A 137,830-nucleotide genomic window follows, 5' to 3' on the forward strand; every position below is an offset into this window, starting at 1 on the left:
TATACCATATTTTTATTCCTAAAATACTGAACTGTTTATTTGAAGAGATGGTTGGGAATCTTATTTAGGGGAGCAGAACAAAATATAAGAAAAAATGTTTAGCGTGAGGGAAGTAAAAGATTTTTAGGGTAATAAGTCTTTGGGCCCTAAGCATAATGTAACAATTTTAAGGTCAGAGAAGAGGCAATTGCTTCCTTATAATTTATGTATTTTTAAGATAGTTCAGCTTGAAACTTAGCCACTAAGTTGTAAAACTTGGGAGAGAATGTTTGGTGCATGAATCTGGTACCTTGAAGAATATCTCAAGTTTTCTGTACCTTTAAAGACTTAGCTGTTGGTAAAATTTTCCCTGTGAACACCTTATTTTGTCAATATTTGCATTTTTGAAGCCCAAGAATTTGGTTTTATGTACTTTACCTGCTTTGGGACAAATTGGCCTTTTTTGGTAGGTGTGTGGTATGTGACATACTACTTCAGCCTGGAGTTTGGATAAGCACTGACAGATGGGTATAAGAAGTCAAGAGGCTTTACCCTTAAAGAGAAATGTTAGTTGTATTTTTTACCTTCTGCCATGTATATTGCCTAGACATATTCATCTTTGAGTTTCTTTTATTAATTAATCTACCAAACCCACCCCCATCCTCACTTCTCCATCATCTTTTTATGTGTAAAAACTAAGCCTTTGTTGAAAGCAATTTATGGCAAAATTGTATAATTTTCTTTGGAAAATAAAAGATGTATATGTAGTCAGAAACTCTGGTATCTTCCTTTTCAAGTCTTAATCACCCTGTTATTCATAGACCTGATTTGGGAAAATGTAGAAGAGAAAGACTTCTTCATCTGTGGTAAATGGAGTTACCATCAGTAATTGCAAATGGGTTTTAGAGACTTAATGATTCTGTCTAATAAAGTAACAACCCTTAATTCTCTAATGTTACCACCTTTGAACTTGGAGAGTTTTCTCCAACTATCAATTGTTCCTGCAAATATCCAGAGCTAAAGAGATGCGATTTATTTATGTAAAGTATTTATTTCAGGGTACATTCACAATTATAAAGTGAAGCTGAGATGTGATAAATGCATTATCAGGTGCCTTATCAAATATAAAGGACTCAGTTGCTCATTACTCATGCCTCTACTCTGCAGGTATTTCCTATAAAAACAGTGATCAATACATTAAAAATTTTTTCACTTTAGCTTATTTTACAAATAGTTGTTGTCTTTTATTTGTTGAATTTATTCCAGGATTCCAGAAAAAAAGAGCCTCACTTTTTTTATTAAGGTATCATTGATATATAATCTTATGAAAGTTTCACATGAGCAACACTGTGATTACAACATTCACCCATATTATCAGTCACTGTCCATGCGTAGTAAGATGCTATAGAGAAGACACTACTTGTCTTCTCTGTGCTATACTGACTTCCCCGTGACCCACCTGCACTATGTATGCTAATCATAGTGCCCCTTAATCCCCTTCTCCCTCCCTCCCTACCCAGCCTTCCAACCCCTTCCCTTTGGTAACTGCTAGTCCCTTCTTGGAGTCTGTGAGTCTGCTGCAGTTTTGTTGCTTCCGTTTTGCTTTGTTGTTATACTCCACAAATGAGTGAAATCATTTAGTACTTGTCTTTCTCTGCTTGAAGAGCCTCACTTTTAAAGGGTGACTTACCATTGATGACTACCCTTTCAGATTTCTTCTTGACTAAAGAGCTTAGCTGATGAACTTGACTTAGTTAAGAAGCTACCTAGATCCAACCATCTACTTGTTGAGGATTTACCAATCTCTTAAAATTTGTTTCAAATGCTCTTATCTTTATAAAAACTTCCTAATAAGACAACCAAGATGATCTTTTCTTTTCTTCTAGCCATCTGTTAACATATAATACATACCAGTGTTTACCAAGCCAGCTGGATTTCTGGAGATATTTCTAGGTGTTCAGTGTGAAATACATTTAGTAAACACTGTAGGTCATATACATCTCTTAAATATATTGATAATTTGTTTTATCAATTCACATTATGAAAATATTATCAATTAATATTAAAGTCTCTGAGAGGACCTACAATAAAATAATTCTGCCTATTTTTGTTTAGCCCAGTGTAGTTAGTAAATAATTTCTAAATTGCAAGTTGCAATTTAGACATCACTTTCCACATGAAGCCTTTCTTGACTCCCACAGGTAGAATCCAATGTGTCCACCTTTGAATTCACATAATTCAGAATTACACTATAAAGTACTATAAAAACTTATTTTCTGTTAATATTATGATATCGTTTGATTGTTAGCAACAAAAAACTCAAACTGCTTTAAACAATTAAGGGAATTTACTAGTCATCAGCTGAAAACTCAGTTTGGTCCCCAGTGGAAGACAGTGTAGCACAGAGAAAACAAGTAGTCACTCTGTGGCATCTTACTACACTAATGGACAGTGACTTCAATGGGGCATGGGGGGGACTTGATAATATGGGTGAATGTAGTAACAATATTTTTCATGTGAAACCTTCATAAGAGTGTATATCAAACCTTCATGAAAAAGTTAAAAAAAAAAAAAGTTTGGTCCCCGGTGTTGAAGCTTGGTGATGTTACCAAAGACTTGGCTTCTTTCCATTTCTTCTAAAATATTTGGTTTTCTGAAGTTTCTTCTTTATTATCTTAATATGGCAGTAGCAGTTTCTAGGAGGGTTGCATGTGCTTCCCTCAACTCCTGCAGGGAAAGAACATCTCTCAAGGAAGGTGTTTGAGAATAGTAAGAAAGCATCTTTCCCAGGAGCCCCAGCAAAGTTCATTTCATATCTCATTGGCCTGAATTAAGGTCACTTGCCCATCACTGAACTAATCAATGTCAATGGATATAGGATTGCTGGGCCTAAGCCAAATAAGGTCTACCCTGGATTTGATGTGAAGTCAGCTTCCTTGGAAGCTTCCTTATGTGAATACACATAAGAAAATATGGATACTGTTATTATGAGGAAGGAGGAATAGATGCTGGGCAACCATAACCAATAAACATCCACTATATGATGCTTACCACATTCCTTCTGTGTTAATCAATATGTTAATGCATTGATTAATACATTATTATTACTTTAATCATTTTGTATTAATAAACTTGTTCACACAAAAACTTGTACACAAATTTTGATAGCATCATTATTCAAAATAAACAAAAAGTGGAAACAACCAACTGTCTGTCAACTGGTAAATGGATAAACAAAATGTGGTATATCCATACAATGGGATTGTTCAGAGACAAAAATAAATGAAGTACTGTTACTTGCTACAACAAGGATAAAACTTGAAAACATTACACTAAATGTAAGAAGTCAATCACAAAAGGCTACATATAGTATATACAATTCTATGTACATGAAATGTACAGAATAGGCAAATCCATAGAGACAGAAAGTAGATTAGTGGTTTACCAGAAGCTAGAGGGAGGGGAAAATGGGGCATGGTTGCTAATAGATTCAAGGTTTCCTTTGGGGGTGATGAAAATGTTCTGGAACTAGATATTGGTGATGCTTGCACTACTTTGTGAATATAATCAAAACCACTGAATTGTACACCTTAAATTTAAATGGTAAATTTTACAGTATGTGAATTATGTCAATTAAATTATATATATATATTACAGATATGCACCTTGAAGTTAGGAGCTCATTTTCACTTTTGTATTTTCAAATCCCCTCCACCCAATGCCTTACGAATAGGAGGTGCTCAAAAAATATTTGAATAAGTGGAGAGTCAAATTGAAATAATTGATTACACTTTTATCATCAGGATCTAGAAAGACTTTTTTATCCTAGTTTACCTAGTTCTCTCCTTAAATTAGAAATGCATGAGTGCAGACCAGCATCTTTGTGACTAAAAAGCCTAAATTATTTGAAAGATTATTGATTTTTGTTGGTTTATTTTGTGATTATTCACAAATACAGATGCCATTTGGTCATATATCATTACAGATTGAGTTGGTTAGTCCATGTTTTCCTCACTTCCACAATGTTTATTTTCCTTATTTCTGCATTAAAATTGCTTTCAATTAATTCTCAACTTTGATAGCAAAGAGCTTAATGGGGGTTCTGAATTTTCTTTGTATCATTATTGCTTATAATATTTATATTCTTTTTTTTGTATCATTAATATACAATTACATGAGTAACACTGTGGTTACTAGATTCCCCCCATTATCAAGTCCTCACCACATTCCCCATGACATTCACTGTCCTTCAGCATAGTAAGATGCTATAGAATGACTATTTGTCTTCTCCGTGTTGTACTGCCTTCCCCGTGCCCCCCCACTATATTATGTGTGCTAATCATAATACCACTTTTTCCCCCTTATCCCTCCCTTCCCACCCATCCTCCCCAGTCCCTTTCCCTTTGATAACTGTTAGTCCATTCTTGGGTTCTGTGAGTCTGCTGCTGCTGTTTTACTCCTTCAGTTTTTGCTTTGTTCCTTCAGTGTTACTCTACAGACGAGTGAAATCATTTGATACTTGTCTTTCTCTGCCTGGCTTATTTCACTAAGCATAATACCCTCTAGCTCCATCCATGTTGCAAATGGTAAGATTTGTTTTCTTCTTATGGCTGAATAATATTCCATTGTGTATATGTACCACATCTTCTTTATCCATTCATCTACTGATGGACACTTAGGTTGCTTCCATTCCTTAGCTATTGTAAATAGGGCTGCGATAAACATAGGGGTGCATATGTCTTTTTCAAACTGGGCTGCTGCATTCTTAGGGTAAATTCCTAGGAGTAGAATTCCTGAGTCAAATGTTATTTATATTTTTAGTTTTTTGAGGAACCTCCATATTGCTTTCTGCAGTGGCTGAACCAATTTACATTCCCACCAACAGCATAGGAGGGTTCCTCTTTGTTTCTTGTCTTTTGGAAAGTGGCCATCCTAACTGGTGTGATATAGTATCTCAATGTGGTTTTAATTTGCATTTCTCTGATGATTAGCGATGTGGAGCATCTTTTCATGTGCCTGTTGGCCATCTGAATTTCTTCTTTGGAGAAGTGTCTGTTCAGATCCTCTGCCCATTTTTAATTGGCTTATTTGCTTTTTGTTTCTTCAGGTGCATGAGTTCTTTGTATATTTTGGATGTCAACCCCTTATCAGATATGTCATTCATGAATATATTCTCCCATACTGTAGGATGCCTTTTTGTTCTACTCATGTGCTGTACAGAAGCTTTTTAGTTTGATATAGTCCCACTTGTTCATTTTTGCTTTTGTTTCCCTTGCCCATGGAGATATGTTCATGAAGAAGTTGTTCATGTTTATACTTAGGAGAGTTTTGCCTGTGTTTTCTTCTAAGAGTTTTATGGTTTCATGACTTACATTCAGGTCTTTGATCCATTTCAAGTTTACTTTTGTGTGTGGAGTTAGACAGTAATCTAGTTTCATTCTCTTACCTGTAGCTGTCCAGTTTTGCCAACACCAGCTGTTGAAGAGGCTGTCATTTCCCCACTGTATATCCATGGCTCCTTTATCATATGTTAATTGACCATATATGCTTGGGTTAATATCTGACTTATTAATTAAGAGTTAATAATTGACTCTCTATTCTGTTCCACTGATCTATGGTTCTGTTCTTGTGCCAGTACCAAATTGTCTTGATTACTGTGGCTTTGTAATAGAGCTCAGGGTGCATAATCCCCCCGGCTTAATCTTCCTTCTCAGGATTGTTTTGGCTATTCAGACTCTTTTGTGGTTCCATATGAATTTTAGAACTATTTGTTCCAGTTCGTTGAAGAATGCTGTCGGTATTTTGATAGGGATTGCATTGAATCTGTAGATTGCTTTAGGCAGGGTGGCCATTTTGACAATATTAATTCTTCCTAGCCAAGAGCATGGGATGAATTTCCATTTATTAGTGTCCTCTTTAATTTCTCTTAAGAGTATCTTGTAGTTTTCAAGGTATAGGTCTTTCACTTCCTTGGTTAGGTTTATTCCTAGGTATTTTATTCTTTTTGATGCAGTTGTGAATGTAATTGTTTTCCTGATTTCTCTTTCTGCTAGTTCATCATTAGTGTATAGCAATGCAACAGATTTCTGTGTATTAATTTTGTATCCCACAGCTTTGCTCAATTCAGATATTAGTTCTAGTAGTTTTGGAGTGGAGTCTTTAGGGTTTTTTATGTACAATATCATGTCTTCTGCAAACAGTGACAGTTTGACTTCTTCCTTACCAGTCTGGATGCCTTTTATTACTTTGCTGTCTGATTGCCATGGCTAGGACCTCCAGTACTATGTTGAATAAAAGCAGGGAGAGTGGGCATCCTTGTCTTGTTCCCAATCTTAGAGGAAAAGCTTTCAGCTTCTCACTGTTAAGTATAATGTTGGCTGTGGGTTTGTCATATATGGCCTTTATTGTGTTGAGGTACTTGCCCTCTATACCCATTTTGTCGAGAGTTTTTATCATAAATGGATGTTGAATTTTGTCAAATGCTTTTTCAGCATCTATGGAAATGATCATGTGGTTTTTGTCCTTTTTGTTGATGTGGTGGATGATGTTGATGGATTTTCGAATGTTGTACCATCCTTGCATCCCTGGGATGAATCTTACTTGATCATGATGGATGTCCTTTTTGAACTATTTTTGAATTCGGTTTGCTAATATTTTGTTGAGTATTTTTACATCTATGTTCAGCAGGGATATTGGTCTGTAGTTTTATTTTCTTGTGGTGTCTGCCTGGTTTTGGTATTACAGTGATGCTGGCTTCATAGAATGAGTTTGGAGGTATTCCCTCCTCTTCTATTTTTTGGAATACTTTAAGGAGAATGGGTATTATGTCTTCTCTAAGTGTCTGGTAAAATTCAGCTGTGAATACTTCTGGTCTGGGGATTTTGTTCTTGGGTAGTTTTTTGATTACCAATTCAATTTCATTGCTGGTAATTGGTCTGTTTCTCCCTTGGTCAGTCTTGGAAAGTTGTATTTTTCTAGAAAGTTGCCATTTCTTCTAGGTTATCCGGTTTGTTAGCATATAGATTTTCATAGTATCCTCTAATAATTCTTTGTATTTCTGTGGTGTATGTCGTGATTTTTTCTTTCTCATTTATGATTCTGTTTATGTGTGTAAATTCTCTTTTTTTCTCAAAAAGTCTGGCCAGGGGTTTATCTATTTTGTTTATTTTCTCAAAGAACCAGTCTTAGTTTCATTAATTTTTTAAATTGTTTTATTCTTCTCAATTTATTTATTTCTTCTTTGATCTTATGTCCCTCCTTCTGCTGATTTTGGGACTCATTTGTTTTTCTTTCTCCAATTTCAATAATTGTGAATTTAGACTATCCATTTGGGATTAGTATTTATATTCTTTTTAAAAACTATTACCTTGGGTTTGTGTCCCCACCCCCATCTCCTAGAGCTTTAATCATATTAGCACAATTCATGTTAATGATCTCTGTACTTAACTCCATGAAGGCAGGATGTGGAGGAACCTATACGTATGTGCAGGTAGAATTATTGGTGATGCAAATGATTATGAGTCTGAAGAAGGAGAAGATCAGAAATAAATTTATTTTCTAAGTTCTTTTTGGCTCTATTCAAACCTGGCCACTCTACCTACTCCTTGCCACCCCAGATTATAAGTGAGAGATGGAGCCTGCTTAGCTCTGCCATTCAGAAACATCAGATACATTTCATAGCACTTCCATCTTGAGGGTTGTGTGGGGTATATAAGGAAGGAAGCAGATCCTGCTGGTTTTGATTTGGAATTTCCAACCTTTTTGAAATAACTGTCCTTCTACCTATGGATGCTGCTTTTAAGAACTGACAGCCCCAGTGTGGCCAGTAAATCTTTTTTTTTTTCAAGCTAGAAAAATACTCCTATTCTTTTTTCCAAACTCAATTTTTCACAAATTTTAATTCTACATAAAAATGGAAAGATTAGTGCAGCAACCATAGCACATACCCTTTATCTACATTATCACTTGTTAACATTAATATTTTACCTTGTTTACTATATGTAAGTGTATGTGTGTATGTGTATATATATATATGTTTAAAATACATTTATACTTTAAAAAATTATTGTATGATCCTTTCAAAAGTAAGTTGCAAGTTACAGACATCATACCAACTTTCGTAAATATGAGAAATATTTTAGCATGTATTGCCTAATTGTATTTTTTAATACATACATTTTTGTACTATATTTGTTTCTTGTGGCTGCTGTGACAAGTTACCACAAAACTGGTGCCTTAAAACAACAAAAATGTATTCTTTCACAGTTCTGGAGGCCAGAAGTCCAAAATCAAGGTGTTGGCAAGGCCACACTCCCTTTGGAGGCTGTACTTTTCTTCCTCTAGCTTCTGGTGGCTGCCAGTCTTCACTGACTTGTGGCCACATCACTCCAATCTGTCTCTGTGGTCACACTGCCTCCTCTTTCTCTGTGTGTCTCTTGTAGGTACACTGGTCATAGGATTTAGTGACCATCCAGAAAGCCAAGGATGATCTTCTTCTCTCGTTACTTAATTATATCTACAAAAACACTTTTTCTAAATAACATCCAAAGGTTCTGGGTATTAGGACAAGGGCTTATCTTTTTTGGGGTCACCATTCAACTCAATATACCTTCATAAGCTCAATACAATTGTTATCCTTAAGAAATTTAACACAGATACAATTTTATTACCTAATAAATGATCCATACTTAAATTTTCTCAATTATCCTCATAATTTACTTTATAGCTTTCTTTTCTTTTTTTTTTTTTGGATTCAGAATTTCACTTTATCCTTAGGTGCCTGTAATTTAGTTTCCCTATTCTAGGTCAATTCCCCACCTGTTTTTTCCCCCATGATAGTGCCATTTATGGACAAGTAAGGCCTTAATTAGGATTAATCTGATTATTGATTATGATTAAAGTAAAATATTTTTGGCAAAAATATTACATAAGTGGTCAGTTGTTCTTTAAAAAAGAATGTGCTCCTCAATGTGGGGGGGCCACAAGGAAGGCAGCACAGCACAGATAAGACAAGTAGTGACTCTATAGTATCTTACTATGCTGATGGACAGTGACTGCAATGGGGTATGTGGGGGGCACTTGATAATATGGGTGAATGTAGTATCCACAATGTTGCTCATGTGAAAACTTAAAAAGATTGTATATCAATGATTCCTTAATTTAAAAAAAAGGAAAAAAGGAAAGAATGTGCTCTAGGAGTGATTGGCCACTTGCTCCATCCCTGGTTTCTTTCCTAATTCTTCCTTGCTAGCCATTTTTTCATATGCCAAGCACTTGCCAAAAGTATATTGGCCTACTGTCTTTTTTCTTTAGCTCTCTACCCAACTTAAAACAATATTTTCTTCTGTATACAAAAATACAAATATTGGGTTGGAGCAAGAGAGATTCTTTGTAGGTTGAAAATTCTCATGCAGGCCTTGAGAAATTATATTAAAGTCACTTGGGTTGGCACTAGTGATTATGGGGCCTAGGCCATAACTATTGAAAGGGAAGCCTTTCAAAAGATCAAAGAAATGGCTCAAATTATCAGTACCTATGGAATATCATATGTTTCTCACTGTTATTAAATGAGCATATTTTAGGAAAAAAAACAGTAATTTCACTTGTGACTTTTTCTTTTAGTAAAACTTTATTATTTTTTTATTTTGCTTTAGTTTTGACTACTGGTGCTTTTCTAAAGACTATGGATATCTTCACACTAGAGTCAACATAACTACTCAATGGCATTTTTTTCTTGCATCCTTCTAGCTTTGTATAACTAGTCACACTTCAACCTCTCTTTTTGTGCCTCCTGGAAGAGCCACTATTGTTTTTCTGTCTATTTTTTTCCTAGTCTGTAATTTTTTGGGGGAATATGGTTAAACAGACGCTTTCTGTTTTCCTCATCCTGGTTAAGGTGACTGCTGGTGGATGGCCTATCTGCCATCAAAAAGATCTTCAAAAGGTGGCTCCTTGGAGATTGCAAACATTTTGCCATTTCTCCTGTGGGGTGCAACTGTTAGAACTGGTTGATAAAGGTCCCTGGGAAATGCCCTGAATTTGTTAGTAATTGCTATGACTCCTTATTAAACTTGATATTATGCTTGAGGTCTCTGATTTTCATAGAAATTACAGAACTGTGTAGATATAAAGTTGTTTCTTTTGCTACATTAGACCAGTAATGTTATCAGTGAATGTTTTATGTATAGAAGAAAGAATGAAAAGTTAGAAGGAAGAAGGTATGAAAATGTCAGAGGAAAAAAAAATAGGAGTTTGTAGGAATGGAGAAGGAGGTGGGGAAGTGTGAAGGAGCCAGAACACCAACTTTTTTTGAAGTATGAAGTCTTGTCTTCTAGGCATGAAAATAAAGAGTCAGAATCTGAGAGTGCCAAATCTAGTAGAGTAAAACAAGTTAGGAAATTGCCGTTAAAATGATACTGTCTAATCTTTCTCAAACATACTGTTTATTCTAGGAAGGAGGGGAAGAAAGTTTTCTGTAAGCATTAAGGTACAGTGAATGACAAACCACTGAAATAAATTCTTTTTTGGATTTAGAATTTTATAGAATCATGGAACATAAAATCTGAAGAAAGTGAGTAATATTGTTTTCTACTCACATTCATTCATGTATTCAACCAGTATTTGTTAAATGTGTCTGGCACAATGTCAAGTCACACAGGTGAAAAAATAATTCGTCTTGAAGGGTAGAATTGCTATGAAAAGGTGTATGAACGTTACAAACAGCATGCAGAGGAAGAGTGTCTGCCTTTTTGGTTTTTTTTAATTTGCTTGTTTTTGAGATGAGGTAGTAATGCTTGGGTTAAGTTTGGAAAAAGAAATAGGAGTTTGCCTAATGAATATGGGGGAAGAACTCCTGGCGGAGGAGATAACATATGAAAAAACCACAAGAATGTGACATAGGAGAGTACATTTAGAGAACAGCAAGTAACTTGGTATATTAGAGATGCCAATAATTTCTCCTATGCTCACATCCCCTTAGGAACCTGCTCTTCTCAAAATTAAAGATATTGAATACTCTGTATAGTGAATGACCCTGTACCCCTGACCACAAGACCAGGAAAGGGCCCTTCACTGGAGCTAATGAACTTTACTCTTGTAGAAATAAAGTAAACCAAATGGGCTTTCACTGTTAGTAATGGTAAACTATATAATTCAAGCTAACCCTCCTACTGAAGACAACTGAACAAGCTGGATGAAACATAAAAAGCATCCTCTAAAAGTATCTAATAACTAACAAGATAGGAGGAATTACTAGGCCAAGATTTTGGATGGGTAAAGAATTTGGAGCAATAAGCCTGACACTCATGCTGTATTTGTCTAGAAGCATTTATCAATTCAGAAGTGGCTAAGAAGCTAAGATGCGTTTTTGGCAGCCTTGATTGCTGATGGGGAAAAAAGTTAGAGTCTAGGGCCCATAAAGGATGGTAACTTTGATATATCACCCTCTGCTTTAGCCCAGGACTTTAAAATGCTGGTGTAAGGGAGCACTAGAAGTAAACTAACCATCACACGGACTGCAGGCTGACTTCATTTTATTTAGTGGCCCAGAAAAAACTCAGGGCCTGAACTTGTATTAAACTGGCCCTAAATACTAGTGTCAAGAACAAATAAAAATTCTCTTTGAAGGAAACTATCATCATCCCCAGTATCAAATTTATATATATATATATATATACATTTTTTTTTCATATACAATGTCTATCACAAAAATAACCAGGCACTTGAAGAGACAAGGCACCATGAATAAGGAGGAGAAATAACAGATAATAGAAACAGACCCACAGGAATGTTTCAACTCAATGATGTTGGAATCACTGGACATAGACTATAAAACAACTCTGTGTACTATGTTCAAGGAGATAAAAGCCAAACTTGGAAAACTTGGTAGAAAACTAGAAACTATAACGAGCCATATTAAAAAAAATAGCAGATTTGTAAATGAACAATATGGAAACTCTAGACTAAGACAGTGATGAGCATAGAAATTTGCAAGATCAGAGAGACTCAAGTCTGGTAATCTTGTTGGTTCATCTGCAAGTCCCGGAAGAAATACAGACAGAAACAGAGACGAGAAGGCATGTGACTCCAGGGAGAGAAAGATGCAGAAGAGTAGCTACCTGACTATTTTTCATTTCAACCTCTTCACCCTGCAATAAATATCTTTGTACACCTATGCTTATCTACTACTATTTTTATTTCTATCAGAAATATTCCACATGCTACATAAAAGGATGTCTTAAATTTGAATGATGCTGCCACATTACTTTCCAAAAAGGTCATAGCAATTCTCATTTCTCTCAGCAATGTGTGAGAGTTCTCATCTTCCCATGTTCTTTTCAGTACTTAATATTATCAATGTTTTGATATATTTCCAATCTGAAGATTTTAAAATGGTATCTTTAAAAGTCTGCTTTGAATCCTGAGAAGGAAGAATAAAGTGGGGGGGGATCTCACTCCCCAACTTCAAGCTCTACTACAAAGCCACAGTAATCAAGACAATTTGGTACTGGCACAAGAACAGAGCCACCGACCAATGGAACAGAATAGAGAGTCCAGACATTAACCCAAACATATATGGTCAATTAATATAAGATAAAGGAGCCATGGACATACAATGGGGAAATGACAGCCTCTTCAACAGCTGGTGTTGGCAAAACTGGACAGCTACATGTAAGAGAATGAAACTGGATCATTGTCTAACCCCATACACAAAAGTAAATTTGAAATGGATCAAAGACTTGAATGTAAGTCATGGAACCATAAAACTCTTAGAAAAAAACATAGGCAAAAATCTCTTGGACATAAACATGAGCAACTTCTTCATGAACATATCCCCACGGGCAAGGGAAACAAAGGCAAAAATGAACAAGTGGGACTATACCAAGCTGAAAAGCTTCTGTACAGCAAAGGACACCATCAGTAGAACAAAAAGGCATCCTACAGTATGGGAGAATATATTCATAAATGGCAGATCCGATAAAGGCTTGACATCCAAAACATATAAAGAGCTCACGCACCTCAACAAACAAAAAGCAAATAATCCAATTAAAAAATGGGCAGAGGAGCTGAGCAGACAGTTCTCCAAAGAAGAAATTCAGATGGCCAACAGACACATAAAAAGATGCTCCACATCGCTAATCATCAGAGAAATGCAAATTAAAACCACAATGAGATATCACCTCACCCCAGTAAGGATCGCCACCATCCAAAAGACAAACAACAACAAATGCTGGCGAGGATGTGGAGAAAGGGGAACCCTCCTGCACTGCTGGTGGGAATGTAAATTAGTTCAACCATTGTGGAAAGCAGTATGGAAGTTCCTCAAAAATCTCAAAATACAAATACCATTTGACCCAGGAATTCCACTTCTAGGAATTTACCCTAAGAATGCAGCAGCCCAGTTTGAAAAAGACATATGCACTCCAATGTTTATCACAGCACTATTTACAATAGCCAAGAAATGGAAGCAACCTAAGTGTCCATCAGTAGATGAATGGATAAAGAAGATGTGGTACATATACACAATGGAATATTATTCAGCCATAAGAAGAAAACAAATCCTACCACTTGCAACAACATGGATGGAGCTAGAGGGTATTATGCTCAGTGAAATAAGCCAGGCGGAGAAAGACAAGTACCAAATGATTTCACTCATATGTGGAGTATAAGAACAAAGAAAAAAACTGAAGGAACAAAACAGCAGCAGAATCACAGAACCTGAGAATGGACTAACAGTTACCATAGGAAAAGGGACTGGGGAGGATGGGTGGGAAGGGAGGGATAAGGAGGGGGAAAAATAAAGGGGGATTATGATTAGCATGTATAATGTGGGGGGAGGCATGGGGAGGGCTGTGTAACACAGAGAAGACAAGTAGTGATTCTACAGCATCTTACTACGCTGATGGACAGTGACTGAAATGGGGTTTGTGGGGGGGACTTGGTGAAGGGGCGATCCTAGTAAACATAATATTCCTCATGTAATTGTAGATTAATGATACCAAAAGAAAAAGAAAAGTCTGCTTTGCATAAAAATAGTCATGACCAATGGAACAGAAGTAAGAATACAGAAATAAGCCCTTGCATATATGGTTGAAAATGATTTTCAACAAGGGTGTCAAGACCATTCAATGGGAAAAGGACAGACTTTTTAAAAAATGGCATTGGGAGTACAAATATTAACTCAAAATTGATCAAAGACCTAGGCATAAGAACTAAAACTATAAAACTCTCAGAATTAAAAATAGAGGAAAACTTCATGCCACTGGATTTGGCAGTGATTTCTTGGATATGACATTAAAAGCACAAGCATCCAAAGAAAAATATAGATAAATCAAACTTCAAAAAATTAAAAACTTTTGTGAATCAAAGTATACTATCAAGAGTAAAAAGGTAACCTACAGAATGGGAGAAAATATTTGCAGGTCATATATCTGATAAGAGATTAGTATCCAGAATACAAAAAGTACTCCTACAATTCAACAAGGACAAAAAAAGAACAAACCCTAATTTAAAAATGGACAAAGGAATGGACCAATCATCCACACAGAAAATAAATAAGGAAACAGGAATGTTGAATGACTCATTAGATCAGATGGACACTTAACAGATGTATACAGAACATTCCATACAAAAACAGCAGGATACACATTTTTCTCAGGTGCACATGGAATGTTCTCCAGAATAGATTACATAAAGGACAGAAAAAGAGCCTCAATAAATTCAAGATTGATATTGTTTCAAGCATATTTTTGGATCACAATGGTATGAAACCAGAAATCAGTTATAGGAAAACAAAAAACCCCACAAACACATGGAGGCTAAACAACATGCTTCTAAATAATGGGTCAGCAAGAAAATCAAAGAGGAACTCACACAATACATGGGGACAAATGGAAACAAAAATACAACAGTTCAAAATATTTGGGATGCCACATAAGCAGTTCTAAGAGGGAACTACAGAGCAATTCAGGCCTACCTCAGGAATAATCCCAAAAACCATCTAAACTCACAAGTAAAAGAAGAACAGGTGAAACCAAAAATTAGTAGAAGGAGAGACATAGTAAATATCAGAGAAGAAGTTTAAAAAAATAGAGAATAATAAAACAACAGAAAAAAAATCAATGAGACCAAGAGCTGGTTCTTTGAGAAGATAAAGAAAATAGACAAATCCCTAGCCAGACTTACCAAGAAAAAGAAATGACACAAATGAAACAAGAAATGAAAAATAAGTTACAACTGACACCATAGAAATAGAAAGAATTACTAGAAAAGTCTATGCAAAATTATATGCCAATAAATTGGACAACCTAGAAGAAAAGGAAAAATTCCTAAAAGGTACAACCTTCCAAAACTGACCAGTGAAGAAACAGAAAATCTGAACACACCAATTGCCCTGATGAAATGGAATCAGTAGTCAAAAGACTCCCTAGAAACAAGAGAACAGGATAAGATGGTGTACAGCTGAATTCTACCAAGCATTTAAAGAAAAGCTAATATCTATCCTTCTTAAAGTATTCCAAAATATAGAAAAGGAGGGAATACTTCCAAACTCATTCATTTTTTTCCAGCATTTTTTTGGTATCATTAATCTACAATTACATGAGCAACTTTATGTTTACTAGACTCCCCCCATCACCAATTTCCCCCCACAAACCCCATTACAGTCACTGACCATCAGCATAGTAAGATGCTATAGAATCACTACTTGTCTTCTCTGTGTTGTACAGCCCTCCCTGTGCTCCCCTCCTACATTATGTCTGCTAATAGTAATGCCCCCTTTTTTCCCCTTATCCCTTCCTTCCCACCCATCCTCCCCAGTCCCTTTCCTTTTGGTAACTGTTAGTCCATTCTTGGTTCCAAACTCATTCTATAAAGCCAACATCACTCTACTACCAAAAGCAAAGACACTATAAAAAAAAAGAAAATTATAGACCAATATCCCTGATGAACATAGATGTAAAAATTCTCAACAAAATATTAGCAAACCAAATTCAAAAATACATTGAAAGGATCATCTGTCATGACCAAGTGGAATTTATTCCAGGGATGCAAGGATGGTACAATATTTGTAAATCAATAAATGTGATATACCATATTAACAAAAGGAAGGATAAAAACCATATGATCATCTCAATAGATGTTGAAAAAGCATTTGACAAAATTCAACATACATTTATGATAAAAAATTAACAAAATGGATATAGAAGGAACATACCTCAACATAACAAAGGCTATATAGACAAATCCACAGCTAACATCATACTCAATGGATGAAAACCTGACAGCTTTTCCTCTAAGCTCAGGAGCAAGAAAAGGATGTCCACTCTTACCACTTTTATTCAACATAGTACTGGAAATCCTAGCCATGGCAATCAGGCAAGATAAAAAAATAAAAGGTATCCAAACTAGTAAGGAAGAAGTAAAACTGTCATTATTTGCAGGTGACACACTACTATATATATAAAACCCTAAAGACTCCACCAGAAAAACTATTAGAACTAATAACTGGATTCATCAAAGTTGCAGGATACAAAATCAATATACAGAAATCTGTTGCATTCCTATATACTAACAATGAACTAGCAGAAAGAGAAATTAGAAAAACACTTCCATTTACAATTTCATCAAAAAGAATAAAATACCTAGGAATAAACCTAACCAAAGAGGTGAAAGACCTGTACTCTGAAAACTGTAAGACACTAATGAAAGAAACTGAAGAAGACACAAATAAATGGAAATCTACCCCATGTCACAGATAGGAAGAATTAATATTGTCACAATGACAATTTACAGATTCAGTGCAATCCCTATCAAAATACCAATGGCATTTTTCAAGGAACTAGAGCAAATCATCTTAAAATTCATATAGAATAACAAAAGAGCATGAATAGGCAAAGCAATCCTGAGAAAGAAGAGCAAAGCTGGGGGTGTCACACTTCCTGACTTCAAGACATACTACAAAGCTACAGTAATCAAAACAGTGTGGTACAGGCACAAGAGCAGATCTGTAGATCAAAGGAACCGAACAGAAAGCCCAGAAATAAACCCACACATATATGGTCAATTAATATATGATAAAGGAGCCATGAATATACAATGGGAAAAAGACAGTCTCTTCAATAAATGATTCTGGGAAAACTGGATAGCTACGTGCAAGAGAATGAAACTGGATTACTGTCTAATTCCATGCACAAAAATAAACTCAAATTGAATTAAAGACCTAAATATAAGACACAAAACCATAAAATTCTTAGAAGAAAACATAGGCAGAAATCTCTTGAATATAAGCACAAGCAATTTTTTTGTCTGGACACATCTCTCCGGGCAAGAGAAACTAAAGCAAAAATAAACAAATGGGGTACGTCAAACTAAAAAGCTTCTGTACATCGAAGGACACCATCAATAAAATAAAAAGGCAACCTACAGTATGGGAGAATGTATTCATAAATGATTTATCCAATAAGGGGTTAACATCCAGACTATATAAAGAAGTCATATGCCTCAACACCAAAACAAACAAACAAACAAACAAAAAACAAATAACCTGATTAAAAAATGGGCAGAGGACCTGAACATTTTTCCTAAGAAGACATACAGATGGCCAACAGGCACATGAAAAAATGCTCCACATTGCTAATCATCAGGTAAATGCAAATCAAAACCATGGTGAGATATCACCTCACAGCAGTTAGAATGGCTACTATGGAAAGGCTAAGAAATAACAAATGTTGACAAAGATGTGGAGAAAAGGGAACCCTCCTCTACACTGTTGGTGAGAATGTAAATTGGCATAACCACTATGGAAAGTATAGATTTCCTCAAAAAACTAAAACTAGAAATACCATACAACCCAGTAATTCCACTTCTAGGAATTTACTAGAAGAAAACAAAATCTCTGATTCAAAAAGATATATGCACCCCTATGTTTATTGCTGCATCACTTACAATAGCCAAGATATGGAATCAACCAGAGTGTCTGTCAATAAATGAATGGGTAAAAATGATGTGGTACATATACACAATGGAATATTATTACAGCCATTAAAAGAAAGCAATCCTGCCACTGGCAACAACATGGATGGACCTAAAGGGTATTATGCTAAGTGAAATAAGCCAGGTGAAGAAAGACAAATACCATATGATTTCACTTATATGTGGAATCTAAAAATGAAACAAAACAGAATGAATAAAACAGCTTTAGACTCATAGACACTGAGAAGTGACTGGTGGTTACCATTGGGGGGTGGTTCGGGTAGGTGGGTGGGGTATAGAGAGGCACAAAATCTCAATCATAAGTTGGTTATGAGGATGGAAGTGCAGCATGAAGAATATAGTCAATGGTTCTGTAACATCTTTCTATGTTGACAGATAGTAACTGTACTAGTTGGGGTGAAGATTTAATAATGTGTGTAACTGCTGAATCACTGTGTTGTATACTTGGAACCAATATAATATTGTATGTCAACTATACTTCAATAAAAAATTAAAAATGGACAAAGGACTTGACCAGACATTTCTCCAAAGAAGATATACAATAAGAACATGGATGATGCTCAACAGAACTGTTCATTAGAAAGATGTAATTCAAAAACACAGTGAAATATCACTTCATCCACTACAATGGCTAGAATATAAAAAACATAATAAAATGGTTGATGAGAATGTGGAGAAATTGGAACCCTCATATACTGCTGGTGAGAGTATAAAATGGTGCAATGTTTTAGAAAACCGTTTGGTGGTTTCTCAAATAAACATAGAATTACTATTTATGATCCACCAATCCCACTTCTGGGTATATTATATCTAAAAGAATTAAAGGCAAGAACTTGGATGTTTGAATAGCAATATCCATAGCAGCAGCATTTACAGTAGCCAAAAGGTTAAAGCAGCCCACTGATACTGACAGATGAATGATAAACAAAATGTAGTATAAACATACAATGGAGTATTATTCAGCCTTAGAGCAGAATGAAGTACTGACAAATGCTCTAACATGATGAACCTTGAAAACATTATGCTAAGTGACATAAAAAGCCAGATGCAAAAGGACAAATATTTTATGATTCTACTTATATGTGGTAACTAGAATAGTCAAATTCATAGAGACAGAAGGTAGAATAATGGCTTGGGGTGGAGGGAATGGGGAGTTTCTGCTTCATGGGTTCAGAGTTTCAATTTGGGAAGATAACATAGCTCTATAGATGGATAGTGGTGATGGTTGCACAACAATGTAAATGTATTTACTGCCACTGAACTGTACACTTAAAAGAGGCTACAATGATACATTTTATATTATGGCTATTTTACCACAATCAAAAGAAATCTATTTTGTACCTCTCTGACTATTAGTGAAGTTAAGCGTCTTTTTTTTTTTAGACGTTTGTATTTCATCTTTTAGAGATTGCCTGCTCTTATCCTTTGCCCATTTTTTTTTTCCTGCTGGGTTGTTTATCATTTCGTTATTCATTGGAGTTCTTTGTACATTAATAGTATTAGCCCTGTGTCTAAAAGGGCTTTTTCCTCAGTGTGATTTAGTTTATGGTGTCTTTGGATATACAAAAATTTCACAAAATCGCTGCCAAGGGCCCATTACTATTATCAGGTGAATTTAGTGTGATGGGAGGTGGGGAAAGCAGTTCACAGAAAATAGGATGTTGGACAGCAAACCTAATGAATTGAAAGAACTGCTGACATTAGGTATTGGTATCAGAGAAAGAGGAATAAAAGATGATTCCTAGGTTTTGGACCCGATCAACTGTGAATATCTAGAAGAGCCTTTTACCAACCTGGAGAAGACTGAGATAGACAGAGATTTGAAGGGGGAAAATAAAGAATTCTATTTTAGATATATTAAGTTTAAGCTGCCTTCTAGAGAGCCCAGTGGATTTTTCAAGTATTTATTAAATATATGAGTTTGGGAGCTCAGGGAAGAGCGGTTGGGACTGGATTTTAAATGAGGCGGTTAATGGCAGTATTTAAAGCTATGGGACTAGATGGGATCACACACGGCAGAGAGTGGATAAAGTAGAAAAGAACCAAAGGCAGAGTCAGTCTTAGGAAGTTAGGTAGAGGAAGAGGAGGATCCAGACAAGATCATATAGGGGTGACCAAGGAGGCAAAAAGAAAACTAGGAAAATGAAGTATTCTAGAAGCCAAGAAAAGACATTACTTCAAGGAGTAAGTAGTCAACAGGGCTGAACACTGTGGAGAGGTTAAGATGAAGGTAGAGATATGGCCACTGGATTTGGCGACATGAAGGTCATAATGACCGGTGAGTTTAGTAGCACGGAAGGGACAAAAACTAAGTTTGAATGGGTTGAAGAGAGAATGAGATGAGAAAGTAGGGAGAGCAAATGGAGATAAATCCTTGGAGGAGTTTTTGAACTCCCATTTTAAAGAAATGGGAGGATGGGTGGGAGGGAGGAAGGGAGGTCAGGGAAAACTTTAAAATGGTTTTTAATAAAACAAATGTTTGAAAAGATTTATATGGCACAAAAGTTTAAGGGTACAAAAGAGTATACAGTGAAAATCTCATTCCCACACCTTTCCTCAGTCATAGTATTCCCCCCGCCCCCATTTCAATGTTTCAAAATCTCTTATGAACCTTTATGGAAGTATTCTCAGTATACACAAACAAATATATATTTATATTCTTCCACATTCCCTCCTTTTAAACAAATACACTCACTTTTAAACAAATGATAGCTCACTGCACACACTTTCTGCCCCTTGCTTTTCTACTTGACAACATATTTTGAAGATTGTTCTGTATAGGTACACAAGAAGGTCTTCCATTTTATTTATGAGTGCATTGTGTTGTTACACCATAATTTATTTATTCAATCCCCTACAGATCCCTATTGATGAATATTTAGGTAGTTTCTAATCATTTGCTATTACAAAACTGCAATGATAATTTTATGCATAGGTCTTTTTGCATGTGTGGTAATATATCTGTAGGGTAAAATTACCTAGAAGAATTGCTGAGTCAAAGGGTTAAGTACATTTGTGAGTTTGATAGATATGATGCCAAAATGCTTCTATGTAATTTGTGCTGATATATCTCCCACCAGCAATGTTGAGAAGGCCTGTTTCTCCATATAGTGTATTATCAAATTTTTTATCTTGCCTAACTATTAAGTGAAAAATGGTGTTTTGGTGTGCTTTTAATTTGCATTTCTTTTATTTTGAGTGAAGTTGAATATCTTCTCAAAAATTTTAAAGCTATTTGTATTTATTTTTCTTTTAATTGTCTCTCCCTACCTTCTGCTCATTTTTCTAATTGAGTTGTCAGTCTTTTTTTCTTATCTGTAGGAGCTCTTAGAATATCAGGCACATTACCTCTCTGTTTGTGATTTGATTGCAAATACATCTTTTCACTTTGCTTATGGTGATTTTTTCCTGCAGAAATTTTTTATTTGCACATAGTTGAATTTGAGCTTTGTGTCATACTTTAAAAACCTTCCCCACTCCAAAAGTATTTTTTTTAATTTCCCAGAAGAGTTGTACTAGAGCATTCAATAGAAAGGGAGGAATTGATGATGCAGGAGATTAGGGGAAAATTTCAGGGCCAAGTCTAGGCCAGAGGGGATGTGATACAGAGCCTAAGTAGGATGGTTGGCCTTTAATAGGAAAACACTTCTCCCACTGTCAAGGGAGAGAAGACAGAGAATGTGGGTGCTGATGCAGATAGGTTGGTGGGTTTGGTGTTGGGAGGATGAGAAAGTTCTTGTCTGATTACCTATATTTTCCTATCTGACATGCCTATAGGCATATTATCTGATGCCTATACAACATAAAAGGCAAATTCATTAGCTCAGTGCAGGGCAGGAAGGGGTTGTTGAGGTTTGAAGTGAGATGAAGATTTGGAAGGTTCAGAGGCCTTGTTGAATTAGATGTTCTAACTTCTGTTCATCCACTCACCCTTGAACAAAAGGCAATTTATTTAAAGTTTTTATTGGCACAATAATTTGATCTGATGGAACAACTTGGTTTCCCTTTGAAAACTCTTTTATCCTTAAAGAATGCTTCAGATGATTAGATTAGTATAAATGTCAGCCTGAATATGCTATGTTTCAGTTCCTAGTTGGGTGAGCATGTCTTTGAGAGATGTTTGGATTCACTCTTTGGGTGACAATTGAAAGCTTCTCCAAAAATAATTCATCTTCTATACTTATCACACACCTGTAAAAACCACAGAAACTTGGGCTTGACTTGCCTTCTCTTTGTACACCTGCCATTTATATGTCCCTAAAGAGAATTTGACTGGGTTGATTTACCATGACTTGGTATTGAATGCTGCTTTTGAACAGTAAGCTACTGCTACTGCCTCAGTGGCTGGCCTGTATGTAGTTGCCTTTGGCTTGTTTCTCAATCAGCTATAATAGCAAGGTTTGTTTCATTCATAACGGGTTGTATGAGTCATAGCACTTGAGCAGGAAAGAACAGTTTGGATCACTTTGCCTACAAGGGGACTATGTACCTGGCAAGCCCACATGGCTGCATGGACTCTTTCAGCCCTTCCAGTAAATTGTTATATCCTTTGTCTCAGTAATTAATTCTACTTCTGGGAATCTAACCCAAGGAAATAATCTTTAGGAGGCAGTACAGCACAGTGGCTAAGAACACACAGGCTTTGGAGTCAGATACACTTAGAATGGAATCCCAAAATGTGATATTGAGTGAGTGTCTACTAGAGTTTTATTTCTCTTCTCCTCAAGTCATCATAAAGCAATTAAAAAATATCTTCATTGGAATATAATTCACGAACTATAAAATCCACTCACTTAAAGTGTACAAACTTAATCATTTAAACATAGTCCCAATGTTATGCAATCAGCACCATTATCAATTTTAGAATATTTTCACCATTGCAAAAGAAACCCTCTGGACTCAGCAAAGGCCATGCTAAGAGGGAAGTATACTGCAATAGAGGTCTACCTCAGGAAAGAAAAACAATCCCAAATGAACAGTCTAAACTCACAATTAACAAAACTAGAAAAAGAACAAATGAGGCCCAAAGTCAGTAGAAGAAGGGACATAATAAAGATTAGAACAGAAATAAATAAAACCGAGAAGAATAAAACAATAGAAAGAATTAATGAAAGCAGGAGCTGGTTCTTTGAGAAAATAAACAAAATAGATAAACCACTAGCCAAACTTATCAAGAAAAAAAGAGAGTCTACACATATAAACAGAATCAGAAATGAGAAAGGAAAAATCACTACAGACAACACAGAAATACAAAGAATTATGAGAGAATACTATGAAAAATTATATGCTAACAAACTGGATAACCTAGAAGAAATGGACAACTTTCTAGAAAAATACAACCTTCCAAGACTGACCCAGGAAGAAACAGAAAATCTGAATAGACTGATTACCAGCAACAAAGTCAAATTGGTAATCAAAAAACTACCTAAGAACAAAACACCTGTACCAGATGGTTTCACTGCTGAATTTTATCAAACATTTAGTGAAGACCTAATACCCATCCTCCTTAAAGTTTTCCAAAAAGTAGAAGAGGAGGGAATATTCCCAAACTTATTCTATAAGGCCAGCATCACCATAATACCAAAACCAGGCAAAGACACCACAAAAAAAGAAAATTACAGACCAATATCCCTGATGAACATAGATGCAAAAATACTCAACAAAATATTAGCAAACCAAATTCAAAAATACATCAAAAAGGTCATCCATCATGATCAAGTAGGATTTATTCCAGGGATGCAAGGATGGTACAACATTTGAAAATCCATCAACGTCATCCACCACATCAACAAAAAGAAGGACAAAAACCACATGATCATCTCCATAGATGCTGAAAAAGCATTCGACAAAATTCAACATCCATTCATGATAAAAACTCTCAGCAAACTGGGTATAGAGGGCAAGTACCTCAACATAATAAAGGCCATATATGACAAACCCACAGCCAACATTATACTTAACAGCGAGAAGCTGAAAGCTTTTCCTTTAAGATCGGGAACAAGACAAGGATGCCCACTCTCCCCACTTTTATTGAACATAGTTCTGGAAGTCCTAGCCATGGCAATCAGACAACAAAAAGAAATAAAAGGCATCCAGATTGGCAAGGAAGAAGTTAAACTGTCCCTGTTTGCAGATGACATGATATTGTACATAAAAAACCCTAAAGACTCCACTCCAAAACTACTAGAACTAATATCTGAATTGAGCAAAGTTGTGGGATACAAAATTAATACACAGGAATCTGTTGCATTCCTATACACTAACGATAAACTAGCAGAAAGAGAAATCAGGAAAACAATTCCATTCACAACTGCATCAAAAAGAATAAAATACCTAGGAATAAACCTAACCAAGGAAGTGAAAGACCTATACCCTGAAAACTACAAGATACTCTTAAGAGAAATTAAAGAGGACACTAATAAATGGAAATTCATCCCATGCTCTTGGCTAGGAAGAATTAATATTGTCAAAATGGCCACCCTGCCTAAAGCAGTCTACAGATCCAATGCAATCCCTACCAAAATACCGACAGCATTCTTCAACGAACTGGAACAAATAGTTCTAAAATTCACATGGAACCACAAAAGAGTCTGAATAGCCAAAACAATCCTGAAAAGGAAGAATAAAGCTGGGGGGATTATGCTCCCTGAGCTCTATTACAAAGCCACAGTAATCAAGACAATTTGGTACTGGCACAAGAACAGACCCATAGACCAATGGAACAGACTAGAGAGCTCAGATAAAAACCCAAGCATATATGGTCAATTAATATATGATAAAGGAGCCATGGATATACAGTGGGGAAATGACAGCCTCTTCAACAGCTGGTGTTGGCAAAACTAGACAGCTACATGCAAGACAATGAAACTGGATTATTGTCTAACCCCATACACAAAAGTAAATTCAAAATAGATCAAAGACCTGAATGTAAGTTATGAAACCATAAAACTCTCAGAAGAAAGCATAGGCAAAAATCTCTTGAATATAAACATGAGTAACTTTTTCCTCAACACATCTCCTTGGGCAAGGGAAACAAAATAAAAAATGAACATATGGGACTACATCATGCTAAAAAGCTTCTGTACAGCAAAGGACACCATCAGTAGAACAAAAAGGTATCCTACAGTATGGGAGAATATATCCATAAATGACATATCTGATAAGGGGTTGACATCCAAATTATATAAAGAGCTCATGCACCTCAAGAAACAAAAAGCAAATAAGCCAATTAAAAAATGGGCAGAGTTGCTGAACAGACAATTCTCCAAAGAAGAAATTCAGATGGCCAACAGGCACACGAAAAGATGCTCCACATTGCTAATTATCAGGGAAATGCAAATTAAAACCACAATGAGATATCACCTCACACCAGTTAGGATGACCAACATAGAAAAGAATAGGAAAAACAAATGCTGGCGAGGATGTGGAGAAAGGGGAACCCTCCTACACTGCTGGTGGGAACGTGAACTAGTTCAACCATTGTGGAAAGCAGTATGGAGGTTCCTCAAAAAACTCAAAATAGAAATACCATTGACCCAAGAGTTCCATTCCTAGGAATTTACCCTAAGAATGCAGCAGCCCAGTTTCAAAAAGACATATGCACCCCTGTTTATCACAGCGCTATTTATAATAGCCAAGACATGGAAGCAACCTAAGTGTCCATCAGTAGATGATTGGATAAAGAAGATATGGTACATATACACAATGGAATATTATCCAGCCATAAGAAGAAAACAAATCCTACCATTTGCAACAACATGGATGGAGCTAGAGGGTATTATGCTCAGTGAAATAAGCCAGGCGGAGAAAGACAAGTATCAAATGGTTTCCCTCATCTGTGGAGTATAAGAACAAAGCAAAAACTGAAGGAACAAAGCAGCAGCAGAATCACAGAACCCAAGAATGGACTAACAGTTACCAAAGGGAAATGGACTGGGGAGGATGGGTGGGAAAGGAGGGATAGGGAGAAAAAAGGGGCATTACAATTAGCACACATAATGCAGCGGGGGTGGGGACACAGGAAGGCAGTATAGCACAGAGAAGACAAGTACTGACTCTTTAGCATCTTACTACACTGATGGACAGTGACTGTTGTGGCATATGTGGTGGGGACTTGATAATGGGGGGAATCTAGTAACCAAAATGTTGCTCATGTAATTGTATATTAATGATACCAAAAGAAAAAAGAAAAAAAAGAAAAAGAAAAAGAATCCCTCTGTCCATTGGTCACTCTCTATCCTATAGAACCCTACACAATCACCAATTTTTTTGTCTCTATGGATTTGCCTATTCTGGATTTTTCATAAATGGAGTCATATAATATGTGGTCTTTTGTGAGTGGATTCTTTCATTTGGCATAATGATTTCAAGTTCATCCATATGTTAGTACTTGATTCCTTTTTATTGCTCAATAATAATTCCATTGTTTGAATATACCAATTTTGTTTATGCACTCATTGGTTGATGAACATTTGGATTATTTCCATTTGGGGGCTATTATGAATAATGCTGCTGTGAGCATGCATGTACACCTTTTTGCATACGAGATTTTCTGTGGACATATATTTTTATTTCTCTTGGATATCTACCTAGAAATGGAATTGCTAGGTCAGAGGGTAACTAACTCTATGTTTAAATTTTGAGGAAATTCCAAATTGCTTTCCAAAATGCTGCACCATTTTACATTTCCACCAGCAATATATGAGAGTTCAAAGTTTTCTGTATCCTTACCAGCAATTGTTATTTGCCTTTTTGATTATAGCCATCCTAGTGGGTACACAGTGATATCTCATCGTGGTTTTGATTTGAATTTCTCTAATGGCTAATGATGTTGAGCATCTTTTCATGTGCTTACTGGCCATTTACATATCTTCTTTGAGAAATATCTATTCAAGTGCTTTGCCCATTTGAAGAAATTGGAGTTTTTTTTTTTAGGGTTGAATTGTAAGAGTTCTAAAAATTTATGTTTTGGATACCTGTCCCTTATCTGATTTGTAAATATTTTCTCCCATATTGTAGGTTGTCTTTTCACCTTGTTGATGGTATCATTTGCAGCAAAATGTTTTTAATTTTGACATAGTCCAATTTATCTATTTTTTATTTTGTTGCTTGTCTTCTTGATGTTTTGAATTCCTCTCCTCTCAGTCTCTCGCAAACCTTCTCCAATCAGTCTTTTGCCCTTACCACTCCACTGAAATTGCTCTCGGTAAGATCACCAGTAACTTCCATGTTGTTAATCCAGTGGTGATGATTCAGCCTTCATTTTTATTTGACAGAGCTCTCACCCCCTCCTTCTTGAAATAGTGTGTTTTATTCACTAGGCTTCCAAGATACTACAATGTTCTGGTCTTCTCGTACCTTACATACTGGCTGCTTCCTCTCAGTCTCCTTTGCTGGTTCTTCCTCATCTCTCTGACCTCTAAACATTAGAGTTCTCCAGAATTCAGACCTTTGTTTTGTTTCTCTTCTCTACATTCAGTCAATTGGTGACTTCATCCAGCCTGATGCTTTAAATATTATCTATGTGTTGACAACACCCTAACTTATATCTTTAGCCCAAATTCTCTGCCTAAAACATTCTTTCCCCAGATATCTGCATTACTCACTCCCTACTATGGTCTGAACTGTGCCCACCCCCCACCCCTAATTGATATGTTGAAGCCTTAACCCCCAGTGTAAGTATTCAGAGATCAGTCTTTATGAAGGTAATTAAGGTTGAATAAGCTCATGAGGATAGAGCTCTGATCTAATAGGATTAATGTCCATATAAGAAGATACTTTGGAGAGCTCTCTGTCTTTCCATGCGCATGCACAGAGGAAAGGCCATGTGAGCACACAGCAAGAAGGTTGTCTGCAAGCCAGGAAGAGAGCTCTGGTCAGAACCCAACCATGCTGACACCATGATCTCAGATATCCAGTCTCCAGAACTGTGAGAAAATACATGTCTTCTATTTAAGCCACCCAGTCTTTGGTATTTTGTTATCACAGTCTGAGCTGACTAATGCATTTCCCCATTTTCTTCAGGTTTTTGCTCAGATGATTCCTGTCTCTCTGAGGTATTTTCTCATTGTCCCGTTTAAAGTCGCAATCCTGCCTAACCTTGGCATTCTCTTTTCCCCTTTCCTGCTTTATTTTTCTCCAATGAATCATCTGACACATTTTAATTATTTTTTAATTGTTTGTCTCACACCACTAAAATGTAAGTTTTTAAGGGTAGAGACTTTTGTCTACTTTGTTCACCTCTGTATCCCTAATACCTAAATAGTGCCAGGCAAACAGTAGACCTTTAAGAATATATGTTGACTAAATGATTGCCATTGTAGCTTGAGAAAATAAAATGAAATTCAATACATTAAACTGGGATACAAAGAAGTTGGTGAAAATTGAATTCAGGCCTTCATGGTTACCTCTTAGGAACTGTTAATTAGCAGCTTTGGCAGCTTGATCAGTTAACAGGACTCCCTCCCTCATGACCATTGCAATGAGACTCTTGATGAGCAAACCACAATTGGAGGTGACGTGCTTTTTATATCAACATGATATGGACCCAACTCAGTCCTAGGTCATCATGCTTGGACGTCCCATTCAAACACCATGTGTACATGGGTGGCTCCTATGACTTTGTTAGAAGGTCCTCTTCAAAGCTGTGTGTCCATTGCTAGCATCACTGTGTCCCCTTTTGTTGGCTAGATATGAAATGAAAATTTCAAAATGAAAAATTTTGAATATGAGAGTACCTTCAAACAGTCAGCTTAACTGTTGTCTGTTTGTTTACTAGGATCTGTGTTGCATGCTTTGCAACACATTATACTTTGGCGATTAAGATAGGTTTGTTTTTGTTATTGCTTTATGTCAATTCTTTGTATACGCCACAAGATCATCAATAGTCAGAAAGACAGACTGCTGTGAAAGAAATGACCTCATTATTTTGATGCTGGAACTCTATATGGATACATTTATGTGAGTTAAGTTATCCTAGTAGCCACTATAGCATACTTATAGGAAACATAAGTAGCAAGAGAGAATGAACCAATTCAAGTCTTGGTCATTTCCTAATCAACGGATACACTTGGTTGTTTTAATTAACATGAATACTTATTATATACTTTGTATAGGCAGCTTTGGTTTGAAGTCAGGATGGATCATGTTTGATACATTGTAGTCTAACTTGATAGCTGATACATACTTTTTTCATTGAGAATGACTTTAATCAGTTGTCTTGTAGTTTTCACAATAGCCTGGGCAGGGCGAAGCCAGAGGAAACTCTGGTGGAGGTCCATAGCGGTCCTGATGTGCAAATCGGTTGTCTGACCTGGGTATAGGGGAGGATGGATCATGTTTGATACATTGTAGTCTAACTTGATACTTGATACATACTTTTTTCATTGAGAATGACTTTAATCAGTTGTCTTGTAGTTTTCACAATAACATAAAAATTAATTTAAGAAGTATCTGCTGACTTATTGACACCATTAATAATGGTATTTGCACCCATGTATGGCTATACTATAAATACTACACAGTCTCAAGGCAGTTTGTTCTAGGCTTTACTATTTCCATGTACCATGAATCATCCAAACCCTCTGTTATTGCTTGGACTTTCTAGTATTTTGAATGCCATTCTCTCTCAAGGAAGCCCTTCTATTTGTAGAATCTGTACTTAATATCCTTGGATTTTCTAGTACAGCATAAACAGGGATTGATTTGCCCATGGATCCACATGTCTTACGGAATTTGTATTTCCTGTGTTCTCTACCTGCTGAATGGAACAGCATTTGGACCAAAAGATGCTACTGTCTTTCCTCTGATACATTGTATGACTAGGACCTTTTGTTTAAATTTGGTTTGATGAAGAGGCATTGGTAGAGGGCTTTATTTTTAATTCAACATAACTGATGATATCACTATAAAGCAACAAACTGCAATATTGAGCGATATGGCATAACTTCAAGTTTTGAATAGTATCATGGGAAGTCCATCTTTAGTCATTCCACAAATCATTTATCTTATCACTCATTAAGCATTTATTTTAATACCATTGTTGTGCACACTTGAAAATACTGGAAATACAAAGGTCCTTGCCCTTATGGAGCTCACAGACTGCCAACTATTACTTGGTGTGATAATGCAACAATAGAGGCACATGAGTGTTTTATGAGGGATAATTTTGGGAAAGACACCATTATAACATGTTCTGGGATACAAAATTTGGGGATCAAATCACTCTTGGACTTAGGATTCTTTATTTTGTTTGTTACTAGATATTTACTGAAAATATTTGAATGTCTTCTGAATTCTAGGAGTTGTTCTCAATGAAAAATTAGATGTGGTCTCTGCCCCAATGCCCCAAGGCATTACACATATATACTTAGGTATTTTAAGTGCTAAGAAGAGAAGAACACGGTGTTCCTAAAAATTACAGGGAATTTAGACAGAATAAAAGCCAATTAGCATATTGTATGTTCCTATTGCTATATAACAATTTCCAAAATTAGCAGCTTAAGATAATAATAAACATTTATTATTTCATATAGTTTCTGTGGGTCAAGAGTGTCTAAGTAGTGTGGCTGAGAGTCTCTCATGAGTTTATAGTCAAAATGTCAGTAGGGACTGCAGTCATCTGCGGCTTAAGTGAGCAAGGACAATCCAATATCAGGATGGCTCACTTAGGCGGCTATAGGCAGGAAGCCTCACTCAGTTCTTTGCCCCATGGACCACTCCATAGGGTTGCTTGTCTTCAAGCTACAGAAGCTAGTATCCTCCAGAGAGAGTGATCCAAGAGGGAAAGAGGCAGAAGCCACATGTCTTTTATGACTTGCCTCAGAAATCATATACCTTTATTTCCACAATATTCTATTGGTTACATAGGTCATCCTTATTCAGCATGGAAAGAGGCATGAATACCAAGAGGTAGGGATCATTGAGGGCCATCTTAGAGGCCAACTACCACATATATAAATTTCCAAATGCAAGCTTGCTGAAATGAAACTTTTCAGAAGAGCCCAATGCAGCCTTTTTATAAATAGCACCTGTTTGTGTTACTAGGGGAAGGTCATATTCAACTGCAGATCAGTAGAGGATTTACATGATCCTGTTTCCTGCTTAATTAGGAAGCCCACCTCTTCCCACCCTTCTTCTCCACTTCTAGAAATGTTTATAGAGTATCCATAATCATTAGGAGCTCAGTTTTGCTCAATTCAGAGAGATGTAAAGACAGAATACTTACCCTCAAGGTGCTCATGTTTAGGTAACTACAAAAGTGATAATGGAGGCACAAACAATTAAATTTGAGAAGAGATATCTAAGTAGGGGTAAACAAACCATAGATCGTGGGCCAAATCTAGCCCACTGCCTGTTCTTGTAAATCAAGTTTTGTTGCAGTACAGCCACCCCCATTTGTCCATTGTCTATGGTTACTGTTGCACTACAACAGTAGAGTTGATCATTGGGACAGAGACCTTATGTAGCACTCTCACTGCTCTTGACCTCTAAAGCATAAGAGATTTACCATCTGGTTCTTCACAGAAAATGTTTGCCAAGCCCAGGTTAGAGGAATTAGACACTGATTTCCAAAAAGATGATATTTGAGATGAGACGTAGGAGTACTTCTGCTGAAGGGAGCAGCCTGAGACAAGGTATGAAGGGATATGTCATATTATATTGGAGAGGAGTCTTTATTGGAGTAAGGTTAACCCTCAATCATTTCAACTTACAACTATGGGAACTGAAGGAACAAGGCACTAATAGGAAAGCCTAAGACACAACACCAAGATGGCGCCACAGCTCACAGCGCAAATCCCCTCTTCCCCCTACTGTCACGAAGGTCCAAAGCAAAGCTTTGAATGGTGAATTATTGACCTTATTAGCTCTTGGTTGAACTGAGTTTTGGTCACAAGTGAGTTTTGGCACCAACTTTGATGGGTGGAGAGTCTAAAAAAAGAAGAACTCCTAGAATCTTGACCCTAGCATATCAATCAAGATAAGATGCTTCATATCTTCTAGGTAAAAGAGTGGTAGGTGCATGGAAGGCCAAGTAACAGACACTGAAAGTCTGAAAATCTGAGGGAATAAAAGTTCATAAAACAAACATACAAACCCAAGGGTGTTGTTAACAGAGAATCATGAAATAGTATAGCTCACTGGGTAGAAGGAGGTTGGGCAGAAACTCTAATATAATAGTTCTAGAGATATGCATATATATATATATAATTGTGACATAAAACTAACCTAAAGCAGAAGCAGAAAATGGAAGAAAAATATGAATTAGTTGATGGAAACAAGAATTGGTGTTTGTCACAATTAAGGGGAAAGGGGAAGAAAAACTAAGTATTAAAGACTTCAAAAAGCTGCTATAAATATTAAATAAGACCTCAGAAAAACACAGTTCTCATTGTCATTCATTAGGGGACTATGCCACTGATTGATAGAATTTTTGAATGTCTCCTATGATTCAAGGCATCTCATATATCGTCACAGAAGACCCTGTCCCCTTTAAGTTAGTATGAAACCTCTACAGTTCTTCCAGTCACAGGTGTTTTGGGAACTTGCCCAAGATTTCTTCTTATTGAACTATTCCTATAGTTTCCACCAAAGTCTCAACTCTATATTCTATCAAACCAATATTTGCCTTTGCACTCTGGATGGAGGTATTCATATCCCAATGACCTAACATTTGGTCACTTAGCTTTTATCAGGTGGTTTATATCCACTCTTATGGGACCCAACCCTGGCCTTTAAAACATTTGGCCTTTGGCCCCAGCAGGACTAGCTCAAGTCACTCAGAACCCCTCCATCAGAGGGAGAGTCTAGCAGGTGGAAAGAACCACTTCTACTTTATCTTCTAAAAATAATTGATGATTACAGAAGCAGCTGGTTGGTTACATTTATTTCCAGTAGGTCTATGGTCAAGTTGGCCACAATTACCAGAATATATGCTGAATCTACCCTTATTACCTCTCAGCAATAGTATAAGGAAAGCAACTTGACTTAATAGAAAGGATGCAGACTTTGAGAGTAGCTTTCTAGGTCTGGGTACTAAAGGGAGGGAGGTGGGGAGAGGTGGGGAGATGGGCACATCTGGTCCTTAACCCTCCTCATTCATCCAAGGCACCCTGATCCCCTGTTCCTCCTTTCCCTCAACACACAGGCACTCGAAGCGTCTCTGACCCACTCCTGTCTGGCTGCTGCTGCTCCAGAGCAAGCTGGGCCAGATATGCTGACTGATTATACAATTGAGGTGAAGTCCCTGAGAAGGGCAAAGCAACAATATGAAAGGAATCCAAGTCCCTGATTGGCCAAGTGGAGCAGAGCTGCCTGCTGCCCAGGAGCTTCCAGACTGTTATTTGAGAGATAAACTTCTGTTTTCTATATTTTAAAAAGGAAAAAAGGAATGCAGGCTTTTGATTCAGGGTTGAATTTGAATTTCAGTTATTACACTTAATACTCCTGTGACCCTGGTTAAATCACTTAATGTCTATTAGCTTCAGTTTTCCACAAATGTAAAGTTGGGTTGTTATGTACTTTAAGCATTGTTCTAAACATAGGGCAGAAAATCTATACACACGGCATATAGTGGAAACTCCATTTAAATAGTAGCTGTTACATTTTAAAAATTGAGGGTGTTAGTTTTAGCTTAAAACTACACTTGGGCCTTTTTCCTTTCAGAAAAAAAAAGTTATACTTAGAAGGCTTCCTGTAATCTGTAAGAAGATCTTTAAATCTCACCAGATTTCTAAGTTATTTAGGTTTTATTTATACCCATATTGAAATGACTAATGGTTTGAAATCAGAAATCAGGAGGAACTAAAAAGAATAGTTTAGAAACAAAGTGATGGAAAAAAAATATCTGGCTGAACTGTGTTAGTAGAAAACTGCTATGACAGCACCTCAGTTTTTTACAGAAGGTAATTTATCTAACAATCTATGGCATCTGCAAGGGAATTGAGAATACAAGAGCAAGTGAAAAGGAACATTTAACTGCCTTTGAAAAGCCAATACTGTTCTTTTCTAGGAAAGACTCTCAGATTCAAGACCTATTTGCTCTTATTTTACATGCAATGCTAATAAACTTGGTTATCTGTTTTCCTTGGACACAGATTAGGAAGAGGACTGCCAAAGCCAGGCACCCAGGAAGTAGCAAGAGGTATTATCTAATAGCTTAGCAAAGGAGGGAGGAAAAAAACAGAAAGAAAATTATTAGAAGCACATAAAAGAACACAAAAACACACTAGCCTTGGATTATCTGGATATAGCTAAGAGCCTTATATATTTTAATATTTCCTAAAGATGCATTACTTTACAATCTAGCTCTGAATGTTAATAACGACCAAGAAAATAAAAAGATTAAATTATATTGCTATATGTTTTAAGAAGGCAGGAATCTGTTTTATTTAAAATAATATTTCATTAAAGACAGATTTTAAAACATTTTGAACTTAAAAGGATTAGTTTCAATTTTTTAGAACACTAATTCAGGCTTTTCTCATTCTTCAAAGGTGTTAGATAAATGAAAGCTTTTCTAAATTGTAATAGCAAATAGTAAATACACACCTGTTTCTGTTGATAGGTCTTCTAAATGTGTCTTTATATCTGGTTGGTTGTTTTGACCTCCAAGCAGGAGAGAATAAATAATGCATTCCTTCTCAAGCTGACTAATAGTTAAAGTTTAACAAGCTCCCATTGCTATGTCCAGCCCTGTGAAAGACAACAGGAGTAGAAAATAGGAAAAGTATGTGACAACTTGCTCTGAGTTTCCAAAGATTAAAGGGTGATCATACAAATAAACCCACATTGTAAATTACTTATACTGCTAAATAATATGAAACTATATAAGTTAACAAAAACTATATATGTGTGTGTGTGTGTGTGTGTATGTGTGTGTGTATGAGCGATTTTTTGCAATGCCTAATGTAGATAAGTTATTGTCTAAGAATTCATTAATGTCATGAAGTCCATTAATGTTCTGGTTCTCATCTTAGGGATACCTCTGTGGCTCTCAGGGAGTTCTGCAAAGGCCAAAGTAAGTTAAAGGCAGAAGGTTCTGCAAGGCTACCAGCCAGGAACACATGAGTCCATCTGCTTTTCTTCTTTGCTGTCCAAGACAGCAAGGTCTTTCTCGCTTGCTTCACTCAGGGTGAGCAGGACTCATCAAGACACACTGTGAGAATCAACCAAGCACATGACAGACCTATTAGGGCTTCAGTCTGCTTTATTTATCCTCTCCCACCTCCTACCCTGGAGCAAAGCCCCAAGAAAGCTGAAACATTGCCTGCCTCTGTACAGTGCAGGGCTGGCATGTAGAAGTAGCCAAACATTTCTTGAATGAATATGATAGAGTGGCAGTGAGAGCTTGAGGTACCTAGAGCCTTAATTTAGAAAGCCTTTCCCAGGAATAAGGGTATGACTTGGGGATATATGAGCTACTCAGGGAGTACAGGGTAGTATACAACCATCTGTAATGGAACTACATGCCCCAGGATTAATTCAGACAAGGTCCCAAATCCAGCCATGAACATCTAGGGAAAGTGTTTTTGTTGTTTTGCTAGTTTTTCTTTGGGACTGATAATTTATGTTTCATAACAACAAAAAAAAGTGGCTTTGAATAACTTCACTTATTAAAGAAGTCTATCTTGATTTGGGGGAACAGCAAACCTTTCCCTTGTTTTGCTGTTCAGTAGGGCAGAGTATTTTGACTGACTCTCTTTTTTATAGAAGTAACTTAGCATACCCAAATTTCTAAGTATACAATTCGTGTGCTGCTGGAAGTGGCAAGGAGAAAACAATCCAGGTAGAAATGAACAGGGAGAGATGTTTAGGTTCCCTATTCTGTGACGAGCAACATAGGGAAATGAAAGTGAACTGAGGAGAGGAAGAGACATGGGAGCTGAAGAAACAGCCAAGGGAATCAGGAAGAGAGATTGCAAAATCATGCTCCCCTTAGCTCCAAGCGCCCTTGCACTTGCTTCTTTCTCAGCCTTTTGGTTGTTTGAAGGTGCCAGGCATGCATTTCCACACAGCACACCCTCGACCTCTCCTGGTCACACTCTGTCATGAGTCACAACCTTGATTGCTGTGGAAACAGCAAAGAGCAAGGTTCTCAGGGAGGAAGACTAGTGCCTGACCCAGTGTCCACTACTTCAAGAAATGGGCATAAGGTGGCAGCACTGGTGGTGTGTGCAGGTGTTTGGAGAGAAACTTGGCCAAGGGTCAGCTGTACTTGAGCTGCTAAATCCCAGGGAGAAGATGGCAAAAGGCAAATCTATTAAAGACCTCCTTATTAGGGTAGTTAGTACTGGAAGGAGAAAGTTTTTTCCTACGGGGGCAGTGAGACTTAGGAGCTCCACTGGGAGGAGTGGGTGATGGGGTCACATTGCCTGGCACCCACACATCTGTTGAAGGAATAACTGCTTCTTATGAGGAAGGATTAAGACAGATTGAGGAACAACATGGATAAATCTTGAAAACAAGGTAAGTGATTGAAAGATGCCAACCACGAAAGACTGTATAATTCCATTTACAGTTGACCCTTTAATAACACAGAGAGTAGGGGCGCTGAATCCTTGCACAGTCCAAAATCCGTGTCAAACTTTTGACTCCCCCAAAACTTAACTACTAATAGTCTTATTGATAGAAAGCCTTACCGATAACATAGTCAATTAACACATATTTTATATGTTATATGTATTGCATACTGTATTCTTAAAATAAAATAAGCTAGAGAAAATGTTTTTTTTAATTGTCACGAACTTCCAAAAATATTTCTAGTTTATTTATTGAAAAAATCTGCCTATAAGTGGATCCACACAGTTCAAACCCGTGTTCCTCAAGGGTCAGCTACATGTGAAATGTCCAGAATAGGCAAGTCTGTAGAGACAGAAAGGAGATTAGTGCCTAGCGCTTGAGGCTGGGGAAAATGGGATAACGGCAAGGGTGTGAGGGGTTTCTTTGTGGGGTGATGAAATGTTCTACAACTGATCTTGGTGATGGTTGCACAACCCTGAACAAGCTATTGTTCACTTTAATGGGTGAAGTGTAATTATATCTCAATAAGGCTGTTATTAAAGACAAAAAAGAATGACTGATGAAGATTTGGTTAAAAACCAGAGGAAAGATTATAAGGTGAGTGCATTCTTAACGGTCCTCTTCCTCTCTGGTCCTGTGAATATGAGGGCTTCAGTAGAGGTGAGAGGCATCCGTTTTCCTGGAATTGCCCAGATCTAAGACTGTGCCTCTACAACTTAAATATGCATACAAATCACTGAGGGATCTCATCAAAATGCAGGTCCATTTCAGAAGGTCTGAACCGGGGCCTGAGATTATGCATTTCCAAGAAGCTCCTACATGATCCTGAAGCTGCTAGTCCTGAAATCACATGTTGAATAGAGAGGCTCTAAGCGACCAAAGGAAATCGTATTTATTGTTCAGTTGGGATCAGTATTATGTTATCTCTGTACTGAAGTTAAGATAACAATTAAATATTTTTATTCTGACCTCAGAGTTGCTAATGTATGTATATATACATACATATATATGTATATACCTCCTCTCACACACACGGACACACATACATATAAAATGCTTCTAATAACAGTTAATACTGGCATCTTGAAAAAGTACATTACTTATATTATGGGATTTATTATCCATTTTTATTGAAAAGCTCAGAATTTGGAATTTGTAAGAAAGCTGGGTTTGATTCCCAGCTCTATCATTTTCCAGTGTCATGGCCTTGGAGTACTTAATCTACCTGAGCTTCAGTTTCTTCATTTACAGAAGGAGATAATAATACTATCTCAGTACATTTTTTGGAGTACTAGAGACTACACATAATAGCTACTCGTAAGGATCCACCCTACTTTCCTTTTCATGTCTCTATTGCTCCATATTTTTTAAAAATCTCCTAAATCTTGAAACTTTGGTTGTGCAGGAGATAACTTCTCTAAGATTATTTTTCTTCATCCATTTGAATTCATTGGGAATAATACATTGGTGTATGTTTGCTTTTTGGGGGAGACTGGTTCTGATATTAAGGGATTCAAAATAAAAGTTCAGAATATTCAAGAAGGAATTTTGGTCTCTTTGATTCTTAAGTGTGAAGTGGAAATAATTCAACAATGATTCTTATTTTTGTTGAAAACATTTCAAACTGAGATACTTAATTTCATTTTAGGATCTCTGTTGTTTTCCTTTTCCTTTACAGGTACAGTGAGCAAGTTCTAATGCCTGCCCTTCAGGAAGCCTACAGAGGAGGCGATTTGGAAAACCCTGTTTTGAGACAGAGCTACTCTTCAGAAGCACCCCATGGAAGAGGGATTCCTGCTGCAGATGACGTGACGTCACAGGCGCGCGGCTGAGGCTGAGGTGAGGGCAGCTGCCGCTTCCTTCTTGAGGCGCTTTGAGCTGGGAGGTCCACGGAATGCAGCCCTAGGCGATGCCTTCTTCCCCCATATAATACTTGAGCTATTCTCTGACTGTTAGAGATGCAAGATGCTGTCCAATGTGTTGCTTTCCTTTTGTTTTTATATTCTTTCAACTTTTAGGCCAATGCTATCTCCTTGGTTTTCCTGGTTTCTGGAAGAAAATGTGGCAAATACAAATTGCAAAGACAAATTCCTGGCATGCAACATTAGTGAAATTTTTGTTTCTTCCTTTTTGTTTAATCATTCTTTTTACATTCTACACTTTTATAAATTTAACCTCTTGCCAACACCTTTCTATCACTGCGTACTCAGCATTACCTATATGAAGGCCTAAGCAGTATGGAGACTTAAGAATTTGTTATCTTCACCATTTGTGTTTTAAATTATAGAAGACCCTAATGATATCAACTGGTAAATGTTAAGAGTTTAGGGTAAACATCACTCCAACTTTTATAAATACTGTAATAAAAAAACAGTTTTGGAGATGCCATTCTTAAAAAACCTCTTTCATAAAGAATTCTGTTGAACACATTTTCAGATTGGAAAACAAGAGGTTATACCTGTTCAATGCAGCTTTGAATATATAGGATTTCTTCCATTAACTGTTCTGCTTTGTGTCACTGCTGTGTGAGGTACTCAAAAGGCTGAATTGGAGGCACCAGTCCCTGAAAGGGAGAATCAAGATCATGGAGTGGGGAAATGCTAGCTGCTGGTTGGGGACTTCCCAGGTCACTAATTTTGAAACCCCACACACACTGATCTGAAGATCAGATTCTTGTCTTCAATAGCAAGGATCAAAAGGTTGGAAGCCTGTGTTCTGTTTCCTCATCTAGCACCAGTGTTCTCTTGGATAGTTGCAATTAAGTGTACTCTAAGTTGGGCTTGTTCCTTCCTTTCTCATCTGTCCAATTAAGGACATTATTTGATTTTGGTGCCTCTCAGCCATTCATTTTGGTGGACAGTTGTTTTTCTTGTTACAAAGACCAAAGACCAGTTCTAAACCCAGAGTCAGCCAAATAGGTAGAACAAATATCTCATCATGCCATGTAGCTGCCTTAGGAGTCCTGGCTTCTCATGTGCGTAAGAATCCCTGGTGTGAGCACTGTTACGTACAGGAGCCTGAGCTTTAAGCGCAGCCAGTGTGGCATAAGTTGTATCTTATGGACATTTTTGTGCCTTTTAATCCAAATACAATTACTCAGTGTGAGAGCCTATGTGACAATGAGACAAAAGGAAAAAGAGAGAGGAGAGGAGGGAGCAGGAGAGAAGTTATTTTATTTCTCTTCTCTCTAGTGGGGAAGAATCACTAAAATACAACCTGAGTGCAAGAGCATTAGTAATATTAATAATACTACCTTTGATAAGTCAGCCAATGATCTCAAAGCACTAACAGTCATTATTTTCGTTGAACTCACCAAAATCTCTTTAAGGTCCCATAGGATGGGAATTGCCATGTCTTAAATTTTTCCTTGTTTCTCTTTTATCTTTGTTCATCAACTTTCTTGGAAAGTGAGGAATCTTGACCTGAGTGCTAGGAACTTACAAATTTTGAAGGAAAAAGTCTTATATTATTTTGGAGATAAGTCTTTCCTCTTAGGTGGACATCAGCCTATGATGTACTTTATGGGAGGTACAAAGAAAGTGTATATACAATGTTGTATATCACAGCAGGGTAATTGTCAGAGAACCTCTCATTTTATAGCAAATTGAATGAAAGACTGATGTCCAAGATCAAAAAGTGGAAAATTCTAGAGTAATTTCTAAAATGTCACAGTGAAGAGAGAGTCATTTGGCTCATGGAGAACCACTGCTCTGATGTTTCTGAGCACACACAGTCCATATGGTTTGATTTTATGAGTCTATTTGAAATCTCGATCATTACAGTTTGTAAATGGATATCCAATTTGGAAATCTGACTTAGAATGAAAGTCTGGGCATTTGTCTCAAATGTTTAAGTAGCTCTCAAATTGTAAACTCTTTGCCTTGAATCTCAGGTAAGTCATCCTCCTTTAATTCTTGTTTCCCCTTTTCTCATCCCCCAAAGTCACTCACCTCCAAGAAGAACACCTCTAACAGAATTTGCATCTGTCTTTGTAATACTCCATTCCTATAAATTCCTTCTGCATGTTTTTGTTCTGGGCCATTTAGCTTGGAAAATGGCAGTGTAATGTGTTTGGTATAACCCTAATCCTGGCCAGCCTCTATCTGTGATTCCTTAAAAAAAAAAAAAAAAAGTGTGTGCATGTGTATTTGTTCTGGGGTTGAAAGCAAAGAAGTAAAAACCTAAAATAAAATGGAAAACAAATGTCCCTTATGACTCCATCTTTTTTAGTTGTTTACAAAATGCTTCTCCTGTTGTTCCTGTTAAATATTTCTAAAATTTTGGTATTACACTACAGAACAGGATGTCAGAAGAGTGTGTGTATGCATGCACATGTGTGTAGTGTGTGGTAAAGGTGAGGGAGAGAGTATGTCAGATAGCATAGTGTATGCAATGGTGAAGCATTTACTAAATTGATTGATGTCCAGTTAGCAGGTCACTGAGGATATGAATCACTCACAGGCAGTCAAAAGGTGATGTCAGTGAATGGTTATAGCTCAGCATGACTACTCAAGCAAGGAATAAAGAAGTTTATAAATATGACTTTGAAATGATATTATTTTTATTAGCAATAGCCATACTATTGATTTCTAGTTGAAAGAATAACATGCTCACCAGATTTCTGAACCTCAGCAGAAGACCTATTTTGGGTCAGAGCATTACATGCAACTCAAGGCTTGCTGAAGAAGGCATGTACATAGGGTAAAATTGCTTCATCATGAAAGGTGAGTATTCAAGGTGGATATTGCATGCTCTTGGTCTACAGTATTTGGTAGTCAGTTACAAATTGTGCTAATGATGGATCACTAAACATCCTAAGCAGCCAATCAGTTTGTGACCTCCTTACCTTTAAACTTCTTTGTAGAAAATATCTTTTTTTGAGGGCCACAAAGTACCTTAACTCTGCTATGATTCCATCCTGGAAATAGTGGCTACTAGTTCATTAAAAACAACAACAACAAAAAACAAAAAAAAGAATAGGTGTGGTGTCAACTAGAATCTTTCTTTTCTAGATCACTCTGGACTTCTGAACTATAGCTTGGCTCAGGGGATACCCACATTAGCCATGAACTCCAGTTTTTGCTGGAAAAGTGTCCATATTTTTAGGTAGCTGTGATTGATTGGGGAAAAAAAATAAATGAGCTCTTGGATTTTTTTTTGAGGCAAAATTTACATCCTGGTCTGGATGTTTGGGGCAAAAATAGTGTAGTGCCTAATGTTCTATGGCATTGTATACTCTTTTGTTTGTGTGTAGTTTGTGGATGGGCTCTATTAATGAAAACATGTAGTGGTGGAGAAAAGTGTGTGTATATGTATGTTTCAGTGCTGTTTTTAAATGGCCTGTTGGGTGTGCTCAGTGAAGTGTTATGGTTTTTTCTCCTTTGTCTCCTGTTCTCTCCTTCCACGGCAAGACTGGAACAACACACTTGTTACATCGGCTCCAGCAGTCTCTGGAGAGGTAGGCCAGTTAGGAACCAACCCTCCTGGTCCCCAACACCCCTGTTCCTCTGGTGGCTTCTGAATCCAGGTTCAATGTTGTTAAATTTCAGAGCAGAAAGTGATAATTTGGAGAAGTATCACAACCCACTGCAATTTTTCCTGGCAGCTTTCCCTTGGTGTCTTTGGTAAGTTCTGCATGTCATTGGAGTGACTACTACAGTATCCCACAGTTGACTTTTTTGCTTGGGCCACTTGCCTTTTATCTTTGGAAGAAGCCACTTTCTGTAGTGAATAGATGGGTTTAAACTCTATTAAAGCCAGTCAGAATTCTATCCCTTAGGGGCCATTCACTTCCTGTCAGATGCCAATAGGCTGTTCCTTTGGATTTTCTTTGATTCTTACATAAAAAGCTTGGGATGATCATGCTGGAGTATTCTTTTGGGGTGACTGTGTTGCAGGGAACAGGCAGCACATTTGCTGTTTCAGCCTCCTTGGTCTGTTTCACAGGACTGCCTGCCTGCCTCTCTCTATTTTGTCAGCACTCACAGGGTGTTTTTCCTTCTCTTTCCTACAGAACTTGTGTTGGAGTAAAAGACTCCATTCCAGATCCATTCCACAGTTGCTATGAGAAATTTCCCTACTCTATGACTCTTATTCCTATCTCAGTAAAATGGCAGTGTAAGAAAGTTTTGTGCAATCAGGACTGAAAGAAATGCCCACTTAGAATATTTTATATTCCTTCTGATTTCTTCTCTACCTCTCAACTTTCAAAAAATTGCCTTACAATAATTTTACATGTGTGAAGTTTTCTTAGATTGGTTTTAAAGAATAAAGCAAAGCAAAAGCAGCCTACATTGGTTTAATAGGGGAAGTCAAAGATAACAGACTTTTCCTGTTCCTGAACTATAGCCTTCAGTATTAAGATTGTTGACCTTATCTTTCCTTGGTGATAACGTTGGTGCTTAGCTCTCCAAATCTAAAAACAGTTTAGTGTAAAAGTACCAAATACAAAATTGTTAAGTTTCTCTTCTGATGGACTATAAAGTTTTTCAAGCTTCTTTGCAAGTAGGTTTTTCATATACTATTTTTATATCAGTTGGTGAATACAAACCTTCACTGAGGCTCAATTGAAATGCCCAAATTCCTGATCTGCCCAGTAGTTTTATAAAACTCCAGCCAGATTGATTTGTTTGCCTTTAAAATATTATTAGTAGTCTTACCTGTCTTCTCCAAAAGAATAGTCAGCAGGCTCACCAAGAGCTTGGTGAATAAGGTGAGATTGGTGAATAAAGAGAAAGTGAGAGAGTTGGTACCTTTTTCCTCATATTATGTTTTATGTTTTGTTTGAAACTTGCCACAAACCAGCCCAGCCCAGACCTTTATTTTATTTTTTATTTCAGTTTTTTGGGAAGTGATAGTAAGGGTAATTCTTATTTCATATTGGTACAAAAAAAGCAAATTGATTTATGCCTAAGGGTATTTTTGCAGAGCTACACTTCTGGTGGAAAAAAAAAAGCTCCTCATTCAGAAATAAATATAAAATGTGTTCCTTATTATTCTGAAGTATTAGTGTCTCCGAATTGTTTATTTTAAAACTCTTACATGAGTGGACAAATTTGTTGAGCGCCCACAAAGTCTGATGCCCTTGGGGTTGCTCTTTGGGATTCTTGATGTTGGGCAGGCACAATTTTACCGCGAAGAGCTGCGGTGCGTCATTCAGACTCCATTCCATTTTTCTTCGAGGCGATCCAGTTCGTATCTTACAGCTCCCGTCTGGGAGCCGGTAATATAATGAATTGCCTTGACTCTCGCTTCAATCCACTTTCCTCGCTTAATATGCAGCCCAAAGTTTTGCAGCTCGCTGTCAGATGGTAGTGCTAGACTTTCACACTGCTCCCAAAGCCTCCGCTGGGGCTCTTTCTGAACAGAGTTACAAACTTTAAGAAACAGTTCCAGACGGAAATCCACGCCAGGATTTGAACTCTACTTCTGGCTTCCGTCAACTGACATAGTTGCCCTTTTGCTCAAACTCGCAGCTCCAGTTCGCACTCGGGAGAGCTCCGCTGGGTGTCCGCTCCTTGCGGAGGGGACGCGTATGGAGGCCACCACTCGGCGCTCCCGCGATTGCCCGCGCCTCAGTTCAGAAAAAGAGGCAGACCTTCACTAGGGTCCCTGGGCTTAAAACGTATTTCTTCAAAAGGAGTGGGAAAAGGAAGGAGCCGAACCCGACCTTTTGTTTGTTGAATTTTGTGTTTCAGACACTTAGGGGAAGCAAATTGCGAGAAAGGAAGGGCTGCCTTCTCTGCAAACGTTTCCCTCTTAATAAACCCTCCAGGCCTCGGTTCCACATTTTGCAGTTGACTGCGTGGATTTTAATAGGTTGTTCCTTATTCTCGGGCCCAATCTATGCCCACTGTGCAACCGGATAAAATGAGAGTCCATCCTCTGCCATTTTCAGTCGGTTTGGCCTGGCAACCCAGCCCCCCTGCTTGGCTGCCGCAGCCGCAGGAGTTAAAGCGCGCAGAAACTCCGTCTGATCCTCCGGGCCGGAGATCCAGTCCACGTTTGCCAAATACCGTGCGGTTGTGGTTGGTGATAAGAACTCTCCTGTGAGGCAGCAAGCGAGACTTTAGTCCGGTTTCCATGTCAACGATTCAGTCCATATTTGCCATCAGGCTGTTGGTGGCAGAGGCTCTTTCGTGAGGATATCGCTGTCCTAGTCCTAGTTTTCCAATCTGCGCCGGGATTCCTGAACTGCCTGGGTATGGGGTTAAAAGGCAGGGGCCTTTAGGGGACAAAACTCCACCAAGGGTTGCACCCACAGCCCCAAACCTGGGTCTCACAGCTCAGGCCAGCCACGTGCCCAGCTCCTCCCTTCCCCCCATTTCCCGCTGCCGTTGCCCCTAGGGAAAGCTGATGGGCCAGTTTCTGAGTTCCCTTCAACTCGGCAGTCCTTGAGATAGTGGTGTGGGCCACTACAAGTAGGAGTGGAAGAGGACCCTAAAAGATTTGAGGTTTAAAAAAAGCGGGAAAGGAGAGATCCCACATAACCTCCTCCAACCCAGGTGGATAGATTTTTGTGCACTTTTCATTATTGCTAGATAAAAATGGTGGTTGTTTTCAAAACAACATGCCCACGTGTTAGAAAGGGATTTTGGCACTTTCCTAATTCCACAGCCATTGAGAAGAAGGTGAGAGGGCTTTCTTTGGAGACAAATTCATTCTGGCTTCCAGATTTTCACTGGGCTCCAGGTTTCCCATTACATCCCAGCTCTGAGGAAAATGGCAGGGTAATTGCATGTAAAAAATTCCTCATTTGTGTGCAAGACTCAGGACTGTTTGCCAGCTCAGGGTCAGTTGATTAAATAGACAAGCTCCATTTATGAGGCAGCCTATAATTTGGTTTCTAGGACCTAATGCAGTGGGAGAGTGGTTGCCCCTGAGGATTGTGAGTGAAATGAGGGCATTGGCCCATTCCAGTCAGTCAGATCCTGGTAGGCCTGTTTGGTTCTTGGCTTGGGGAAGGAAAAAAAAAAAAACAATAACAGAAAAACCACCACCACTCTTAGATTAACAGGAAGGTTTTGCCTATTTAGTGTAAGATGCTCTTAAGTTTTCTTGGGGGTAGGAATGAGTTCAGGCTTTTGGAATTATTTGGTGACCAGTGGCATAGCCAGAACTGCAGGGGCCCACAGAATCTGGAAGTTCTAAGATAATGGTTCTGTAGCCATAATGTCTGCATTTATAAAATCTGAGAGGAAAAAGGCAGTAGTGCCTAGTGACTAAATTGGCTTGGACCTCTCCCAAAGCAGCCTTGGGCCTGTGTGTAGCTGGAATCCCCTCTGGCTTTTGTAGCCTGTCATGTCAGAGTGTTTCAAGTCAGCCTGAGAAGGAAAAAGCTGCTGCTGGGATTTGGTGGGGTCTTATAGACCTGGAGTTTTCTATGTATGTCTCCAGTTCAGTTGGCATCTCTTAAAATGTACCGGTAAACTTTTAAGAATTGTTACACTGGAGAACAGAAAACAAATTTGGGTTACATGTCTTCCAAGTAGCCTGTCAGACTGCCCCTTTTCTCTCTTTAAGGAGAAAATGGTTTCCCTCCCTTTGGCCATTCTTCAGTGGTTTCTTTGAATACTCAGGTTCTTTCAGTCCCAGGAACCTCTTCTGTGGTCTGTTTACAGGTACTGCCTTTGGAGAATGGGGCTATTTATTGGCCATTGTAGGCTAAACTTATTTAGGAGGAAAGATGGGGATTGCAGTTGTCCTGCTAGAGGGCTGTCATATGCCCCCAGAATAGTTTCCGTGGTGGCCATTTTTAAGTCAGCCTGGAGATGACCAAACTCCACAGCTTTTTTCTCAAACCCATTTTGATATTCCGATCCCATTGTTGGATATGGCACAACTTAGCCACTCTTTTTTTTTAAGGCTAAGTAGACAGGGTCAGCCTGGGAGACTACTATTTGTTAAAATCACCTTCCTCTGCCCTCTGACTTTAAGGGGATAGTCCCCTCTCCTCTCTTTAAATCCTGTAAAATGGGGATAAGGGACCTCACGTCTCCAAAAGGACCTGCGAAAGAGGGCAGAGGAATGGGAAAACCGGTAAGTCTGAACAATGATCTGTCATTCCATTCGGTTTACAAAGGGGATAAAATGTAAGGCCCTGCTCACTCACTGGGCTGGGTCTTTAGAGCTGGTTTGTAAAAGGCTTTGAAGAAGGAAAGTGCTCTAGAGGTGCTAAGTAGCAGCCAAGAGACCAGGCCCGCTGCCAGGGGGTCAGGCCTGGGCCGAGGCGCCCGCGGTCTCGGGCTCAGGCCAATTTTGCAGCCGCAAGTAAAGTTCACGCTTCCCGCTCCCCTCGGTGCGGCCTGGAGGAGACCGATAGGAACGCCAGGAGGGAGGCGGCGCAGGCTCCGCAGAGGCGCGAGCTCCGGGCCGGGTTTTCCCCGAAGCCTTCGGCGGCGGCGCTGCCCAGCGAAAGCGGCTGAGGGCCTGCCGCCGCTGCCGCCGCGGCTCGTTCTCTCCCCTCCTTCTTTGTGAGGGGAAGGGAGCGAGTCCGTTCCACGGTCTGGGCCCGCTCCGCGCTCCGTTCCGGGTTTGCTAGGCAGCCGCGACGGCGCTGGGTAAAATGGCAGTGCTGAGCCTCGTGTCGGAGTGAGGGGGACTCGGAGGAGAGTGGGGCGCTCTTGCCGCTCAATCCGGCCGCCCTCCCGCTTGCCCGCTGCCGCGCAGCAGCCTCAGCCCGCGCCGCGGCCGGGAAGGGGAGGCAGAGCACCCGGCCCGGGCCGCGTTCCGACTCTGCCTCCCGGCGCCCGGGCTGCTGCCGCGCGCCCTCCAGCCAGCCCGTCCCGGGTCCCCCCTCCCCCCGCTCGCTCCCTCCCTCCTCCCCGCCCCTCCCCCTCGCCTCCCTCCCTCCTCCTTTCTCCGGCAGCAGAAAGCGGAGAGTCACAGCGGGGCCAGGCCCTGGGGAGCGGAGCCTCCACCGCCCCCCTCATTCCCAGGCAAGGGCTTGGGGGGAATGAGCCGGGAGAGCCGGGTCCCGAGCCTACAGAGCCGGGAGCAGCTGAGCCGCCGGCGCCTCGGCCGCCGCCGCCTCCTCCTCCTCCGCCGCCGCCAGCCCGGAGCCTGAGCCGGCGGGGCGGGGGGGAGAGGAGCGAGCGAGCGAGCGCAGCGCAGGAGCGGAGCCCCGCGAGGCCCGCCCGGGCGGGTGGGGAGGGCAGCCCGGGGGACTCGGCCCCGGGGCGGGGTGGGAGGGGGGGAGAAGACGAAGACAGGGCCGGGTCTCTCCGTGGACGAGACAGCGGGGATCATGGCCGCGCAGGTCGCCCCCGCCGCCGCCAGCAGCCTGGGCAACCCGCCGCCGCCGCCCTCGGAGCTGAAGAAAGCGGAGCAGCAGCAACGGGAGGAGGCGGGGGGCGAGGCAGCGGCCGAGCGCGGGGAAATGAAGGCAGCCGCCGGGCAGGAAAGCGAGGGTCCCGCCGTGGGGCCGCCGCAGCCGCTGGGAAAGGAGCTGCAGGACGGGGCCGAGAGCAATGGGGGTGGCGGCGGCGGCGGCGGCGGAGCCGGCGGCGGCGGGCCCGGCGCGGAACCGGACCTGAAGAACTCGAACGGGAACGCGGGCCCTAGGCCCGCCCTGAACAATAACCTCACGGAGCCGCCCGGCGGCGGCGGTGGCGGCAGCAGCGATGGGGTGGGGGCGCCTCCTCACTCAGCCGCGGCCGCCTTGCCGCCCCCAGCCTACGGCTTCGGGCAACCCTACGGCCGGAGCCCGTCTGCCGTCGCCGCCGCGGCGGCCGCCGTCTTCCACCAACAACATGGCGGACAACAAAGCCCTGGCCTGGCAGCGCTGCAGAGCGGCGGCGGCGGCGGGGGCCTGGAGCCCTACGCGGGGCCCCAGCAGAACTCGCACGACCACGGCTTCCCCAACCACCAGTACAACTCCTACTACCCCAACCGCAGCGCCTACCCCCCGCCTCCCCAAGCCTACGCGCTGAGCTCCCCGAGAGGTGGCACTCCCGGCTCCAGCGCGGCGGCTGCCGGCTCGAAGCCGCCTCCCTCCTCCAGCGCCTCCGCCTCCTCGTCGTCTTCGTCCTTCGCTCAACAGCGCTTCGGGGCCATGGGGGGAGGCGGCCCCTCAGCTGCCGGCGGGGGAACCCCCCAGCCCACCGCCACCCCCACCCTCAACCAACTGCTCACGTCGCCCAGCTCGGCCCGGGGCTACCAGGGCTACCCTGGGGGCGACTACGGCGGCGGGCCCCAGGACGGGGGCGCCAGCAAGGGCCCGGCGGACATGGCCTCGCAGTGCTGGGGGGCTGCTGCTGCTGCGGCGGCGGCGGCAGCAGCCGCCTCGGGAGGGGCCCAACAAAGGAGCCACCACGCGCCCATGAGCCCCGGGAGCAGCGGCGGCGGGGGTCAGCCGCTCGCCCGGACCCCGCAGGTACACAGCTGAGTGGGGAGGGGTCTGGGACGAGCGGGGTCCTGGGAGTGGGTGAAGGCTGCGGGGAGCCAGCCACAGCCGTGGGCTACCCCCAGTCCGGGGCCCCCACTGCTGGGGAGCTGCCATTGTCTGGTTCTTCTCTCTTAAAATGGCTGCCTGTCTGCCTTCTCTCCTCCTTCAGCCTTTGTGTGGGGCTTTCCCTGAGGTGTCTGCTCCCCTTCTCCCTTGCCCTTGGTCCCTTCGAGCAGTGGGGGTCTCCAAGGGGCTGCGGGGCAGAGTGTGTGGGGAAGGGCCTGGTCTGGGGTGAGGGGGTTCTGGGGGCTCAGGTTAGGGGTGTAGGCAGTACTAGGAGCTAAGGAGTTGAGCGAACAGTTATTTGCTCACCTGCCGCTCCTCTCTGCCCCCTCTGTCTTCCTCTAGGCCTCCCCCATCTGTGCTTTGCAGGAGGGGCCCCTCGGGCTCGGGGGGACCTCGAGGGAGGGCAGGGGCCTGCTTGGTGGCGGATAGAGGCCGGCTGTGGTTCACCCAGAGCAGCCCGGGCCATCTCCTGCCTTAGTCCCCGTCGGCCCAGTGGCCTGGGCTTCTCCCTGGAAGTGCTGGTAAACAGCTGAGTGATTGGAGTAGTAAGTGCAGATTGCTTTGGTTTGGGATTTGAATTATGGAGGTAAAATCCTTCTGTCAAAGCCAGGAGACAGTTGGTCTTAGGTTGACATCCTATCTGTGATCTGATTGGCTCCCCATCTCCTGCTCTTGGCCATTTATAATTGCCTCTGATGTAATGGTACAACAATCCTGATGAGCTCATAAACTTTTACACTCTGCTTTTCTGCCAGTGATAACCCAAACCATCGCTGCCACTATCTATATTTTATTCCAGAGCTGAAATTGGCTGTGACCTTGAGGAGGGAGGTTTAAGAAGCAATACTGTATCAACAGGAGCAAAGCCCCAGACAGGCTGCCCTTGTTACATTGTGCGCGAAACAAAAGAGGAGGCAGTGGCATTTTGCTCCTACCTTGGATTTATTTTGCTTGTTATGTTTTATGCAGCCTGAAATAGATTCTGTGTTGTTAGAACAGTAGCTGAGTTTTTCTCTACAATGGGTTTGCTGTTTGTTTTGGTTTTGTGACTTTCCTGATGGTATAAATGACTTCTTTGATGGTTCTGAAGATGCATTTGTCTTGAGTAATTTTCACCCTGTTCACTTTGCAGAATTGAAATTAGTTTACTGGGCTTTTTATTGAGTGGCAAATGTGGGGTCTTTAAGGGAGGGGGTAAGAGAAAACTTTTTAAGAACTGAAAGCTTTCTGAGAATTTCATATTAGGTTTAAATGTTCTGTTTTAAGGGAGGCTGGCCTCATTCTTTGTTTACATGTTTTATCTTGTTAACTCTTTTGTTAATTGAGCTTTGGGAGAGCAGCGCAACCTAAACGTAAGCTGACATCTTTCATGGTCTTGAGAGAGGGACTTTCTCCTGAGGCTTGGTTTGGTGAAATTTATCACTGGTACCTGGAATATCAAAAAGGCTAGTTTTCTGTTTTGTCACCAGTCATTTTAGAGCTTTGAAATAATGGCTGACCAGTTTTTTCTTTGCATTATGTTCCTTTTTTTTTTTTTTATCTTCCAAGATAATAAGATACAACCTTCAATGATACTTAAGATTTGCTTAGAAATTACAACTTTGAGGCACATTTTTATACATCCTTTTATTTTATTTTTTTTGCTTTTCCCTCTTCATGTTCTGTCTTCAGTGCTTTGGCTCTGAATATTGGGTATTCTATGGAATTGTGTATCTTTTCATAGGAGAAAGAATCCCTTCATGTCCTCACTTCCCAGTTGTACCTTTATGCAAAAACATTTTATTCACTTTGTGTTGCCTAATCAGCTGTATTCCCTCCTCATCCTAGAGCTGCTTTTTTACTTTTCCATTGAACTTGGAGTTTTGAAAATAGTTGTGTTAGATGGCAGGTTTAGAGCTCTATGCCTTGACTCCATGTCTTCCATGATGTTTTACATTTGGGCAATAAATATGGGAATTTTAAATCGGATTTCTAGTGTTAGGATAAGTTTTGTCTTAAAAAAATAGAACGTCTTGTCTCTGAGTCATTCTGAAGTCTATACCTCTTTTCCCTCATTTCTTCCCTTTTTTGGGGGGGGACTGAGAAATTTGCCTTTCTTAATCTATTAGAAGAAATAATTTGGGTTAAGTCAAGGCTCATTAAAATAAAAAATTAATTTGAATTCTGCTGGTTTGAGGGCATTCAGGCAAACTCTAATTTTTTTATTAAACCAACTTTTGCCATATAGTGATTTGTGTTTTTCAGTCATTAAGCAAATATTTGAGCACTTTTTATGTGCTAGGCATTATGTGTGCTTGTGCAAAGTGGTAGGAAAATAGATACAGTCCGTTTGGAAGCTTGTCTGTGCTGCCTTTGGGTGAGTTTTCTGATTCCCTTCTAACATCACCAGAACTAGCACTTCAGGCAACATAGATGCCTGTTCAATTTCAGTTCAATTGCTTGCTCCTCAGAGACTCAGAGAATGGGTTGGTGAACATTTACTTGTGGAAGGGACAGTGCAACTATAAGTTCTATGGGCTGATTTAGGTCTATAGTCTGGATGGGGGTTGTAGGTGGATAGATTTTGTTCTGAATTCCTTCTTGCTACTTAAGGGTAAACCTCTTGTCAGACCATGATGCTGGAATAACATTCTTAAAAATAAGAGGGTTTTGCTCCATCCCCTTCCTAACTCAGCTTGGATTAAGAGTATTTTGCAGACTTGATTGGCACAGCTAAGGTGGTAATGTTCTCATCTGATTCTCTTTATGAAATAAAGATAGGTGTGTGTATTGTGGCTATGTCTTTTTCACAGGAGCTGGGAAGATCCCAGCAGACAAAACTACTTGTGGAAAGGGACAAAGTAGTGTTCTATCCCAAAGTAGTGAATCTTGCTACTAATGAAATACTTTTCAGTCACATATGCACTTGAACCTCTACTGAGCCTTTTAACTTGGGATGATTTTAGCTATAGTACCTTGAGAGTAGTACTAGCTCACCAAAGTAAGAAATGAAATAGAATATGTAGTCCAGGATCAAGGTGGATTTGATTGTAGAAGTTTGGCTGTTATTTTCTGCTATGGAAATATCAAATGATATTTCTGACTCCTGGGAAACAAATACAGGAATCCTGGACTTATTGTGGGAATGCCTACTGGCAGAAATTCTGGGCTGGCTGAAATACAGAACTCTTGGACCTCTCTCAAGTAGGAGGGACCAGGAAAACCACACTGAGACAGCACTTAGTTGTGAGGGCTTCATGTTTCTCTACTGTGCATAAGGGAACTAGGGGTGATGGGAGTTGGGACGGTGAAAGAAGAGAGAAAGCATCCAGGACCAAGGTTAACTTCTTTGTGTTGGGCCCTCCAAAGACATGTTTAGGTTTCTTTAGTTGTGTGTGACAGAGTAACCATGACAAGTGGTACCTGCTGTAACGAGATGTCTTGGATTACATTAAACATTCATATGTTGAGTTGACTCCCATACAATGTGATGTCTAAAGTAGGCCTTTCACAAGAGTTAGTGAACTTTTTTTTAAATGTGGAAATAGGCTAACAAGGTTAATGGTCAGGGGTCTTTCCCATCCCTACCCCACTGAAGGTTGTATTGATTGTCTTCATATCTCAAAATTCTAGAAGCAACTGAAGCATGCAAATATGGCTAAAATGTGATGTTTAAAATTGTCACTGAATAGTTATTCCCTGCCAATGAGCTGGGATACCTTAGTCTCTGAAATGGAGTCCTGATGCCCATGCCTTTGTCTCTGGGTTTTTCCTTGTGTAGATTGGTCATTATCATAACGGATGCACATCGACTTGTGTGTGGCATAGTGGTGAGGGGTAAAGAGCTCAGGACTTGAGGAAGAGGAGACTTTGGCTCTACGTGTAGCTCGGGATTGAGCTGTGTGACTTTGGGCAAGTCATTTGCCTTCTCTGTTTCATTTTCTTTTCACCAGTAAAGTGAAGTTGGTGAACTGCATGACCTTCCTCTCTCTGTTACACATCTGTCTGCCTCCATACCTGGCTTGTTACAAGTGCAGTATCTTCTTGTACTTTTATCGGTAGGGGTCTTGAGACCATCTTTCTTCCCTTGGGCTCGAGGAACTTGGAGCTGTTTTCGCCTGAGGATTTAAAGGCACAGGCTCTGAACAGTTGGGTGCCATGGTGGTACATAGCTCTTTACAGAAAAAGCTCTATCAGACTGTTTTGCCCTGAAACTGCAAATCTGTTGGTCATTAGTCATTCCACTTGGTTGGTGGTTTTAAAACACTAAACAGTAATAGAAAAATTAGGCAGACTTCATTAAGGCAAGACTTGAAAAATAATTGCTTCAAAATCTCCAACAGGGAATTTTGGGGGTAGGTTGGGTGGAGTGAGGAGTGGATATTCATAAGTTCAACATTAACACTCTGCTTCATTTTTGGGGATAGGAAAGTGGGAAGAGGTAGCATTAATCTCTCTAGACTCTTCTGGTGTTTGGGCAGGTCTAGGTCTGGTTTGGGCAGTTAATTGGTTGTAATCTGAGTGCCTAAACTTGCCCTGTAAGTTTTGCTGAGCTAGGAGCAAAAGCTTCTGAGACTGGAACAGGAAAAGCTAAGCATCTCAGGGTCAATTTCATAGGTGTTGCTTTTTCTCATAACCCTTGTTTTATAAACTACATAGTATGGTTTGCAAGTGGTCCTGAAAATACTGTTCTTTCTCTTCTCTAGTACATCTTAATTTCCATTCTTCCTCCCTCTGGCTTAGTTCAGAAGTGTAATTTAGGCATATTAGAGATGTGCTAGAAGGAAGCTTCCCTTTATAAAGGAGGGGAAAATGTAGAGGGAAAGGTATTTGATAACTCTCGGCTTGACACAGCGGCTTCTTCTCTCTGAAGGAACCAAATGTTTCAGAGCTTTGTGTAAATACTTGCTGAGCTGTCAATATGTACCCAGGAGGTTTCTGTAGTAAGATGTAAACGGCTCTATAGAATGTTTGACAGGCAAATTAATAAACAGTTTTCAAGCAAAGATAATGCTAGTCTCTTCTCATGTGGTAGAATAAAATAACATTGGAGAAAAAGACTTGGGGATAGGAGAGAGTGTAGTGCTGTGGGATAGAGAGCACGGAGATGAGAGATGATCTAAGAGATCTGAAGTAAAAAGATGCTGCCTTGGAACAGAAGCCTCCATGGCCCTGGCTTCATGCTAAGTTCAGGACGTGTGGAGCCCTGTTCAAAATGATAGCATTTTCAGAGTGAAAAAAAACCCCAGAAGTTTGGAAAGAAGGCCCTAAGTTTCAGTAGTGAGGTAAGTGTGCTCCAAAAGCTTCTTTTATGAGACTTTGAGTTTTTAAAGACTTGTTCTTTCAGAAAGGGTTTGTTGTTTAGTGAGATGTTTCTAGGGTTGGGTTTGCATTTTTGGAATACCAAAAAGTAGAAAAAAGATACTGAACTTCAGCATCATCTTTAGCCTGTTCTGAAGTGTGTCTCAGGATTGTAAGCTCACTCCAGTGGCTGTGTTTATTTGTATACTTTCTACTGGACTCCTTTTGTGCATCATCTGTACATGTAAATTAATATCCCTAGTTTCTTGGGTCAGTTCAAAGTCCAAATGTTTGGGGACTCACAAAATCCTGCCTAAAGGGTTATGTGGGTAGATCCAGTGTTTGTTTTTGATTGCCATTTTAGGATTAAAAATATCTCTGAGTTCCTTCAGTGAAACACCCTTTTTATGCAGGAAGAAGTATTGTAGCTGTCTGCCTGTGGAACTCTGCTTTGTTAGCTTTTTGGGATGACCAGATTTACCTTCACAAAATCCCTTTTTAAACTAAATCCACTGGTTCTGATACCAGTTTTCTTCACAAGAAGTGCTTTTTAGACCACAGTCTTGGTAGTGCCTTCTTAAAAGACTGAATATAGTACTAGGGAATATGCATGTAATTATGGCCCTGATCATTATTTTTAGGTTCAACTAAGTTACCAAAGACTATCAGCTTGTTTTAAAGCAAAATACAAAAAACTGACATTGGTTGCCCATGCCTTTTCCAGTATGGTGGTGGTGAGGGCATTAGAACTTCAGACTTGTTGCTGAGATCATGATTTCTAGCTCAGAGAGATCTGGAGATTTAAATGGGGGTGGAAGTAGTCCTCTGTGAACATACTGATGAGGTATTAGCAAGGGACTTAAAAGGTAGAGTCAGTATCAGCTTCAGAGAAATATATCTTTCTTGGGAAAACATGCTTCTGTGCATACATCTGGAAAACTTGCAAAGCAAGGTTTTATAAATGGATGTAGACTATACTAAGTATATGAGAGTCCAAGTGAATGAACCCAAGAATACGGAGCATCAGAGATGGGCAGGGATAACCTGGGACAGCTTTTCAGGGGCAGAGATTTGTAAAGCTAAATTTAGGTTCAAGAAGGGAAAAGTTAAAATACTAATTTGCTTTCTCATAACACTGTTCTGAGTTCTATGGGCTTTATAGAATCCAAATTACACATCCATTCCAGACTAGTTGTTTCATTCCAGTGACTTTGAGAATTTGGACAGTAACCATAAAATTCCATGAAAGAGAGTGGTTCCAGGGTCTTAGTGGTTCCTGTGGTTATGTGCGGCCTTCAGTACAATCTGCCAAGTTCTTGGCCAGTTCAGGGGTTCTTTTATAGTAATTTTGGGTTTGAAAGGTCATTTCACCTTCAGAGTTGTGTGCCCTGGACAACTCTGCAATGACAGTGGTTCAGTGTTGGTTGGAGAGTCTGGGTGTTTTCTTTTTTTGCCAAAGTTAATTGACCTTTCTTAAACAAAACAAGATCCGTGAAGTGCCCATTGGGACTCTTAGGCTGCTGCTATTGAAGAGTTAGGAGCTGTGCTCAAGCTGAGTTGCTTGGATCAGACCTTATACTGAGGCTTGATGGTGGGTTAAGCCTGCACATATGAACAGTTGGCCCATCTGTTCACGGAAATGGCCTTTGATACTGTTTTTGATTAGGTTAGTTGTGGCCAAGAAGCTCATAAATAAATGCTTCAAACACATGTTTATTCCTTATGGGAGCCTCTGAAATGTAGTGGTTGAGGTTTCTTGTTATCTGATGGTCTGTGTGCAATTGGACTTACATAATTTCTGGCACTTCTTATGGACTCTAAGTGGATGCTTTAACAGCTGAAGATGCATGCATGGAGTGTCCAGTGCCAGACTACTATAATATATTGCTTCCACCTGGAAGAGAACTATGGGTTATGCTGTTCCAGTATAGAAGTATGGAGTCTTGAATATAGATGCTAGCTTAGAATGATCTCTTCCAACTTATTTTGCCTTACCATTCTGGCATTTTGCAAAAGTGAGTTTCCATTAACTCAGATGTGGCACGACAGTTCATCTGCCATGGACAGCAGGTGTATGGGGGGCTTGAGATGAACTCCTTAGTCAATCCAGATTTTAGAGGAATCCAAGTTAGAGTGAATGTTGACTTAACCACCTTGAGCATTCTTCCCTGCAATTGTTGCTCCCTCTATTTAATTGGATGGAATCAGTTTTTATTGAATGCGAGTGAACGTTTATTTGTATTTGTTAGTCACTTGTGCATACTAGAAGATGGTCTTGGGACAGGTTGAGTGTTTATTTCTCAGTGGCGTCTGCATTTTCTAAGGTTGTACTGCAGTGGGAAGAAGTCTAATGCCAAGAATGCATTTCAACATGCTGCAGAGTAGGAAATCTGATCCCTAAAATCTTGACTTAGTGTTGGTTATGGTACATATCAGAAATCACCCAGTAATCCAGGACAGATTTTTGTCTCCATCCAGGAAGTTGATGTTCATATGCAATAGTAAGGGGCTTTGGGCACTGGGACTGTGTGCTCTGTAGGCCCAGAGTGCTGTTTGCATTGCCACCCATATAAAGAGGAAATGTGTTGTGTGCTTTTTTTTTTTTTTTCTTTCCTCTCTCTCTTGCACTTGGGCTTCCTTCTGGCTTCCTTGCTTCTGGGTTCCCAAGTCTGCAGTGTTAGATATTAGACTTTCTTCTCTCTTGGCACCAGCACATTTATGATTTTCTGTGGCTCATCACCAGCAGCCAAGATTTTTGTATGCTCTTCCTTCTTAAACTTGTTAGCTTTCAGCTTACTTGTTTATAGACATCTCTGTTAAAAAGAACTCCTCCTTCAAGATCTAGCACCAGCATGATGGCAGCAGGGAAGCTTATGGGTTGGTGTGATACCAGTTATTTAAAAACCTATTTGCTGTGTGCTTGGTAGTTTTATTTGGTCTCTGGTTTTCCTTAAGGTCACAATTTGCTTGCTGGGCAAGAGTGCATCTGGGTCCAGCTGTTTACTCTCAACTGACTTGTGCCTGGTGTACTTTGACTTTAAGAAGAGTGTGAGTTCCACCACGTGGTAGGGGATTGAAGGCTACTTTGTGCTGGGTGCTTCCATTCAGAGGGAACAGATATGTCTTTGGGTTCTTCTTGCCCAGTGATTTTCCCTCTCTTGGGTAGACTTCATTATGGCTTTATGTTGTCCTTAGAGAACAAGTCACCTGAGCAGAAAGGCTGAGTATTAGTTGCTCTTTGTTATTACTGTGTCTTCTCTGGCGAATACAGATGGCATTTTCTCTTGCCATTTGGACAGCATTTCGTTCTGGTCCTAAGTTGGTGTAGTTCATGGGTTGGTCCAGCATTAATTTAGGAGTATGAAACACTTGATTCAGATTTGGATAACCTGCTTTTCCTCCCCATACTTCTTTTTACCTGTTTAGAAGTCTGGGCTGCCAAAGATAACTATATTATAAAGGATTTGGGGAGCAATTCTACAGATAATTTATCCACAACTTTGTCTGTGGCCAGAGATAGGCTGAGGACCTCACTGAGATGTCAATATCCAAATGACAGCATGCTGGAATAAATGTTAATGATAACCACCATGCATTTGAGCACTTGCTATGTGCCAAGCACTATGATTGGGTCTCTATATGAATATCCTTATTTAATCTTCAAAACCGTGAGGGGTGTGTTGTGTTGTTATTCCTTCCATTTATAGATGAGGAAAGGAAAAAAGAAGTTTGCCCTAGGGCAAAAAGCTAGTAAAAGGTAGAGTTCAGATTTGAATCAAGGATGGCTGATTCTCTAGAGCTATATAACACTATAAAATACTAAATTTGTTTCTTCAGAATAAATTATTCAAGCACAAGGGCTTACTGGGACATGGAATAGCCTGGAACTTTCAAATGGGGTCAAAGACTGAAAAGCCCTTACTTACAACTTGACATTATGCCTAGATTTCTGTCCCCTCCATCCCTTCCATTTATAATTTTATTTAGGCTTCTGATGAATGGCCATATGATTCCCATGGTGAGAATTGCCAGCATTTGGTCCTTAGGTCCTTTCTCTTCAGTAGGATGTTTGAGAGTGGCAGTAGGAGTGGGATTCAGGCTCAAAGATAGAATCCCTTCACTTTGATCTGAGAGTGACTTGCATTATGAAAATATTTACAGTGATTTTACTTTCTAGAACTTGGAGCACTCACTAGAGAGGCAAGGATTACTGTCTTAATTTTCCACTTGGAGAAGGTGAACACGTAAAGGTTAAGTGCCTCATGCAAAGTTTCATAGCATAGTCAGTTCTAAAACTGAGGCTTTAGGAGAAGATCGTTTCAAGTTGTGTGACTTTAGGCAAGTCACTTAATTTCTCTGAACTGTGTCCTCAACTGTACAATGAGGAAATATATCTACTTTTGCAGGTTGTAGTAAATATTAAGTAAGATATGTGAAAGTAATATTATCAAACAAAATTAGAACACAATTCCTGGTTGGTAGGGGCCCCTGCTTGAGAGGAGGGTAAAATTGAGTGATTAAAGACAGTGTTAGTCTTCACTGAACTAAAAGGTATCCCATAGTTCTTAGCTACAGGTGGGTTATATTAATGCTTAAAAAAAAACACCCAACAGATTCCATTAAGTACTTGTTCTAGTTTGAGAGAGATTAGTGCAATGGTTCTCAGTGGTTCCTAACCATCAGCATCAGCATTATCTGTGCCCTGTTTAGAAATGCAAATACTCTTCTGGACCTGTTGAATCCAGCACTCTGGTGGTGTGTCTTATTTTTTTTTTAATTTTTTATTAACTTATGATCGATATACACTCTTATGAAGGTTTCACATGAAAAAACAATGTGGTTACTACATTTACCCATATTATCAAGTCCCCACACATACCCCAGTGCAGTCACTGTCCATCAGTGCAGCAAGTTGCCAGAGATCCACTATGTCCCTTCTCTGTGATACACTGTTCTTCCCGTGATCCCCCACACCATGTGTACTAAACATAATACCTCTCAGTCCCCTTCTCCCTCCCTCCCCACCCACCCTCCCACACCCCTCCCCTTTGGTAACCACTAGTTCATTCTTGGAGTCTCTTGAGTCTGCTGCCATTTTGTTCCTTCAGTTTTGCCTCATTGTTATACTCCACAAATGAGGGAAATCATCTGGCATTTGTCTTTCTCTGCCTGGCTTATTTCACTGAGCTTAATGTCCTCCAGCTCCATCCATGTGGTTGCAAATGGTAGGATTTGTTTCTTTCTTATGGCTGAATAGTATTCCATTATATATATATGCACCACATCTTCTTTATCCATTCATCTACTGATGGACACTTAGGTTGCTTCCATATCTTGGCTATTGTAAAAAGTGCTGTGATGAACATAGGGGTGCATATGTCTTTTTGAATCTGAGAAGTTGTATTCTTTGGGTGTATTCCAAGGAGTGGGATTCCGGGGTCAAATGGTATTTCTTTTTTGAGTTTTTTGAGGAACCTCCATATTGCTTTCCACAATGGTTGAACTAGCTTACGTTCCCACCAGCCGTGTAGGAGGGTTCCCCTTTCTCTGCATCCTCGCCAACATTTGTTGTTCTTAGTCTTTTTGATGCTGGCCATCCTTACTGGTGTGAGGTGATATCTCATTGTGGTTTTAATTTGCATTTCCCTGATGTTAGTGAGAGCATCTTTTCATGTGTCTGTTGGCCATCTGAATTTCTTTGGAGAACCGTCTCTTCATATCCTCTGCCCATTTGTTAATTGGGTTATTTGCTTTTTGGGTGTTGAGGTGTGTAAGTGCTTTATGTATTTTGGATGTTAACCGTTGTCGGATATGTCGTTTACAAATATATTCTCCCATACTGTAGGATGCCTTTTTGTTTTGTTGATGATGTCCTTTGCCGTACAAAAACTTTTTAGTTTGATGTAGTCCCATGAGTTCAGTTTTGCTTTTGTTTCCCTTTCTCGAGGAGATGGGTTCAGGAAGAAGTTGCTCATGCTTATATTCAGGAGATGTTTGCCTATGTTGTCTTCTAAGAGTTTTATGGCTTCATGACTTACATTCAAGTCTTTAATCCATTTCAAGTTTACTTTTGTGTATGGGGTTAAACAATAATCCAGTTTCATTCTCTTCATGTACCTGTCCAGTTTTGCCAACACCAGCTGTTGAAGAGGCTGTCATTTCCCCATTGTATGTCCATGGCTCCTTTATCATATATTAATTGACCATATATGGTTGGGTTTATATCAGGGCTCTCTAGTCTGTTCCATTGGTCTATGGGTCTGTTCTTGTGCCAGTTCTGGTGGTGTGTTTAAACAAGCCCTCCAGTCCATTGTGATGCATGCCCAAGTTTGAGAACTACTGGATTTATGCTTTTCTGTTCAACTGGTCTAGAGTATATCCAGATTACCTGAGGATCTTCTTCCAAATCACACCACAGGTTAATATTTCCGATGTGTCTTCCTGTTCCCATGATGTGAAAACATTATTGGATAGAGAAAAGGTTGATAGTGCTTGGGGTGGGGGGAGAAGAAAAGAAAATACTTGTGAGGTGGATCTTCTGCTGTGCAAATACAGATAAATTCTAGTGGCAAAACATGTACTTTTAAAAGACTTGGGGGCTCCCTGTCTTCCATTTTTCTTTCTCCTAGCTCTTTGGTGACACAGGATGAGGATAACCTGAATATGTGGTCTTTGTTGGTTGATGATGTTGAAGAAGATCATTTTAGGATGGTGGTCTTTAAGTATGACCAGTTGAGTAAATTGCCTAAGAAAGTGATTCTTGAAAATGCTACAGCAGCCAGTGTTGCAGCATTAATGAAATGCCATGATGTTCCTTCTGCTCATCATGGCCAAATGATCTGAGAAGAGGGCCTTTGGTGATCTGATGATCTCTCAGTAAGCCATCCCTAACCACACTCCCTCTCTCACTCCCCATTCCCCAGTGGTCAGCCTGAGTTTTGCTAGGATTCCTTTCCTTGTGGTCCTTGTTGTGAAGTCTTAACAAATAAGCCCTGTCAGTAGACTCCTGACAAGTCACCCCATCTCTATAAAGTAGATGAGGTCTCTCTGAAGAGTGGACATTTGAGCCAAGACCTGTTCCCAGTTGTATGACATAATAATAATGATTGTGCTTGGCACAGGAAGTTACAGAAATCGCTAGCTAATAAACATTAACAATGCAGAGACCAAGTAAAGAACCAGCATTCTGGTTCATCTGGACTTTCTGAAAACCTGATTTGGTTTCTATAGCCTTTCCATCAAAAACAAGTTTCCTTGTATCCGCCCTCTTTCCCTCTTGCCTGAAAAGTGAAGCTGTGATCATTGTGACCTGGCTGTGATGAAGGCAGAGGCTTTCAGGAGGCAGTTGCTGACAGTTTGGTCTGTGATTTGATATTTGTATTCAGATGAATACTCTAGTATGTATGGTGTCTCAGGTTCTTTGTGTGTGCATGCGTTTTAAAGTCTAATCATCCTGCCTTTTAGTTTTATTTCACTGTTCTTATTTTTTTCCTTGTTCACTCCTGGTGTCTTTACTCTGTTAGTAGAATGCAAAGACCTCAGTAACTTTATCACACCAAAGCTGGCAAAATGTCTTTAAAAGGGCTGGATAACACTTTCAGATCAGCATCATTTCAGTAAAGATGACTGGTATCTGCTTACCTGTGTTAAAATGGCTTGACTAAGTAGAGGCAGGAAGTACCTTTGTCTAATAACTAATAAACAGAAGTTTCCTAAATGATCTCTTCCTCTTCTTTTCTCACTTTATTGTCTTTGGTCTGGAGACGGTTTCTTAGTCCTCCTTAATCTGTTTTTTGGGTTCTGATGGTCCAGGACAGATTTGTAACATTCTTGTTTTTCTTTCTAGTCTGTGATTTGAATCCTCTGCTTTCCCAGTGCAGCTTCTTTAAAACCCCTACATAAAACCTCAAGTGACCAATATGTGGTCTCCTTATGGTATTTTGGGTTGAAATAAAATGAGATTGAGATAGCTGGGTTCACCCACCCAGACACATTCACCAAAGGGAAATTCTGTGTGCCTTGAATAAGACAATCAAAAGAGAGTATGAGCCAAAACAGATTGTGGGGTAGGGGGTGGGAGTAGGGGTAAATTTTAGCTAGATTTGCATAGCTTATAACTATGCATCCCAATTTGATTATACTGGTCAAAGATAGCAAATAAAGAGGAGAGACAAGGTTCAGAAAAGACTTCTGGTAACTTTGGCCTAGACCCATGTATTTCTGGTATAAATAATGAAGCCAGGGTCTCCTGTATACATTTGTGTGGACAATGGCTAGAGGAGGTTGGTGCCAGTATATATACTTATGGAGTTAAAAAAAAAACAAACCTGGAGAATTTACAGGACTTTATAGCTTTTCATTCAGGGATGCTCAGCTTAAAAAAAGAGCCTGAGGATTGGAGACACCTATACTCTTAATAAGGCTGACCATTCTTTAACTTCTTAAATTGTGCCTTTCATAGTTCAGAGAGAACCTGGGGGGACCAGGTGAAAGACTGGCATCTTTGGAAAGTGGTCCAAGGCAGCCCTAGGAATTAATAAAATAAACACAGTGGCATTGCTGCTGCTTTTCAGTGTCCTTATCAAAATGTAGGACTTGATTAATAACAGTCAGTCAAAGCATGATGACATACAGAATCCCCAATTGCATGTGAATCAAGTTCCTACAGCTCAGTGATATATCACACGTACCTTTTCTTAGTAAAGAAGGAAAAATTTTGGCAGGACATAAAACTGTTGCACTTTAGAGAAATTTAGGATCTTTTTATATAACCCATGCAAGACCAGTCCAAGTTTAGAGTTACAGATAAAAGGAATGGGTGAAATGAAAACTTTTTAAAGAGAAAGCAGATGAAGCCTTGATGTTTTGTGGCTAGGAGCAGTTTTTGCCATTGTCTTTTTTATTGGTTCTTGAGCAGTTACCTGCAAAGCAGTTTAGTATGGAGGAGGAGGGAGTTTTAGAAACTGGGTCATAAGAACTAGGTGTGATTTTGAAGTTTTGTAATTATTGAAGACAAGTTGGTATGCGCCCTCCTGGGTAAAGCCTGATTGCAAGGTTACATGACTGTGCCTCTCCCATGTATTCCTTGAGCATACCATATCACTTAATGATAAATGACAAATAAGGAGGATAGAAAATGTCTAAAAAACGGCCCCATTTGGTTGGCCTTGTGGTCCATCTACACTAAGGTCCTTTTCCTAGTAGTAGCACCAAAGGATGGTTTATGGGAGAAAGTACCTTTTTCTGGTGTGAACCCATACAACCTCATGTAGGTAGCAAGGTATGAACTTTACTTAGTTTTTAATTATTGAGCATGTTCTGGGGTGCAGTATACCAACATATCTTCTTTGCATGCTATCAAGATTTCCTAGACTTTGGTCATTCTCCCCATTTCTCAAGAATTTTCAGAGTAAGAACTTTTGTTTAGCTCACTTAATTGCTTGGTCCTGAATGGGACTGAAATGTCTAATTTAAAGCATACAATAGTTGGGAACTTGTTGGTGTATGAGTTCTTATAGAAAAACTTTCTTTTTTTTTTAACCTGTAAGTACCTACCTACCATATGTCAGTGGCTTACAGTAATGCAACAAATATATATTGAACTACAATGTATCAGGCACTGTTTTGAACATAGGATTCGTAATTCCTGCCTCCATGGCGTATTTCTAGTGGAGAAGGATGTAAGTAAATAATCACAAATAACTATATAAGGACAATTGTAATAAATGACTGGAAGAGAAGTACCACCTTAAGGAAATGATGTTTCAACTACTTTTTAAACTAAATTTTAATTTATGATTTGATTACCTTTGCTAGTCTGTAGCTTTGTACTGTTGAGCTCTTGGGATGGGTGCTGGGCAGTTCTGATTCCCTTTCCCTTCACTGCCAGGGTCAAGTGTTAACAGGAAATTCTCCAACTAAGATTGGATTTGTAAGGGGCTAGAGTCCATGTTTCTCAGCAAGGCTCTTCGTGTGGAGGTGAATTACAGGACATTTGGCATCCTGTTCCTCAGTAGCACCCCAGAGTTGCTGTGATAACCAAAAGAGCTGCTTTCATACATTAATTTCCAAACACTTCTCAGGGGTTAGTATTGCCCTAGTTAAAAACTACTGGGCTTTACTGTTGGTTCTAGGAGGGAGCTATTGAACAAATTGCTTTGGGAGAACAGACTAAAAGTAGGTGGAGCTTGAGAATTGGACCCTTTTGGTATCTGACTTGTGTGTTCTTGTTTTTTAAGTAGGTGTTTTGAAACTGCTTTTAACTCCATTCTGCTTTTTCTCCTATTGAGGATGGAAAGAGGGAAATAATGTCTGTTGTGTGTGTGGTTTATGAATTGGTACTATAACAAGCATTTCACATTTGTACCATTTGAACTCATATCTTGTTAGATAGTTTTTTTGATCCCCATTTTACAGATGGTTTTGGTGCCAAGGGATGAAGTGATTTTGCTCAGAGTGGTGTCAAAGCCTATGCTTTTTTTTTCTTTTAAGTATAACCTTAGTTTATTTGATTGTTAGTTAACCTCTAGCTGGTTTCTTCTGGTCTCAAGTGTATGGGACCAGACTTGAACTGTTCTGGTTTCTAATCCTTATTGCTAGAAGTTTGGGACTTGCGTAGGATGATAATTAACATTTTGGGTGCTGGAGGATATAGCAGTCAACACAGACACACACACATCCACCTCCTCCTGGAGCTTATATATTCTAGTCTAGGATATAGACATTAAACAAGGTAAAAAACTAAGCTATATTATATTAGTGATACATGCTCAGGAGAAAAGTTAATCAGGGATCAGGAATAAGAAGTGTGCACAATTCAAGTTTTAGATTGATTCACCAAATGGAAGGGAAAGCCAGATTGAAGTGATATTTAATGTGAAAGAATGAACCATACTAGTACCTGGGAGAAGAAAGTAAAGTATTCTGGGTGGAGAGATGAGTGAGTACAAAGGTTCTGAGGCCAGCGGATGTCCAGCTGGTTTGAGGAACTGTTTTGTTTTAGTGTTTTAATTCATTTCATTCAACCCTGAGGGTGCCACTACTACCATCTCTATTCTGTTGATGTGGAAACTGAGGGACAGAGAAGTTGAAGGCATCGAGGAGGCAGTGGGCTTAACCATTGCCTAGGACTGGCCTTATAGAGCCAAAGCATTTCCTCTCAGCATGCATGAGGTTAGGAATTGCAATGCCTTTAGAATTTTGCTTTCTCTTCCACAGCCCTCTGTCCTTTCCTACTTTTAAGGTAGGAAAATTTGTTTTACACACAAATTTCTACCTTCCTGGAGCTTATACTCTAGGATCTAGATAGTGAACAAGACAAATAAGTAAAGCATATAGTATATTAGTGATATGTGCTCAGATGAACAAGACAGTCAGGGAGTGGGTATAAGACTTTGGAGATGTGTGGCTTTGACTGAGAATCCTGCTTATTTGGGAATCTGAGGTGCACTCCTGGGTTTTCTCTATTGGTGAGGCACTGACCTCTTTGTTTGGCTAAGAAAACTGAACATGCATCTGACTTCTAGAGTCACTCTGCTGTCGATGGGAGGAGCTTTGGAGGGAGGCCATATAGCCCAAATACTCCCAGACTGGACATGAGAATCGCCTGAAGAGATTCCTGACCCCTTCCTAGAGTTGCTGATTGAGAATCTGGAGGGCAGGATTCTATCCTGCCTTGAGGAGGCTGAGGAGGTTAAGGTACAACCTGGTTAGTGCCTCACTGGCCCCCTGGGGAGCTGGTCAGAGAACTAAGATCAGGACCCAGGTGTTCTCTCAGTCTAGCACCCTTTACCTGGTTGTACTGCTGCCTTGCCCTTGAGATTTGAAAGTTGTAAAGAAGGTGATATTTAATTTTATTAAATAGCATTTCAGTTCCTATTTAATTGTCTTCTTGGGGCCTTTCTGTTTTTTTAACACTGGGTTTTAAGCAGTACCTAAAGAGGAATTCTTTCTCAAGAAGTTGTATGATTTCCTTGGAGGATTTTGTAATTCATTGGAAATTGGGAGAAACTGGTTAGCTAATTTTGGTCTTCCAAAAAAGTGATACTCATCATTTTTGAGAGCATTTTCTCTGTGAAGGTGGCAAATGAAAGTGCTCTGGATGAGGAGGACTTTTATCCTTTGTTGGCGAGTTAATTAGTTTGGTGCTGTTATTTGAAAAGCTCTTTATAGAGCCAAAAGAGAAATAAAGAAAATACCAGCCACCTGGTTGTGGTTTTTCTGGCATGCCCCTTTTGGGTGGACAGCTGTGAGGTGGTTATTACAGTTGGCTCTCATAATCTGAGTTTTACTAGATGATTCAATGACTCTTTCCTCTTTGGTCTCTTTTTTTCTACCCTTAGTGATTTTTCTCTGATCTTTTGGTGTGGAAGGATGGAACAGAGTAGCCTAAATATCTCAGAGCCAGGCCTCTGGTCTTGTTCTCTGTCACTTTAGAGACAGAGTGTGGGTTGGGAGACCTCATGTCTGATGTCTGGCTGAAGCCTCTCCTAGGGGTTTGGTCAGGTGGTGCTTCATTTAATGTCTTTGAAATGGACTCTTAATTTGTCTGCAAAGGGAAACTTGCACTGGTCTTCTTGAATGGTTTCTGTAAATGGAATGGGGTACATAGAACTTTTCGTTGATTTTGGATTTTTTATTTATATTCACTTAGACAGTTATGGAACTTTGAAAGGATTAAAAAAAAATACCCTGTCTCCTTGAAGCGGTAATCACAAACTAGTTGTTGGTGATTTCTCACTCACCATAGGCAAATGGCCAGTTTGTTTAGAACTTGAATAAACTAGAACCAGGATGAAAGAATCATTTTCCATCTCTTGTAAAGTAGAAAACTGGGGTGTGATTCTCAGGTTATGAATGATAAGAATTGTAGGCTGAGTAGGTTTGATTTCCTAGATTAGGTGTTGGTATATTTGATGAAAGATTTTTATTTTCCTGTCATCAATTTAGCTTCAGGAAATCTTTAATGATGTCTCTGGTGAGGCCAGTTAGGGAATTAGTAATCTCTTACTGTCCTAGGTCTTATAAACAGTAGGGAAACATGAGAAAAGGGAGTCTCCTGTTTTAAAAGGCAGGGTCTGGGGATAGGACTAAACAAACAGGATTCTGGACAATTTCTCCTCAGTCGGGGTAAGGGTCCTTGATCAGTCTGCAAAGCCATGAAGTACTTGAATAAGAAAAGACAGGATGAAGGGCATTGGATACAGATGTCTGTGTGGCTGGGGAGGGGGCCCAAGAATGATTTATGCTGGTCAACTCATGTATACCAGAGTACAGAGGGTGGTTCTTTTGATGAGAGTCTACTCTCTCTCTCCCCTAAGATCTGAGTGTGGAGCCACGTGGAGCTGGCAGGAAGCTGAAAGCACGTTGGTTGGGAGAGGCCTTAACTTTTATATTTGTCCATGCCTGGAATGCTCCTCAACAGGGGAGGGTCCTGTCCGGGAACTGGATCAACAGCTGCCGCCTGTCCCTGTAATCACAGGAAGCTGAGGCTGGGTGCCTTTGTATGGGAGCTCCGCAGCCAGACAATAGTTTGTGCTGGCGGGGCCATGTGGCGAGTCACGTGACCTGGGGCTGTTTTCTGCCGGGGTCCTTACCCATCTGTTCTCTCGGCTCTTTCTGGGTTATCAGGCGCCAGTCCAAGTCCTCCCAGGCAGCCAGCTTCATGGCCAGAGATTACGAGCACTAACCTTCCTGGCAGGGGCGGTGTGGCTTCGCGTTTATGCAGATTAGCCATGTGTTTCTCACTTCAAGGCGTTCCACAGGAAAAGCCTTTTCCTGTGTTTGGCTCTCAGTGGGCGGTTCCCAGCTTACTGTACTGGGACTCAGCGAGCAGCAGGCGTGCACGAGAGGGATCACAGTACACTGGCCCCCTCCCATTCCACCTCCAGTGCTACGTCACCACAACACAACCGCTCGCTCTCGTACTGTTGGTGTCATTCATTCGGTGCCAAGATTGCTTTAAAAAATTCCCTTGGCCCCAGTTCAAACAGGAGTACAGCTGGGATGTGTTAGATTTTAGGCAGTCTGCCCTCAATTTGAGATGAGTTATAAATAGCAGTGCCGACTTCCTTAACTACCGCTCTCTGAGGTAAAATGCAGGTTAATTACTGTGGGAATCAATTAGGGGTTCTTTCGGTTAAAGAGCCAGAGATGCTTTTTAAAAAATTGTTATTATTAAAAGTCATACAGCAGATCTGGCCAGGAATAAATTGAAAGCACAAGGAGTGAGAAATAATATTTAAATGTCCAAGATCCAAGGTTATGGCTCTAGGTTTATACTGGCCCCAACTAGTTGGCATTTCGGGTGACAGAACAAGCAGTCAAGACTTCTGCTTCCTCGGACACCTTTTCCACAGGCCTGGCCCATTCATCCCTCTTGCATGCCCGCCAGTCCTTGAGTACCAAATCTGCCTTCGAGTTGCTGCTTGGTCACTCCCTTTCTTCATCTTTGGATTGGCGTTGAAGCCTGGAGCTTTCCTCAGTTGGACTATTAGTTGAAGAAAATTACTAAGTTTCTCTTCCCTGGTGCCACTGCCACATGGTGTGGTGCATTTTGGTGAACAGTATCTTTCTGCTTGGAACTTTGAGTCTTGGGCCCTCCTTCTCTCTGCTCAGTCAGTCATGATCAGAAGTTGGAGAATTTGAAGTCTAGTATGTTATAACAGCAACTCCTGAGTGTTGTTATGGCTTTCCTTGGTGCAGTAGGAAGTTTTAAGGGATTCCATTAGCCCTCTCGTCTGGAGGGGCTTGTAATTCCTTTTGCTTAGAGCTGGGGGACTCTGTGCAGGTGGTTAGTTTGCAAGCTGTTTATTCTGAATATATTCAGAGGGACCAGTCTGGTAGGCATCCTTGCCTTTGATGCCCCTAAACTGCATCTTTTGAAGCATTTCATTTGGCAGGCAGTTTGTAACACGGCCAGTGATCTGGAAGGAGATAAGTGGTGGATGGACATGGGGGATTTCTTATGGCTCTTTTCCCCTTTTTATTTTTAGTTTTTATGAATGCAGGAGAGAATTATAGCAGGGGGCTTGGCTTCCCTGATCAAGGGGGCAGTATTTTTCTCTCAATTATGTGTCTTTGTGGCAGAGCTTTTGCTTTTGAAGTGTAATCACAGTAATCTACTCCTGTGGTTTCCCATTGAAAGGATTTCCTCTCCCTCCTTCCCAGAGTGGAATCTCTGGCTCTTTGCAGCCAGGGTTTGGTGTTTTCCATCCCATGCTTCTTCCGTGGTGCCTGCAGACTGCTGATACTGACTTTTTTATCTTGTATGTAGTAAGGATTTTTCTGGTCTGAAGTTGCTACTTTCCAGTAAAACTGATGAGTGGAGATTAAAGACCCCTTCTCTGTTACAAGAGATTGGAAGGTGGCAATTCATCTATAACTGCAAATCAAAAATCTTTCATATGGTTTTAAATGTCAGATATGTGAGTTAGGTCCCTGCCCACCTCCCTTTCTGATATGAACAGATGTTTTAACTTTGTCATGAGACCAGAGGAATCTGATTGTTCGAACTGAATATATTTTAGTTTGCTAAACTGCATATTCTGTTGATTATAATCCTTTGGTGAAGGGAGAGGGTCAGAAATCGGATGTTCAGGAAAGGGAAATGTCTTTATTTTTAGAGTAAGAATTTCTTTAACTTTTGCATTTATTTTTCGTTGGCAAAGATTTCCTGAAGTTGATGGAAGGAGACTTGAACCCTTAATTAACTAGCCCCCGTGTAAGTAGCTGTCCTCAGTTGGGAGTGCAGGCCCCCTGATGTGAGAGAGGAAGAGGTAACTACCCTTTAGCCTTTTGTTTTTAAGCAGTGTGTTTGGGGATGTCTGTACAGTTTAAAGACTTCTCTGGTATGGGATGGCTCCTCAAAAGTGTGCTTGTCCTCCCTTGGCTGTTTGTTCTACCCTCCCCACTTCTTTCTCAGTTCAAGCCATGTGTTTTTCTGCTCTCAAAGTCATAACCTGGTATGGGTTTTAGGGTGTGCCCCTGGCCCTATGGCTACACGGTTTGATGTGGGCTTTCTCCCCATAGTAACCCCTTCCCATTTCTTGCATTTCTGGCACACTGAAGTTACTGAACCCTAGTTCTGCACTTGAGGACTTTGGTGGGGGGTCTTTGAAGGTAAAACACTAAGTGCTAAACTTTATGACATGGACTAAATTTACAGTAGGATATTACAGTGTGCTGAAGAAGTGGGAAGTGGCTTCCCTTTGAAGGACAGGATTTCTGCTAGGGAAAACCATTATGGACAGCAGGGCAGGGCAGGGTTCCATTGTGTAGAGCTGGGCATGCGCTGTATGTGGGGAACTATGGCATGAGACTGAAAAATATGTAGAGTTGGAGCACATCGGAGGGCTTTAGAGCCGGGCGGAAGTGCTATTTGTCATTATTGGCATTTAATACCAGACACCATGTGAAGTGTGTTATGTGCATTTTAGTTGAAGAACTGATGTGTTCAAAGTCAGATTGCGATGAGTTAGGGTCTGAACCCAAGTCTATTGATTTTACAACTCTTTTGCTCTTTCTGTGTGATAATGTACAAGGAGGTAGGAAGTTTGAAACTATTGTTGAGCAGGGAAAGAAGAAAATGAGTTGTGAGCATCACTCTAGAACTATGCAGTCCAATATGATAGCTACTAGCCACGTGTTTAATAAAAATGATTAAATATAATAAATAAAAACAGCTTCGTTCCTTGGTCACACTAGCCATATTTCAAGTCCTTAATAGTCACACATTACAGAAAATGTTATTGTACAGTGTTTCTCTAGATTACTGGTTCTCAGCTAGTAGTATACATTAGAATCATCCAGGGATCTTAAGGGGTAACGGGGAGCCCTTCCAGACCCACTAAATTGGTATCTCTAGGAAGAGGCCCAGGCATTTGTGAAGCTTTTCATTAAATTCCAATCGGTAGCCTTGGTTAATAACTATGCTTTAGAAGCTCTGTAGTAACCATGGTAATGACTGCACCTCACGTGTTGTGGGAAGACCTGGACTGACAGAGAAACCCAGAGTGGGCTGATCTCTATTCCACAAATGTAGTTTCCTTTCCTGGAAGCCACATGGACAGCAGCTTCATTTTGGGATGAGATGAGGATTTGGTTGTCGTATGTGGCATGATATTGCCATTGAAGCCCCTGAGCTCTTTAGGAGAGATTGGTAATATTTTGGTTCCATTGCCAGGTGTATCTCTGGAAGACCACATGCATTTATTACTCACTAATCCAGTAGTTGTTAAATAAGAATTCCTAAATTTGAATTCCTTATTTAGGGATTATTTGTTCCAAAAGAATCCATGTAGCTCTAGAATTATTATTGGGAACACTATTGGAGCTGATTACAGGAGCAGGACTTAGGCAAAAATTGTTTAGTTATAATTGTTGAAAACAGCACTTCAATAATACTGATATGTAGTAGTGACTTAGGACATGGTTTTACCATGAGTCTCTGTAGTTTAGAAACTTAGAGGGTATTCTCATCATCACTGTTACCTTTTTAGCTGAGATTTCAGCTGTAGCCTAAGAGAGAACTTTGCTTCTGCTTTTTCCCTCTTGATATTTAGAATTGTCTCTGTGGCTTTTTATCTTACCCACTGTCCTCATGACAGCTCTACTTCCTCTATTATAAAACAGGTAGTACTCTGCCAAAAAGAAAAGACATTACAGAGAATCAATTGCTTGAATGCCTCTCTCCCCCATTTTGGAGTTTTTTAATTAAAGTTTTCCACACCTTAAATTACAGAATAATTTATTAGTTATAGAATAATCAACTAGAAGGGACCCTTGTGGTACTGGAAATGTGGTTCCCGGACCCAGCATCAGCATCACCTGGGAACTTATAAGTGCACATCCTGGGCCCCATCTGAACCTACATAATCAGACACTCAGCAGGGATGGGGGGATCCCAGCAGTCTGGTTTTAAAAGCCAAGCCCTCCAGGTGATTTTGATACATGCTAAAGTTTGAGAACCACTGAACTTAATTTGAGAGTTAATGATATTTAGGTCCAGAGTGTAACCTACTCCCCACTCCCAATTTCAGATTCAGTTTTCAGGTTTATGTCAGGTCCAGGCCTGCTCTCCATCTTGGCTCTTTCTATTGAAGGTGCTTAGAGAAACTCTCCCCTCCCCTTCACACCACCAATAGATAAGTGTCTCTGGCAAGGGAAAGTGCCAGAGTTGTCCTGGGTAGCTCTAATATGATAAAGTTACGTCAAAAAGTGAATGAGCTGATTGAACTTGTTGCCCCACAGAGAGCTGAGAAAATTTGTAGCCAGATACCTGTGACTTGAACTTTGAGCTTTCATTATTGGTGCTATGCTGTACCTCTTGTTTTTATATATAAAAAACTATCTCTTGTTCCTTAAAGAGACAAAAGTTATATCTTTCTTATACCCTCAAACTCTTGAATATTAAAGAAGATGGACTTTTAAGTTGAGATGCACAAGTCTCTAAATTCAGAGTCACAGTTGCCTCAACAACTGTAACTTAGTCATGCTACCCACTTGGAAGAAAGCATCAATTTAAGTGCTTGTGCCTTAGTGCAAATGGGCTACAGATGTAAAAGAAAAATATTACACTCTCTAAAGAATAGGAACATCAAGGCGCTTGTGTATTCCCAACCACAGTATTGAATCATCAGTTTTGGTGGTGTTGAACAGTATATCATGGCAGAGTATACCAACACCGTCCTCTCCCAAACAAAAGGATTTTTTTTTTGGTATCGTTAATGAACAGTTACTTAAACAACATTATAGTTACTAAACTCCCCCTATTATCAAGTTCCCCCCACATACCCCATTACAGTCACTGTCCATCAGCATAGTAAGATGCTATAGAATCATTACTTGTCATCTCTGTATATACTGCCTTTCCGGTGTCCCCTCCCTGCTACATTATGTGTGCTAATCGTAATGCCCCTCCAACCAAAAGGATTTTGTTCTGATTTTCTGTGCCATAGAGCATATATTCATTGCTCCACACCTGAACTTGGATCTCAAGTAGTGCCATACCAACAAAGTACTATATAGCTTATAAGCTGCTTTAACAAACTGGTGGTATTTTCATTTTACTTATGATAAAATCAAGGTTATGAGGAAGGTTAAATGACTTTCCCAGTTGTTACTGGGTTTGTACCACTACTTTTCCATAGTTAACTGTTTTCCTATGTGGCATATGGTCTTGAATGATTGGGTTTGTGTTCTTACTGGCTAGAGGCCATCAAAGATTCAGGTTAATGAAATGTTCTTTATTTTGTAGCCATCCAGTCCAATGGATCAGATGGGCAAGATGAGACCTCAGCCATATGGCGGGACTAACCCATACTCACAACAGCAGGGGCCTCCATCAGGACCGCAGCAAGGACATGGGTACCCAGGGCAGCCATATGGGTCCCAGACCCCGCAGCGGTATCCAATGACCATGCAAAGCCGAGCACAGAGTACCATGGGTGGCCTCTCTTATGCACAGCAGGTAGATGTTGACTCCAATTACCTGAACCCTTGTTGCTGTCCAGGATCTGGTCTTAAGTGATAGTATGAGAATATGTCTCTAGCTTCTAAAACTCTTAAAAAGAGCATAGGTCAACCAGTTTCAGCTAGTTACAGTGTGTTACTAAAAGGCAACGGTGTGGAAATCATCCCATGTGTGCTCAAAAGAAAGCTCCCTGGCCACAGGCTATATATATGTCTTCTTTATTGACCTGGCTGGCCTGCTTGTACCCACTGAGTGGTGATCTCTGAAGGAGATGGGAAGAAAGGAAAGAAAGGAAGGCAGTGGCTGAGCGCTTATCCACTGCTACCAAGAAAAACCACTCATACCATATGCCCTGGTGATGGAAGAGGCCCTTTTACATTTCTCAAGGCCTTCTGCATATAGCTGTCTCTTTCAAAATGGACATTTAGGAGTAGAAGAAAAAGGGAAAATTGAATGGTAAAGATGCTACAGTGCCGTTACAAATGTTAAGATTGCCCTTATCTCCTTTTGTCTGGCCATCTGCATCATTATCTTTTTTTATTGTCATTTTTTGTTTTGACAGCATTTTTTACCATTTATTTTTTTGTGAAACTCATACTGAAAATGTTGAGGGACATGATATAAAACCTAACTTTACTTCTAAGACTTTAAATCAAAGTACTCCCTTAAATATAGAAAATGGGGTACTGTTACTTTTTTTTTTTTAATGAAAAGATGGAGGAGAGATTGGTGGATATTGGTTTTTTGTTGTTTGTATCCCCCGTGTCTAGACTGTATAAGTAAGCAAGTAGGCTCTCAAATATTTTCTGAATGAAGGCTAAATGAAAAAGAGAACCAGAGTAGCTCAGTGATTTGCACACTGTCTGGATTAATTAACCCTAGGTTTTCAATGAGCTGAGCTAGGCTGCTGTTGACTACTCATTGTGGCTAGGATACAGATTCCTAGTGCTTATAAAAACAGTCTAGACCATGATAAAAAGAGTAGGCTTATTGGTGAATACAGCTGCCCTTGAACTCCTATAAATATATATATATATATATATATAGTTGCCCAAATATTAAATAGTGTAAATATTATGTGGATGAATGCAATCCACTTGTAAACAGACCAGCTAGTAACCTAGCTTGGCTGTCCTTCCTGGCCCAGTTTAGACAGGGATGGTAGAAAAACCCCAGGCTTGGCTTGCCTGCTTTCTATACCTATCTTCAGGGCATTGCTCTTGATAGAATACCTCATCTTTCTTTATCCAGAAGAGTCAATGCTAAAAGTTTCCTTTCCTTTCCTACAGATTCCTCCTTATGGACAACAAGGCCCCAGCGGGTATGGTCAGCAGGGCCAGACTCCATATTACAACCAGCAAAGTCCTCACCCCCAGCAGCAGCAACCATCCTACTCCCAGCAAGCACCATCCCAGACCCCTCACGCCCAGCCTTCATATCAGCAGCAGCCACAGTCTCAGCCACCCCAGCTGCAGTCCTCTCAGCCTCCATATTCCCAGCAGCCATCCCAGCCTCCTCATCAGCAGTCCCCGACTCCATACCCCTCCCAGCAGTCCACCGCCCAGCAGCACCCCCAGAGCCAGCCCCCCTACTCGCAGCCACAGGCACAGTCTCCCTACCAGCAGCAGCAACCTCAGCAGCCAGCCTCCTCAACGCTCTCCCAGCAGGCTGCATACCCCCAGCCCCAGTCTCAGCAATCACAGCAGACTGCCTATTCCCAACAGCGCTTCCCTCCACCACAGGTAAGGTGCCTTGCCTCTCACCCTTCCCTATGTTTGACCACAGACAGCTTGGGGGCTGGTGTCATGAAAACTTTGCCAGACAAATTGGTTCTCTAATATGCACTTAAAAACCAATTAAACTGTGGGTAAACAGCATAACCTTCTTAACTGCGTAAAAACCTGAAGCTCTCCTTGTTGATGAAGAAATAGAGCAATGGAAAGTTGCATAGACAGATAAGAAATTAAAGATGATGGGACTGATTTTTTTTAAACAAACATTCAGAACTTGAGCATCTGAGTGAGTTTGATCTTTTTAAAAAGTCACTTTGGGAGGCTGTACTCTACATTCATTCTAGCTGCCATCCCATTTTGCTGTTGCTCAAAATATTTTGGACTCCTTCATTTGAAATTGCCATCAGAGCTGACATCACATTCTTTAGAATATTCTCAGTAATGGCAAATCCTTTTATTTTTTGAAGGTGGGTTTGGTTTTGAGAAATAGCTAAAATCCATTTGTAGCCATGTCAGTGAACAAGGTAGTTGATGAATTCTCAAAATAATAATTTGGGCTTTATTCTTTAAAGAGCAAAAGGAAGAGAAATGACAGTGGTAACAGGTCCACTAAAGATTTTGTGCATTGGTGGTATTGTTGGAATAAATATCTCACCCTAAAGTGATGACTTTGAAGAAAGCAGGACTCATTTTATGAAGAGTATCTAGTATGGGTTTGTCATTGTTTAAACTAATTGATCTCATTTCTTAACAGATGTAACTTGTAGTTAGCCAAGCTTTAGCATTTCACTCCAAGAAACAGTTCTGTGTAGATGGTGAATAAGTGGTCAACAGTGCTTCACAGAGTCTTACAGCCACTGTTGACATTGTTGTCTTAAGAGCCACACCTTGTACTTCTCTGCTTTGAGATAATATTGTGGGCAATTGGGCAGTCTCGCACCCAGCTTCCCCTGTGTGGGAGTCCCATAGTCTGTCCTTTCCCCGGGAAGCAAGCCTGCCTGGTTTATCAATACGAAGCCTTCACAGCTTTTGTTTTTCTTGTTTTAGGAGTTATCTCAAGATTCATTTGGGTCTCAGGCATCCTCAGCCCCCTCAATGACCTCCAGTAAGGGGGGCCAAGAAGATATGAACCTGAGTCTTCAGTCAAGACCCTCGAGCTTGCCTGTGAGTATTTCTGCCACCCTGTAAAAGATGTTGGGGGCAGAGAGGAAAGCAAAGAAAAACTGGTTTCCACTTGGATGTTTTGGTGGTACTGGGCTGAATGAATGATGAGTGATTCCCTGAATTCATGTTCAAAATTCTGAATAGGATTTATGGACTGCCCCTGTAGAATGTCTGCTTTGACTACCTGCCCAGGGAATATATTTTTGATCTCTGTCTAGGTTTTTGGTGGTGGTTATTGTTGTTTTGTTTAACTTGGGCTTTTAAATGTGGACCTGGGTGAAGGATGAAGAAGATGGACATGTTGGAAGCACTCTCTGCTCTCCATCAAAGTTGAAGGAAGTCTGTTTTTGTTTTTGTTTTTAACCTTACTTTTGAAGGCTTAATTTTTAGGTGTTTATCTTGGTGTTTAGTTAGGAGGTAGGATCTGGACTGCATTCAGCATGGAGCCACATTAAGCATGGGTGGAGTAAAAGCAGCTTTTCTCATTGTTGTTTAGTGTGAATAGGTGTTTTTGTCTAAATAGAGTGCTTGATGCCCAGATGCTTGATTAGTATTTATGGAATGTACTGACTGTGTCCTGAGAAAGGCAGTATAGTTTGCTGATGTAGAGCTTTGCCTCTAGAGTCAGAGTTCCTGGGTCTGCATTTTGACTCCACCACTAAGTCTGTATAAGGCAATCCCTCTTTGTTCCGTTCTCCTTAATATCTGTTGCAACCCCTTTCTGCATCCTGAACTTCACTGGAATGTGCTTTTTAATCTGATTCAGTCAGTAATGTATAACTACTCCCTCATCATCTATGGTCTGTGGCTAAATCTGGATTAGGTGCTGTTGTGGCAAGAACCCAGAGCAGTAGTTTTCTGCCAGTATTAGAAGTTGCTCCCCATCAGAAAGTTACTGCTCCTAGTGACCTTCCAACAGAACTGTATTTGGTTATTTTTTAGTCCTGAGAAGCCTAGTGTACAAAAATATTGCATGTCTTCTAAGGGTTGAGAGCCTTGTACTACTGAATCCAAGAGCTTCTGATCTGAGCTACTTAAGTGAAGGCTGTGTCAGCTTCTTGGGCCCAGGGAGGGTTGTTCCCAGGCAGCCCATCACAAGGAGCATTCCCAAGTTCAGGCTTCTACTTCACATTCATCCAAATGGGTCATTTGCTCTGCAGTAGAAGCTCCATGTGCGAGGTGAGATGGCTGGGTTTTTGGCATCTTGTTGAATTGCTTTTTATCTCTCTGCTACTTGGACCAAGAAACAAAAGGTGGTTATTCTTGGAAATTTTGGTCTGATACCAGATTTGCCTAGCCAGGCTGGGGGACATGGTCATAGCTGAAGAAGGTAGAAGTAGGGAATCCCTACAAGGGGCCTTTTCCTTTCTTAAGTAGCTATCTTAAGGGATTCCTAGGTTTTTGACAGTGTCTTTCTTCACTCAGGTGATATTTAGGGGGCACCTATTTGTGTTCAGCTCCAGAGCAGATGAGGGCTCCCTGGAGGGCAGCCCCTCCAGTTTTGCACATCATGCTCTTCACTCATTCACCTCACCTGCTTAGCCTAAGAGGCATTAGGATGGTGACCCTTGTTTTAAAGACTCAGTATGGTTTCTGATCCTGGTTATTACAAAAATTAGATTTTGAGGAGTTTTTGCTCAGCTACTAATGCCAAATCATTTAGCTGATACTATTCTGATTACGTTCTCTCTCTACTTAAAACCTCTCAATTATTTTTCATTAATCTTAGAGCAAAATCCAAAATCTCTAATATTACCTAGGTTGTTTCCTCCCACCCTCACTTTCTGATTCAGTAAGTCAGGATTGAGGCCTGAGGATTTGTATTTCTAACAAACTCCCCAATGTTGCTGACGCTGCTAGGCTAGGGATGGCACTTTGGGAACCTCTGCTTTGCCTTTTGCTCTCTGCCATGCTTTTTTCAGCTTTCAGACCTTTGCTCCCCTCTTCCCTTTGCCTAATACACTTTTCCTAACTCCTCCTGTTCATATTTCAGATTATATCTTCAGGATCATTTCCTCAGAAAACGCCTTCGTAAACAAGCTTCAAAAGTCATCTTAAGTAACTTCTCTAATGCCTTCATTGACTAAAGGCTGTTTTTTACCTAAAAAGAAAACCTGTAATATTTAAGACCTGTAAAAGATACAAAGAATAATTCAGTGCCCCAGTACCCACCTTTAGAAACCAAACTTGCTGACGTAGGTAATAGTACCTTAAATAGCCCTCTGTAATCACTTCCTCATCCTTGTACCTGGAGAAGCACTATTCTGTATCTGAAGTTTTTTTTGCTTTGTGTTACCAGTGCATTTTGCTGATACCTCTGTTAACTTTGGCCTCTTTGATGCTAAGCTCCTGGGGGGCAGGCACTGTTATTGACTTCTGTGCCCTCAACACCTGTCATGTGATGCCCAGGACTAGTGGTTCTCTACCTTGGCTGCATGTTAGAATTACCAGGGGAGTGAATGATCTTTAAAACCACTGGCCAGCATTCACAAGAGTTCTGATTTATTTGATGTGGGATAGGGTTCGGGCTTTGGTATGGTTAGCTGCTATCCCGGGGTGATTCTAATTTGCAGCCCCGGTAGAGATCCACTAGTCTAAATTGTGTCTGGTTCCTTTGCTATAATCTGTCTTAGCACCCATTCTTGTCAGTGCTTATCTCATGTGTAACTTCAATTACTTATTTAATGCAAGCTGAATGAGGGCTAGCTTGTTCTTTCTTGCTCCTTGCCATCATAGTGCCTGGCATATGGTAGACTCCCAATTCATTGAACGAATGAATCTGAGCAGTATCTGTTACATTGCTCATCCAGAAAGTAAATGTCTGACAGGACAGCTTGACCATATTACCATGTGGTGGTTTTCACTGCTAAGACAAGACAGGTATTACAGACTGTTATGGGAGGGACCAAATTCCATTTTAGAGAATGGTTTAATTTATTTATGCTTCTTGACAATGGTCTTAGGAAGAGTAGAGTTAGGGTGTGTCAACTATTTTGTAAAATGCTACCATTTCACCTTATGTTTAAAAGGTTCATGTAAGGTTCATGGGTGAGCAAATCTCTAGGTGTTTCATTCAGTCTTTAATTTTCTTTATTTTGGGGCAAAATCTTTAAGGGTCTCATTTGAAAACTGGTATCAGACTTTTGAATAGTCTTTTTTGAGAATGACTTGGAGTTGCATCTTTAAAAGCTTTTATTTAAGAAATTCATCCAAATGTATTTGGTTTCCCTAGAATAATGAATGCTTCCCCAATTTTTCTTACTGAGACACATTTGTAAATGTGTCTTGAAAGTGTACCTGGGATAGAGTTTCCATTCCATGGTAGAAAACGCATATAGGACTGAAAGCCCTGATCTGGAAAGGTTAGCTAGATCAGCACTTCTCAAACTTTAGCATGCATTAAGAATTACCTGGAGATTAATTAAAACACAGATTACTGACCTCTACCCAAAGACATTCTGATTCAGTAGGTGTGGGGTGGGACCCAATAATTTGTATTTCTAACAAGCTTTCGGGTGGTGCTAAAGTTTCAAATACCATACTTGAATAGGCAAGCTTAGGTAGTTCTTTGAAAATAAAAAAAAATCACTAGACTTGGAAGCGTCTGTGATAACTTGAATAATAGTGGTGATTTACACTGTAGTTTGACTCTTGGTGCTGGAGAGAAGGCTCTGTGTTGAAAATGGTGGAAAGAAAAGAGACTTGGAGAGAGAGAGACTGCCTGCAGTTGTGGCCTCAGTGCAGTTTGTTCCTGAGTTAGGGCAGCCCTTGCATAGCCAGCACCACCCTGGGAGTTCTCCTTTGTGGCACTCCTCACTGGATCCCTTCTGTAAGTTAGTCACCAAATCTTAGTCACCTCAGAAATTGCCTTTGAATCTGGTTCCCCTGTTCTTCCCCAGTGTTTTTCTTTCAAGTCCCTGTTACCTCTCACCTGGTGTCTGCCACAGACCCCCTGACCTGTTTCTTTTCCTTCCAAGTCTGATCTCAACATAATCATCAACATGGTCATCTTAAAAAAAATCATACCTGGCAAATTACCTTATTGCTCTAAAGCCTCTGGCTACCTGTTGCCTATAGGTTAAGCCCAAGTGTGGCATACAAATTCCTTTGTAATCTGGAGGATGAGGATCTGGGAGGGCAGGGGAAGGTAGGTAAGTTCCCTGCCCCTGGAGTAAAAACCGCCACACTGCTCGCTGTGGGTTTTATATGGAAGGCAGATGGTAGGCATTAGACAAGGGTTAAACTTCTGAAGTAATCCAAACTCTTAAGTCTGTGTTCTGAATGTGACATGGTTGCTACCCTCAAAGATCTTCCTCTGTTTTCATTAGTAAAATAGAATGTGTACCTGAAATGTTATAATGAGTGCTGTCAGAGTTTGGTGAAGTCAGTAATCCATTTATGTCTTAAGTAGTTGAGGGACATCATGGCAGAAATTAAGAATGAGGTAGATAGATATGGATGTACTTGGGTGGTTGGACAGGAAAAGTACAGCCTAAGAAGAAGCCAAGTAGGGGTGGGGTGCAGTATAGATGATATTTGGGGTGCTGGTCAGGATCAGGCTTCCTGGGGTGAGGAGTAACAGGAAGAAAAACTAGATCACAGGGGTTGGGGCCCTCGTGGGCTAAGCAAGCCATCTAGATCTACTCTTATAGGCCTGCATATATGTAATTAGGGCAATAACATGATAAAAAGAATGCTGTGCAAAATGAGCCATTTAACATGATAAAATGAATGCTGTACAAAATGAACCAATGGTGTGTAGTATAGTTTGAAAAGTGGAGAGTCTGGAAGCAAGAGGGTAAGCTGAACTGTTGAAATAATTCCTGCAAGAGTGTGGAGTTCTACTCCTCTGTCTCACTTGTGTAGCCACCTACTCCCAGTTGTGAGGTGTGCAGGAAAGAACCTATAGAACTGAAAATAAGTAGACTCTACTGGGTGGAAGATTTAATGATACTGACTGGGAGGAGAAAAGAGAAATCTCACAGAAATAGAAAGATTAATAGGAAAACTTATTTTGGAGAAGTTAAGTTCCATGTAGTGAGATATGTTAAGAACAAATGTGTAGTTACTAGTTGGAGATCAGAGACTGAAACTTATACTGAATCTGGATAGAGTTTGAGAGTTGTCTGTGTTGTTGTTAATAATTAAAACCATGGAATGAAGTAGGTCTCCCAGGTCACAGAGTGTGGCTAGAGGAGCCAGAGGGAGCCCTAGCAAATGCCTGCAGTCATCAGATAGAAGGGCCCAACAGATAGCTGAGAGATCAGAGGAGTACCAGGATTGTGTCGTATTTCTGGAAGCCCAGGCAGGGGAAGATGGTCCACATCAAATTTACATTTCAAGGAATATAAAATTGGATTTACCATAAATCAGGTTATCAGGATCCTTTCTGGATAGGGAAATGATCTGATTTCTGAGAGCCAGAGGAAAGGAAACAAGCAAGGGAAAGGTGTAAAGGTAAAGAGCATTATTGAAAGGTATTGAAGGAAGAGGCAGCTGAATCAGCCCAAAATCTTCAGCTTCATCTCAAGGCCTGCATGTGTGTAAGGCAGATAGATAGAAGGGTGAAGATGCTGGCAGAATATTAGGAGGGTGTAAACAGGCACATCTTTTGGAGTCCTGAGAAAGGAATCAAGAGCATTCACTAGGTTAGCTTGTGAGAGACACTATACCCTTGATTGAAAAAGTCTTAGAGGCTGCTGTTGAAGATCTGGATCAAACCTGTTTCCTCTGGTTAGGTGAGGCTATTGATGCCAGGAATGAGGTAGAAAATAGGATTAGGATTTTTAATGTCTGTCAAAATATAGATATCTGTATCTCTAGCTATTCTTTTATCACCTGGGTTTTCAAGCCCTTATTTAGATTTCACTTAACAACACAGTAACTATTAGCAATGGTGTTTTACTACTGTGATGTTCTCAGACTCTGAGAGCTTGGGTTACAGTGATCTGGAAAGAGGAAATGAAAGGGAACTATGTTGTTCCTGTAGAATCTGAATTGCAGAGGGCAGGCATGTGGCCAGAAAAGGAGCTATAGTCAATACCAATCCTCCTGGAAGGGCAGGAATTGAAATGTACTAAATAACCACTCCTGTTTTACATTAGAAGAAACTAAGGGTCAGAAGCAGGATTTGAATCCAGCTGCCTTTGATATTTCAGATGAAATATTTACTTTAACATCCCACCCAGCAGAGCAAAGGCATGGACATCTGATCCTCTCGATGTAGCCAGAAGTCTGAACCCCTTTGCCATGTAACATTTACTTGACTTGCCCTAAAAGAAGGATATAGATTTCCATTTCACTTTTGTTTTCCCACACCTCCTTGTCATGGAGGCACAGATGAGCTGTGAATAGGACAGCTGAAGGACCGGCAGGGGTGGAAACGGAAGATGGCCATATTTATAGGGCAGGTCTGCTGGAAGAACTAACCAACTAGGGTATCAACTCAAACAGTGGAAGGTTGACTAGAGTTTGGATCTTTGGTTCCCCTTGTGTTGGATGGGACCAAGCCCTGTTCTGTGCCTTTCTTCTTAAAACACGGTGTCCTGATTAATGCTAACTCTGATCAGAACTTTGCTGCTGGAAAAATGTGGTCCATTATTTAACGGCACAGACATCACCTGGGAGCTTTATAGAAATGCAGATTCTTGGGCCCCACCCCAACTCTATTGAACCCAACACTGCTAACAAGATCCCTAGGTGATTCATTTGTCTAGTGGTTTAGAAGCAAGGAGTTAGACCTCCAGAGCCTAGAGTAAGATTTTCAAGTGAAATATCAAGCTGGGGACTTTGGAATACAATAAATTTTACTAACTATGTATAATAAAATTTAAATAATACCTGAGTGTGGGTGGTGGGAGTCGAGACTACCACCCATTGTTTTTCAGTGCTTTGAGGTTCCTGGCTCCTCATGCTACAGTCCAGACCCATTTGTGGGGCCATCCACAGCTCCCAGCATATTTTTGTAGCCTCATCTCCTGCCACTCAGGTTTACCTTAAGCTCCTTACAGCTCCTGGTCCTTTCTACCATTGTCCTTTTGCTCAAGATGTAATCTCACTCCCACCCTCCCCCTCTCTCTTTTTCAATGCCTAGCAGACTTTTACTTTGGCTTCAAAACCTAGCTAAAATACCTTCTTTGGGACTTCTTCCCCCATTTTCTTCAGGTAGTTTCTTCTTGTTGGCATAGCATTATGCAGGTACCTCTGCTTGAGCAATCAAGTCTGTGACACCTGTATCAGGCAGCTGCTTAGTAACCTTTGTTAAATAGCCTCTAGGTTCTTGCTACCTACCTGAACTTAGAGCCAGCTTTTTTTGTCATCTAGGTTTATTGGGGAGAGCAATAAATCCTCAAAAAGGCTTAAAAAATTGGGATATTTGAAGGATTTTAATTTTATACTGTTTATGTTGCCTTTGTCACATTTCATGGTAACGAGGCAGGGCTAACAGTTTTTGCCTAGGTTTTTGATGATTTATTTTCAGGGTAACAGAAATGCCACTAGCAATTTTGGTACCCAGAGAAGCAAGGCCATTCTGAGGTTGGTTTTCTTTATATCTGTGAGTCTGTGTATCTTTGCTTGCTCCCCTTGAATTGCAGCCCAGGTACTCTCACAAAGTCTCAAAAAGGAAGTCCCCATCCCCTCTGTCATATCTGCCCAGACTGCTCAGAGCAGCATGTACCCTGTGCAAGTAGCTGTCCTTCTGTAGAGCAATGGTTGAGCGATGGTTCTCTGGCAGGGCTAGCCCATCGCTTCTGCATCTTAGTCACACTGCTTGGGCCCTGATGCTGCCTGGTGCCTGCTGAAGCCTGTGCTGCTTGCGGCAGATTATTGTATGCTTGTTCCTGGGCCCATTTCCTGTTTCTATTCTAGTCTGCTGGTGGCTCAGCTCTGCTTCCTGCCTGTGTGTCTCACACAGATTCCTCTTGCTGGAACCTTTTGTTTTCTTTGGAACAACTTCAGTCTGAAAATTAACTGAGCCTTACCTCTAGTGTGATGGCTCCTGGGATCAGTTAGCCCTACAGTGGACTAGGTAGGACCCCATGCCACCAGTATACTACTTATATTTGAACTTGTTCTTTCGTTTGTCCCCTGCTACAGGAAGCTAGTGGTTTGTTGCTTAGAACAGAAATTGGTATAAGAAGATAAACTGGGATCTTGTGCAGGCCAAACTTGCCTTTACTCAGCTACACAGGGCTGTCAGCACTGGTGTGCCCTGGTTCTTTTGCACCTGGAACTTATAAACATTTCCTGCTGCTAAGGAAGACACTTGGTGCCCTTTCTAGCCCCAGCCAGTCTGAAGCCCAGAGAATACTTACTTTGGGTTGGGCAGGTAATGCTGTCCTCAGCAGAGTAAAAGCTTGTAGACAGTATAGGGATGGAAAAGCATGGGCTGACTCAACCTTCTATCTTGTGTGAGCAGTTCAAACCAATCCCCCTCCCCCACCTCCCTCCCACCACCACCCCATTTCCCCCACACACCCAGAGCTTAGAGTTGGGAAGGAGAAAGAACAGGGAAGTTGTAGAAAGGGAGGAAGTGAAGGAGATTGTCCTGGAGAAATGTATTTTAAAAGTCCTGAAGCTCTCCTATCTTGTACATTTTCCCCAAAGATGCTGGTTTAACAGAGAATATGCTTTGTAAATAATTCTGTTAATCTCTCTCCTTAACATTAGTCTTTTGAGATCTTATAATATGTGTCAGAGTGGTTTCTGCCCTGAACCTTAGGCCTAGGTATGTTTAATAGAGAGAGATGTAATATAGGGAATTGGGCCTACAAAATCATTAGAAGGATTGAGAGAGCATGTTTTAGGCTTGTCTTGCAGGAACGGGACCTAGACCAAGATTTGACCCACCAGGGGATCTCCTACTACTGAGCTGTTAACACATTGATTGCCCTAAATCTGCTGTCCAGGGATCAGTACGTGGGAACAAAGAAGAGCAGCTGCTGCCGCCAGAACCAGCACTCAGTTAACTGGAAGCTGAAACCAAAAGGGCTCCTATAAAACAAGTGAAGGACACAGAGATATAGTCTCTGCCATACTTTAAGCTAATACTCAAGTCTGCTTCTAATTAGCAGAACCTGAACTGTTTCCACAGCCCACCTACAAGGGATTCTGGTTAATGTCATTTTTAGATTTTTAACCCCTACAATTAGGAAAAGAGTAGGATGAAGATGGTATAAGCTAGTCCCCAGAATATTCACACTTAACACAAATACCACCATTCCCCCTTACCTCCCACATTACATTTGAGGAACCTAAGTCCCAGAAAATGTAAAGGACTTGCCCAAGATCATTCAGTAAGTGAGAGAACACTGGGTTCCCTGACTTGCAGTCCAGTTCTTTTAGTATTAGGACCAACTCCTATAAAGGATCAGTGCAAAGCTCCTTTAAGAGGAGTAATGTCACATTCAGAAAACAGACTTTGTCTTCCATATTCACTTCTCTTTGAAGAAAGGAAAAAAGGAAATATGGAGGTGTAGGGTTGAGATTTCCAGGCAAAGGTAATGATAGTGTAGCTTCTGAATTTTAAGTCTGGTCCCCAGTAAGATGGAGGAAGCATTTACTCTGACAGAAAGAAACCTCAAAAACTAAAATTTCCTGAAATTCTTGAGTCAACATATGGATGAACTCAGTTGCCTTGGTGGCAGTGGCTTTCCTCCACCCATCCCTATTTTCCTTTCTTTTCTGTTGGTGCTTTTATAACTTTCTGCAAAGCTGGCTGGGAAATTACCTCAGTGAAGTACATGCCCCAGTTTCTGCCATTGTCCTTCTCCAAAAAGACCAACGAAAATCTGAAAGCCAGCCTCGTTATTGCTAAGCTTATCTGTCCTTGGTGGTGGGGGGTACTTGGGCATTTTGAACAAGAAATAAACCAAGTCCTCCTAGAAATGCTGTCCTTAGAGAAATCACTAGGGCCCCTCTACACCAGAATGAGAATCTGTTCCTCCATATTTGGTCCAGAAGGGAGGACCTTTAGGTGCGGAACTAAGTCTACATAATTGATGATCAAACACAGAATTAGTTCTATTGTCTTTTTTCCTATGTTTCTAAGATACTTGGTTTTCTTCCTGAAAGCTGTGATGAAACTGATGTGTGATCGAGTGTTGTCCTTTTGGGGACCAGTGCTTGCTCTTTTGCTCCATTCACTTCCTCGCACGAACTATTCCATCTGCCCCACCTGGCAACAGTTTGGAATTGACTGGTATTATACATAATCTCAGATTCACGTGAGGCAGAGCTCACCTCCAGTCTGGTAGCTTGCTTCCCATTTGACCTTTCCCAAGAAGCTAAGAAGCCATCCCTTGTTGAAGGCTCAAGATGAGAGTTAGTACACCTGTCCCTTAAAGCCAGTTTTGACGTGGGAGGAATATTGGATATTGTTACTGAGATGAGTAAAGGTAATTTCCTAACATTTTGGGGAAGGTAGGAGAGAACCCAAGTTCCAAATGAAAGGGATCGGTGTTCAGAGGAATTGTTTGTTACCAAGAATATTTGTTTTTCCCCCTCATCTACTTTCAGAGCTTGACTCTTCCTATGTTCAAAGTTTGGTTTTAAAGGCCATCATCGTTGGTGGCTGTCTTTTCTGATTTAAGATTCTGTCCATTCCCTATTACTCAGCCATAAGAAAAAAACAAATCCTACCATTCGCAACAACATGGATGGAGCTAGAGGGTATTATGCTCAGTGAAATAAGCCAGGCAGAGAAAGACAAGTACCAAATGATTTCACCCATATGTGGAGTATAAGAACAAAAGAAAACTGAAGGAACAAAACAGCAGCAGAAGCACAGAACCCAAGAATGGACTAATAGTTACCAAAGGAAAAGGGACTGGGGAGGACGGGTGGGAAGGGAGGGATAAGGGCGGGAAAAAAAGAAAGGGGGCATTCCGATTAGCATGTATAGTGTGGGGGGGCACCGGGAGGGCTGTGCAACACAGAGAAGACAAGTAGTGATTTTACAGCATCTTACTATGTTGATGGACAGTGACTGTGAATGGGGATGTGGGGGGGACTTGGTGAAGGGGGGAGCCTAGTAAACATAATGTCCTTCATGTAATTGTAGATTAATGATACCAAAATAAAATTAAAAAAAATAAAATAAAAAGATTCTTTCCATTCCCAACTCTCAGATCTGTTTGTTTCACTTCCTCCCCCCAGATCTTTGGATTTTATCTAGATCAGTAGGCCATGCATGGTAGCACCACTGGAGAATATAAATTTAAGGCTTTAAATACCAAACCAAGGAGGCCATGCAGTTCCCTAGACCTTGGTCTGATCTATGTTCAGCACAGGGCCAACTTTGCCTTCCCTGGCTGTGTACATTGCATCCCTGCTTGCTCTTTGGTTGCTGTAATTCTGAGGTGCAGCCAGATGAAGTGGAAGCCTAAGGCAATACCTCCTCTCCTTTATCCTTCTCATACCTAGAACTCTGCTTTATTCCTGTGTTCCTCTCCCCCTTTTCCTGCCCTCCTTGTCAAGTTTTGGGATTCAAACTAATGATCACGATGGAACAAACTGTGGTTGGCCTTCCTAACAAGGAACACTTGACTTGGAGAAAGTAGGGAGTCCCTAACTTCTAACTTCTTTGCCTTCTCTAGCTTTACAATGCTTGTTTCCTGCTGGGATTAAAACAGCCCTATTCCATAAATATGCACAGCTCTTGTCTGCTAACTCAGGCCCAGCTCTGACCTAGTTTCATTTTTTTCAGATTTGATTCTGTTAGCTAGTGACCGTTAAAACACTCTGTACATTTTTGGCCCAAGAGTGGTTTCTGACTAGGTAAAATATTCTCTCCTGGCCCAAGTGAAGAAGCCTTTTGGGGAGGGGTGTGTCAGATAGCTGGTCAGATGGGTAACATGTGACAAACTGGAACAAGGTTTCAACCAATTAGTACCCTATGGGAGTTCTCAGATCTATTTTTTATTCAGAAGTTGAGGACCTGGATTTTTTAATATAAAATCTCTGAATTATTATTAGGTAGGTCTACCTGCAGCTTCTGGTGGACTCCCCGTGTAGCTCTGGCTGCGTTGGAACTAATTGGTGTTTAGAATTTCTCTGGGGGCTGGGGGCTAGCTATGGGGAGCACCATCTATCCATTGCCAACTCTCATTGTGTTTGGTGTTTGTTTTATTGGTTTGGGGAGGGGGAAGTGCAGGGGAGATGTTGAGCAGAAGCACTCAATGTGATTAAACTTCTAGCTGAGCAGATCTGTGGGAGCAGAATATCGACCCCTGGAAAATCAATGGCTGCTGCAGTGGCCGAGCTGCTGTTTGCAGGGGCTCCCACCTCAGGAATGCAGGCAGCCCAACAGCCTTTCTTCTCCCGCTTTTTTACCTCAACAATGCCCCCAGCCTCCACCCAAAGGGTCAGATCTACCTCAAGAGATTTTGCTGAGGTGGATTAGAACAGCAGCTTCTTGTATTTTTGTAATTAGATTGACATTTCTCCAGTAACACAGAGCCCCTCCTCTTGACAGCCTCCTTTCCAGACGTTCCATCCCTGCACTGCAGTTCTATCAAGAGCTCTTACCAAGTAGCCAAGGCCCATTCAGGGTTGCACTTTTCAGTTTTAGACAGGAAAACTAAAGTTTCCTGGGTACCAGCACCCAAGAGTCCCTCCCTCAACGTGGAGGTCTAGAGTTCAGGTAAGGAATTAGGGTGTGAGAAAAGAGAAGGTTAATCGAGACTGGGTCTGAAGAGGATGCTTTTGAGTAGCTTATTCGTTAAACAACATTTATTAAGCATTTTGTTCTTGTGTGCCTGGCATTTTTCTCATATAGCCTTGTCCTGCTCTGGTCCCACAGGCTAGTGAGGAAAAGGGCAGATTTAGCACAGTGCCATAAATCTTGTAACAGTGGGTCTAGAAGAGCCTTGAAGAGATTCTGAGCCCTGCCCGGTGTGAGAGTGAGGGGCCAGGGAAGTTGTGCTATGATTGTGGAGGCTTTGCCCTGACAAAGCTGTTCTTGTCTTTGAAGTTCCCAAGGCAGAAGAATGATTTTAGTCTATAGTCGATGCACCTGTATCATGACTTCAAATAATTGGTCTTCCCATCCAGGCCTCTTTGGTGGCTGGGAAATGGGCCACCCTGCTGTTAGAGGAGAGCTCAGTCGCCACGTTGTTGCAACATGGCTGTAGACAAGGGGTTGAAGCTTGCTTGGCTTCAGCCCCCAGAAAGGAACTTTCCATCTTGTAGCTTGGGCCCAATTGTCCTGCAGTTTGGAAGGATGGCTGCAGGGCTTGGTGAAGACGTGAGGGTTTTAAATTGCCTAAGATGAGGCTACCTAGAGGCAGGGATTTTGGCTTCTCTATCTGGGCCACACCCTTGTGCTTGATAATAGAGCACATTCAGTCTGAGTACCAGCAGAGACCAGACACTGACCTTCCTGGGACTTAACTTCCTGCTTGTCTCCCTAGAGTCTAAGTCATTCTCTCTTGTCCCCACCCTCACTGTATATTAAGTACCTTTCTAGGGACCCAGAAGGGAGAAAAAGTACTATCTTCTTGAGTGTAGAAAAAGTAGGTTTAAATTAAGACTTATAGGTGAAAGTGCTGATTAAACCACTAAAGAAGGTTTAGAAAGGAAGAGTTTCATAGGAAGAGAGGCTAGGAAAGAGGGGGACACATAATGTTATAGAATTGGATTATCCAGTTTTAGTCTTTCCTTTCTACAGGGTAGCTAAGTGAGGCCTGGTGAGGTTAGCATGTTAGAATCATGAAGCCAGGTGGTTAGGTGGTTGTCTGGCCTTGTTTAGAGGATGAGCCTAGCCTTTGATAATGGCCAGCTTCCACCTTATGGTAGAAAGAATGCAGGCTTTACAAAGAGAGGAATATGGGTTTGAACCCCAATTCCTCTGTTTAATAGCTCTCTGTCCTTGGGCAAATCATTTAACTTTTGAGCTTCCTGCTTTGTTAAAATGGGGATGATACCTACACCAGAAGACAGTCGTGGGAATTAAGAGTCAACCACTTACCTTAGGGTTGTACACATTACAGTCACATATATTCATGTCAGTTCTCCTGCCTTTCAAGAGAGATATAAAAGGACTTGCTTTAGTCCTCTCTCCAGCATCCTTGAACTTAGAAATTTGATCCCCAAGAGCTTTTTTTATGAATTCTGACATGTATATGTACGGGATTTCCTCTTGGAGGTGGACCCCTCAAAAACATTCTGGAGACTAGAGTTTGAGTCTTCTTTACTGTGCATCCCCCACCAGGCAGCCAGAAGGTACCAGGAAGAAATGACCCATACCCCCAGAACAATAGCCTATTGTAGAAAAAAAGAAGAGGGAATTTGGCGAGGGGTTTTTGGAAATTTGGGGTGGAGATGGTAATAAGAAACAGAGTTCTCCAAGCCTTTTCAGGGCATGTCTGCTATTCCAAATAGTGAGTATAGTCCAGGCAGAAGATGGTGCCTGCTCTCAAGCTAAAAGGATTTCAGCTTTCTTTGTAGTCTTTTTCTTTCTTCCTAACCACCTGCTTAACCCCTGACTTGGAAGTCTACTAGTAGTAAGAGGCAGCCTGTTCTGTGTGTTGATTCATTCTTAGCATTTCAGCCAGCACCAGACAACCTGCTCTGTAGGCGGGTTGGCAGTTAACCTGCTGGACTGAGATCACTCAGTGGAACAACAGTGCACCAGTCCTGTAACTCTGGAGTCCCTACCAGTCTGGGGTGGGTCACATCATCCTTCCTTCCATTTAACAAAGACTGAGGAGAAAAAAAGAGAGAAACTAACACTGAAACTGTTGTACTAAATGTGTTTGGAAAGAGTAGCCTCTTCTACCCCTACCCTTGACAAATATGTAGTCTTTATGAAAAACCAACTCTGTCAAAGTATTACTTGCCTTGAGTAGTTCCTGTGTAATTAAGTTTGTCTTACTTATTTGTCCTTTGTCAAAGCTGTTACCTCCTTTCCTACTATCTGCCTTTCTTTGAGAGTTAGGTTTGCCAGACTCTTCTGTGCTCTTCAGGGTTTCCTCCCATTCTCCAGCATGGGAGCAGCCTCCTGCCAGGGCTGTGGATCTGCTAGGCTAGGCTCGAGGGAAAATACTTGACAAATTGCTAGTACAGTTTTGGTCATTTAAGGCAGTGCATTTGGACTTCTTTTCAGTCAAAGAAAGTCACTTAAGTGGACATGGCTGAGTTGTGAGGTTCCCAACACATAAACACATGCACAAAAGCTCTTCACAACTGAAAGAATATGAGAACTCCATCTGGGGGTTAACAGAAGCTCCATTTCTCAAGGATTCAGGTAAATCTGTGGGAAAACCTGGAACCTGAGCATTGCCATGCGCCTGTTCTTTAGACTCACCTGTTGATGTCATTAATCTGCTCAGCAAGATGAACTGATGTCATCCTCATGAGGCTCTGTCAGGAGATTGTTTAAACCCCCCTTCTCTAACCCTGATCTGGTATCTTCCTGCTTGAAAATGTACTTCATCAGGCAACCAATTCATGTTAGAACTTGCAGCTCTTCCTGTGAGAGCACCAGCAAACAATCACCCCCCACCCTCCCCTCCCATACACACACAACGTGCACCCCGCCTGCAAGTGAGGTGTGGACTGTGTAATTTTGGGCATGGTTTTGTTGTGGTGTGAGGATAAGGTGTTAGCTGCCGAGTTCTGTTTGTCAGCAGAGCCTGACAAACCCATGCTGGCACTCACTGGGGCTGGGCAACCAATCACAGCTGGAACAGTTATCGTCATGGAGTCCCTATGGGCTTCCTCTATCAGGTCACATCCCAAAATAACATTGGGCAGTATTTCAAGTGAAGAAACGAAGGCTTTCGGGGCTGAAGCCAGCCTGGAGTGTGAGATTCTGTGTGAAATAGTTGGATCTGCTCCAACGCTTTTGATCTGCATGGTAGATGAGCAATAAAATGCATGAAACACGTTGGAAACACGTGAGGAAATTCCCCCTGGCCCTGCTACTTCCTTGGAATTGGCAGGGCACTGAGTGAGCTGATCCTCACCTCCCATCTCTCATCTCAGCAGGATTATGCTTGGAGGAGAGCAAACCTGGGGAAAGAGATCTTTCCACTTAAGGGGCACTGCTACAATTCTCTCAGCAGTCCTATTAGAAGGTATTTTTTAGGTGGACTCTTTGGAAGAACTGTGACCTTGAGTCTTGAAATGCTAAAAGCAGTCCCCACCAGGGAGAATAGGGGATTGAACTGATTTAACTTTGTGTGATTAGTGTGTCGTGGAAAGCCAGACTTGTTAGGCACATTGAAGTATGACTCAACAACCAGACATCCGGCTTTTTGTGAAACAAAAGACCTGAAAAACTGGCTTTTTGTAGGGTAGAAAGCAGAGGTGTGTCCTGTGCAATAAAAGGACAGTGGAGATTAGAGCAGTATCAGTCCATGTAAATAGAGGGGGGAGACTACTTTTGGAGTCTTCTGCCCCTACCACTCCTTTCCATTTCCCAATAAAAACATTCACTACGATTAGCCACTGGGACTGTTGGGTGTATCGTACATCTTACACTGTTACGTGTTGTTGTCATGTGTCTCATTCCAGGGTATCACTGCTGGTATTGCATATTCCATATGGCCCTGATTGTATGGTGTCAGTAGAGTTTCATGAATATGCCCCCAGGGTGTCACAAACTCAGATTTCTCCAGTTCTCTCATTGTATAAGTGGGTAAACCAAAGCAAAGCTTCTTGCCGGCTTGCCCCAGGTCACAACTGACAAGTACCAAGAGCTGGGCCTTGGTCTCCTAATTCAAGGATGTAGTGCTTCTTCCTCAGTCCGTATAGTATCATAGCATAATGGAGAGAGAAAGAATATAGGCTTTCGGGTTCAAGAGACACAGGTTCAAAGTCTAGTTTCTGCCACTTATGTGCTGGATGACTTGGGCATGTCACCCAATCTCTCAGAACATCAGCGTGCTCATCCTCAGCATGTTTGTGGCAGTAGTACCTACTTCCAAGGACTGAAGAAAATTAAGTAACAACATAAAGTGCTGGCACTGTAAATGATAGTTATTGTTACTGTTAACATAAATGATCTGTCCCTTCACATGCTAACATTCTGGTTTTTATTTTTATTTTTTTTTAATCAACTAACCCCACACTGACCAGGTGCCTTCTGATGGCAGTTTTGAGAGATTGGCTTCAAACCAACCAAATCAGAGAGATGAGAAGATTAATGCTACTTTGTTCCCCACTATTACTCTGTGCCCAGGCATCCTAGCCCACGTGAGGCTGCTGTTGACAGTGGTTATTTAGCACTTTTTCTCCAAGGAGCTCAGGGCACTTTACCAAAACTGACAGCTCTCCTCAATAAGTGCATTTGTGAAGGAAGCCACCATACATGCCTCTAGGGTCCTGAGAACCCGGCCCCATGGGCTACCGGTGTTTTCTTCAGACTCCTGGGATCCTTCAGCTAGACTGAGACATTCACTTGTGGATGTATGGAGAGCCTTGTTTTTAGCAGAAGTGTGGCTGTATGAACATCCACAGGCCCTGCTCCAGCCCTATAGCTATGGTTGGTGGGTTGCTGTTGGTATTTTCCTTTTTTTTTCTCTTCCCCACCTCAGTTTCTCAGAAGGTCTTCAAGGATATATACCAAACTGAACTGGGGCTTCTCTATCAAAAGCAGCAGAAAGAGAACAAAGGGAGACTTTGGTTTTACCTACACTATCTAAACTGTTTTTACCCTGAGAATGTTCGTGTTTTACTTGTTTAAAGACAAAAGGTGCTCAAAACACTTAATTTTAAAAAGCCATTTGAATATAGCCAAGTTCTTAGCTTATGGATGAACCTGTGATTCCTATTCTGTTCCAAAATACTGTGATTTCTTTTTCCCGAAAGCAAGTAGCTCTTATTACCAGACGCTGCGGGATTTGTAGGAACGAATACTGAGGGAACCTACTGGTCCCTAAAACAGAGCACTGGGCTGTACAGTTTCTGTTACGACCAGGCCTTTTCTGACCTGCACAGTTGGCTTCTCTTGCCATTTTACCATCTCTTTGAGTTTATTCTCCTTGGTTCAGAGGCTAGGTGTCCTGATATAGCTTATCCCTCAACATGGGGATGGAATTCCCAACCTTGGAATGAACCCAGGGCTCTTTATAGCTCCAGGTGTTTTAGTCCTTTGAGAGGGAAGAGGCCCTTTGGTGTTACCTAGAGGAGGGCTTCTTGAGGTCCCTTCTAGGAACTCAATTCTAATTGCATTTTTAAAGCATGCTGTGGTATACTAGGTCTGCTTATAGGAGAGGTAGCATTTTCTGACTTCTCAGCTAACACTGAGGCCTGGACACCTACCAAATGCACAACTACCTACGTGCCTTGCCTTTAGGGCAAGCTTTGTTCCTGTAGAACTCAGCAGAAATACTCTCGGCCTAGTGAAGTAATCAACTAGTTTGCATAAGGTCCATCCAACCTGGTTACTTGGAGGAGAGTCTAAGAAGTACTTTGTGGCCTCCAGTGTTATGATCAGACTCCAGGGTTAGAGTCACTTTGAACTGATCTTTCCAAGATGAGCTTATTACAGGAATAGGAATAGACTCAAATCAGGACAATTTGAATTTCCTTCCTTTTCAGATGTCTCTTTATAGAACTCCTTTCTTAACTATTTGAGCATTAGGGTTTTCCTAGACCTGAGCCCATTCCCAAAACTTTCATCCTTTTTCAAGATACAGTAAGTTCTCATCCTGAAGTAAATATGTGGTATTGAGCCGATAGTATAGCTGGAGAATGAACATAGGGTGGGGCGGGGTTAGGGGTGCATTTCCTGGGGTGGATATTTTCCATTGTGAACTCCTGATTACTGATCTTGGAGTTTACTGACCTAGAGTGAACTCTACTGATTAATTCAAGACAAGCAAAGCCGGCAAATAAACATCAAGTTCTCACTGAAAAACTTAAAGCTAGGGAAAAAACTGAGTTTGTTCAGTTGGTAAACGTTTGCTCATCCCTGTTGTGGGCCAGGTTTTAGGAATATAGTTCTAGACCTTCTTGGCAGTTTAGGAATTATCTTTCCTGTGCAGTGTGTCCTTTTCCTGCCTCCTCCACCTTATGTTTTAATGGATGATAACTTGGAGTAAATGAGTCCTTTGTAAATATACGTTGCTATAATCTGACAGAGAGGGGATCTCTGAACATTGCCCAAATTTGTTAACACTATCTTGTCACTCTTGGAGGCACTGTGGCAGTGTTTATGAAGTTTCCTCATGTGAAAAGAACTATAGCTGACTAAAAGAGCTGCTCCCTTATGACTGTACAAGTTGGGGCTGGGAAAGATGAAAGCACTAGATCTGTTTCTGGTAGATAGGCCAGGGGTTAGCAAACTACACCTTGTGGGCCAGTTACTTGTTTTTATAAATAAAATTTTATTAGAACATAGTCACACCCATTTGTTTATATATTGTCTGTAACTGCTTTTGCACTATGATAGCAGAGTTAAGTAGTTGTGACAAGGACTACATGGTCCACAGAGTTTAAAATATTTCCTATCTGGCCCTTAATAGAGTTTGCCATATATAAGCAATAGTATCATGACTATGTAATACATGCACTGTGTTTACTCTTGGTTGTTTAAGGAAAATGTTAATCATGTAGTAGGATTGTTTGAAAGAAAAGTCTCTCTGCCTAACATTGCTAATCCATATCCTTCTGTATCTGTTTCAGGATCTGTCTGGTTCAATAGATGATCTCCCCATGGGGACAGAAGGAGCTCTGAGCCCTGGAGTGAGCACATCAGGGATTTCCAGCAGCCAAGGAGAGCAGAGTAATCCAGCTCAGTCTCCTTTCTCTCCTCATACCTCCCCTCACCTGCCTGGCATCCGAGGCCCCTCCCCATCCCCTGTTGGCTCTCCTGCCAGTGTTGCTCAGTCTCGCTCAGGACCACTCTCGCCTGTTGCAGTGCCAGGTACCCTCAAGTGCTTGATTTTGGGGAGAGGGGAAGGGGACTGGCCCACAAGAAGATCAAGGAGCCCTAACCTTCCACTGGCAGACAGAGCATCTCTGGTTCTGCAGAGTGTCCCTTCAGCTTTCTTTTTGTAAAAGAGAGATGGGGGCTTCTTGGCTGGATCTCTCTGTGTTTGTGATACTGGGAGGTGCTTGATCTTTCCAGGAGCCATATCCAGCTCTGAATTGACCTTCTAGCTAGAATTTCCAGGGTTACCCATGACTGGCTTACTTCTTTCTGTCTGGAGCAGGCAACCAGATGCCACCTCGGCCACCCAGTGGCCAGTCGGACAGCATCATGCATCCTTCCATGAACCAATCCAGCATTGCCCAAGACCGAGGTGAGAGCCTGGGCTTTGAGGGAAGGCAGAGGCTAAGGCAGACTTTTGATTATCCTATACAGTGGTGTTTGGAGAACTGTATGACCACAAATCCCAGTGACAAATTGTGAAGTTAGAGTGGGCTTGGCTATGTTGGTGGCTCCTGAATCTTGTTCTCCTAGTCTTTGTTTCTCTGTGTTTGTATTTTGATGGATCCCCCACTACGTTTTGCCTAATTTGGTCAGCAAATACTGAAGATTCAGCATCAAATCTTTATCCTTTAAATCATGTACAGTTTTGTTATTTTGTCATTGCTCTTTGTCTTTTCAAACCTTCATTTAGTAAAAACTGTTGGCATGCCTTGGTTAATGGCTGTCACTTTTGGTGGGGGGGGTGCCCCAAATGGTACATCATTATTTAGCAAAATAAGATAGAGACTTAATGTAAGTAGTTGCTAAAGAAAATGTAGATGATGAAGTCCTAGGATAAGGGAGAGCATTTGCTCCCATTGTACTGAAGTAATAACTTTATGGACACTACCCACAAATAGGTTACATGCAGAGGAACCCCCAGATGCCCCAGTACAGTTCCCCCCAGCCCGGCTCGGCCTTATCTCCACGTCAGCCTTCTGGAGGACAGATGCACACAGGCATGGGCTCCTACCAGCAGAACTCCATGGGGAACTATGGTCCCCAGGGGAGTCAGTATGGCCCACAGGGTGAGTACACTGTCTGGTTAGGAGTGCATAGAGGTGAGAGAAGGAAAAACAGTTTCTTGTCTGATAGGTTGCTGTCTGGGTTGTAAGAGTTGGGCTCTTCTTTGCCTTAAATCCACCAAGGCCAGGCACTATAAAGTAGGGCCAGACTGCCACCATGGGAAAGTCCTCTGAATATCCCAGAGCCTCTGTTTCATCTGTAAAATGAGGTTAAGGTACTCAGCTTAACTGAGCATGGACTCTTAATAAATGGTAATTACTGGTTGTTAACAATAATTTTTTATTTTTTTTTTAGTAAATTAGTCCTAACAGAATAGATCTTTGCTCAAAATCAGCCTTAGACAGATCTAAAGGTGAGTGTCTTATACAGAGGCTGAGAGAGAAGGCAAGATGAGTATGTAAAAAGGAAAGAATTCTGGGTGTTGAAAGGCTAGGATAGCAGCAAAGCCAGCCTTGCCTGCCAGCTCACCAGTCTTGGTCTGTACTGAGCTATGTTGTCTTTAAGATGGGGGGACAACTGAGGCCTGCTTTTATATGCTCTTGGCCTCCCTTTTACTTTTTAAATTTTTTAATGGAGTAAAGACTACCATGAAGTTGGTCTTTTTCCAGATCAAATATTGAAAGATTCCCACTGTTTATTATCTTTGTAGTTGAGTGACATTAGTGAGTTGCTAGTGAGTCACTAACCAAGTCTCTGCATCTTCTTTCCCTCCCAGGAGGCTACCCCAGGCAGCCAAACTATAATGCCTTGCCCAACGCTAATTACCCCAGTGCAGGCATGGCTGGAAGCATGAACCCTATGGGTGCTGGAGGTCAGATGCATGGGCAGCCTGGCATCCCACCTTATGGCACAATCCCTCCAGGGAGAATGAGTCACGCCTCCATGGGCAACCGGCCTTACGGCCCTAACATGGCCAATATGCCACCTCAGGTTGGGTCAGGGATGTGTCCCCCACCAGGGGGCATGAACCGAAAAACTCAAGAAACTGCTGTCGCCATGCACGTTGCTGCCAACTCTATCCAAAACAGGTAAGGAAGGCCTGGGAAGTGAAGAGGGTGACAGTGCAAGGAAATAAATGTAGTCACTCAGGTCATTGAGATACTTCTGTACCTAAACCATGGTGACATATTGGTAAATATGTATTTTATTGAGAGCTCTTTAGAAAGTGAAAAGCACAACAAAGTGTTTATTCTGTACATTGGTATCAAATTTCGCCAGACCAGATATCATATATAAAGAACTTTATAAAAAGCACAGGTTAATTTGATTAGTAAAATAAGTTTTCTGAGTTACTTTATTTCTACTGTCAATCTAGTTTCTTGGTTTTCAAGAAGATTTTAATAATACACATGACTTGTATCTATGGTATGAGGAATAGAAGATGGTAGGGTTGTGGGCTGCCATTTCTTTTACTGTCCAGTGTGTTCCTATGTGCATGACTCTGGTGCTAAATTGCAGAAAGCTCAGATGCTTTGCTTTAATGACTTGAAAATTCACTTCTTCTGTGGCAGTTCATTTCAGTGAATATCACTGTTTTGAAGGCTCTGTCTGTGCAATCTATTATTGGTGCCTACAGTTCTTAAAGTAACTCATTTTATCGGGGTTTTGATGAACCAAGTGGTGTTGTGAAGGGTCCAGTTTGGTGGAGGTTTGACATGACAAAGAGTGGTAATTTTGAGCAACTAGGCTTTTTGCCATAGAGAAGGTCCTTAAATGGAAACACAGTGTGAATTTGGAGATGTCTTAGAGGGAGGTGGTACTTAAGAGTCACAGTAGATCTCCATTCTTCAAGGAGTGTATCTTTTAAAATTGAGTTATGGTTTCCTATTTGGAGCTTAAGTCCTCTTAGAACCTTTTGTGGGGGGCTGAAGATAAGAATATCTAGGTCAGGTACATGGTTGTGGTTTGGGACACCCGTAGACTTCTTCCTCATAAGCCTAACTAAGTAGGTGATCTTGGCTTACAAACCCTATTTAGTTCAAGTCCAAATCAGAAAGCTCAGTGTCTCTAACTCTTTCTCACTTTCCAATTTCCTCAGGCCACCAGGCTACCCAAATATGAATCAAGGGGGCATGATGGGAACTGGACCTCCCTATGGACAAGGGATTAATAGTATGGCTGGCATGATCAACCCTCAGGGACCCCCATATCCTATGGGTGGAACCATAGCCAACAATTCAGGTAAGTCAGTCCTAGTCACTGCTAACCCCAGGGATTTCTTCTAGAGTGATCTTCCTGTCACAAACCTATTGGACTTGAGAATTTTTTTCTCTTTCATAGGGATGGCAGCCAGCCCAGAGATGATGGGCCTTGGGGATGTCAAGTTAACTCCAGCCACCAAAATGAACAATAAGGCAGATGGGACACCCAAGACAGAATCCAAATCCAAGGTAACGATTTATATCTAAACTCCTCTCAACTTCTGTCCCATCATTCCGGTGATAGGAAGGAAAAAGAAAAGAGGCTGACTAGACTCCAGCCTTTAATGACACCAGCTAGGTTGTTTCAGGAGAGGCTGCTATTGCCTCTTCTTATAATGCCAGGATAATAGCTCATTGAATTAGCTTTGAGTTAGCCTAAGGGGTCCTGATGTACATAGCATAATGTTCTCATAAATGGAGAAAACGCCAGGCTTGTAGCATAGAACTCCCTGAACTGCCCTCGGTGACACCGTGCCCCCTGTTCTTGTGCATTGATAGATGATGTGTGCATTGAGCAACTGTTTGCTTTTCTCTTCCTGGACCTTAGAGCAGCAGGAATGGTTGGTGTCCTATGTTCTAGAAAGGGGGAGATGAGGCAGGTAGGGTTTGGGTCCTTGGCCTCCCTGTGGGTTGGTCTTAGTTTGCTGTCTATTGGGCTTTGAGCAGTTTGGGACCTGCCCAGCTTTTGAGTCATTTGAAACATTTCTGCCCTTTTTCATACATCATTTTCCCTATCTTATGAAGTAGGGGAAATAAAAATCCTAGCTGCCACCTACTGTGGACCTTCACCTCTGGCTCCCAGACCCTTTTAGCCATTCTCTTGTCTTAGACAAGGTAATATCTAAAGCCTTTTTCAGGTGAGAGACCCTTCCTTTCTTAAGAGGAGCAAGAGTTTCTTTAAATATTAGTCCATCCCATTGCTTCAAGGTCACATTTTGAGTTTCTCAGGTTCTCTGAAACAGTCTATAAAAGTGTGTCCAGGCCCCTGGGTTTTAGAGTGGGAGTAGTAGTGACACTGATGTCAGGTGAACAAGGGTTTGACATTGAGTCCTGCTACTTAAAAGCTATGGGATGTTAGGCAAATCCTTCTTGTGCCTGCTTCCTTGTCTTTTAAGAAGAGGATCATTTATAATACCTAACAGGCAAAGGCATCTAGCATAGCACCCAGTGTGTAATACATAGTCTGTGTTAGTGCACTGCCTTTCCAGGAAGGTCTAGCTCCCTTTTGATCTTTCAACCTTGTGAAGGCAGAGCAGGTGTTAGTGACTACCCCAGAATAAGAAATTTTACCACTGCCCTAATCACAGGACTTAAGGCCCTTAGCATAGTCTTTGACTCTGACTGGTTCCTGTGAATCTTGACCTGCCCCTTCCAGAAATCCAGTTCTTCTACTACAACCAATGAGAAGATCACCAAGTTGTATGAGCTGGGTGGTGAGCCTGAGCGGAAGATGTGGGTGGACCGTTATCTGGCCTTCACAGAGGAGAAGGCCATGGGCATGACTAATCTGCCTGCTGTGGGTAGGAAACCTCTGGACCTCTATCGCCTCTATGTGTCTGTGAAGGAGATTGGTGGACTGACTCAGGTGAGTGCCTAACACTTGGCTTCCTCTGTGGTTTCAACAAGCCTCTCTCTAGGTACTCGGTGGCTTCACCTGGTGCTAAACATCCCACAGGGACATCACCCTTTCCTGCTTTCTGAGTAATATACTGACAGACTGGGTAGCATGGGGCTTCCAGAAGATGAGGCAAAGGCAGGAGGCTGAGACCTCCCTGGGTAGTATGAAGTATTAGTGTAAAGTTTACCGTGTGTCTAGGGTCCCACTGTGGCGCAAAGATGAGGGAAAGTCTGTAGGCATTCTGATTCCACAGGAAGCAGTTTGGCATAGACAGGAGCAAGGTTTAGAGGGATGAACCTGGTCTTGAATTTTTCCTTAGCCATTTTACAGCAAATGTGACCTTAATGCAGGCACATAACCACTCTGAGCCCTAATTTTCTTACTTGTAAAGTAGGGACAGTGTATATCATGCTAGACTGTCAAAAGCTAGAAATAATAAGGCTTTCTTTCTTCAAAATTTTTGCCACATAAATTGTTCTGCAAGATGGTACAGGGATAGCCAGTAGTTGCTGACCCTTTCATTCCAGGAAGCTTCCCAGTGGAGAGTGGGATTTCAGGAGCTATATAATAGAAATATCTTATGAAGGAAGAAGGTGGGAAATTGTTTACTTACTCTGTATGGGAGACTTCAGTGAATGGATTAATCTCTGCTTTAAACCTCTGAACCGAACACCACCCTGAGCCTTGCGCCTGCTCTGATATCTTACAGCTTTGTTTTACACTCAGCCAGGAGGCAAACAGATGAGGCAATACTGGCAGACAGCACACTTTGCCTTGTAAAACTTTCTTCCTCCTATGTGTGTTCTGTAGTCATTAGACCAGTAGCTTACTGCTGGATCAGTTTGTGACTAAGCTTAGGGGGAGGTATGGTGGGGAGGGAAGTATTCCAGACCTTCTAAATCAGAAGAGGAAAACAGCTGTCACCAGCAGAAAAGAAAGTGATTGGAACAAAGCCAACCAACAGTCAGTTATAAATTCCTTCTCCCTTCAGGATTTATTCCCCTCCCCCACAAAGGAAAACAAAACAAAACAAGACACGTGCAACTGCCATATAACTAGCGTGGGAAGCAAAGCCACAGCAGGCTTCTGAGGTGACCCTGGGTTTATTACTGCTGCCATTCTCCCTAGTATTGAGGCCTCTCCTGCCTAGAGGGAAAGGGGCCATTGGTTCGGTTTAGCATATTTTTGGTTGGGTGGGCTTCTGGATTCACTGAACCTAGGATGAGGTACAGAGGGAATTCCAGAACCTGGGTGTGTCTTCCAATTTGCAAAATGATGCCAACATTTTGATGCTATGATGTAATTGAACTCAAAAGACAGAGTTTAGCGGAGATACTGTACTGTTATAAGTAAGTTTGTGCAGGCTCCAAGAAGGCAAAAGATTCCTGAGCTTTTCTAAAGGATTAATAGGTTTTAGATTATAGGGGAGGGGCCATTGGTTGACTGGCCCAGATGGCACAGAGATGGGAGAGCCTGAACTATACCCACCAATGCCATCTCCAACCTTCAGGACTCAGCTCAGATGTTACCTGCTCTAGAAGGTATTCCTGGTCACCTCCCCTCCGCGAAGGTTGTCCCTGTCTTTGCTTCTTTATCACTGTTCTCTCTGGTATCACAGGTACCAGGCCAACATGTACCACAACATACTGAACTTCTTTTGTGGATGGGGACTGGAAAGCTGGTGTTCCAGCCCTCAAGGTGGCTGAGTAAGCACAAGAGCACATAGGAAGGAAAGTCTGCCTGTCTAGAGTAGATAGACTAATGCAGGGATTGGGGAATGGTCTTGGTCAGTGTCCTGTAGCTGAGGACAAGGAGGCAGAGTTGGAAGCCTGCTGCTGGGAAGGTACGAAAGAAAAAAGTCATAGGGCCTGGAGCATCTCCTAGACAGTCAGGACAATGGCTGGTGAAGGAAAAGGCTTACATGTCACTGAGCTGCAGGAGCAGTGGCACAAGAGTGAAATTGAGAGGAGCCCAACACTAAGATGTAAAAAACCCCATTTTGACAAAGGGTGGTGGTTGATATTATCTCATCTCCATTTTATAAAATGTTCATTTTTATTGGTGCATTTAAAATAGGACTTGGATCTGATGATTTGAAGACCATTTTTCACATTTTACACTTGTGTAAAGCAAAGACCATACCTTCTGAATTCTGTGTCTCCAATAGTGATGTGATTACCCTATTTTGCATAAGCACTGTCTGTTAGTTGCAGTGATCTGTGGAAAGAGCCTGCTGAGGTTAGAGGGAAGCCAGCCATGCATTTTAACATTTGTTGTGGACTATCCACCAAGCAGGGTTAACTTTTGAGATTATCTGAGAACTGTGATTCCATAAGAGATGAATACCTGGTAGCCTGATGGGGCTTGTGGCCTGTGGGCAGGATCAGGCAGAAGATGTACCCTGACTCTTCTGGTTGATTGTACAGGTCAACAAGAACAAAAAATGGCGGGAACTTGCAACCAATCTCAATGTCGGCACCTCAAGCAGTGCTGCCAGCTCCTTGAAAAAGCAGTACATCCAATGTCTGTATGCCTTTGAGTGCAAGATTGAACGGGGAGAAGATCCTCCGCCAGACATCTTTGCAGCTGCTGATTCCAAGAAGTCCCAGCCCAAGATCCAGCCTCCCTCTCCTGGTAAGTTGGTGAGCAGCTCCACAAGGCTCACCCTTCAAGGGCAGCACTGAAGGGTCCAGGCCTCTTCGTCAGCTGTGCCTGCCATCGGAGATGTGTGCTCTGCCCTGCCCTACCGCAGTATTTAACAGGTTGGCAGACTAAGAGCAGACAAGGGTGACTCCCTTGGGAGGTAGTCTGCAGCAGCCCTTAAGTTTTAATTTTCATTGTGCACCTGGCATTTTGCCAAATGTTTGTAAACTAGTGAGTGGGAGGGACATCAGAGAAGTGGGGAAGTCTGACAAATAGCAGTGAGGCAGGACCATCTGGGAGCTTTGGCCCACTGATGTCAGCGCCTTAGAATGCAGCTTAGACTGGAGCCCTGAATTCCCCAGGGAGCTGAGATGGTAATGAATGGGAAGGAGGGCGTGGGGAGGGGCTATGAATGGAACTCTGATGGGAGTGCCTCTGCTCACCCTCCTTCCTGAGAGGAGGCTGGGGCCTGGGCAAACATGGAGAGGGAAGAAGGCCAGGGCTCCTAGAAGGTGGGTGTGAACACAGTGCCCTGGTGCTGACCTCTGAGGGTGTGATGAGTGCCTCAGATGACTCATCAGCTGGGGAGGCCTCGTAGTGGGATATCTGCTGCTGGGAACGGTAACTAGTGGAAACATTCGTTACTGGTAGTTCTGTGCTCATCAGCTTAAAGGAGCATTCGAACCTGAGTGGTGACACTGCCAGATGCTTGAAAATAGGATCTTAGAGACTCCTCAAGTGTATCGCAGATTTGGGGCAAGATTCCAGACTCTGACTGGGAATGTGTACACCAGCGTTACAGGGTTTAATAGGTTAGCGGGGTCCTTGGGGAAGTAAAGAGAAGTAGAGAAGCTGGCAGAGACTCAAGGAATCACCAGTGTGGTGATGGCGTTGCCTCTCTCCAAATGTGAAAAGGCAATAAGGAGTGATAGAACCCTCAAATTCCTTTCCTTATTACCTGGACTTGTAGATTCCCTGTTGAGAAGGGTGATGATCTAGGCTTTAAAGAACCCTAGCTTTAGCCTTATAGCAAACTTTTCCAAAGAGATCGCAGGGCATTTGTGTATTCTGTGAGAGTTAAGCAGTTAATCTGCTCAACTCACATCTGTGTCCACAGCGGGATCAGGATCTATGCAGGGGCCACAGACGCCTCAGTCAACCAGCAGTTCCATGGCAGAAGGAGGAGACCTGAAGCCACCAACTCCTGCATCCACACCGCACAGTCAGATTCCCCCTTTGCCAGGCATGAGGTAAGGCCAGGAGCAGGAGGTGGGTGGTTTGCGGGACTTGGCAGAAGTTCATGAACTCCTGTGTAGCCCAGGGTGGTCCCTGCTCTGCCTACCCAGCCAGTGACTCCATGTGCCCTGCATTATTGGAGGAATTGCTTTATTTGGAGTTTAACTGGCTTTCCTCACTCTGGAGCAGGAGCAATTCGGTCGGGATCCAGGATGCCTTTCCTGATGGAAGTGACCCCACATTCCAGAAGCGGAATTCCATGACTCCAAACCCTGGGTACCAGCCCAGTATGAATACCTCTGACATGATGGGGCGCATGTCCTACGAGCCAAATAAGGATCCTTATGGCAGCATGAGGAAAGGTAACCAATTATTGTTGGCCTTGTGCCCTTGAGGACAAAGCCTGGAAAATGGGGGATATCTTGAGGGTTGTTCAGGGTTCTTGTCAAGCCATCCTGAGATAAGGCATTTCCAGACCTCTCCACCTTCTTCATCCTCTCTACCCTCCTTCCTGTCTCCCTTTTCTTGGCCTCATCTTGTCATCCTTTCATAAGCACATGCTCTTTGCTGGTCAGGGCCTCTTAAGATTTGTTTTAAACCTGTCAAGAAAACATTAACAACAAACCTGAACTGTGAAGAGGGCCTGGATCTTTGGGGCAGGCACAGTATAGATTGCTAAGCCAGCTGACCTACCAGTTTACTCACTGCCTTCCTTTCTGAACTCAGCTCCAGGGAGTGATCCCTTCATGTCCTCAGGGCAGGGTCCCAACGGTGGAATGGGGGACCCCTATAGCCGTGCTGCTGGCCCTGGGCTGGGAAATGTGGCGATGGGACCGCGACAGCACTACCCCTATGGAGGTCCTTATGACAGAGTGAGGTGAGTGTGGCCCCCACTCCTGTCCCACCCCAGCACCCCACAGCTACAGTGGTCTCAATCCTCTTCCCCAATTTTGTTTTAGGACGGAGCCTGGAATAGGACCCGAGGGAAATATGGGCACTGGAGCCCCACAGCCGAATCTTATGCCTTCCAACCCAGACTCGGGGATGTATTCTCCTAGTCGTTACCCGCCACAGCCACAGCCACAGCCGCAGCAAAGGTTAGTGAAGCCTGGCCTCAGCATCACTGTGGCTTGAGCTTCACCACTTCCCTCCCTGATGCTCTGATTCTCTCCCTTCTGCAGACATGATTCCTATGGCAATCAGTTCTCCACTCAAGGCACCCCTTCCGGCAGCCCCTTCCCCAGCCAGCAGACCACAATGTATCAGCAGCAGCAGGTGAGTATGAGGTGGACTGAGACACAGGTTCCCCTGAGAGTCACTTAGGACACTAAGTTCAAAAGGCTAAGAAGCCTACTTCATATACTTCAGTGTACTTCACCCAAACAATGAGTTCTGCCTGAAGAGCCAAGCCTTCAGTCTCTTCCCTGTTCAGAGTTTAGTCCAGTCTCTGTAGTTCTCCAAAAGGGGTGGAAATAGGCCTTATTTTGATTTTTGAACTTTCCTGTGTTTTTGTACTTAGAGCAGGGAGAGCCACAGGGAAATAGAGAATGATTCTTGCTTTCAGAAACAACTTCAAAAGATAATTTGTAAAGGTGATTGATTTTTTTGTTCCCTTGGAGTCTGTGTCCTCTCTTCTAGAGGGGCAGGAGTACACCTAGCAAGTGTCTAGTGCAGCCATCTTGGCAGCTGTGGGTCTTGAGTTAATACCCTGAGTGCAGAGTATTAACTTCTCCTCTGCTTGTCCCCATCTTAGAATTACAAGCGGCCAATGGATGGCACATATGGCCCTTCTGCCAAGCGTCATGAAGGGGAGATGTACAGTGTGCCATACAGCACGGGGCAGGGGCAGCCCCAACAGCAACAGTTGCCCCCAGCCCAGCCACAGCCCGCCAGCCAGCAGCAAGCTGCTCAGCCTTCCCCTCAGCAAGATGTATACACCCAGTATGGCAACGCCTATCCTGCCACTGCCACTGCTGCTACTGAGCGCCGACCAGCAGGCGGCCCCCAGAACCAGTTTCCATTCCAGTTTGGCCGAGACCGTGTCTCTGCACCCCCCGGCTCCAATGCCCAGCAGAACATGCCACCACAGATGATGGGTGGCCCTATACAGGCATCAGCTGAGGTTGCTCAGCAAGGTACCATGTGGCAGGGGCGAAATGACATGACCTACAATTATGCCAATAGGCAGAGCACAGGCTCTGCCCCCCAGGGCCCCACCTATCATGGTGTGAACCGAACAGATGAAATGCTGCACACGGATCAGAGGGCCAACCATGAAGGCCCATGGCCTTCCCATGGCACACGTCAGCCCCCATATGGTCCCTCTGCCCCCGTGCCTCCTATGACAAGGCCCCCTCCATCCAACTATCAGGCCCCACCAAGCATGCAGAATCACATTCCTCAGGTATCCAGTCCCGCTCCCCTGCCCCGGCCAATGGAGAACCGCACCTCTCCTAGCAAGTCTCCGTTCCTGCACTCTGGGATGAAGATGCAGAAGGCAGGTCCCCCAGTACCTGCCTCACACATAGCACCTGCCCCGGTGCAGCCCCCCATGATTCGGCGGGACATCACCTTCCCACCTGGCTCCATCGAAGCCACACAGCCTGTGTTGAAGCAGAGGAGGCGGCTCACAATGAAAGACATTGGTAAGAAGACCTTCCTGATTGGCTGCTTAATCTGCCCCTTTCTGTCTTGGCCATTGTTCTCTCTCCATCCTTATATTCTGGATGAGATAAAATCTGATCCAGTGTTGACCAAAATGAACCAAAGAACTTTGGGTAAGGGAGGAATCAGCTGATTTCAGGCATAAAGGAATCACCATACAGTGATATCCTGAGAGTCTAGAAGCCATGAGGGGGCAGGTGTGTCATCTCCTAGATAGGAATTGCTTTCCACCATGTGTTATATTCAGAGTAGCCTGACTGATGAGCCAGCCCTGGAAGTCCTCCAGCCAACCTGTGCTGGGCTTGGTGGATGGACAACATGGAGGTTTATTTCAGGAACCCCGGAGGCATGGCGGGTAATGATGTCCCTCAAGTCTGGGCTGCTGGCAGAGAGCACGTGGGCATTAGACACCATTAACATCTTGTTGTATGATGACAACAGCATCATGACCTTCAACCTCAGTCAGGTGAGTACAGGTGCCTGGGGAATATTGGAAGGGCCTGAGTTCTTCCTAAAATAGATGATGCTAAGTGTAGGGAATTAAGCCATCCCTGGCCAAATATGGTCTCCTCACTCTGGCTTGCTGATAATTCTCCATGTGAGTACTTTGCCACTGGCCATGGGCCCAGAATACTAAGAACAGTGATAGTTTGTTTAAGGTACCAGGATTAACTTCAAAGGGAATTGAGGAGAAACTTCTTGGTATTGGTAAGAAATGCAGATTCTGTTGGTGTCAGGACACCATATTTCTAGACTACCAAGAAAAACCTATGGTCTTTTTCAGTGAGCAGAGCAGTTTCTTTATTTTTCCCTTTCTTACTTCACTCTGAAGAGAAGTCTTTGTTGGTCCCATTTTCCTAAGGTGTAGAATGGGAACTGTAAAGAAGTCTACTTGAGGGTGGTAGTGGTATTTGAATGATCAGGCAGGAATGATTCTCCAGGCCCTCCCTCTGCAGGAGAGAGTCTGGGGAGAGTTCCTACTGTACCACAATCCTAATCTTTCTTTTGATTGTCCTTAGTACCTATCAGCCTGGCAGACTAGGAACTGAATTAGGGGGGCATTTTTATTAATAGTTACATTTATTGTATCCTCACTTCGTGCCAGGTCCTTTGTATTTTCTTTCATGTCATCCTCACACAGCCTTCTGAGGCTGCTGTGTCCAACCTAGAGATGAGTAAATAAATAGTCTTAGAGTCTTGTTTCTGCTCAGGTTCATGCAACTGTCAGCAGAGTCCTCCTGATCCCAAAGCCTGGCTTTATGTCTATTGTATAATATTGCCTCCCGTGAGAAGGAAAAGGAACAAATATTAATTGAGAAATTTCCATATGCCAGGCACTTGACGTATTCCATTTAGACCTCAGAACAACCCTGTAAAGTTTAGGAATTTCCACCATTTTCAATGGAAAGATGGAAAAACTATAGCTTAGAGAGTTTAAATCACACAGCTAGTTCCTAGAAAAAGCCAGAATTCAAACCTAGATCTTTCTCATTCTGAAGCCCTTTTTTTTTTTTCCATTCTGCTGTACTGTTCAGCCAGATTACTCTGACTCAAGATTAGTGTTTTCTCTGAGAGGTAAATGGCCTATAAAGGATCCAAGCAGTGTTTGGAGAACCAAAGTGTCATCTCCCTCATTATGTTGTATGATTTATGGAAAGGTATCCAGCCTTCTAAGGCTTGGATTAGAGAGCAGATGAACATCTATCCACACTGCATTTCCTCTCTCAGCTTGTGTTGGAAGGTTTCATCCCACCATGCCTAGCCTTGGGCTCCACTTAGCAGTGGAATGTAGAGTGTGTCCTAAGAGGGTCACTGGCAGTGACCCATCAGTAGGAATCAAGCCTGGTGAAGGAAAGCAGAAATGGGTTGGAAAAAAGGAAGCTGAGAGATGGGCATCACTGGTAGGTGAGGTGCAGAGCTACTGGTCAGCACTTCCATCCTGCTGCAGGCTCATGTGAAGGTAGGTTGCACAGAAGGAAGAACTTTGCCAGGCATAGGAGAGATTAACTTGTTCTGTAGAGAGCCTTTGGGAAAGAAGCGACTCTGCCTCTCCCGGTGATATAGACGTCTGACCTAGAAGGAAAAGGTTGGGGGGAGATTAGAGGAAAGACCTGGGAGGTCTCTCAAGGCCAGGATTCTCTTCCTAGCCTACTTTTCTCCCTTAATTTATTCCCTGCTCTTTCTCTTTTAGCTCCCAGGGTTGCTAGAGCTTCTTGTGGAATATTTCCGACGTTGCCTGATTGAGATCTTTGGCATCTTAAAGGAGTATGAGGTAGGTGACCCAGGACAGAGAACACTACTGGACCCTGGGAGATTCAGCAAGACGTCTAGTCCAGCCTCCGTGGAAGGGGAGGAGGAGGAAGATCTTCTAGGTCCTAAACTAGAGGAGGAAGAAGAGGAAGTAGTTGAAAATGATGAGGAGATGGCCTTTTCAGGCAAGGACAAGGCAGCCTCAGAGAACAGTGAGGAGAAACTGATTAGTAAGTTTGACAAGCTTCCAGTAAAAATTGTGCATAAAAATGACCCATTTGTGGTGGACTGCTCAGATAAGCTTGGGCGTGTGCAGGAATTTGACAGTGGCCTGCTGCACTGGCGGATTGGTGGGGGGGATACCACTGAGCATATCCAGACCCACTTTGAGAGCAAGACAGAGCTGCTGCCTACCCGGCCTCACGTGCCCTGCCCACCAGTCGCTCGGAAACATGTCACAGCAGCAGAGGGCATGCCAGGGACAACAGAACAGGAGGGCCCCCCACCTGATGGCCCTCCAGAAAAACGGATCACAGCCACTATGGATGACGTGTTGTCCACCCGGTCTAGCACATTGACCGAGGAGGGAGCTAAGAGTGCAGAGGCCACGAAGGAGAGCAGCAAGTTTCCATTTGGCATCAGCCCAGCACAGAGCCATCGGAACATCAAGATCCTAGAGGACGAGCCCCACAGTAAAGATGAGACCCCACTGTGTACCCTTCTGGACTGGCAGGATTCCCTTGCCAAGCGCTGTGTCTGCATCTCCAATACCATCCGAAGCCTGTCATTTGTGCCAGGCAACGACTTTGAGATGTCCAAACACCCAGGGCTGCTGCTGATCCTGGGCAAACTGATCCTTCTGCACCACAAGCACCCAGAACGGAAGCAGGCACCACTAACTTACGAGAAGGAGGAGGAGCAGGACCAAGGGGTGAGCTGCAACAAAGTGGAGTGGTGGTGGGACTGCTTGGAGATGCTCCGGGAAAACACCTTGGTCACGCTCGCCAACATCTCGGGGCAGTTGGACCTCTCTCCATACCCTGAGAGCATTTGCCTGCCTGTCCTGGATGGACTCCTGCACTGGGCAGTCTGCCCTTCAGCTGAAGCCCAGGACCCCTTCTCCACCCTGGGCCCCAATGCCGTCCTTTCCCCTCAGAGACTGGTCTTGGAAACCCTCAGCAAACTCAGCATCCAGGACAACAATGTGGACCTGATCCTGGCCACACCCCCCTTCAGCCGCCTGGAGAAGTTGTATAGCACCATGGTGCGCTTCCTCAGTGACCGAAAGAACCCAGTATGCCGGGAGATGGCTGTGGTGCTGCTAGCCAACCTGGCGCAGGGTGACAGCCTGGCAGCCCGCGCCATTGCAGTGCAGAAGGGCAGCATCGGCAACCTCCTGGGCTTCCTGGAGGACAGCCTTGCTGCCACACAGTTCCAGCAGAGCCAGGCCAGCCTGCTGCACATGCAGAACCCGCCCTTTGAGCCAACTAGTGTGGACATGATGCGGCGGGCTGCCCGCGCGCTGCTGGCCCTGGCCAAGGTGGACGAGAACCACTCGGAATTCACGCTGTACGAGTCACGGCTGTTGGACATCTCGGTATCACCGTTGATGAACTCATTGGTTTCACAAGTCATTTGTGATGTACTGTTTTTGATTGGCCAGTCATGACAGCCGTGGGACACCTCCCTCCCTGTGTGTGTGTGCGTGTGTGGAGAACTTAGAAACTGACTGTTGCCCTTTATTTATGCAAAACCACCTCAGAATCCAGTTTACCCTGTGCTGTCCAGCTTCTCCCTTGGGAAAAAAGTCTCCTACTTCTCTTGCCTCTTCCCCCACCCCACCCACCTCCTACCTTTCTGTTCCTTGTCTTCACCTTACTCCCCTCAGGACCCCCACCCTATTTGAAAAGACAAAGCTCTGCCTACATAGAAGACTTTTTTATTTTAACCAAAGTTACTGTTGTTTACAGTGAGTTTGGGGAAAAAATAAAATAAAAATGGCTTTCCCGGTCCTTGCATCAACGGGATGCCACATTTCATAACTGTTTTTAATGGTAAAAAAAAAAAAAAAAAAAAAAGGAAAAAAATACAAAAAAAAACCTGAAGGACAAAAAAGGTGACTGCTGAACTGTGTGTGGTTTATTGTTGTACATTCACAATCTTGCAGGAGCCAAGAAGTTCGCAGTTGTGGACAGACCCTGTTCACTGGAGAGGCCTGTGCAGTAGAGTGTAGACCCTTTCATGTACTGTACTGTACACCTGATACTGTAAACATACTGTAATAATAATGTCTCACATGGAAACAAGAGAAAACGCTGGGTCAGCAGCAAGCTGTAGTTTTTAAAAATGTTTTTAGTTAAACGTTGAGGAGAAAAAAAAAAGGCTTTTCCCCCAAAGTATCATGTGTGAACCTACAACACCCTGACCTCTTTCTCTCCTCCTTGATTGTATGAATAACCCTGAGATCACCTCTTAGAACTGGTTTTAACCTTTAGCTGCAGCGGCTGCGCTGCCACATGTGTATATATATGACGTTGTACATTGCACATACCCTTGGATCCCCACAGTTTGGTCCCCCTCCCAGCAACCCCTTTATAGTATGACGAGTTAACAAGTTGGTGACCTGCACAAAGCGAGACACAGCTATTTAATCTCTTGCCAGACATCGCCCCTCTTGGTGTGATGCTGTACAGGTCTCTGTAAAAAGTCCTTGCTGTCTCAGCAGCCAATCAACTTATAGTTTTTTTTTTTTCTGGGTTTTTGTTTTGTTTTGTTTTCTTTCTAATCGAGGTGTGAAAAAGTTCTAGGTTCAGTTGAAGTTCCTGATGAAGAAACACAATTGAGATTTTTTCAGTGATAAAATCTGCATATTTGTATTTCAAACAATGTAGCTAAAACTTGATGTAAATTCCTCCTTTTTTCCTTTTTTGGCTTAATGAATATCATTTATTCAGTATGAAATCTTTATACTATATGTTCCACGTGTTAAGAATAAATGTACATTAAATCTTGGTAAGACGTTTGTGAGGCTTTTTATTGTTTTCAAACTGTTTAAAAGCCTGAGCTTTTTGGTGGAAGAAGCTGATCCTGTTGTTGAAAATCTCTCTTGGTGTGTTCTTTCCCCTCCATGGTGGCATCCTGGACCCTGTCATTTGTGCACTGTATTCCACTTTACCTTTCACACTGTAACTCTAAGAAGGATCTGAGATAATTTCACACCTGCAAGAGGAAGTTAGTTCTAGGCATGAAAACCATGTTAGCTTCTTGAAATAAAATGAGTTTAAATAGCCAAAGAAATTGATGATACTCTGGGAAAAAACAACTTTTGGAAATAGTTAGCAAAGGGATGATCTATGTTTTTCTTAGAAGTTTTTAACAGTAAGACAACTACTTATCTGAAGGCAGCCTCCAACTTAACAATTTCTTCCTCCAGACTGGCCCTCTTCCCTGAAGCTGGATTATAGAGCATTCCACTGCCTTCTAGGAATCTCTGCAAGTTTAATTTGAACCTGCCCAAGCTAAAATGCCCTGTCTTCCCCCTAAAAACCTGCTGCTTCATAAGTGCAACCCCATTGCTTAGCAAAAAAATCAACTCCTTTCATTTCCACATCCAGTCCGTTAGCACTCTTCAAGAACTAATCACTCTGGCCACTACCACTGTAGTTCAAGACACTATCATACCCTTCTTGGATTCTTAAAATACCTCCAAACTGGCCTCCCTGCTTCTTCTGTTTTGCTTGGTCAAACAGCAAAACCAGAATGCCCCCTTTAAAACCTAAGATTAAAATCCTTCAGTGCTTCTCACCATGAACAAGTGAAAGTCTAGATCCTTACAATGACCTCTGAGGCCCTCGGTTCAGTTAACTAGCTTGCACTTACCTCTCTGGTGCCCACTCCTCTCTTCCCCATTGCTCACTCCACTATACAGAACTGTTTCCACCTTGGGGCCTTTGCACTTACTGTTTACTCTGCCCAAAATACTCTTTCACCAGATAACTGTGTGGCTCAAGTCCTCATCTTCAGATCTTTGCTCAAATACCATTATCAGTGAATCTTTCACTAGTCACTTTATTTAAAGTAGCAACCTGCTCATCTGCCCTATTTCCTTCTCTACGTTAATCTTCTTTACAGCACTTGTTACCATCTGACCTGTTGCATATTGTACTTAACCTGTCTTCCACTGGAATGTAAGTTCTCTGAGGGTAGGAGGTTTGGTTTTGTTCACTACTGCATCCCTGTCCTACAGCACAGCCTGGGACATAGCCACTTCATAAGCAGTTGAATGAAATCAGATGTTGGCCAGATGCATACTTTCATAAGGCTTCTCTGTACATCTTCCTTAAGGAAACAATGGAGAAACCAGAAGCAGTAACAGAAAATGCTAATTTTGTGGACACTTAGAGGTGAAACTTCAAACAGCTTTCTATTGAGTACCTAGTTGTATACCAGAAGTAGTACATCAAATAATTCTGTAACAGTCCCATATTGTGAAGTCAGTATTTTGGCTCCCATTTTACAGTTGAGGAAATTGGCTTGTTTGAGCTCACAAACCAACCAAGATCCCCCTGACCTTCTGAGGCCCAGGTTCTTCCTAATACACCACACTATGCCTCCCTCCTGAACCAGGAGACAAGCAGGAGTGACTGGACCTAGCTGTGGAGCTCAGCAGGCAAGATTTGGTTTTGTATTTAGCATGATGTAATATCCCAAGAATTTCAGTCAAGTGGTGCTCAAACTAAGTGTGGTTAATATTTGGGTCAGGGACAAGAATGAATAATTAGTATTTCTCTATTGGTAGAGGGGGGAATAGAGATAATTAGCTAAACTTTGTCAACCAAAATGCCTTTCTAGAACACTTCTGGGAGAAACTAAATGGAAAACTTTTCAAATCTATATTTTGGTGAGCAATGTTGCTAATAGCTATTTTTACTCTGGGCCTCCTGAACTTCATTTTCTAGTCTAGAAAGTGCATTTCTGGGCTATGCATGGAGCATTACCTAGGAGTTTGGTTTCCTGGGTTCCTTTCATCTGCTTTCCTGCAATGCAGGGGGAGCCTAGCCTGGTCTGCAGTTTATGACTAGAGTTAGCACAGGCGGAGAGAACTGCTAGCCATTGAGCTGTGAGTAATCTGCTTTTGAGAAGTAAACAGAACCTCGCCAGCAGAGAACCCAGGGGTGTGGCCAGTAGTTCTTTTCCCAGGCTCCTCCCTTCCCACCCCCCAAATGACCTTAGCCTTCTTTCATAGCTGGAAAGCAGCCAAGTCCGGCCTAAACAATACTCTCAACCTCATTGGCTCTTTTGCCTTGCAGCTACTGCCACCCCCAAGTGGCTAAGGCCCTTCCCACTAGGCCTCTCAGTGGGGTCAAGGTTTTCTAACTACTTGAAAGGCAAACTGAAGGAAAGGTGAAAAATGTCTAGTGTCCATGGCCTCTAAAGAATCAGTGTGTGGCTCCTGCAATTGGGAGGCAAGACAGGGTGTTTGTCCTTGGGTGGATGAATATCTTCATGTGATACAGCAGAGGTCTAAGTTAAAGGATGCTTTTGGTAAATGTCCAAAACCTGATTGGTGCCACCCCTCATTTCAGGATGGATGTAAATGTCACCCAGCATCCTTGGAAACTGCCAATGAATGCCCTTTCATCCACAGCGAAAAGAAGTGCTATAAAATTCTGGTAAGGCACAGCTACCTGTCATCAGGCATTGGCCCTGCCCACAGTTGGCAGTGACAGAATTAGAGACTAGTGTGGTCATTTTTGTCCCATAATGGCGTGGCATCAAAGCCAAGATCAGGGTCAGCTACTCCATGGTTTCCATAAGGATAGGAGCCATGAAAAGTTTAGAGTCTGGAAACTGAACTACTGAGAATAGATAAGCAGGGCTGTTCCTCCACCCAGCCTGGGGAGCAGCAGGAGCAAGGCAAGGCAGCTAGAGAAAAACAAATTGTCAAGTTGCTCTAGGGAGGTGAGCACTTCACAATTACCAAACATCCTTCTCCACACCTTCAGTGGGAAAACCACTATCTACCTGTTTTGTCCAGGGAGTTACACCAGCCAGTCTTCATTGAGCACTTTGTCCCAAGCATTATGAAGTCTAGGAGGTAGAGATTACCATCCGCATGAAGGCAAGAACAGTGCCTGTCTTGCACAATTACATCTTCATCCCCTGTCACATAGTAGGCATTCCTATTTTGTTGACTAAAATAGGACTTCAGTGGAGGAAGAGTAGGTAGGAGCTATTACGATTTGGTGGCCCTACATAGGATTCTTGGCATAGCCTGTAATACCCTTAGTTGTGCTGAAAAAAAGGAAGAGAGGGAAAGAGGTAAGACAGAAAGAATAAAATAGTTTAGTAGTAGAAAACAAACAGCCTAGGAGGCCAGAGATCTGAATTCAAGTCCTACCTCTGCCACAAGTTGTGTTACTTTGGGCCAGTCGCTTTCCTTCACTGAGCCTTAGTTCTCACATCCATATAAGTATCAGGTTAAATAAATTGATCTATTCACAAGGTCTGTATATATCTTGTGTGAAGGGTATACACAATGTGCAAAGCACTGTTTAAGGGCTGGTAATAACTTTGTTGATTACGTCCCCCATTCTCACAGAGCTTACATCCCATAAGAGGGAAACAATGCAACGAAATTCATGGACAGGACAACTTAGGTGTTGTTAAATACTGTGAAGAAAACAGAATAGGGTGATGGGATAGCATGTGGCTACATCGTCGGGGAAAGACCCTCTGAAGGGGCAACATTTCAGCTGGGACCTGAATGTAGTGGGCTGGCCAAAGAGTGGTCTGACAGTGAAGTGTTTCAAGCAGGGGAAACAAGAGCAGAGCCAGGTAGGTCCAAGAAACAGATGCTGTAACTCCTACATTCTAGGATTCTAGAAACATCAAAGCATTGCTTCCATTGTTTAGGTTAGAGATTTATACATGAAATTGTTTCTTGATGGTGTGGGATATTTGCTTCTTAATGGAAGTGGCCGGGTGGTATAGAGTCTTTCTCGAGCCTGGGGTGTGTCTTCTGTCTCTCCCACAGTGCTGGTCGCTCAGCTGGCTCCCTGTGTAGATGCAGGCTCCATTTTAGCTGCAGACTCTAAAAGCAGACAGGAGAGAGCTGCCTCCTCAACTACTTACTCACAGCTCTGGAGGCTCAGAACCCCCTCCCCTCCCACCTAGTTTTCAATTCTGACAAGCCAGGGCTTTGAGAGCAAAAGATTCAGCTTCTTTGCTTTCCTGCTGGAGCAGGAGCCAGAAAATGAAACAGGAAACAGAGCGGAAGAAGAGGGGGCTGGGTAGCAGGGAAGGAAAGGAAGGTGAAATTGCAGGAAAGCAGAGTTGAAGATCTGGACAGTTGAGCTTTTAGAAGACATTCTGACTTGTCACAAGAGATGCCTGTCCCTTTTACAAACAGATTTTTGGGGGAATTTGGGGTGGACAGAGGGAACTTTAAGAATGCATGTCTTTTTCTCTTGTGAATTCACAGAGCAAGTACAGTTCACTTCTCAGTTTTGCTTTTGCAAAGAGTGCTGCTTGGAGCTTCATGGAATTCTAGAGATTCAAGTCACAACATTAGGCCCCAGTCACGAGTACGCCCTGCAGTTTTGCCGACTCACTCACAGGCCTCTAGAGCTGAGAATAAGTGTCACTGAAAAACCTGGGAGAAGGGTCTTCTAAACTCCATTTTTCCCTTCTTCTCTCCTTCAACACACCACCAAAACGTGATTTATTCTTTACCCGCCTTACACACAACAAATGACTGAGAGCAGCGAAGGTCTCAGGGCCTGAAATGAGTTATAAAGAATCAAAAGATGTAGTCCTTGGCCCCCCATAACTGATGTGGGCTACTCTTTGCTTGGAGAGATAGCAACGACCTCTTTGTTCCCACCCACATGTAGTAGCTGTGGCAGAAGATAAACCCCTCCCTCAGCCAGGGCTGTGGCCAGAGGCTAACCCAGACCCTAGCTTCGTTTGGAGGGCAGATAACTGAAACCACAGAAGGCTTTGGAATCCTGAGAAACAAGAAATCCACCAACGGAGAAGGATTTATTATCTATTTCCTTTAAGGAGGGTGTAAAGTTGTTCTAACAGTTTCCGTTACAGGGTACCAACTGGCCGCTCCTCCCTAACAGTCTGTTTTGTTGCGTTAGTTTCTTTTTTTGTCTTCGTTTTTGACCCCACTTTTTAGGAGAGGAACTGCTTGAATGAAGGAGAAAGGAGTCCTGGGGAGCGATCTCTGAAGCTTCTTACTCTGTCCTCATTAGCCACCTGAGAATGGGTTGAGGACAGAAGTAGGACAGAAGGTCCCTGGTAGCTGGAGGAGGGGAAAGTCAGGGGGATCCCCCACTTTATTCACACCCAGGACGCAGGGTGCCGCTGCTGGCTACAGAAACCCCAAGAAGGCTTTTCTTTCTACTTAGAGAACATCTATTGTATGCCAGGGTCTGTGCTGAGCTGTTGTTGCCTGACAGCAGGGAGAGTGCTGCTCTGGCTTCTGTGAAGAGGCCGCGGGACAGCCCCCGACTCCAAGAGCCTCGGCACACATCAGGAACTCAGTAGATGTCTGCGGGACGGAACTGGGGCAAGAGCACGAACTCTGAGACAGCAGCCCCAGCAAACTAACTGAAGGCGGGGGCGGGGGACTGAGGAGAGTGAAGTGCCAGAGAGAACTCTTCAGGTGTCACTAAGGAAGGAAGACACCCAGACAGAAGGGCGCGGAGCTGTGGGGCTTTGCGGTCCCCGCCCCGCTCGCCCGAAGTCAACATGGCCGCCGCGAAGCGGGGCGGGGCAGCTCCGAGTCCGGGCAGGAGCGGGGCGGGGCCGCCGTCGGCGGAGTCACTGCGCAGGCGCAGGCAGCTCGGGGCCCGGATGGAAGAGCTGCTGTTCGGGCCTTCTCTGGGAGATCGCGATGGGCCGGCACTGAGGAGCTGGCGGCAGCTTGGGAGCCCGGGAGTTATTTGGAGGTGGGGGGTGGGGTGAGGGGGGGCAGTTGTCAAAAGGAGGCCGAGCGAAATGAGGCGGAGGCTGCGCTGTAGCAGGGAGCCCCGCCCCTCCGCCATAGAGGCCTCCCGATGCCGCCTCTTCCTTTACAGCCTGCCGCCCTCCCCCGCCTTCCGGCCCTATGCCGAGCCGGGCCCTATCGGCCCCCTTGGGAGTAACCCCTAAGCCCCTCTTGGGGGATGAGGTGCCTGATCCCCACTTGGGGCGGTGTCCGAAAGGAACACAGTCTTCGGACCCGACTGGGCTGGCAGAAGGCGGCACCTGGCTCGCGACGACCCCCGAGGCCTCTGGCTTTTAGGACTGGTCAGAGCGACTTCACCCATAGAGAATGTTAGTCTTGCCCAAAGGGTCCAGAGCTCCAGTTCAGGCCTCCCCAAATTCTCAGCCCTACGCTACCCAGTAAGAGCACGCGCTGTCATTGGATAAGTACAGGACTCAGGAGTTGGGGAGACCTGGTCTGTAATCCTGGTTCTGAAAGAGCACATTCCCTTTGGCCGCGGTGAGGGCTTGTGGAAGATCGTGAGGTTTGGCGGGGAGGGGAGAAACATTCTCTTTAAATATAAATATAGCCTTCGGTGTGTCATTTGACCCCAATGAGCCTCAGTTTCCACATCCATAAAATGGCGGTGGTAATTACACTGGCCTCACAGGGTCTAATGAGGTCTCTGATAGAGACTGTGGAGGTTTGTATTAGTCACCTCTATGGGGCATATTTATCTCACGGGAAAGTACACCAAAAGTAGTTGCTCTCTAAGTGTCCCGCCAGTTCTGGTTGTTGGAAAGTGAGGTCGGCAACCAGCTGAGAGGGAGAACTCACTGGCTTTGTTTTGTTTTTACTTGTTTTACCTGTAAGCTAAGTGTAGGCTTCAAGTCTCCTGTGGTCGCTGGGGCTAGAGCTTGGCTCTGGAGAGAGGAAGAATGAAAGCCTGGTGAAGAGGCAGAGGTGGGTTAAGTGCTTTTCTGTTTCCAACTTTTCTTCTGCATGTGGGTGGCAAATGACTTAAGGGAGTAAGTGAATTCACCCTAGGATAGAGAACTAAAGGCCATATGAGGGTGGCCCCGCCTGTTTCTACAGTTCTCGATTCAGCGTGTCAGATGTTGGAAGTGAAGGGTAGATTCACAAACTACCGCTTGCTCTCTGGGGTTTTCAAAAGCTTGCCTTTGAACTGAATTTCGATGAGCAAACCGGTGTGGCGTCGGTGGCCTCTCCCTTCCTCTAGGCCTCCTGGTGATGCAGTAAGCGGCTAGCGCCCCCTTGTGCCAAGAACTGAGTACTGTTGCTATTGGCCAATCTTGCTACCTTCCTGGAGAAATTTTATTTTCTTGCAGCTTCAATGACTTTGTCGTCTTCGCTCTTAACCTGAGAAATGATGGGAGGAGTACTTGAAACAGTCATTTCATATCCACAGCCAATGAACTGGTGCTGCTATATCCTGTTCTTGCCTCTTCCACTCAATCAGAACGGGCTTAAAATGCCTGTTTGTAATGCTAGGCCCTGCGGGTAGTTGGGAGCAAGATAGACAAATCCCCTGTTCTCACAAGCAAGTGAAATAAGCAACAACAATAAAGAGGACAAGGCAGAGTCCAATGAGAGCATATCATATAGCCTAGTGAGGGTCGGTGAAGAAGTACAGAAACAAATGATAACTAAAGGTTTGATGGGTAGTAGCCAGATAAAAGAGAAGACTCTTCCAGTTCTCCCTGTTAATTTACCAGTTTAAATATTTTTCCCTTTAGGGATAGTTCTTCACCCCCAATCGATGAGCTACCTCTGACGCCCTTGCCCACCCTTCTGACTTCTCAGACTGGTGTTTGAATGTTCTGTAGGAGCCATTGCTACTTCTTTTAGCCCAATAGTTGAAAAAAAAGTGCTGTAAAGTGCATTCCTTGCCCCAGAATGGCTTCACAATTGTTTATACATTGCTGCCATTCCAACAAAGAGATGGGAAATAACAGTTTTCCCCATCCTTAGTAGTCAACTCTGTCTTCCTCCTAAGTTTGTTTTAGCAATGGGAGCTGGCTGAAGTCCTGCTGAGTGGTGGTTTTCTTTTCCTTCTCCACTTAATTTAACAGACCAGCTGAACACACATCACAGAGCTAAGCTAGACTGTGTAGCCATTATGGTCTTCCAGTTCAGTTCTATGCCCCATTTTGGGGACTCTGAGCTGGGACCTAGTTTATTATTCTGGGCAGGAGGGAAAAGGCACACACCAAATAATAGCAACCGCAATATAGATTTGGTAGTACTTCTTCACACTTTAGTCCATTTCACCGTGACAGTTTTGTGAGACAGGCAAAACAGTCTGATCCTGTTTTACACATAAAGAACTGAGGCTCAGAAGGACTAAATGAGAACCTGTAAGCAGCAAAGCCAGGACTTGAACCCAGGTCTTTAGTTCCTGCACAGTGACACTCAACAGGCTTTTAAAGATTTTCTGTGAGCTTAGCTTTCCAGCTTCATGCCTGTTTATGTGGAACTTTCCTGATAAGAATTCAATGCTTCAGAGTAACACCAAGTGGTCCCATCTGCCTTCAGGATGCTTTTCCCTCATCTGGGCAGTTAGGTGGCTTTGTTTGCCATAGGAATGCTGAAAGGGACTTGCCATGAAGAATGCTTTCAAGAACTTGCTTTTGGCCCATATGTATGACATGACACACATCCTCCTTGGGTTTTGGAGTTTAGAAGCCTGAGGGGGCTCAATCCGGGCAGCAACAGCCCTGAATTCCTCGTGGTGAGAGGATGTGGCCCCTGGACCCATCCCGGAAAGAGGTGCTGAGGTTTGCAGTCTGCTGCCGTGTCCTGACTCTGGTGCTGCAGGTCAGTCTGATCTTTTGTCCTGAACATGTCATTGCCTTGTGACTGGGCTAGGTGCTAAGAATAGTCCTTATCTCCTTTCTACCTCCCAAATGTGCCCCTCCATGTGATTGGAACCATAGAGACCTAAAAAGAGTTTTATAGCTGAAAAGTGGACCGGACTCTTGGAAATGGTCTGTTAATCCCTTATTTTACACGTGAAGCAGCAGAGGCCTAGAAAGGTTAAATGGCTTCCGTAAAGCCACAAAGCAAGTTAGAGTAGGGCCAGAATCAGACCCCAGATACTCCTGAGCCAGTGGTATTTTCAACAGACCATGATGTTAGGTAACCAGAAATGTATTTAGGGTGTGACAGCTCAAGGCCTTGCCCTGGGTCCCCTTACCAGGAGACTGAACACTACATCTGTCAGTTGAGTGGGAGAGAGGTGACTGTCCTGAGATAATCTGTGTATTTTTGTTTAGTCCTCAGTGTCTCCTCCCCTTCCCTGACATGTCTCCCCTTGCTGCCTCACTCACACACAACCCTCCGAATGCATTTTCCCTATTACAACTCCCTTTCTACTCCAAGGCTGCCCTTGGTAATATATTTTAATCAAATTGCATGTTTATTTAAGTTATGTCCAGTGCCTAGCACTGTGCCTGGTGCTCAGTAGGTCCTTAGTATGTGTTGTTGGATATATGTCAACACTCTAGGGATGTTAATGTTAGCATAATTATGTCTGCCTTTTATCATAAGCACCAGTCACTGTGAAGCTCATAGCTGGTTCCTTTATGGAAACCTTTCCTCTCTCCTACTGTATGAGGCATAGTAGGCTCTGCTGGGTCCCAGGTTTAGTTAAAAGTGTCTTCAACTTGGAGACTAGGGCTGTTATCTGTGACTGTCACTCCTGTCCCACTTGTTTTCACTGTTTCGTGAGGCCTAATAAAGAAACTGAACAAAAAGAGAAAGTGCCTTAAAAATGGGGTTATACATGTAAGAACTTACTCACTATGTAAGAACTTGTTCACCATGTAAGAACTTGTTCGTTATGCTTCAGAAGATTGGAGACTGTTGAGAATTAGACTTGGGGTTGATAAATGATTGTGTATTGAGTCCCCTACACAGAATTTTATTGTTGTTAACAACCATTTGATCAATAAATATGAGAGTTGCCCTCTAAAAAAAAAAAAAAAAAAAAAAAAAATTAGGGTTATACTCCTTTTGCCATGCTGGGGAAACTGAACTTGATGATAGCTTTGAACCAGCGTCAGCTGAGGTGATAGGCCGAACCAATGGAACAATGCTGTGAATTGGCATCTAGAATAGAGAACCAGGACAGTTGGATTCTAATTGAGATAGTGATTTGGAATCAAGTTTCCTCTAGACTGTTTACTCAACCACCGAAATTTATTAAGTGCCTACTCTGTTCGAGTACTGCGCTAGATGGTAAAGTATTAAAGGTCATGATCTCTTTTTCTCTTAAATAGCCGACACTCTGATGAGGCAGAAGATATTTAACAATAATGCTATTTCATTGTCGCTCCTTCTCCCAGCAACCCCTTCCAGCTTTAAAGTTTATGCCATCAGATTATAAACCCAGTTACCCTTCATTGTTGCTGTCATCTCTGTTAGTGACAGCTCATTCTTCCTCATTCCTTGAAAATTTTAGCTCCTGATTCACTATTGCTCTTTCCAGAATTACTGTTGATTTTTTGGTAGTTTTAATATTAATAAAGCTGATGCATCTGACAACTATGTCCTGTCTTTCCAGTTCACTCCCTTCACTACCCCAGTTCTGGCGGTTCTTCCACCCCACTGGGTCTATAATCCGTTGATTCTACCACTGTTTCACTGTCCCTCATCCACCTTCTGGCTTCAGCTCCCCTTAACCCAGCTTATAGTCCATGGTCCACCGTGCCTACATGCACAACTCTCTTGCTCCCTCCTCCCTATGTCTTATTCACAAGACAGAAGGCCAACCTTGGTTAAATTCAGTTCTCTGCCTACTCCATACCCACCAAACACACAACTGTATTAACTAGTCTCTTTCTATACAAGATCATTAACCCAAGTAAGTCCTCAGTGCTACCTGGCAATCTTAGTCTTTCCCTGGTCCATTCACCCTCCATTCTCTCAAATTTTTCTGCACATGAGAATCACCTGGGGGGATTTTTGAAACTCCCTGAATGATTTCAGTGAATAGCCTATTTTGAGAACCAGGGTCATGACTTATTTTACTTGGTTTCCTCTTCACTCAGGTCTCTAACACCTTTTCCCCAACTTGCTTTCCTGAGTGAAAACTCAGAAAAAGAGCAGCAATCAGAAGCAACTTTCTGCATGCTCCCAACATCATCAGCCTATCTACATTTGCACCTCTGTGCCTTTACAGCTCAGGGTTGGATGAACTGTCTGTCCTCCTCTCTAAGGCTGGCTTCTCCACCTGTGTAGCAGATCCTATCTTTTGCCTCCTCCAGCATTTCTCCCCTCTCCTGAATACTCAGTGGTATCCTTCCTACTTCATTGTTCCCATGGGCAAATACTTATTGCCCACCTTGAAAAAAGAAAACACAGTAAGATTTCCCTTGACCCCAAATTGTCATTCACCAACTACCCCCTCTCTCTGCTCCCCTTCACAGCAAAACTCCTCCAAATAGTTGTATGCACTCTCTCCCTTCTCCCCTTCTCTGTTGAATCTAGTCGGGGTAGTTTTTCTCCTTCATTCCACTGAAATAGCTCTGTCAAAGACACCAGTGACCTTGAAATTGCTAAATCCAGTGGTCAGTTTTCAGTCTTCATCTTACCTGACCTGTTAGCATCTATTAGTTGGTCACTCCTTTGTGTCACTTGATTCCAAATCACTATGCTCTTCTGGTTTTCCTCCTGCCTCGCTGACCATCCCTTCTTTATCTTCATTGCTGGATCCTTACTCTCTTTTTAAACCTCTAAATGTTGACACATCCAGGGCCCAGTCCTCAGATTTCTTCTTTTCCTGTCTGCACTTCCTCCCTTGGTGATCTCATCTAATCTCATGCCTTTAAATACCACCCATGTGCCTCTTTGACTGCCAGATTTATATCTCCAGCTTTGATCACTCTCCTGACCCTCAGACTGATATATCTCACTGCCTCATTGACCTCTGCACTGGAATGTCCAACTCAGACTCAGCTGGTCCAAAACTGAACCCTCGATTCTCCCCCAACAAGTCTGTTATTCCTCATTTTATGAAATGGTAATTCTTTTTTCCAGTTGGCTCAATCAAAATCCTAGTTCTCTTTCATCCCACAGGCTCTCTTCAATGCCGTCATTCCAGATCATCATGCAGAAGCCTTCTCTCCTCCTCGCCTCACCCCCTCGGGCTCTGTGGACCAACTTGTGGAAGGTCTCCTGGGTGGCCTGTCTCACTGGGATGCTGAACACTTCCTGTTCATTGCTGAGCATGGCTATCTGTATGAACACAACTTCGCCTTCTTGCCTGGTTTTCCCCTGGCCCTGTTGGTGGGGACTAAACTGCTGAGACCCCTGCAGGGGTTACTGAACCTACGGAGTTGCCTGTTAATCTCAGTAGCATTGCTCAATTCGTTGTTCTCCGTGCTGGCCGCAGTTGCACTTCATGACCTGGGCTGTCTGGTTTTGCACTGTCCCCGCCAGGCCTTTTACGGAGCACTGCTCTTCTGCCTCAGCCCTGCCAACATCTTCCTGGCAGCTGGTTACTCAGAAGCTTTGTTTGCCCTCCTAACATTCAGCGCCATGGGGCAGCTGGAAAGGGGCCGAAGCTGGACTAGTGCACTCCTCTTTGCCCTTGCCACTGGTGTACGCTCCAATGGGCTGGTCAGTGTTGGCTTCCTCGTGCATTCTCAGTGCCAAGGCATCTTCTCTTCTGTCATGGTGCTGAATCCTCTGAGACAGCTCTTGAAGCTGATGGGCTCTGTGTTCCTTTCAGTGATCACACTTGGCCTCCCCTTTGCCCTCTTTCAGTATTATGCCTATACCCAGTTCTGTCTGCCGGACTCAGCCCACCCCATCCCTAAGCCCTTGCTGCAGTTAGCCTTAGACAAGGGCTACCGGATTGCAGAAGGAAATGAGCCACCTTGGTGCTCCTGGAAAATTCCCCTTATATACAGCTATATCCAGGATGTCTACTGGAATGTTGGCTTTTTGAGATACTATGAGCTCAAGCAGGTGCCCAATTTTCTACTGGCTGCACCAGTGGCTATACTGGTTGTCTGGGCAACTTGGACATATGTGACTACTCACCCTTGGTTCTGCCTTACACTTGGGATGCGAAGGAGCAAGAACAGTAAGACCCTAGAGAAGCCTGATCCTGGATTCCTCAGTCCTCGGGTGTTTGTGTACCAGGTGCATGCTGCAGTGCTGCTGCTGTTCGGTTGTCTGTGCATGCATGTGCAGGTGAGGTGGGCTCCTGGCTAGGATAAGGCTGTGGATATAGACAGAACCCCTTGACTGGGGACTGGGAAGACAGCTAACTTTCCTGTTTGAATGACCTGTATCTAATTTATTCATTCATTATCTGTTTGGGGGTCTTTTTGCCAGACCCTGGGTCAGACCACTAGGAATAGAACATGAGTGAGATTGTTGCCCTAGTGGGACTCATGGTAGAAATAGAGAGACAGATAAAACTATAAGACAGTGGGATAGAAGGGGAGTTGCTCTTTTGAGGCTAAGTATTATAAAAGCACAAAGGAAAACATAGCTAACTGACTAAAGGGGCTGAGGAGGGTGTCATATTTAGGCTGGGTTCTGATGAGTAAAAAGTAATCCCATTTAAGAAGCAAAAGAGGAACGTTCTGGGCCAGCCAATGGAAGGGCATGTGCAAAGACTTGAGAATTGTGAAAGGTCCTGATTTGACTGAGATGTAGAGATAAGCACAGAGGATATCTTTGGGACCTTCCCTAATATACCAAGAATATCTGCTTGCATGTTTATTTTTCAAGGTACTCTTAAGCTGGTATTCAGTTTTCAGAGGTGTTTTCTTGTGCAGTGGCGGGGATAAAGAGGGATGGGAAAGGTTTGATCATACATCTGATTTTTGTGTTCCCATCTATGGCCCCAGTTTTAACATAACCCCAAGAAAGTCTTTTTGTCTCCATCATGGCCACTCCTTAGCAGTTTCTGCCTCTTGGAGGGGCACACTGGCTGTCTGTAAAGTTCTCTGAGCTATGTAAGGCACAGGAGAAATAGGAAGTAGCATTTTGTGTTTGTAGCTGGATCAGTTAGTAGAGTGATTGCCAGCAGAGCTCATAGAGTTTCCAAGTTAGATGAGGCAGGCCATGTAGAGACTGGCTCTGAATTCCCCTAGGAGAGAGAATATTGAACCACAGGATCCCCTGCCCTCTTTCCCTCTGCTTTCTGGATCCATCTCAGGTTCTCAAAGCCCCATATCACAGACTAGAGTTTAGAGTTCAGGTCCTGGTCTAAAATTGGACCCCATAGGGCTTTTAGTATTGATTGGCTCATTATCATGGTAATTAGTCTGTAACTATGTTTATTTGTAACATGAGGTCACTCAGCTAGTGTCACACAAAGCTTTATAAGGCACATCCTAAGGTCTGCTGATTTTTTTCTTCCAGTGTAGTGCATTTCTAGTTACAGGGCTATAGTTCACCCAGCAGCAAGGGAGCCCCAGGCTGGTCCAGTATGAAGCACTGGCATTCCAATAAATGTGTGAGTTTTCCTCCCTCTTACGATTTCCAGGTTCTCACCAGGTTTTTGGGCTCCTCCACTCCTGTTGTATACTGGTTTCCAGCTCATTTGCTTCAGGATCAAGAACCACAGCTGAGATCCCTAGAGACTGTGCCTTGGAAGTCTCCTGGAGGGGACTCTGTACCAGAACAAAAGGGCCCCAGAAATTCTCTCATGATGCTTTTGTACAACTGGAAAACTTGTTCTCTAGTCACACGATGCATTCTAGGCTACTTTCTGACCTACTGGCTCCTGGGATTACTCCTGCATTGCAACTTCCTGCCTTGGACATGACCAGAGTCTCAGGGGACAGGCTTGAAGCAGACTTAAGCAGGGGTCTGAAAGTGCAGATACACCCCAGGGTGCCTGTGCTGCCCTGGGGTCCTTACTCTGTCCATTAGAACCTCTTTTTCTTGGAAGGTTGGTTAGGAATGACAGAAGTGTGAATCACTATAAAGAGATGCTTCTGGTCCTGGCTGTGGCAAACTTTGGTTGTAACTAGGTTTCGTAAGAAATTTTATTCCAAGTCTGAAGTACACCTCGATCTGTCTCACCAACCAAGCATAACAAAACAACCACTGACTCACACATAAATTTAAATGTAAATTCTTTAAATCTCATCAAAGGCCCCAGCTGACGGGCTGGTGATAGTGCCCACGTGACAGCAGAGGCCTGAGTAGTGTAGCAGGCAGCAAGTGAAGTGGGACCATCTTTTCAAAATGGAATATTGTTTTTGATCATTTTTTTCATGATTTGTTCATGTCGTTACATGAAAAGGCTTACCAAGAAATGCAAATTGAACAACTTCCCATTACATGTGTGACAAATTACCTTTTAAAAATAATACAAGTTGAGAAAGTGATGTTGAGAACATTGCATGATTAGGCAGGTGACCTGCATTCTAGTCCTCTCAGTAAAACTCCACTTACCAGCTGTTTGACCTTGGGAGAGTTTTCAGAGCCTTAGTTGTCTTTTCTGAAACTAGGGGAAATGATACTACCCCTCCGGGGCAGAGGGGAAATAAACCATATAATCTCTTGTATGTGCCTTTCTGCTTTAAGATCTTAAGAGCTGCCTTAAAAGATGAATCTTCCAGTCTAAACATTTGCATGAAGGCTCAAATGTGATTTTAGGAGAAAATAGACAATTCTGCTTTCAGCACTTAGAAGAAACTCTCCGCTTCCTCTGGTCCAACTCTGAGGAGTAACTTAATTGCCTTTTTCTTTGAGGGAAAGCAGTGACACCTGGTAAATATGGCTCCTTGTCCTATGCAAGTAATTCTGCACCAGGCAACTAAATGGTCAAGGCAGTGACTGGTTTTCCTGCCCAGGTACCTGTGCTTGCTTGATTGGGAGACATGGATTAGAGGAGCCAAGCTGGCAGCATGAACTTATAATTGAATGAAATGGTATCTTCCTGACCTCATTTGGTTATAAGCCCATCACTACAATAGCAGTAAAATCATTGACCCCTGCTGAGCTATTTCTGCTCATTCTTTGAGCCAGGTAAGAGGCTGTGCGTAATCACCACTCATTTCACGTTTGAACCAAAAATTAAGAAAAGCAGAAACTTTAAAATAAGTGGCTAATTATAAGCAGCTTCTTGAGAGCCCTGAGAGTTGGACTTTTAACACACTTCCTCTGACCATGACAGAAAGCTCAACTTGCCAGCTGAGCAAGGGAAGCTCCTGGCTGAGCCCCAGCACCCTCTGTTGGAGCTTCTAGTCAGCCTGGCCAATAACTATTTTCCATCCATTGCCCCAGTTTTAGCAGAGCTGAGAGAATTTGGTCCAGAGTCAAATGCTTCTGAAAATGCACACACAGAGCAGGGCAACCCTCTGTGCCTTCTGCCAAGACACGAGAGTGCCCTTCTTGGCAAAAGATGATCACCCCTGCCCTAGAGTCCCTCCAGTTGGCAGAAACCGTTCCCTCCCTCCGTACCAACAGCTGCAAATCCAGGGACTTCCACCCTGTGAGTTGAGGTCTAATTTCAGTCCTTCATTGAAGAGGTAGGAGCACTAGATTTTTTTTGTCATGGATTCAACTCTTGCCTCTGTTGGGGTCCGGGGTGGGGTGGGGGGGGTGGATAATCAGGACTGATTGTTCCCCTACTGGAAGAGATGATTAAGACTCCACAGAGTAGGGGGTGATCTCACTGTTCTGGAAGTGTCAGCTTAACCTTCACACTAGTTCTCATCATCCCCAGAGACAAATGATCTCAAGGACCAGAAACCCTATAAATAAGAATCCCATCTTCTCAACTGATAAGAAACTGGCGTTCTGCAGAGACCATTTTGGTTACAGTGGATCATAGAGGAGAGAACAGGACCCAGCTAGGTGAACTCACCTGGTGTGGCCTGGGGATGGACAGTTGTCTCTTTGACTTTGGAGGGATCTAGTGGCTATTATTTAAGGAACTCAGGAATGGACTGACTTTATGGTGAGCAGCTGTCCTTTTACCATCCTATTAACAGTCTTTAATAGTCTGGGAGAGGGACATGAAGGGCCTAAGGCAGGAAGCTTCCTGTTTACTCTGAGGTCTAACAATGCTGCAGCTGGGTTGGGCGTCTACAATTTCAGAGAAAAGTCATTTCCTTCTGAGACCTAGCTAAAACAGAAACCAGAGGCTTCATTTACCTAGAAGCAGATGCTTTTTTGTTCTTTAATGAAGGTGGGAGGAGAAGGAGTATTTGACATGTCTTTACCATTCCCCCTGGGGAAAAAAAGCACTCTTCTTGAACAGACCCTCTCACCTTCATCCAAAAAGTGTGTGTGCGTGTGTGTGTGTGTGTGTGTTGGATTCTTTCAGCAATGAAGATGACTTCCTATGCTTCCTGTCCTCGAATAACTGTCTACTGGAGTTACTAGCAGGTACACAGAAACAATCAGGATAGAAACTGGTATATTCAGGAGTGAAAGAATACTTAAACTTCTTGCTTTATAGCTCTCTACTTGAACTTTCTATGATGAGGATGAATTAAAGTTGTATGCTTAGGAAAAGATAAGTAAGGTATAGAGAAGTACTTTGTAAATTCATACCATGTGGAGATCCCTTCCAGTTTAGAATACCTGAATAGACTATATGGGGAAATGGCCTTTGAGTTGGGCTTTGAAGGACATTTGCAGGATTTTGAATGTTAAGGGCAGAGAATGAGCATAGGAAGCAGGAAATGTAACAGGATAGGGAGGGCTCAGTTTGAGTGGAACTGAGACTATACCATTATTGAGATCTAGGCCTTGAAATCAGCCCCAAGCCCAGCTCTATGGTATACTAGTGTAAACATGAGCCAGACATTGGATCTGTAAGCCTCATCAATTTACTCATCTATAAAATGTGAAAACATTGTCTTACTTCATAGATATAGATAACATTATCGTATATGTCGTTGTGGGATTTAAAAGTGTTCAGAACAGTCTAACAAGGAATAGCTACATTTTGGACATGTCGGGTTTACAATGCCATCAGCACATTTGTATTCCAGGAAATGTGGAACTAGAGACAAGGAGAGGGGTCCAGGGGACATCCACACAGACGTGATAATTACAGCAGCCCTAATTTTGGATGGGATTGTCAAAAAGAAAAGTGTAGAGACAGAGGAGCGCTTGTAAGGCTTTGGGCAATTGAATCAACTTTCCTAAACCTGTTTTCTCATCTCTAAAATAGCAGTGAAAGCGTCTACCACCCAGAGTAGTTATAAGGACCAAATGAGACACTAGATAAAGCTCTAGCACAGCATCTGGCACATAATATCATGAATAGTAGCTATTTTTTTATTATTTTAAAAGAACCAGAAACAAATAGTATCAGGGGAAGACTGAGTTTCAAGAAGAAAGAAATGGTTACCAGGGTCATAGACTGTTAAGGAAAAAAATGAGAAAAGCTATTGAATTTAGGGATTAGAGATATTCAAAGTAGGTTAACTGCTATAACAACTCCCAAAATTCTGTGGCTTAATAAAAGTTTCTTTCATGTTTATCGTAGTCTAATGCAGGTTTAGGGAGAGAAGCCTGTTCCTACCCAGTCATTTGGTGCCCAGGCTTCCGTTTTGTGACGCTGCCCTCCTCTAGATGGTCAGAGTCCTTTGCTTTCAGAGAGGTGTTAACGGGCAAGGCCTGGAAGAGATGCACAGCGCGTCGCTCTCACACCATTGGCTAGAACGCAGTCACATGGACCCATCTAACTGCAGTGAGGGTGGAAGTAGGGGTGCCAGATAAAATACAGGATGCTCAGTTAAATTTGATTTTCAGGTAAATATTTTTCTATGTAATTATATTCCAAATATCACATGGACATACTTAATACTGAGAAATTCTTCATTGTTTATCTGAAATTCAAATTTATCCTATATTTTTATTTGCTTAATCTGGCAACCCTACCAGAAAGTGAAATCTGGCTGTGGGTTTAAGAAGAAGAGGACAGATATTTGTGTGTCACAGTCAGCCCCAGCCTGACTTTCTGAGCCAAATATCTGTTCCTTTTCTTCTCACAGAACACATCCCTTCCCAAGGGAGGTAACTCCAAATCCCACCTAGTCACTGTATTCAACTCCAGATCTCCCGTTAGCTTCAGATAGGTTCCTTAAGATGACTGATGAACTAAAAAAAAAAAGTTATCCCCACCCCACAAGAATAAAATACACAATGGTAGAGCAAGATTAGGGTAACCTCAGTACAAACTCCTATTTCAGAAAAGGAAGGAATGGGAGATACACAGCAGTCACTTGTCCAAAGCAATTCTGAATCACCACAGGTCAGTTGTAGCAAAGCCTTCCTCCTTGGAGTTGGGAGAAGTTCCTTGATTAGACCCTAATTTGTGGTAGGGACTCCTTTGTCCGTTGTCCTCCACGGCTCCTGGCTGTGCCCTCTGGCTTGTTGATTATCCTTTATGGGCTTTGGAGAGTGTGGTCTCCCTGGAAAACGTGCAGCTTTCGCAGCCCACTTCCTGTGGGTGCAAGCATAGGAGCCAAAAAGTCATTTTAAACTTTGGCCAGCCAAAGGTTTGTGTGTGTGTGTGTGTGTGTGTGTGTGCGCCTACACGTGCACGCATGTGTGAACGAATCTGACTATTCCAGGTTCCTCACATAAGTGGTATCACACAATGTCTGTCCTTCTGTGACTGGATTACTTCACCTGCATAATCTCTTCAAGGTTCATCCTTATTGTCGCATGTGTCAAACTTCGCTTTCTTTTTAAAGTTGGATAATAATCCACTGTATATATATATATATATCATGTATTGTTTATCCATCCATCTGTCGATGTAGCTTCCACATTTCAGCTATTACGAATAAAGCTGTAATGAACATTGGTGTACAAGTATCTCTTCAGGTCCCTGCTTTCAGTTCTCTGGCTACATAGTGCTGGATATGCAGTATATCTTGATGGATGTAACGGTAATTCTGTGTTTACTTTTTGAGGAACTGCCATACTGTTTTTCACAGTGGTTGTACCATTTTACATTCCCACTAGTAATGTACAAGGGTTCAAATTCCTCCACATCCTCATCAACACTTATTTTCTGTTTCTCTTACTCTTTTTAAAAAATTATGATCATCCCAGTGGATGTGAAGAGGTATCTCATTGTCTCATTGTGGTTTGATTTGTATTTCCCTAAGAGTGATATTGAGCATCTTTTTATGTGCTTATTGGCCATTTGTATATCTTTGGAGAAATGTCTGTTTAGATCCTTTGCCCATTTTTAAATCAGGATGGTTGTTTTTTTTTTGTTGTTGTTGATACATGATTTGCAAATATTTTCTCCCATTCCATGGGTTGCCTTTTCACTTTGTTGATAGTGTCCTTTGATGCGCAAAAGTTTTTAATTTTTATGAAGTTCAATTTATCTATTTTTCTCTTGTTGCCTGTGTCACGTGCAAGAAACCATTGTCAAATCCAATGCCATGAAGCTTTTGTTCTCGTTTCTTCTAAGGGTTTCATAGTTTTAGCTCATATGTTTAGATCTTTTATCCATTTGGTGTTCATTTTTATGGTCTAAAGTAAAGGTCTAACTTAATTCTTACACATGTGAATATCCAATTTCCCAGCACCATTTACTGAAAAGACTGTTCTTTCCTATTGACTGGTCTTGGAACCCTTGTCAAAATCATTTGACCATATATGCAAGGGTTTATATCTAGGTTCTCTATTGTATTCCATTGGTCTTTATGGCTGTCTTTATGCCAGTACTACACTGTTTTGATTACTGTTGCTTCATAGTAAGTTTTGAAATCCAAAAGGGTGAGACCTCCAACTGTACTCTTCTTGTTCAAAATTGTTTTGGCTATTCAGGGTCCTTTGAGATTTCATATGAATTTTAGGCAGTCAAAGGCTTTTTAAATATAGGCTCATAGTTTCATTGGCAATACAAGTACCTTAAAACATTTTTGGTGTGTAAGAGTTTTCTAGAGAAACATAACTAATAGGATGTATATAGTATGTATGTACATACATAATATATATGTACATACATACCTATGTGTGTATGTGTGTATACACAGATTTTAAGAAACTGGTTCATATGATTATAGAGGCTGTTAAGTTCAAAATCTTCAGGACAGGCTAGCAGCTGGAGATGTATGGAATAGTTGATGTTGCAATTCAAATCCAAAGAGTTTGCTGGCATAATCCCTCTCAGTGGAAGTCAGTCTTTTTCCTATTAAAATCTTCAGCTGATTGGATGAGGCCCACCTGCAGATAATCTGGTTTATTCAAAGTCTACTGCTTTAAATGTTAATCTCATCTTAATAAATATATTAACGGAAACATCTAGAATAATATTTGACCAAATATCTGTGTACTGTGGCCTACCCAAATTGGCACACAAAATTGACACAATGGGTTTCTATTTGTGCTAGTCAGATCCATGTAATGCTAACCACAGCTCAAGTTCTTTCCTAGGTAGAATTCTCAGGTTGATAGATTTATTTGCTTCATTCCCTCCCTGCCTCACTCTCAACATAATGGGACTATGTTGAAGGCATGTGAAATAAGTGGAAAGGCCACACTCTTCACCTTAGAGGTGATCACATCTTCAAACTTGTGTTGTTCAAGACCTTTTACAATCCTATATTTTGTTGTTCAGAAGCAGTCAGTTTTTCCAACCCTGAAAGGCCCATCATTTCTAGACTTTCTCTATTTACCTTCTCTCTCTGCTTGAAAACCTAATTTTCACATAAGTTCACCTCTTTCTTCTAATATTTTATATTACCTGTGCAATAAAATGTTTAAACTACCTGTGCTAGTTATTAAGTTACTGTTTCTCAGCTCCAAACCCATCCTACTTTCTACTGTGAAATACTATAGCTGGGACTCATTTCTGCTTAGTCAGGTGGCTCTATGTTTGGCTCTGCCAGAAAAAGCCACTAGAGGGAGATAATGAGGCCGGAGGAGGAAGGAAGGGCTCCTAGCTTGTTTGCTTCCTGTTCCTGTGAGGTCACCCAGCAATGCTCCTTCACCCCGGCAGTAGCAGGATCCACTGCGCAGTTTCCCCAACAACTGCAGAAGCAGCTTCATCGTGAACTAGTCAGAGACACCAGCACCAGCTGGGTAGCTCCCCTTCCTCAGCAGTGTTGGTCCATCCTCCAAGATCAGAGACAGACACCAGCACCAGCCTTAGAGGTCTGAGCTTCAGCTCTGTAGGGCCTCTCTTCTAAGTTTCTAAATTTTAGTAATTCCAAACTCTTCCCTTTGTTTTCCTAGCCCTAGGAATTACAGATGCTTTCTGCTCCTGCTGCCTCCATGATATATCAGTTTCCTTCTTTACCTTTTCAGTTATCTAGTTAACATCTTTATTCTAGTTAACCATTCTGTCTATGCTCTGTGTCAAATGACTGCTGTGGTTTCTGTCTCATTGTCTGGACCCTGACTGATAAAGAAATTGTACTAGGAGGGGTTCCAGGAAATAGACCTCAGAAGATGGGATTAGGGATCTGGAATGGTCATGTCATTGGGTTTGAGCATGCTAAGCTCCTTGCCAATGGGAAACAAGATGCTACTAATCCGTGGGATGCTGTGGCATCATGATGGATCAAATTATCACCTGTCGTTATTTGTAATGATGCCCACTAAAGCAAGTGCCCTGGGGGTCCTAGGGTTGTGCACTTGACTGTTATGGCAGTGGTGTTGACTACAGGGAATTGGTATGGGAGGAATTCTTCTGAATGCATCACAGTCTTTGCAAGAAGAAAATGACAAGCTTGGGTCTTTGGACTCTCAGCCTAAGTCATGGTCAGAGAGTAATAGAGCTTCCAGGATAGCCATAAAAGAATCTCTTATTTCTTGTAGTCATGGGACTTACTTGCTATAAACAAAAAATACTGTACATATTACAGAATTACATCAGTCAAATTCAGTCTTACTCTTTCCTGTGGTTGAGAATATGTGGGCCCCTGAAATTTGGAATGGGGATATCTGGTTTGGCTCTCTTCTAGGTTCTAAGAATATCCTCCATTCTGCTAGCAGAAACCTGGGAGTTTTGCAGGCCAGGCTATCACTTCTACTCACTTTCCCTTAGCCAGAATTCAGTTACTTGGCTACACCTGTCTGTAGGAGAAGCTGGGAATTGCGGGTATTGCTGAGAATGAGTAGTTTATGCCACACAAAAGGGGCCACTAGTGCCATTTAAGAGAGAAGTTCTAGGAGAGTGATGTAGACAGAGGCCAAATTATAAAAAGTGAAGAAATGAATAGGTGACAAGGAAGTGGCAGCTACTCTTTAATATGACACTAAAGAGAGAAAAAAAGATAAACCTGAAGCTAGAGTGAGGAAGAAGCCAAATATGGAAAGCTGTTTCTGTTGTTGGTTTTTAAGTTCAGTTTTGCTTTTTAACTGATAGAAGAGAATAGAGTCTTGTATGCAGTCTTGAAGAACAGGAAAAGAGATAGGATATGAGTGGAGGGCTGGCCATGGGCAGAAAGGGGCCCACATCTTTAAGAAGACAGAAAAGGAAAGATGCAAGTAGACATTACGAGGTAGGGAGGAGGGAAGCTGAAAATCAAGTAGGATAGTTTTGGTTTCTGCAAAGTGACAAGGAGCAAGAAAAGGTTTAGGGTTGTATGAAGACCCACCCAGCTGAGGAGGACAGCAGGGATCTGAGCTGGAACCAGTATGTCCAGTTTTGTGACTCTGTTTCACAGCCAAGGAGCAAGTGGGGAGAAAGCCTACAACATTGTTCACTCCAACATGCGGCTCATTAAATCCAGAGTTTTGGGCACCAAGGGCATGGCTGGGCAGCCTTCAGCATGCATAATGATGATCCTCGAGATCACTGCTACTGCCTTCCTACCCTTCTATGTCGTGTATTTTGACTTCCTTTTTACTCTCTTCTATGCTAGTCTCAGCGTTCCCTTTCCCTTAGGTTTCTTGGTAACCCCAGTGTGGTGGACAGACCCTAAGGTGACACCCAGTGATTCCTGCATCCTGGTATTCACACCTTTGTGTGATCCTCTCATCCTCAGTTCAAGTGGGGCCTGTGACTAGCTTCTAACATGCAGAGTATGGCAAAGGTAGTGGGATGTCACTCCTGTTACATACATAATAAGTTACATTATACAAAACTCTGTCTTAGCAGACTGGAGCTAGACTCCTTGTGAGCTTGATGAAGCAAACAGCCATGTTGGAGAAGCCCACATGTGAAGGCACTCTATAGATGGTAACCTCCAGAAACTGCAGGTGGCCTCTGGATTCTGAAAGAGGTCTCCAGCTGACAACCAGCAAAATTCCCAGGCCCTCAGTCTTACAGTCACAAGGAAATAAGTTCTGCCAACAAAACCTGAATAGGTTTGCAAGTGGATTATTCCCCATTTGAGTCTGCAGATGAGAATGCAGGCTTGCTGACACCTTGATTGTAGCCCTCTGAGATTTTAAGCATAGGACTCAGCTAAGTGTGCTGGGTCTCCTGACTTGGAATCTGTGAGATATTAATAATGTGTATTGATTCAAGCTGCTAATTTTGTGTAATTTGTTACACAGCAACAGAATTCCTGAACACCCTGGGGCCCTGTGGCATCAACCCTACATTAGATGATACCTAGGAAAACCCTGGGTCTGGGTCCAGATGACAGAGCTGGGTGAGGATGGCCAAGATGTGCCACACCCACCCACTAGGCACTTCGAACTTCAAGGCAGTAGTTAACAGGGGCTTTCGAAGCAGATTATGTCCCAGCCCCCACCCCTGCCTGCCCCCCAAAATGCC

General features: G+C 42.2%; 3 protein-coding genes across 9 annotated transcripts; 2 read left to right on the forward strand and 1 right to left on the reverse strand.

Moving 5' to 3' along the window:
* Positions 1–46,765: 46,765 nt before the first annotated feature.
* LOC118926889 (serine/arginine repetitive matrix protein 3) lies at positions 46,766–47,736 on the reverse strand. The gene is made up of 2 exons (XM_036914285.2): positions 47,383–47,736; positions 46,766–47,257 (listed from the first exon to the last, which is right to left on the reverse strand). The coding sequence occupies exons 1-2, from the start codon at positions 47,734–47,736 to the stop codon at positions 46,766–46,768; spliced, it is 846 nt and encodes a 281-aa protein (XP_036770180.2).
* On the forward strand, positions 47,667–113,159 carry ARID1A (AT-rich interaction domain 1A). Of its 4 annotated transcripts, none has more exons than XM_036914866.2 (20): positions 47,667–48,862; positions 73,476–73,688; positions 74,981–75,433; positions 76,472–76,588; positions 96,221–96,461; positions 96,748–96,840; positions 97,370–97,537; positions 98,251–98,563; positions 99,574–99,716; positions 99,816–99,925; positions 101,112–101,321; positions 103,781–103,988; positions 105,115–105,247; positions 105,420–105,595; positions 105,960–106,110; positions 106,193–106,330; positions 106,415–106,508; positions 106,987–107,878; positions 108,233–108,363; positions 110,089–113,159. In XM_036914866.2, exons 1-20 carry the CDS (start codon positions 47,735–47,737, stop codon positions 111,814–111,816), a joined length of 6,840 nt encoding a protein of 2,279 aa, XP_036770761.2. In that variant the 5' UTR covers positions 47,667–47,734; the 3' UTR covers positions 111,817–113,159. The 4 variants fall into 4 exon arrangements, with proteins under 4 accessions (XP_036770761.2, XP_036770763.2, XP_036770762.2 ...); XM_036914868.2 differs by having other exon boundaries at positions 105,423–105,595; XM_036914867.2 differs by having other exon boundaries at positions 96,751–96,840.
* Positions 113,160–118,421: 5,262 nt separating this feature from the next.
* Positions 118,422–128,681, forward strand: PIGV (phosphatidylinositol glycan anchor biosynthesis class V). Of its 4 annotated transcripts, none has more exons than XM_036914871.2 (5): positions 118,422–119,107; positions 119,998–120,087; positions 121,828–121,962; positions 125,224–126,345; positions 127,652–128,681. In XM_036914871.2, exons 3-5 carry the CDS (start codon positions 121,885–121,887, stop codon positions 127,931–127,933), a joined length of 1,482 nt encoding a protein of 493 aa, XP_036770766.2. In that variant the 5' UTR covers positions 118,422–119,107; positions 119,998–120,087; positions 121,828–121,884; the 3' UTR covers positions 127,934–128,681. The 4 variants fall into 4 exon arrangements, with proteins under 4 accessions (XP_036770766.2, XP_057355862.1, XP_036770767.2 ...); XM_057499879.1 differs by lacking the exon at positions 118,422–119,107 and adding an exon at positions 119,118–119,543; XM_036914872.2 differs by lacking the exon at positions 118,422–119,107 and adding an exon at positions 119,118–119,474.
* The last annotated feature ends 9,149 nt before the right edge of the window (positions 128,682–137,830 follow it).

This window comes from Manis pentadactyla, chromosome 4 (genome assembly GCF_030020395.1).
Source record: "Manis pentadactyla isolate mManPen7 chromosome 4, mManPen7.hap1, whole genome shotgun sequence".
Classification (NCBI taxonomy): domain Eukaryota; kingdom Metazoa; phylum Chordata; class Mammalia; order Pholidota; family Manidae; genus Manis; species Manis pentadactyla.

Coding starts and splice junctions, on each gene's coding strand:
- ARID1A (XM_036914866.2), top strand. CDS start 47,735: ATGGCCGCGCAGGTCGCCCCCGCCGCCGCCAGCAGCCTGGGCAACCCG. Junction 105,596..105,959: donor TTATGGCAGCATGAGGAAAG/GTAACCAATTAT, acceptor TTCTGAACTCAG/CTCCAGGGAGTGATCCCTTC. Junction 106,331..106,414: donor CAGCCACAGCCGCAGCAAAG/GTTAGTGAAGCC, acceptor TCCCTTCTGCAG/ACATGATTCCTATGGCAATC.
- LOC118926889 (XM_036914285.2), bottom strand. CDS start 47,736: ATGATCCCCGCTGTCTCGTCCACGGAGAGACCCGGCCCTGTCTTCGTC. Junction 47,258..47,382: donor GCTCCGCTCCCCAGGGCCTG/GCCCCGCTGTGA, acceptor GGCTGGCTGGAG/GGCGCGCGGCAGCAGCCCGG.
- PIGV (XM_036914871.2), top strand. CDS start 121,885: ATGTGGCCCCTGGACCCATCCCGGAAAGAGGTGCTGAGGTTTGCAGTC. Junction 121,963..125,223: donor TCCTGACTCTGGTGCTGCAG/GTCAGTCTGATC, acceptor TTCATCCCACAG/GCTCTCTTCAATGCCGTCAT. Junction 126,346..127,651: donor GTCTGTGCATGCATGTGCAG/GTGAGGTGGGCT, acceptor TACGATTTCCAG/GTTCTCACCAGGTTTTTGGG.